Source organism: Heterodontus francisci, unplaced genomic scaffold (assembly GCF_036365525.1).
Source record: "Heterodontus francisci isolate sHetFra1 unplaced genomic scaffold, sHetFra1.hap1 HAP1_SCAFFOLD_506, whole genome shotgun sequence".
Lineage (NCBI taxonomy): Eukaryota > Metazoa > Chordata > Chondrichthyes > Heterodontiformes > Heterodontidae > Heterodontus > Heterodontus francisci.
The window spans coordinates 481988-626166 of NW_027140876.1; the positions used below are offsets into that span (position 1 = coordinate 481988).

The 144179-nt window shown below is 44.7% G+C and overlaps 1 protein-coding gene across 9 annotated transcripts; it reads right to left on the reverse strand.

The window, feature by feature from the left end:
- Window positions 1-24095: 24095 nt before the first annotated feature.
- On the reverse strand, window positions 24096-119480 carry LOC137361316 (NACHT, LRR and PYD domains-containing protein 3-like). 9 transcript variants are annotated; one of them, XM_068026207.1, is made up of 17 exons: window positions 119064-119480; window positions 115095-115175; window positions 106899-106982; window positions 105990-106155; window positions 82610-82788; window positions 78156-78248; window positions 75023-75189; window positions 65985-66156; window positions 65814-65879; window positions 55266-57003; window positions 42120-42206; window positions 41681-41851; window positions 41244-41414; window positions 38423-38593; window positions 38078-38248; window positions 25300-25467; window positions 24096-25137 (listed from the first exon to the last, which is right to left on the reverse strand). In XM_068026207.1, exons 6-17 carry the CDS (start codon window positions 78229-78231, stop codon window positions 25044-25046), a joined length of 3252 nt encoding a protein of 1083 aa, XP_067882308.1. In that variant the 5' UTR covers window positions 78232-78248; window positions 82610-82788; window positions 105990-106155; window positions 106899-106982; window positions 115095-115175; window positions 119064-119480; the 3' UTR covers window positions 24096-25043. The 9 variants fall into 9 exon arrangements, with proteins under 9 accessions (XP_067882308.1, XP_067882307.1, XP_067882313.1 ...); XM_068026206.1 differs by lacking the exon at window positions 106899-106982; XM_068026212.1 differs by lacking the exons at window positions 82610-82788; window positions 106899-106982.
- Window positions 119481-144179: the final 24699 nt, after the last annotated feature.

The window sequence follows — 144179 nt, forward strand, 5'->3', positions numbered from 1 at the left end:
AGCCTGAGCAAAATTCAAGTCGATGGGAATCGGAGGTGCAACTTCCCATTGGTTGGAGTCATGCCTTGCACAAAAAGCGATGACTTTGGTTGTTGGAGACCAAATATCTAAGTCCCAGGACATCACTGCAGAATTTCCTCAGGGTATTGTCCTAGGACCAACCAATTTCAGCAGCTACATCAATAACCTTCGCTCTATCATAAGATCTGAAGTAGGGATGTTTGCTGCTGATTGCACAGTACCATTAACAACCTCTCCAAAGCTGAAGCAGTCGGTGTCCACATGCTGCAAGACTTTGACAACATTGAGGCTTGGGCTAACAAGTGATAGTGACATTCAGACCACAATTGCCAAGCAATAGCCATAAACAAGAAAAGAGAATTTAGCCATCTCTTCCTGGCATTAAACAGCATTGCCATCAACATCCTGTGAGTTACCATTGACCGGAACTTAACTGGACAAGCCATATAAATACTGTTGCAACTTGAGCAGGTCAGAGACTGGGAATTCTGCGGTGACTAACTCAACATGTGACTCCCCAAAACCTATCCAACATCTATAAGGCACAGGATCAGTGCAGAACCAACACTCAAAAAGTCGACAAAAAACAGGACAAAGCAGCCTGCCTGATCAGATCCCTATCCACCACCTTAAACTTTCACTCACTCCACCACCAGTGTACAGTGGCAGCAATGTGTTCCATCTACAAGGTACCCTGATGCAACTCGACAAGCCTCCTTTGACAGCATCTTCCAAACCCACAACATCTACCACCTAGAAGGACAAGGTCACCAGCCACATCCACGTTCCCCTCCAAGTCCCACACCGCCCTGTCTTGGAACTATATCTCCGTTACTTCACTGCCACTTTGTAAAACATCTTGAACCCCCTCCCCCCACTAGTGACACTGATGGACTACAGCGGTTAAGAAGGCAACTCACGACCAAAATCTCAAGGGCAATTATGGATGGGCAACAAATGCTGACCCACATATCTTGAAAGAATATTTTAAAAAGTCCTGTACAGCATATTCATCACTGACAGAAAGAAAATAGTTGCATATGTTCCTTTGTACTAAACTGATATCGCTCAAAAGAAAAACACACCTAAAGTGGATGGCTATTGAAACCATCATACATGTTTTACAAGATCTTTAAGTTGCTGATGACAAATGATTTTGGATTTTATTTTGTAATTTTAAGTCCTCAATTAGTTTTCATTCTGTGAAATATTCTGAAGCATCGAGTACTTTCACTGAAGGCATGTAAACCACTCAGCTGTGGTTGAGATCTGACACGGACACTTTATTAACTTTCATGCCTCTGAATCTTCGCTGAGATCCTTCTGCTCATTGTAAAGTTAATTGGCCGATCCGCTCCCCACAAGGCTTTACACCAGCTAATAACAGCTTTAACACAAGGCTCATAAATATCTGTGCACGCTGTGGGCAATTAGTTCAAACTCACACAGTACTGGTCTCTACCATGGTTGGACCAGTGGGACCAGGATCGTACGCTCCTCTGGAGACTATTGAGGTGCAACACAAGTTCTGTTTTTTGGCACATATATCATCGCCGGAAATATTATTTCCATTCCGGTTCTCAATAGCGGTGAACATCTCAACAGGTCAATATGTTAAATTGTATTTGCATCATTGCTGTTTGCTTAACGGAGAAATGGAGGGTACTGGGGTGGGCAGGTGATGTCGGTCTGAACCACGTAAATAGACGGCAATGGAACTCTGGACCTTGTCATTATATACGAGGGTAAAAATGTTAAAGCTGACACATGGAAACCTGCTGAACATTAGGGCACAGGCAGACCAGGGTAATGCGGGTGGTGGCGGTCATAAGTCATTCATCCCCTTACTTTCTTCTCAGCAGGACAAACTCTGGAATGATTAACACGGACCCAAATGGAACTCGATAAAGCTGAAAAACATACAGTTTTAAAAGGTTCCTTTTCCTTCCCAGGCAGGTCCAGTATTTCTGCTCAGCCTGTGGCAAAAGTGAAATTGTGAAAAATTCGACACAGATACAAAGAACCCACAGACATAAACATTCAACTACAATAACACATAGAGCAGCGGCCACAGATCCTGTATTCATGTCACACTCACTTACAAGGTCTTTGACAATATTGTGAGAAACTTATATCCCGTTGAACTGCCTAACACTGTAACCCTTATTCACTAGATGTTCCTAGCCATTCTCACTCTAGATGCAACGTTAGACCCTATTTGTCAACCTCTGTGTCCTTGCTCCTAAAAAAATATCCCTTTTCCCATCGTCCAGCTCATTAAGTTCCACAAAAATAAGAAGAATCTCAGCACCACTCCTTCTGACACTTCGCTCCATGTCTGTTCGTTTTCTTAACAGTTCCATTGACAGATGTTTTCCAATCCCTCTCTTAAAGGTATTTCATTGCCAAGTTACAATCCATGCTCCTGCATTGTGAGATTTGACTCAAACTGTCGAGTGAGTGGGTCCAACATACAGGGATTTTTTGGGTATATTGAGGGCTCCGTAACCTCTGGACAGGACTATTCCAATACTCACCTGACCATTTTCCCATCAACCGCTCTCCGTAAACTCCAACTCAAACTGTGCTACCCATACTGCAGCGTGCACCAAGGCCCGTTCATGCCTCACCCATGTCCGCGCTCATCTATATTCGCTCCTCGTCCAGCAATAACTCAATTTACATTCCCTCTGTTTAGATCCATCCATGGATAATCCCTTTCAATCGCTGTGACCTCCTTCACCCCAAAAACCTGCCGAAACTCTGCATTCCTCAGATCCTGCCATCTTCTAAACCACAGATTTACTTCACTATAACATTGGTGGCCTTGTCTTCAGCTGTCTAATTCCTAAGTGAAGGGGAGGGACTTGAGACAATGGATGGGCTAAAAATTGATGCAGATGAGGTGTGAGAGAGCTTAGATGTACCTAAAGCTAATGAGTCAGCTGGACAGGTTCAGATGCATCCAAGGATACTGAGGGACGTAAAGGTAGAAATTGTGGAGGCACTGGCCATAATCTTCAATCTACCTTCGCAACATGGGAACATAGGAACATAGGAGCAGGAGTATGCCATTCTGCCCATCGAGTCTGTCCCACCATTCAATATGATCATGGCTGATCATGGCTGATCATCCACCTCAATGCCCTTTTCTCATACTATCCTCATATCGCCTTATGTCATTTGTATTTAGAAATCTGTCTACCTCTGCTTTAAACATACTCAATGGCTGAGTTTTCACAGCCCCCCGGGGCAGAGAATTCCAAAGATTCACAACTTTCTGAGTAAATCAATTTCTTCTCATCTCTGTCCTAAGTGGTTTCCCTCTTATTTTGAAATTGTGCCCCTTGGTTCTAGACTCCCCAGCCAGGGGAAACAGCTTAGCTGCATATACCCTGTCTATCCCTTTAAGTATTATGTACATTTCAACGAGATCACCTCTTATTCTTCGAAATTCTAGAGAACAAAAGCACAGTTTCCTCAATTGCTCTTCAAAGAACAGTCCTGCCATCATGAGAACAAGTCTGGTGAATTTTCACTGCATTCCTTTTATGACAATAATATCCTTCCTAAGGTAAGGGAACCAAAACTGCACACAGTACTCCATGTGCGGTCTAACCAAGGTTCCATACAATTGAAGCAAGACTTCACTACTCCTGTACTCAAATCCTCTTGCGATGAAGGCTAACATACCATTAGCCTTCTTAATTGCTTGCTGCACCTGCATGTTACCTTTCAGTGGCTTATTGACAGGGAAACCCAGGTCCCTTTGTACAACTACACTTTCTAATCTCTTGCCATTTAAGAAATACTCTGCACATCCATTACTCCTACCAAAGTGGATAACCTTACATTTTTCCACATTATAGTCCATCTGCCAAGGTCTTACTCACTTCCTAAGTCTGTCCAAATACCCTTGAAGCTGCTTTGAATCCTCCTCACAACGCACATTCCCACCTAGTTTTGTGTCATCCATGAACTTGGAAATACGACGTTTAGTCCCCACATCCAAATTATTGTGAACAGCTGAGGCCCAAGCACTGATCCCTGTGGTACCCCACTAGTCACAGCCTGCCAATGCGAGAATGACCCATTTATTCCTAATCTCTGTTTTCTGCCTGTTAACCAATCTTTAATCCATGCCATATATTACCTCCTATCCCATGTCATTTAATTTTCCCAACCAATCTCCTGTGAGGGACTTTATCATAGTCCTTCTGAAAATCCAGGTATGCCACGTCTATCGACCCCCCTTTATCAATTCTGTTCGTAACATCCTCAAAAAACTCCAACATATTCGTCAAACATGATTTCCCAGTCATAAATCCATGTTGACTATGCCCAATCAGATCATTATTGTCCAAGTGCCCATTCAGCACATCCTTTAAAATAGATTCTAGCATTTTTCCAATGACTGATGTAAGGATAACAGGTCTGTATTCCTTGTATTCTCTCCCCCGCCCTTCTTAAAAAGTGGGGTGACATTTGAGACCTTCCAATCTGCAAGAACTGCTCCAGAATATATAGAATTTTGGAAGATGACCACCAATGCATCTATAATCTCTATAGCTACCTGCTCCAACACTCTGGGATGTAGAATATTACGTCGTGGGGACTTATCAACCTTCAGCCCCATGAGTTTCTCCAATACAACCTTCTTACTAATACTAATTTCCTTTAATTCCTCATTCCCCCTAATCACATGGATCTCTAATTCTGGGAGATTTCTTGTATCATCCCTAGTGAAGACAGGCACAAATTAATCATTTAGCTTATCTGCCATTTGCCAATTTCCCATTATAAGAGAGCAGGGAAGAAGCTCCCTCTTTGGTGAGTATCTGGTAAGTGATTAAGGTCTATTATAATCCTAAATTTGAAATCGTAAAGGAACGAGTGGCAAGCTTAATAAAATACATTAAAAAAGGAAAATAAAATAAATAATTGAATACAAGCATTAAGTAGTTAATTAAAACTCATTAAGAATGGCAGGACAGGTGATGTGTCACGGCTGTGACATGTGGAAGCTGCTGGATGCCAGCGCGATCCAGGGCAAACATATCTGCAGTAAATGTTTGCAGCTCGAAGAACTTCGGCTCAGAGCCATTGAACTGGAGTCCGAGTTGCAGAGACTGCGACACATCAGGGAGGGGAGAAAGTTACCTGGACATTTTGTACCAGGAGGTGGTCACATCCTTTAGGATAGGGTCTCCTCCTTTGGTCAGTGGTCAGAGACAGGAGAGTGTGGCTGCAGCTGAGGCATGTAAGGAGACCCACAGGGCAGGAGTGCAGGAGCCTCAGCCTTTGAGATTGTCCAACAGGTATGAGATTCTTTCAGCTTGTTTGTATGAGAGTGGGGGCTGCAAGGTGGATGAACAACCTGACCATGGTACCATGGTACAGGAAGCCATTCAAGTGGATGGAGAAAAATGGAATATAGTGTAGTAGGGGACACTATAGTTAGGGGGATTGACACTGCTCTCTTCAGAAAAGAGCAAGAGTCCAGACAGCTGTGTTGCCTGCCCGGTGTCAGGGTTCAGGACATCTGCTCAGGACTGGAGAAGAACACACAGTGGGAGGATGAGGAACCAGCCATCGCAGTCCATGTAGATACCACCGACATAGGCAGGACAAGGAAATACGTTCTTCATAGTCAGTATGAGAAACTAGGCGCCAAATTAAGGAGCATAACCTCAAAGGTAATAATCTGTGGATTACTACCTGGGCCACATGCAAATTAGCATAGGGCAAATAAGGTTAGAGAAATTAATGCATGGCACAAAGACTGGTGTGGTAGAAGTGGGTTCCAGTTCATGGGGCACTGGCACTAGTACTAGGGAAAGTGGTGGCTGTACATTTGGGATGGTCTGCACATGAACCGTGCTAGAGCCAGTATTCTAGTGAGCTGCATAACTAGGGAAGTAGAGAGGGCGGGGTGCATGGAGTCTAATTTGGGAAGATATGGTAAATCAAGGAGTAGAGCCAAGGCAAGAAAGAAAGGTATTAATATGGGAAATGATAAAACAGACTGTGACAGGAAGGGACAGAGTGTACAAATCTACGTGTAAATCAACAGATAAGGCTAGAGGTTCTAAAAATAATAAAAATACACCACTAAAGGCAACTGAAGGCACATAATATTTGAAACAAAACAGATGAACAGAGAGTGTAAATAGAAATAAATAAGTATGATCGGATAGCCATTACAGAGATCTGGCTGCAGGACGCCATACATTGGGACCTAAATATTGAAGGGTACATGGCATTTAGGAAGGATAGGCACATAGGAAAAGGTGGAGGTGGGGTGGAGGGGGGGGGCGGTAGCTCTGTTAATCAATGATGGTATTAGTGCAATAGAGAGGGATGACCTAAGTTCAGGAGACCAGGATGTAGAAGCAGTTTGGGTAGCCACGAAAAATCATAAAGGTAAGAAGTCACTTGTGGGAGTGGTGTACAGACCACCTCACATTAACCACACTGTAGGACGGGGTATAAAGGAAGAAATAATGGCAGCTTGTTAGAAAGGGACAGTGATAATTCTGGGGAATTTTAACCTACATATAGACTGGAAAAATCAGATGGGCAGAGGTAGCCTGGATGAGGAGTACACAGAAAGTTTTCGGGATAATTTCTTGGTACAATACTTTCTGGAGCCACCAGAGAGCAGGCTATACTAGATCTGGTATTGTGCAACGAGATAAGATTAATTAATGACCTCATTGGTAAGGCACCCCTAGGTAGCAGGGATCATAATATGATTGAATTTTACATTCAGTTTGAGGGAGAGAAGAGTGGGTCCAAGTCCAGTAATTTAAACTCAAATAAGAGCAATTATGAGGGTATGAAATCATGGCTAGCTAAAGTGAACTGGCGAATCAGGTTAATTTTTTTTTAATTTTTATTTAGAGATACAGCACTGAAACAGGCCCTTCGGCCCACCGAGTCTGTGCCGACCAACAACCACCCATTTATACTCACCCTACAGTAATCCCATATTCCCTATCACCTCCCTACACTAGGGGCAATTTACAACGGCCAATTTACCTATCACCTGCAAGTCTTTTGGATGTGGGAGGAAACCGGAGCACCCGGCTAAAACCCACGCAGACACAGGGAGAACTTGCAAACTCCGCACAGGCAGTACCCAGAATCGAACCCGGGTCCCTGGAGCTGTGAGGCTGCGGTGCTAAGGTTAAGGGATAGGTCAATAGAGATGCAGTGGCAGACATTTAAGGGGATATTTCATTATACACAGAATAGATACATTTCAACGAGAAAGAAAAAGTCTCAGGGTAGGACCCGCCATTCGTTGTTAACTAAAAAGTTAAAGATAGTATCAAACTTAAAGAAAAAGCCTATAATTACAGAAAGATAGGAGGCAGGTCAGAAGGTTGGACAGAATATATAAAAAAGCAAAGAATGACTAAACAATTGCTAAGGAAGGTAAAATTAGAGTACAAGAGAAAGCCAACTAGGAATATAAAGACAGAAAGTAATAGTTCCTATCGATATTTGTTTTTAAAGAGTTAACAAAGTGAGCGTTGTTCCGATAAAAAGTGAGTCTGGGGAATTAATAACGGTAAAAAAGAAGAAAGCAGATGACTTGAACAGATATTTTGCATTGGTCTTCACTACTGATGATACAAGTAACATCCCAGTATTAGCTGGGATGATTAGAAGGGACGGAGAAGCTCAAGAAAACTGCGATCACCAGGGAAGTGGTACTGAAAAAATTGTTGAAACTGCGGACTGACAAGTCCCCGGGTCCTGATGGACTTCATCATAGGGTATTAAAAGAAGTGGCTAGTGAGATCATTGATGCGTTAGTTTTAATTTGCCAAAATACCCTGGATTCGGGGATGGTTCCTTTAGATTGGAAAATAGTGAATGTAAATCCTTTATTCAAAAAGGGAGAGAGACAGAAAGCAGGAAACTGCAGGGCAGTTCGCTTAACATCTTTCAAAGGGAAAATGTTGGAATCTATTATGAAAAGTGTTGTAACAAGGGATTTAGAAAACTTCAAGGTAATCAGGTAGAGTCAACGTGGTTTTATGAAAGGAAAATCATGTTTAACACATTTATTGGAGTTCTTTGAGGGAGTTACACGTGCTGTGGATAAAGGGGAACCGGTGGATATATTGTACGTAGATTTCCAGAAGGCACTTGATAAGGTGCCACGCCAAAGGTTTCGCAGAAAATAAAAGCTCATGGTGTCGGGGGTAACATAGTGGCATGGATAGAAGATTTGTTAGCTGACAGGAAACAGAGAGTAGGCATAAATGGGTCATTTTCTGGTTGGCAAGATGTAACGAGTGGTGTGCCACACGGATCTGTGCTGGGGCCTCAACGTTTTACAATTTATATGAATGACTTAGATGAAGGGACCGAAGGTATGGTGGCTCAATGACTTACCCCTGTTGCTGAGACTAAGACCCACAATTCCAGAACCTCCAGCAAGGTAAAACAGTCACTCAGCTCCTAACCGGCTTAGCCCACAAAGATGTTTTTTTGACGTTTTAATGAGATCATCTTTCATTCTTCAAGACACCATAAACTATAGGTCAATTCTACTCAATATCACATCGTAGGACAAACCTCTGATCCCAATAATCAATCGACTGAAGGTTTGCTGCACACCATCCGTGGAAAGTATTTACTTACTTAAGTAAGTAGATAAAAACTGTACATAGTGCTTGAAGTGTGGACTCATCAGAGTCCAACATCATTGCAGTGCGTCTTCCTTTCACTTCGACTGCAACCTCCTTGCTCTTAAGAATAGCACACAATTTACCTGTCTATGTGCGTGCTCTGTTTGGGAGGCGTTGTGATATTGTCACTGGACTAGTGACCCAGGGTATTGCTCTGGGGACTTGGGTTCGAATCCCACCACTACAGAAGTGGAATTTGAATTCAATTAATAATCTAGAATTAAAAGCTAGTCTAAACATGGCCATGAAACCATGATGGAATTTCGTTGTAAAAACCCATCTGGTTCAACAATGCCGTTTAGGGAAGGAAATCTGCTGTCCTTACCTGGTGTGGCTGATATATGACAACAGGCATGCAACAATGCTGTTGACTCTTAAATGCCCTCTGAAATGCCCAAGCAAGCCATTCAGTTATATCTAACTGCTACAAAATCAATAAAGAATGAAACCGGATGGACCACCCAGCATCGTCCTAGGCACCAGAAATGACAACAGCAAACCCAGCTCTGTCGACCCTGCAAGGTCCTCCTTATTAACATCTGGGGGCTTGTGCCAAAGTTGGGAGAGCTTTCCCATAGACTATGCAAGCAACAGCCTGCCATACTCACGGAATCATATCTTACAGAAAATGTCTCAGACACTGCAATCACCATCCCTAGGTACATCCTGTCCCACTGGCAGGACAGACCCAGCACAGGCGGCGGCACAGTGGTATACAGTAGAGAGGGAGCTGTCCTGAGAGTCTTCAACATCGACTCCAGACCCCATGAAGTCTCATGACATCAAGTCAAACATGGGCAAGGAAACCTCCTGCTGATTACCACCTACCGCCCTCCCTCAGCTTATGAATCAGTACTCCTCCATGTTGAACAGCACTTGGAGGAAGCATTGAGGGTGGCAAGGGCACAGAATGTATTCTGGGGGATGGACTTCAATGTGCATCACCAAGAGTGGGTCAATAGCACCCCTACTGACCGAGATGGCCGAGTTCAAAAGGACATAGATGCTAGGCTGGGTATCCAGCAGGTGGTGACGGAACCAACAAGAGGGAAAACATACTTGACCTCGCCCTCATCAATCTGCCTGCCGTGGATGCATCTGTCCATGACTGTATGGGTAGGAGTGGCCATCTCTCAGTCCTTGTGCAGACAAAGTCCCACCTTCACACTGAGTTTCACATTGCCCACCTTCACATTGCCCTCTGTTGTGTTGTGTGACACTATCACCGTGCTAAATGGGATAGATTTCAAACAGATCTAGCAATGCAAAACTGGGCATCCATGAGGCACTGTGGGCCATCAGCAGCAGCAGAATTATACTCACGCACAATCTGTAATCTCATGGCCCGGCATATCCCCCAATCCACCATTACCATCAAGCCAGGAGACCAATCCTGGTTCAATGAAGAGTGCAGGAGGGCATGCCAGGAGCAGCACCAGGCATACCTCAAAATGGGGTGTCAACCTGGTGAAGCTACAATCCATGCAAAACTGCATAAGCAGCATGCGATAGACAGAGCTAAGCAATCCCATAAGCAATGGATCGGATCTAAGCTCTGCGGTCATGCCACGACCAACCGTGAGTGGTGGTGGACAATTAAACAACTAACTGCAGGAAATTTCTCCACAAATATCTCCATTCTCAATGATAGGGGAGCCCAGCACATCAGTGTGAAATATAAGGCTGAAGCATGTGCCACAGTCTTCAGCCAGAAGTGCCGAGTTGATGATCCATCTCAGCCTGCTGCTGAAGTCCCCAGCATCACAGATGCCAGTCTTCAGCCAATTCGATTCACTCCACGTGATATCAAAAAAACGACTGAAGGCACTGGATACTGCAAAGGCTTTAGGTCCTGACATTATTCCGGCAATGGCACTGAAGACCTGTGCTCTAGAACTTGCTGCGCCCCTTGCCAAGCTGTTACAGTACAGCTACAACATTGGCATCTATACAGCAGCATGGAAAATTGTCCAGGTATTTCCTGTAACAAAATGCAGGACAAATCCAACCTGGCAAATTACCACCCCATTGGACTACCTTCAATCATAAGTAAAGCGATGGAATATGTCATCAACAGTGTTATGAAGCAGCACTTGCTTAGCAATAATCTGGTTAGTGCAGCTTAGTTTGGGTTGCACCAGAGTCGCTCAGCTCCTGACCTCATTACAGCCTTGGTTCAAACATGGACAAAAGAGCTGAAATCAAGAGGTGAGGTGAGAGTTACTACCCTTAACATTAAGACAGCATTTGATCGAGTATGGCATCAAGATGCTCTAGCAAAACTGGAATCAATGGGAATCGGGGTGGGGGACGGGGTGGGGGGATACTCTCCGCTGGTTGGAATCATACCTAGCACAAAGGAAGATTATAGTGTTTGTTGGAGGTCAATCATCTCAGATCCAGGACATCACTACAGGAGTTCCTCTGAGTAGTATTCTAGGCCCAACCATCTTCAGCTACTTTATCAATGATCTTCCTTCAATCATAAGGTCAGAAGTGGGGACGTTTGCTGACAATTACACAATGTTCAGCACTACTCACAACTCCTCAGATACTGCAACAGTCCATGTAGAAATGCAACAAGACCTAGACAATATCCAGGCTGGGGTTGATAAGTGGCAAGTAACACTTACATCGCACAAGTCCCAGGCAATGACCATCTCCAACAAGAGAGAATCTAACCATCTCCCCTTGACATTCAACGGCATTACCATCGCTGAATCCCCCACTATCAACATCCTAGAGGCTACCATTGACCAGAAACTGAACTGGAGTAGCCATATAAATACCGTGGCTGCAAGAGCAGGTCAGAGGCTAAGAATCCTGAGGCGAGTAACTCACCTCCTGACTCCCCAAAGCCTGTCCACCATCTACAAGGCATAAGTCAGGAGTGTAATGGAATACTCTCCACTTGCCTGGATGGGTGCAGCTCCAACAACACTCAAGAAGCTTGTTCAGGACAAAACAGCCGACTTGATTGTCACCCCATCCACAAACATTTACTCTCTCCACCACCGATGCACAGTAGCAGCAGTGTGTACCATCTACAAGATGCACTGCAGCAATGCACCAAGGCTCCTTCGACAGCACCTTCCAAACCCGCGACCTCTACCACCTAGAAGGACAAAAGAAGAAAATCCATGGAAACACCACCACGTGCAAGCTCCCCTCCAAGCCACACACCATCCTGCACTGGAACTATATCGCCGTTCCTTCACTGTCGCTGGGTCAAAATCCTGGAACTCCCTTTCGAACAGTATTGTGGGTGTACCTACTCCACATGGACTGCAGAGGTTCATGAAGATAGCTCACTACCACCTTCTCAAGGGCAGTTAGGGATGGGCAATAAATATTGGCCTAGCCAGCGACGTCCACATCCCATGAATGAATCATAAAAAAATCTCTGCATGTTTATTTTCTGTGATTTATGTACAAAGACATCCAAGACACTCTGAATGCCAAAATTAACTTGGCTCTCACTTTTTTTGTTAATGAAAATATTTTTTCATTGTTTTCCTTCCGAAAATGGATAATTTAACTCTTTGCACGATATACCACATCTGTCGCCAGCTTACACAATCAACGATACCATATTGCAGCCTCTTCACATCTTGAATAAATGTGTCACTTTCACCACTCTCTATTCCTCTGATACCTTTGCCAGTCTTATGATCCTCTTCACCCCCCTCTCCGCCGTTTGTGTTTGACCTGGTTCAAGTTTGAAGAATTCTGCATCATTCACCCTCTTTTTTTTCATCATATTCCTTTGTCATCCAAGGTGTCTTGGTTTTGGATCGCCTATTTTTCCCCTTGTTGGAATGTACCTCGCCTGTACATGAAACATCTACCCCTTAAGGAGCATACATTGTTCTGTTACCGTTTTACTTGGCAGTCTTTGGTTCCATTTTACCCTGGCTAGAGCTCCATATCATCGATTGAAATTTGCCCTCTTCCAATTTAGAAGCTCTACTTTAGATACTCTTTTGCTCTTCTCCAATACAAATGTAAACTTCATGATGATCACTCTTACTCATGCGCTCCTGCACAGACACTTGGCCCACTTTCCCCAGCTAATTCCCCATCCCTGATTCACAATGCCTCATTCCTATTTGGACACAGAATGTACTAGTAAAGGGAGTACTCCTGATTACATTTCAGAAATTCCTCCCCCACCTTACTTTTACTCTGATACTCTCCTGATAGATATTTAGGTTTTAGAAGTTCCCCCAATATCACGACTCTGCAGTTCTTCCACAAATCTATGATTTTCCTGCAGATTTCCTCCTCTACCTCTCTTACCTTTGAAGGCCTATAGAGTACCCCGAATAGAGTGATCATACGCTGTTTCCTCTCGATTCTAACCAGATGGATTCTGCCCTTGCCGCCTCAAGGAATCCTCTCTTTCCCAAACTCCAATGTTTTCCCTAATTAATACTCCCACCCCACTTCCCTTTTTTCCTTCGCTATCCTTTTTCCCCAAAGCCTTGTATTTTAAATATTAACTGCTCAGTCCTCACCATTTTTTTTAGATATTCATGTACCCGAATATCTTTTTAATGTGGATCGGTGCCAAATTGTATTTGTTAACGTTTCAGGGAAGAGCATTGGCATGTTTTACTGCGTCCAGACGCTATATAATTACAAGTTGCAGTTTTTGTTGATGTTGATATTTTATAATAACTTGGATGAAACAAGAGGGAGTTGTATATCCAATGTTAATGACAACGCAATGCTAGGAGAGACAGTAAACCATTTTAATGCAAGTGGGAATTTGCAAAGGGGCATAGACAGATTCAATGTGATAACAAAATTCTATCAATTGGATTTCATTGTCAGTAAGTGTGAAGTCACTCACTTTGAAACAAGATGGTTGAGTTGCAGAATTTTCTAAGTTGAGCTAAATCAGAAGCTGTAGTGAAGTTAAAAGATTTTAAAATTCCAAATTCCTAAATCGTTGAAAACTGGTCGACATGAGAAAAAAAAACAATGCGCAATGTAAATGGAGTGTGGAATGGTAAAAGCGCAGGAATACAATGGATTTAATGCTTGGGCCGTGTAGAATCCTCAGCAGTCACATCAGCCCATGCATTCAGTTTTGAAAATCACGTCACAGGAAGGATATATTGGCATTGGAAGTGATGCAGCAAAGAGTTATCAGAGTAACATCGATACTGATGAGATTAAATTATAGGACAGTTTGCACAAACATGACTCTTAATCCTTTACATGCATTGGCAACTTGATCGTGGTGTTAAAAATTGTAAATGCAGTGATGGGACTGAAATACGGGAAAAATTATTTACTTTGATGCGAGAATCAAAGCGTCGCGCTCATGCAAGGAGATGTTATTAACTACAGAGTGAACGTCTGTAACAAACCCAACAACCCTGAGACGCGCAAATACTGGATTCAAACTGACATATCATGAGAAAGGTTCTGAAATAATCAGAACAGAATTAGTGTTGACTATTTCAGTTATTGTTCAAAAATGAGAATTCCATCTATTCCAGTGAAGAGGAGCGACCCGGCCTAACATCATCATCTTTAAACTACATGTCGGCAGAGACTGGAGATTGGACTCGAACTCCCTGACTGAGAGCTAGCACCGGGACTTCGCCAATGACCTTTGGCTGGAACATAAGAAGAACAGTCAGTAACAGCGCATCCCTCTTCCTGATCCTCCGAAATCTGTCTTTCTTCAGAGAACATGGGAAATGATTACAGGCTTGTACCATTTCAAGTGTTCACGCCGGGGAACAAGTAAGTTTTCCTGCGAACTTTTTTTTAAAAAATCATCAGACGTAAACACGTGTTATCTTATTCAATCTCTATCTTTTCTTGTGTGTGTGTGTCCACATGCACAGGATAGTGAGGGAAGTCGCCTATACTCTTGGGTGTTGTGTGATAAACATTTATCTTTCTTTTTAAATTTATGAGAAAATCTATCATTTGTCTGTTTACAAAAATTGAAACGATCAGGGGTTAAACCATTTGTTTCAAAAAAAAATACAATGGCTTTGGTTAGTTGAAAGGTGAAAAGGGGAAAACCATCCCTATTATCTCTCAGCTGTTTGTAACAAAAGCAAGGAGAAATCATCTAAAATTCGATTTGTGCCATTCTGGAACGAACACATGATGCACATTTTCTCGTAAAATGTGGTTAGAAATCTGGAAATTAAGTCAACAAGGCTGAAGAATATAGTACATTTGGAGCTTTCAAGATTGAAAAAAAGAACTGATTCTTTCAAAGTTTGGAGTATTTTAACTTCTTCTATTATGACAAAAGGAATCGCCAATTATTCAAGTTTTATGTGACTGCATTAAAATGGCATTTGAGAACAATGGTTCAAGCGCATCACACAAAGACAGACTTGAATCTTGGATCCTCAGATTGAAGGTTTAATGCAGTATCAGCTGAGCTATCTTAGTTTGCACTCCTCTCAATCACACATCGATATTTACTGGCTGACATGTAACATTGCACCTTTCACATCTGGAGTTTCCTTCTGCAGTAATCTCTGTGGGACCATTTCTTTCACACATCCAGACACAATGAATCCAATGGCTTCACTTCACAAATACTCTCCCTCCCACCTAGTGCACGCACGTTAGCAACTGCACCAATGTCACAGTGCTATTGCCCAGGTATCTGTTCTGAGGTTTCAACCTATCATAATATGTATTAATGACTTCGATGGATGAATAGGAAGTTGCATATCCAAATTTGAAGGGGGGGGGGGGGGGGGCAGACAGCAGCGCATATAATGGGACTTTACAAAGGCATATAAACATATTGAGTAAATTTGTTTGTCAATGTGAGACAATCCATATGGTACCAGGAAACAATATTTGGTGCATTCTCTAAATGATGTAACAGCATAATTTGCAGGGGGGAAAAGAGGTTTGTGATTCTAAGTTCATAAAGCATTAAACGCTAGCATACTTGTACAAAATCAATGAAAGGAATGTTGATCCGTTTTTCTCAAGACCACTGGATCACAATGAAAGTCATTCTAATCACGTGACGCTCTGCCGCTTATTTACTGCTGAAACCCTCATTCATGCCTTCGTTTCCTGTCCACTTGGCTATTCCAACGCCCCCTGGCTCGTATCCCACACACTGTCCTCTGTAAGCTTGAGGTCCTCCAAAACGCTGCTGCCTCTATCCTGATAGACTACAATTCCACCTATATAACCCCTATGCTATCTGACCTATATTGGTTCCTGCTCAAGCAACATCTTGTTTTTAAAATTATCATCCTTGTTTTCAAATCCCTCAATTGTTTGGGCCCGACCTATATCTGTTATTTCCTCCAGCCCTACAACTCTCGGGATGTCTGTTTTCCTCTAATTCCGGCGTCTTGAGCATTTTTATCACCCCAACCATGGTGGCCCTGCTTTCAATTGCTTAGGCTCCAAGCTCTGGAATTCCTCTCCCTCAACAAAACCCCTCCTCTCTAGTCGCTTTCTTCCATTAATACACTTCTTAAAACATAGGACTTTTGCCAAGGTTTTGTTCATCTGACCAAATATCTTCTTATGTGATTCGATGTCACATTTAGTTTACATTGGCCCTGTGATGCGCCTTATGATACTTCAGAATGTTAAAGGCGCTATATAAATATAAGTCTTTATATATGTGACTTTTCTAATATTTGTCAGTTCTGATGAAGGGTCACTGACCCGAAACGTTAACTCTGCTTCTCTTTTCACAGATGCTGCCAGACCTGCTGAGTGGTTCCAGCATTTCTTGTTTTTATTTCAGATTTCCAGCATCCGCAGTATTTTGCTTTTATAAATATAAGTCACTGTTGGTGTTATATCGAGTCTATAGACCTTCATTAGTTCCATCAGGAGCACGGCATTCAGTTTTATGTTCCACATCTTCAGAAGGATATACTGGCGTTGGAGGGGGTGAAACACAACATTACCAAAATGATGCCCGTGATTAGTTGGTTAAATTACGAGGACAGATTGCATAAAACTGGCTTGTATTCGATGGCGCAGAGTAAGTTGATTGATGATCTGGCCGCTGTGTTGACATTTGTAAATATGATAGAGCAAATATAGGGAGAAACCATTTGCTCTGTTGCAAGATTTAAAGACAAATGAAAGTAATGTTAAAATTAGATCCCGGTCAGTCTAAGGAACACCTTTCTTCACCTTCCCCCTCCACCCTTCATCGTAAAATATTCTGACGCTTTAACCAGCTGGACTATCCATGCTCCTACTGCACCATCTCACAAACTGACATAAATTGGGGCCCATGCATCATTGCACCGTCCAAATCCTGCTGCAATTCGACTTATACAGCGCATACCCATACTGACTGCCTCCAACAGTCTCGACTTGCCAAATGCTTCCCCTCACACCGACGACACACTCCTTAACAGCTGCCACTGATGTGACAAGTGCTGCTTCTCACAGATCAGTACAGGGGCCTTAATATGTGGCTATGTGTTTTATGACTTGAATGAAGCTAATGAGAGTTCGATATTCGAGGTAAAGATAGCATGAATTCAGGTGTGACAATTGGTGATGAAGAGAAACATAAAGATTATATGTGTGGCCAAACTATATCAAATGAAGTAGATTGTGTGCAAGTGTAAGGTTATCGAGTTTAAATTCAAGAAACAGCATTCAGTGAATTTTCTAAATGATGGAAATGCAGAATCAATAGGAAGGACAGACTCTTGAAAGTCTTAAATCATTAATACCTTGTTAATAAGTGCGAAAAAATTCAAAGGGCTAAAGAAATGGGGTCCTTATTTCTCAGGGACACTTGAATACAATGAACGTCGTGCTTCGATTGTACAGAATTTTGATCAGTTCCATCACGAGTACTGTGTTTATTTTTGTGCTCCATATTAGGTAGGATAAAAAGCTGCAATCTCTGATCGTAGTCGGGCTCACTTGATTGCGTAGATCAATACGCTGATATTGGGAAAATACAAAGGCATTTCACAAATTTGCAAACCAGAAGTGCATTTGTATCGATCGCAGTCGGAAGAGCCCAGCACCTGCAACATAACATTAAAATTAGACCTAAACCGTTCAAGGTGATGTCAATAATCATGTATTCACTCAAAGTGTAGTGAGAGTATTGAGGGGGGGGGGGGGGTGCTGGATAGGGAGGAATCCACGTGTTGTTGTTCATGTTGGGATCAACAACAGAGAAAAAGAGGAGGCAGTAGATGTTGTTTGGAGCGTACCAGGAACGAAGACTGAAATTAAAGAAAAAGGACATCAAGGGTTAAAATCTTTGGATTATTATCCGAGCCACGTTCAAATTGCCAATGGGATCAGCAGATTAGGCAGGTGAACACATGTCTGAAGGAGCCATCGAGGGAAGACAGTTCCATATCATGGGACACTGGTCACAGTGTTGGGACAAAAAGGAACTGTACTCGAGATGGTAGTTTATCTTTATATAGCCTGTCTTTTCCTGTTAATATCTTGAAGACTTCAATCAGATCACCCCTTAATCTTCTAAATTCTGGCAAAAACAGGCCTAATTTGTGTAATCTCTCCTCGTAACTTAAGCCCTGTAGTCCAGGTATCATTCTTGTAAACCTACGTTACACTCCCTCCAAGGCCAATATATCCTTCCTAAGGTGTGGTGCCCAGAACTGCTCACAGTACTCCAAGTGGGGTTGAACCAGGGTTTTGTACAGCTGCAGCATAACCTCTGTGCCTTTATACTCCAATCTTCTAGATATAAAGGCGAGCATTCCATTAGCCTTTTTGATTATTTTCTGCACTTGCTCGTGGCATTTTAAAGATCTATGCACTGAACCCCCAAGTCTCTTTGGACATCTTAACCTCTTCCCATTTAGAAAGTGCCCTGCTCTATTCTTTTTTGGTCCAAAATGGATCATCTCACACTTGCCCACATTGAAATCCATCTGCCCATTCACCGAGTCTGTCAATATCTCCTTGCAATTTTATGCTATCATCTCGACTGTCTACAATGCCGCCTAACTTTGTAACATCAGCAAATTTGCATATATGACTCACTATGCCATCATCCAAGTCATTAATGAATAATGTGAATAATTGAAGCCCCAACACAGATCCCTGTGGGACACCACTAGTCACATCCTGCCAATCGGAGTACTTACCCATTATCCCACCTCACCGCACCGCAGCCTCACAGCTCCAGAGACCCGGGTTCGATTCCGGGTACTGCCTGTGTGGAGTTTGCAAGTTCTCCCTGTGTCTGCGTGGGTTTTCTCCGGGTGCTCCGGTTTCCTCCCACAAGCCAAAAGATTTGCAGGTTGATAGGTAAATTGGCCATTATAAATTGTCACTAGTATAGGTAGGTGGTAGGGAAATATAGGGACAGGTGGGGATGTTTGGTAGGAATATGGGATTAGTGTAGGATTAGTATAAATGGGTGGTTGATGTTCGGCACAGACTCGGTGGGCCGAAGGGCCTGTTTCAGTGCTGTATCTCTAAATACTAAAAAAATACTAAATACTCTCTGTCGCCTACCACTCAACCAACTTCCTAACCATGTCAATAATTTGCCTTCAACTCCATGGGCTTCTACCTTAGTTAACAGTCTCTTATGTGGTACTTTATCAAATGCCTTCTGGAAGTTCATATAAATAACATCCAAAGACATTCCCCTGTCCACTACCTTCGTCACCTCTTCAAAAAATTCAATGAGATTTGTTAGGCATGACATTCCCATCATGAATCCATGCTGGCTGTCCCTGATTAACTGAAATGTTTCTAGGTGTTCAGTCACCATATCCTTGATTATAGACTCCAGCAACTTGCCCACCACAGATGTCAGTAAAGTGGTCTGTAATTCCCTTGGTTCCCCCTCTCACCCTTCTGAAAAAGTGGAGTGACATGTGCAACTTTCCAATCCAGAGAGACCACTCCTGAATCTAGGGAACTCTGAAAGACTATAGTTAGGGCATCTACAATGTGCTCCCCTATTTCCTTTAACACCCTCGGATGGAAACCGTCAGGTCCTGGGGATTTCTCACTCTTTAGTTCCATTAATTTCCTTGTTACTGATGTTTTACTTACATTAATTGCATTAAGTCCCTGTCCCCTATTGGCTATTAATTTTTTGGGGACTTCTGGCAAGTTATCCTCCTTTTCAACTTTAAATACTGAGGCAAATTAATTGTTCAACATGTCTGCCATTACCCCATGATCAATGACAACATAGCACTGCAACCTCACAATCCTAGTGACCCGGGTTCGGTTCTGGCCACTGCCTGTGCGGAGTTTATAAGTTCTCCCTGTGACCGTGTGGGTTTCCGTCAGGTGCTCTGGTTTCCTCCCACAGCTAAAGACTTGCAGGTTTATAGGTAAATTTCTCCTTGTATAGGTAGGTGGTAGGAAAGGTGAGGATGTGGTAGGGAATATGGGATTAATGTAGGATTAGTATAAAAAATGGATGGTTGATGGTCTTCACGGACTCGGTGGGCCGAAGGGCCTGTTTCAGTGCTGTACCTCTCTATCTCCATTTTCAGCTTTTAGTGGGCCTACATTGCTCTTGACCACCCACTTTCCTTTTATGTAACCATTAAATTTCTTATTGATTTTTTATGTCCCTGGCAAGTTTTGACCCTTTACTGGTCTTTGTATCTACCCCATTGGGCCGGATCTGTGCTGCGTTTTGCATTTTTGTAAGCCCTTGCTTTTACTTTTATGCTATCCCTAATCTCTTTAGTTGTCAATGGCTGTTTTTTCTGTGAAGTGGAGCTTTTTCCTCTCAGGGGTATATACTCACTCTGTATTTTGTTAAATGTTTCTTAAAAATTCTCCACTGTTCTTCAGTCGTTTGACCCATTAACAGATCTTCCCAGTTGACCGTGGACAGTCTCTGTCTCATCCCGGTAAAGTCAGCCTTACCCAAGTCTAAAATTCTAATAGCTGATTCATGCTTTTCACTTTCAAATGCTATCTTGAATTCGATCATGCTGTGATCACTATTTGATAAATGTTCATGCACAGTTAGACTACTAATTAAATTTGGCTTGTTACTCATAACTAAATCTAATATTGCCTGTCCCCTTGTTACATCTAGGACATATTGCTGTGGGAAGCTATCCCAGACACATTCCAGAAATTCATTACCTTTCTGACAGGTGCTCGTCTGCCTCTCCCAATCTATGTGTAAGTTAAAATCCCCCATTAATACTACTCGGCCTTTGTTACACACGTGCCTAATTTATGCAGTTATACAATCTAACACCTCAGAACTGCTACCAGGTGGTCTATACACAACACCTATTACAGTTTTAGATCCTTTTCTGTTCCTCAATTCCACCCATAAGGTCTCCACTGGATGCTTTCCCCTCAATATATCCACCCTCACCAATGAGGTGATATTATTTCTAATCAGTAAGGCTACTCCACCCCCTCTGCCATTTTCCCTGTCCCTCCTGTAAACTTTATAACCAGGTATATTTAGTTCTCAGTCCCGACCATCCTGCAGCCACGTCTCGACAATGGCTACCACATCATATTCTTGCAGTTGAATTTGCGCTCGCAGCTTATCTAGTTTATTCCTTACGGTCCATTTGTATTTAGAATTCTTATTTGAGCTATACCCCCTAACCTGTCCCTCAGCACTGATGCTTTATTCACCTGTTTATTATTTCTCTCTTCTGGTTTAACCAGTATACTTCTTGCAGTTTTGCCATTACCTGAAGTCGGGTTCCTTTCTGTTTCTTTACTCTGTGCCCTGGTACTTGTTTTTGAAACTGTGTTGACATTCCCCAAGACACCCACCCCCCCCCCCACCCCCCACCCCCCATTTACTTGTTTAAAGTCCTTGTGACCACCCTATTTATCCTTTCCACGAGGACACTGGTCCCAGATCAGTTCAGGTGGAGCCCGTCCCAACAGTACAGTTCCCTCCTGTCCCAATACTGAGGCCAGTGCCCCCTGAAACGGAACCCCTCTTCCCCGCACCACTCCTTTAGCCACATATTTACTTACATGATTTTCTTATCCCTATGCCAATTTGCTCGTGATTCAGGTAATAATCCAGAGATTATAACTCTAGAGAACCTGTTATTTAATTTTGTTCCTAGTTCCTGATAATCCCCAAACAGGTCCTCTTCGGGGCTTGTACCACAGTTGGGAGAACTGTCCCACAGACTAGTCAAGCAACAGCCTGACATAGTCATACTCACGGAATCACCTGACAATGCCCCAGACACTGCCACCACCATCCCCGGGTATGTCCTGTCCCATGGCAGGACAGACCCAGCAGAAGTGGCGGCGCAGTGGTATACAGTCGGGAGTGAGTTGTCCTGGAAGTCCTCAACGTCGACTCCGGACCGCATGAGGTCTCATGACATCAGGTCAAACATGGGCAAGGAAACCTTCTACTGATTATCACCTACCACTCTCCCTCAGCTGATGACTCAGTATTTCTCCATGTTGAACAGCACTTGGAAGAAGCACTGAGGGTGGCAAGGGCACAGAATGTCCTCTGGGTGGGGGACATCAATGTCCATCACCAAGAGTGGCTCGGTAGCACCACTACTGACCAAGCAGGACAAGTCCATCCCTGCCAATTACAACACCATCAGCCTACTCTCAATCATCAGCAAAGTGATGGAAGGTGTCATCAACAGTACCATCAAGCGGCACTTGCTTAGCAATAACCTGCTCAGTGACACTCAGTTTGGGCTCCGCCAGGGCAACTCAGCTACTGACCTCATTACAGCCTTGGTTCAAACATGGACAATAGAGCTGAAATCAAGAGGCGAGGTAAGAGTGACTGCCTTTGACATCAAGGCAGCATTTGACCGAGTATGGCATCAAGGAGCCCTAGAAAAACTGAAGTCAGTATCAAGGGGAAAACTCTCTGCTGGTTGGAATCATACCTAGTGCAAATGAAGATGGTTGTGGTTGTTGGAGGTCAATCATCTGAGCTCCAGGATATTAGTGCAGGAATTCCTCAGGGTAGTGTCCCAGGCCCAACCATCTTCAGCCGCTTCATCAATGACCTTTCTTCAATCATAAGGTCAGAAGTGGGGATGTTCGCTGATGATTGTACAATGTTCAGCACCACTCGTGACTCCTCAGATACTGAAGCAATCCGTGTAGAAATGCAGCAAGACCTGGACAAAATCCAGGCTTAGGCTGATAAGTGGCAAGTAACATTCGTGCCACACAAGTGCCAGGCAATGACCATCTCCAACAAGACAGAATCTAACCATCTCCCCTTGACATTCAATGGCATTACTATCACTGAATCCCCCACGATCAACATCCTAGGGGCTACCATTAACTGAACTGGAGTAGCCATATAAATACCGTGGCTACAAGAGCAGGTCAGTGGCTAGAAATCCTGCGTTGAGTAACTCACCTCCTGACTCACCAAAGCCTGTCCACCAACTACAAGGCACAAGCCAGGAGTGTGATGGAATACTCCCCACTTGCCTGGATGGGTGCAGCTCCAGCAACACTCAAGAAGCTCGACACCATCCAGGACTAAGCTTGTTTGGCATACCATCCAGAAACATTCACTCCCTCCACCACCGACGCACAGTGGCAGCAGTGTGTACCATCGACAAGATGCACTGCAGCAACGCACCAAGGCTCCTTAGACAGCATCTTCCAAACCTGCGACCTCTACCAACCAGAAGGACAAGGGCAGCAAAAGGAACACCACCACCTGCAGATTCCCCACCAAGTCACACACCATCCTGACTTGGAACCATGACGCCGTTCTTTCACTGTCGATGGGTTAAAATCCTGGAACTCCCTTCCTTACAGCACTGTGGGCGTACCAAACCCACATGGACTGCAGCGGTTCAAGAAGGCAGCTCACCACCACCTTCTCAAGGGCAATTAGGGATGGGCATATAATGGTGACCTGGCCAGTGACACCAACATCCCATGAATGAGTGAATTAAAAAAAAGTCTCTTATGAGGCACTTTATCAAATGCGTTCTGAAAGTTCACATAAATAACATTCATACACATTCTTCTGTTGACGACATTAGTCACTACTTCAAAAAATCCAATCAGAACCGCACAACATCACCTGCCCTTTATAAATCCATGCTGGTCTCCCCGAGCAATTGACTTTTTTTTTAAGTGTTTAATCACCTTGTCTTTAATTATAATCTCCAGCAATTTCCCTGCAAGAGAGGTTTCGCTAACTGGTCTATAATTCCCAGGATTCCCTCTCTCACCTCGCTGAAACAGTGATGCTTCGTTGACCTGGCTCTCTCTGATATTTCACTCAGGTGAACTGCTTTTGATCCACACTCACCTTTATCTGGTAAAGGCCAAAACTCTGAAACTATTCTCAAATTTGAAGTTGGTAAGAAGTCCTGAGATGTACTTGTTAAGATAATGTATCATTTAATTCAACATCACACAATAACAATTCTCATCAGTACTGTTACATCATCCAGGAGGCAGTGATACAGAGGTGAAGTTTAACAAAACATTTCCAAGTGGAAGTCATTATACAAATCCAGGTAACAAGTCCGTTCATCGACCCCTCAGTTTCCTCAGGATGTTTCACAGGGTCATTGCACCTTTTCACAATCTCATGGTTTACAGTCTCAGGTGATTCCGTTTGAAAATTCAGTCCACAGTAAGTACACAATGTTTAATTTCCATGGTAACACCAGTACCTGCTCCCATGTTGGTGCCACAAATATGTTAAGTTCAGGATCCTTAAACACTACAAATGCTCACGATCACCCAGACAGAACAGTGGGATTCCTGACTGACACTTTCCCCATTTCTCCTCTCGCAGTGCTGACCCATCCTGGGTGCACCAGTTTCAGGAACCTCCCCAACAGGATACTCTCTCTGGGTGACCCCAGACACTGGGTATTGGTATCTATTGGACGGTGGGATCTATCCAAGCTGAACAGAGCCTGTCTCCATCCTGAACACACACAGGTTCACTTCCCAGCAGGGTCACTGGGTACTGATGCTGAGCGTGAACCCTGGATAATGTAATTCCCAAACCCAGGGATATTGAGTGTAATTACCAGTGTCCCACTGCAGCCCAGACTGAGTCCCACCCTGGACCCTTCCTGTCTGTACATTTCCCCAGTGCCCCATTGGGGAATGTTCAGTCCCGGATATCCTGCAGAAGCAGCGCTGTGGGGCCGGGCGGATGAGTCACGTGACCCTGTTGCTGGGCCTCTGATGTCACAATGGGAGATGACACTCGCTCAGCTCGAACTAGAAACAGTGAAACAGCCAATAGGATTTAAACCTGGAGCGCGGCCAATTAAAGGGGAAGGACAGAAAATTGGCCAAAAATGTTCATAAAGAGAGACCAGTGATGTTTACAAATTGAAATGTTCACACAGTCACAACCACATCCAGTCTGGGTCTTGTACCCTGCAGCGACTTCAGCTGATTCTCTCCATTTGAACTGAACTGATTCCACCACAACCTGAAACAGATTAAAGAGGAAATAAACGGACTGAACAATAGTGTAAATAACAGGCAGACTGGGATAATATTTCAATAATAATCACAGAAATATTACTGATAAGAGTGACTGAATCCGATTTATATTTTATTTATTACATTAAACATTCACACAAACACTCACCAGATCCACTCCAGATTCCTGCAGTTCAGTATTAGACGGAGGAGAGTGGGGACAGATCGGTCGGTGAAGGAGTTTGACCCCAGGTTCAGAAACGTCAGTGAATGGTTTGTACTGAGAGCAGAGGCGAGACCCCCGGCACAAGAATCTGAGAGACCGATATCCGATAGGCTGGGGATAAGGGAGGGAAATAACAAGTATCAGTGCAAATCTCCAGCGTTCATTGAAAACACTATTACTGATACTAATAATAATGTACAGCGTTCATTAATGACACTATTACTGATACTAATAATAATGTACAGCGTTCATTAATAACACTATTACTGATACTGACAATAATGTACAGCGTTCATTAATAACACTATTACTGATACTGATAATGTACAGCGTTTATTAATAACACTATTACTGATACTAATAGTGTACAGTGTTCATTAATAACACTATTACTGATAATAATAATGTACAGCGTTCATTAATAACACTATTACTGATACTGACAATAATGTACAGCGTTCATTAATAACACTATTACTGATACTGATAATGTACAGCGTTTATTAATAACACTATTACTGATACTAATAGTGTACAGTGTTCATTAATAACACTATTACTGATACTAATAATAATGTACAGCGTTCATTAATGACACTATTACTGATACTAATAGTGTACAGTGTTCAATAATAACACTATTACTGATACTAATAATATACATCGTTCATTAATAACACTATTACTGATACTAATAATATACATCGTTCATTAATAACACTATTACTGATACTAATAATAATGTACAGTGTTCAATAATAACACTATTACTGATACTAATAATAATGTACAGCATTCATTAATGACACTATTACTGATACTAATAATAATGTACAGCGTTCATTAATAACACTATTACTGATACTAATAGTGTACAGTGTTCATTAATAACACTATTACTGATACTAATAATAATGTACAGCGTTCATTAATGACACTATTACTGATACTAATAATAATGTACAGCGTTCATTAATAACACTATTACTGATACTAATAGTGTACAGTGTTCAATAATAACACTATTACTGATACTGATAATGTACAGCGTTCATTAATAACAATATTACTGATACTAATAATAATGTACAGTGTTCAATAATAACACTATTACTGATACTAATAATAATGTCCAGCATTCATTAATAACACTATTACTGATACTAATAATAATGTACAGCGTTCATTAATAACACTATTACTGATATTAATAATAATGTACAGTGTTCATTAATAACACTATTACTGATACTAATAATAATGTACAGTGTTCAATAATAACACTATTACTGGCACTAATAATAATGTACAGCATTCATTAATGACACTATTACTGATACTAATAATAATGTACAGCGTTCATTAATAACACTATTACTGATACTAATAGTGTACAGTGTTCATTAATAACACTATTACTGATACTAATAATAATGTACAGCGTTCATTAATGACACTATTACTGATACTAATAATAATGTACAGCATTCATTAATAACACTATTACTGATACTAATAGTGTACAGTGTTCAATAATAACACTATTACTGATACTAATAATAATGTACAGCGTTCATTAATAACACTATTACTGATACTAATAGTGTACAGTGTTCAATAATAACACTATTACTGATACTAATAATAATGTACAGCGTTCATTAATAACACTATTACTGATACTAATAGTGTACAGTGTTCAATAATAACACTATTACTGATACTAATAATAATGTACAGCGTTCATTAATAACACTATTACTGATATTAATAATAATGTACAGTGTTCATTAATAACACTATTACTGATACTAATAATAATGTACAGCGTTCATTAATGACACTATTACTGATACTAATAATAATGTACAGCGTTCATTAATAACACTATTACTGATACTAATAGTGTACAGTGTTCAATAATAACACTATTACTGATACTAATAATGTACAGCATTCATTAATAACTCTATTACTGATACTAATAATAATGTTCACTGTCTTGTTATTATGAACATAATCTCACACAGTCTGGTACTTACTGTTCTACTCTGCAAAGCAGCTGGTGAAGTATAATACTAAAGCTAATCTTTACTCAGTCTTACATATATTTAGAGTTAAACATGACAAGCACACACCTCCTCACTCAACCACACACAGTTTCAATAAGTGTCTCCACGTATCTGCTCAATTGAAACCCCTGTTAATGACCACCGCCCACATATTAAACACCATTAATATGCAATTTCCAGATTCCCTTCTTTCTCTTTAAATTCAAATTAGAGTTAATATGCACAAACAAAATTTCAGCAAAAAATCAAATCCAAAACCTCCATATTCTGTACAAAGCATTAAAATTGCGAGAGGCCCCTCCTCGAGAATCATAAGGAATTTCTTCGTACAAGAATTTCCTTTTGTAAAACAATCAGACAGTTGATGACTTGCATCTACCCATTTAATTTTAGAGATTTCCTTTCTCTCCGGTATTTCTTTCAAGCCACCAAGGTCGATCTGTTACCTTTTCTGAAACTTTTAGTGGAATGTGCATTATCTAACAATGAACAATTATCTACATAACATTCAATGAGTATGTGATCTTCAGTAAACCCCTTGTATAGAATCTCACTTACAATATTTGACAAATAGAATCCCATATCCACTGTCTCCACAAGGGCCAGTGTGTCAATCAGCTGAAGTACTTTTAACGACCCTTTTTATTTTCTGAGCTTCCCGAGCTGAAGGACGGTATCTCCCATTTTCACCCATCAGTAATATTATGAAACCAGCTGCACTAGAATACCCATCAGGAAGATTAGCATGTGAACCAGCGCTAAAAATGACTAGTTTCATGTTCTTTGGGTCACCTCGGGATGGGAACTTAAACACACATTTCTCCAGATTTAATCAATTTAATTATAGAGTGTTTTAAGGGGAAATAAAACTTTTTTGACTTTAGGGTCTTTCATTGTAGCACTTCACTCCAACACATAAAAACTAGTCTCTGATCTCGTCTGAGAGCCCAAACAGTTCAACTGACCAATCAAGCTTCACAATTGTTCTGTCTCTTCTTCAGATATAACATCATCTTTCTGTGATGTCCGAGTACGATTAACTGGGAGGGGAGTGACACCCATTAAATAGGATTGTTGATTCAAAATTATTTCAGGCCTACTCTGCTTAATATCTAAACCAATATATTTCAAAAGTTCCACAAGTCTGATTCCCTATTTTAAATTCTACTCTAATCTTTTTAATAACATCTTTCTCAAATTCCACAGTATCACCACATAAGAAATCAACATGTATCATAAGGATGCCTGAAATTTTTCCTTTATGATACCAATAAGACATTGTGGGATCTGTTTTTAGTTGAACACAACCTATTTTCAGCAAAACAGATCTCACTGTAAAATACCACACGCTGGAAGCATCATTCAGGCCATACGTGCATTTGTTTAGTTTCCATAGTTTCCCTTCTGCATCCGCTGTCTCTTTGCGAAGTTTCAGAAACACACCTCTCTGAAAGGTATCGCCCTGCAGAAATGCAGCTTTCAGGTCAATTGATCTCCACTCCCATGAATATGTGACGAAAATAGCTAAAAGGATTTTCAAGATTACTTTTCCAGCTGTAGGAGAGCCCACTCCAACATCTGTATCACCCGGTCACTCTTCAAAACCCCTCAGCAACCAGCCTGGCTTTAGCCTCATCAGTCCCATCTGAAAGGACCTTTTCAGTACAAATCCACCTATGTGACAAGGCTGCTTGCCCCTGATCTGGTATCAGAGTAAATTCCAACTGTCTCCAACTATCTAATTCCCTTTGTTTTACTTCTCTTAATAGTTTGTCAAGTTTATTGACAGCCACTAAAACTTCACAATCATGAGGACATCTGCTTCTAGTTCTGTTGAGAGACTGTTCTGTGTCTTTAATTTCATTGTGTAATCTGTTCAAGTTACAGCCTCTACTTGCACTTTTATATCTGTTGGGACAATTACTGTGAGATCTCTCTCTTACACTATCGAGACTCTTTCTCCGGTACCTGATTTTTTCTGATGCAAGAGTCACCTCCAGATCCACTATCAGAACGTGCACTGTGCTTTCATACCCTCCACTCTTTCATCCCATTCTACCAGTCCACAGACCTCACTTCTTGACCATCATCCTGTACATTAAACAATATTTAAATTTACCAGTAGCTTTTCCTGTATGTCCCGCAATTGTCATATTCCTGCATTAACTTGACCCCTCTGGAATATGTGTCACCCAAGTTTCTGAGCAATTGGTCTTTGGATGTGATAGCTCTGTCCTGTGTGTCATGATCACTCACAGTAACACTAACCAGCCCTTGATCTACTGTTTTACTGGTCCTCAGGACCCTCATCACAAAACACACAAACATTTGAGTTACAAGGTGCCTTGTTCACTCTATCGGCTGCTCAGAATCCAAGATATCATTAATCCTGATAAATCATGAGGAATGAACCTGAACAGTTTGATATGTTTGATAGGGACTGTTTTACCATCATGGCCTATTACTTTACCCAGGCCTTTCCGTTCCCTATGACCCTCTCTTTTATAATAGAGCAAATCTGCTGAATTAAATTCTATCTCAGATGATCTTATATGATGCCTCAGAGCTCTCTGAATGTTCCACAAGACCTCAGACTTGATGAAAGCCCATTGTCACACATGTAAAATACTCAAATGTGCTGGACAAAGTTGAACTAATTGTAGTACCTTCGCGAGCAGGAGGACTATCACACAGTTCAGGAGGTAATTTGGAATTTTCCCTATAGACCAACTGACAGAGACTAAACCCTCCAACCACTGGAGTGAATTCTTTGTATGAACCATCAATGCTCGGCCGGTTGTCAACTTGCAGTCTGGTTGATCAGCTAAGATTTTATGCAGCATTTCATCAATCACCACATCATTCCTGTCACAGAGTCCATTACTGAAAAGACTTTCAGCTGCTGTATTCATGACCAGAATGTTGCTTACTTTGCTTAGAGATACAGCACTGAAACAGGCCCTTCAGCCCACCGAGTCTGTGCTGACCAACAACCACCCATGTCTACTAACCCTACAGTAATCCCATATTCCCTATCACCTCCCTACACGAGGGGTAATTTACAACGGCCAATTTACCTACCACCTGCAAGTCTTTGGATGTTGGAGGAAACCGGAGCACCCGGCAAAAACCCACGCAGACACAGGGAGAACTTGCAAACTCCGCACAGGCAGTACCCAGAATCGAACCCGGGTCCCTGGAGCTGTGAGGCTGTGGTGCTAACCACTGCGCCACCCTGTTCATGTTTTCAAACATGTCTCTGAATTCATCATTGGCAAATATAATCACCCTTTTGTCCTTACTCTGTTTTATTGTAGAAACACTAAGTCAGGCCAGGTCTATAAAATGTAGAATGAAAATATTTCTGTCTTTGATCCACACAATTACCTCGTTAAAGCCACGTACCAATGGAAGGTTTACAATAGGACGTGGTGGCATCCTCCAATACTTTTTACATATTTCACACTTGACTAATCTCTTCTATTAGCCTTATACACTCTTCAACTGTACCTGTATCTTTTAGCAGGGTTTTTAACCTCTGACAAGCAGGGGGAGCAAATTGTCCATATTACTGAAAGCCCATTTGCTTTTCTACTCTCTGATTCTTATCAACTGATGCCATTAATATGTGTCTAACACTCTGAAAAGAAACAACAAGTTTTGTTGAGGGAACACAATAATGTCCTGATTGGGTAAAGTGCAGATCCACTGACTTTCCAAAAGTAACAGCCTTATCACACTCCATGTCAAGTTTCATTTGTGTCTCTTTGATAGAAGGTTTACTCAACCACATAGATATCTCACTAGAGACATCAGTACTGATAACATGGCTTACTCTAGATATTTTATATGGAATTATGACACTCTTTAGTGACCTCAATGCTCGTCATTACTAAACCTGAAACAAGTAGTACTTTGATACTCTTGAATGTTGCATTAATCCTCACTACTTAGTGAATCTAGATAACATTTTAACCAATCTGTTCTACAAACTGTTGAAGTGCAAGCACTACTAGCACAATACAGTTAAACAAGTCTGCGAAAAACATATTCAGTATAGGACTAAAACTCCTTGTGACCTGTACAGTTTGTTCGGATTCATCAAAGTCTTCATCTTCTGCCTCAGAATCCCCTGTCCCATGTGTAATTTCATGGACTCTGCCTCTCTGCTTTGTGCAGTTCATGGCATAATGGTACTTGAAGCCACACCTGAGGCACCTATTAACTGTTCCTTGGCCATTGCTGGGATTCAGACACCTATTATTGCTGATCCAATTTTGTCTTTGCTATAATAGCCAGATCTGCTAAAGATGCTTTCATCCTCATTCTGTTTGTTCATAACCATTCCATTGTACTGACCCCTGTATCCAGTATCTGGTCCATTTCTAAAACTGACAATTATGGTGTCTTCTATTCTTTGTGTTACTGCGGAATGTCCCATTTGCTCCACCAAAGCCCCAGGAATCTTTTCAAGAGAGCAGACATCTGATCCAACAGGGAGTCTCTCTCTCCGAGAACTGAAAAGCAGTTAGAACCAGGAGCATGTCCCTGTGCTACACCTTAGCACAATCCAGCAATTTAAGTGCTAGCACTGAACCAGGGATCTCTAAAGTGAATTTTGTCAATCTTTTATACAATCTGTTAAAGTACATGATATATTCTTCCTCTGAATAAACATCTGTTTTCCAAAATGCATCAAACTCTGACCATGCCTCAAAGGCATTTAATAGACCACCCGACTTGTATATTTCATCCAAGAACTCTAGCAGAAGATCCAAACCATCATCAGTTTTTAACTGACGGGGAGGCAGCTCACAAAGCATTTTACTTCTTATTTTACTTCTGGTCCGAAGCAACGCCAAGGCCATACCTTGTTTCCTTTCTCAAAGGGACACAACCCATGTCCACATCTCCACTTCTTTCTTCCATTGGTCATTTTTTATACTTATTTGTTTTGTGGGATGTGGGTGTCGCTGGAAAGACCAGCATTTGTTGCCCATCCCCAATTGCCCTTGGGAAGGTGGTGGTGAGCTGCCTTCTTGAACCTCTGCAGTCTATCTGGTGTAGGTACATCCACAGTGCTGTTAGAGAGGGAATTCCAGGATGTCGATCTAGCAACAGTGAAGGAACGGCGATATATTCCCAAGTCAGAATGGTGTGTGGCTTGGAGGGGAACTTGCAGATGGTGGTGTTCCCACGCGTCTGCTGCCCTTTTCCTTCTAGGTGGAAGAGGTCGTGGGTTTGGAAGGTGCTGTTGAAGGAGGCATGGTGAGTTGCTGCTGAAGAAGGCATGGTGAGTTGCTGCATGCATCTTGTATCTGGGACGCACTGCTGCCACTGTCTGTCCCTGGTGGAGGGAGTGAATGTTTAAGGTGGTGAACGGGGTGCCGATCAAGTGGGCTGCATTTATCCTGAATAGTGTTGAACCTCCTGAGTGTTGTTGCAGCTGCACTCATCTACGCAAGTAGAGATTATTCCATCACACTCTTGACTTGTGCCTTGTAGATGGTGGACAGGCATGGGGAGTCAGGAGGTGGATTACTCGCTGCAGCATTTCCAGCCTCTGACCTGCTCTTGTAGACACAGTATTTATACTGCTGCTCCAGTTCAGTTTCTGGTCAATGGTAACCCCCAGGATGTTGATAGTGGGGATCTAGTGATGTTAATGCTGTCGAATGTCAAGGGGAGATGGTTAGATTCTCTCTTGTTGAAGATGGGCATTGCCTGGCACTTGTTTGGCATGAATGTTACTTAGCACCCATCAGCCCAAACCTGAATGTTGTCCAGGTCTTACCTCATGGGGACATGGACTACTTCAGTATCTGAGGAGTTGAGAACAGTAGATGGAGTATAATATAGGGAAGTGCAAAGTGATTCACATTAGTTGTAAGAATAGAAAAGCAGAGTGTTTTTTAAAAGGTGAAACTTGTAAGTGTTGATGTTCAATGAGACTTGGGTGTGCTTGAATGCAGAAAGTTAGCACGCAGGTACAGCAAGAAGTTAGGAAAGCAAATGGCATGTTGGCCTTTATTGCAAGGGGACTGGAGTACAGGAATAACGAAGTCTTGCTACAATTGTACAGGGTTTTAGTGAGACCACATCTGGAGTACTGTGTACAGTTTTAGTCTCCACATTGAAGAAAGGATATACTTGCATTGGAGGCGGTACAGCGAAGGTTCACTAGATTGGTCCCTGGGATGAGGGGGTTGTCCTATGATGAGAGGCTGAGTAAATTGTGCCCATACTCTCTGGAGTTTAGAAGAATGAGAGACGATCTCATGGAAACATACAAGATTCTGAAGGGACTGGATAGAGTAAACACAGAGATTGATTCCACTGGTAGGGGAATCGATAACACGGGGCACAGTCTCAGGATTAGTGGCTGATCATTTAGGACTGAGATGAGGAAAAATTACTTCACTCAAAGGGTTAAGAGTCTTTGGAATTCTCTATCCCAGAGTGTTTTGGATGCTCCATCGTTGAATACATTTAAGGCTGGGATAGACAGACTTTTGGTCTCTCAGGGAATCAAGGGATATGGCGAGCGGGCGGGAAAGTGAAGTTGAAGCCTAAGATTAGCCATGATCGTACTGAATGGTGGAGCAGGCTCGATGGTCTGATTTTTTGTGTTCTTGTGACACTGTACATGGTACAATCATCACCGAACATCCTCACTTCTGACTTTACGATGGAAGGAAGGTCACTGATGAAACAGCCGAGGATGGTTGAGCCGAGGACACTACTCTGAGGAACTCCTGCAGTGATGTCCTGGAACTGAGATCACTGACCTCCAACAACTGCAGGTGAAGCCTGGCTCGGGGATAAAATTCAATCCCGACCCAGACCTGACATGAAAGCAGCCAACCTGAACCCGACCCAAGCCCTTTAATTTTTTTTGCGCGCCCGACCTGACCCGTGTCTCCTTCATCTGATGCAGCAGCAGCTGTTCCTGCAGCTGGAGTTGTGGGCAATCATTGGTAAGCCTGATCCCCTGACTTCCTGGAAGCAATGTCCAGCCCGATCCAACCCAAGCCCGAATGCTGGACTCAGAATTTCGACCCAACCTGAACCCGACACATGTAGTTGGATCTAGTCGGGTTCTGGTCAGTAGCCAGACTTTAACCACAACCATCTTCCTTTGTGATAGGTGTGATACCAATGTTATGAAGGTGCTTCCATTTTCTCATAGTTTTTGGGGACTCGTATTCAAAAGACTGTGCAAATACTTGCGGAAATGCTTGACTTTTTTTTAAAGGGTTACTGGAAGGACACTTGAGACATTGTTTTAAAAAACACTTTCTGGAAGTTACATGTCTTAAGCTAATTAAACAACAGAGGCCTTGCTGACTATTGGAACTGTTTACAGAGAAGTCACATGTCTAGATTTATGGTGGTCAGGAGTTGGTTTCATTTTGAACTGTTTGAATGGGCAGTTGGGGTGTCAGCCTGCTAAGAGAGAGAGGCCACCAGTTTATCCTGTTCCACCTCTTTGAGAACTCTGAGAATTCAGTGTGAGAACTGGAGAAACTGATGCAGCATTTCTCCTGAGAAGTTTCTGCAAGACTTTCTCTTCACATATCCTGAATGAACTGCTTCTGAAAAGATCCCAGTGACAACTGCATGTGACAAATGACCCCCGTCTACATGCATCCAGACCAGCTGGATTATTCCATATCTTATCTTTTTTCTCCAAGAATGAAACAAGTACTTGGCCAAAGTATTATTTTTTATTTTTTTGTAAAGTTGATCTCTGCAGAGAAAGCATCTTTATTTTTCCTTTAACTTGTGCGTTTGTGCATGTGTGACGGGTTATTTCGAAAGGAATATTTTCATACTTTCATATTTCAACCTGTGTTAATAAGCTTTGCATCTTTATGAAATGAGTCTGTTTTACAATAAATTAATAATTTTGTTTATTATTAAAGAAATTTGGTTAGTGGATTTTTATTCAGAAACTGAAATAGATGAAGTATATAATTGGCTGTATCGGTAACTGGGTAAAACATTTAAATATATGTTGTGACCTGTGGAGAAGTGGAACTAGAGAAAGAAAGTGCACTCCTCCATCCTCGGTCATAACACCAACCAGTGGAGAGTTTTGCCCCTGATTCCCACTAACTTCAATTTGCCTCGGGCTCTTTGATGTCACACTCGGTCAAATGCTGCCTCGATATCAAGATCAATCACTTTCACCTCACCTGGTCATATGGTTCAGATTCCGAGAACATCGGAGGGTAATCAAAGCCCAACAATTTACACTTGCTTTCGGCCATTTCTGATAATTGCTGCTAGAATTTTTTTGTCTGTTACTTTTTTCTGGAATATCACCTGACAATGCAGAGCATGTGCAGATCGATCACTGACGTCATCACTGTGTCTGAACATTTGCCAGCATGGGTCCATGCATGCGCATGTCAATGTCACCACGTAATGACATCACACGTAACAATGTCCGAGTGTTGCTTCACCTCTCAATGGCTGTGATCGCAATCTCCACCCCTCCAACAGTACCCCACTCCCTCCCCCAATCGGCGCTCAGTCACCTCTTTTCTTCCCCGCTCCCTCCTGCTGTTCTCACCTGCATCCGCCTGCTCGCCGCTCCCTACTCTATGCGGCTCCATCCCGCCTCACCGCTAGCACCTCACTGGCTCCCCCGCCCGCCCACCACCCCTGCTGCTTCTCTGGGTGGCGAGGCAGGGTGTAAGCATTGGAAAGGAACAGCGAGCAGACGGATGCGGAAGAGAATGGTGAAATGGAGTGACGAGCAGTTGGGAGCGGTGGGAAGGTGGGTGTGGGAGGGAGTGGGTAAGAGACGTGTGATTGCACGAGGGAGTGGTGTATTGTTGGGGGGGAGACAGTGATCATTGGGGGGGTGAGGGGGTTTGGGTTTGATTTTTTTTGTGTTAAATTGAGCAGCACCATTTTTATTACTGGCAGCTTCCTGAGACGTTGCAGACAGTGATGTTTCTGTCCATGAGGTTGCATTTGCACGTGTGCCCATACTGCGCCACCTAGTGGTTGCATTGTCAGCAAAAGCAGCCTTGGACTCGAGGCCTGCTACCTGAACCTGAAGAGTCCCGAGGACATGTGTTGGGTTCGGGTCGGGTCGGGCTTGGGTTGAACCGAGTCAGAGTCAGGCCAGACACGGCAAGTGCTCTGTTGGTAAGTATTGAAATTAAAAAAACTTACCTGAGCTGGGAGCCCAGAACAAAACTGAGTCTGCGCAGTGAGCGAGTGACGTCTCTAGATGTCATCACTCACACGCTGCAGCTTCCTGGAGGTTCCGAATCAGAAGGTAAGTCAAGGGATGGTCGGGTTGGGCTCAGGGCAAAATTGAAGGGCGTCGGCCCGGGTCGGACTCTGGTCCGCTGTGATTCTGTTGGGTTCGGACCAGTTTGGATGATGTCATAGTAAGTCATATATCCAAATTTGCTGATGATACAAAGTTAGGCGGCATTGTAGACAGTCTAGATGATAGCATAAAGTTACAAGGAGATATTGACAGACTAGGTGAGTGGGAAAAACTGTGGCGGATGGATTTCAATGTGGGCAAGTGTGAGATGATCCATTTTGGACCAAAAAAGGATAGAGCAGGGTACTTTCTAAATGGGAAGAGGTTAAGTACAGTGGATGTCCAAAGAGACTTGGGGGTTCAGGTGCATAGATCTTTAAAATGCCACGAGCAAGTGCAGAAAATAATCAAAAAGGCTAATGGAATGCTAGCCTTTATATCTAGAGGATTGGAGTATAAAGACAGAGAGGTTATGCTGCAGCTGTACAAAACCCTGGTTAGACTGCACTTGGAGTACTGTGAGCAGCTCTGGGCACCACACCTTAGGAAGGATATATTGGCCTTGGAGGGAGTGCAACGTAGGTTTACAAGAATGATACCTGGACTACAGGGGTTAAGTTACGAGGAGAGATTCCACAAATTAGGCCTGTTTTCGCGAGAATTTCGAAGGTTAAGGGGTGATCTGATTGTAGTCTTCCAGATACTAACAGGAAAAGACAGGCGAGATAAAGATAAACTAATTCCACTGGTTGGAGTTTCTAAAACTAGGGGACATAGTCTAAAAATTAGAACCAGACCATTCAGTAGAGATGTTCGGAAGCACTTCTTCACACAAAGGGTGGTAGAGGTTTGGAACTCTCTCCCACAAACAGCAGTTGAAGCTAAAACAGTTGTTAATTTTAAATCTGAGATAGATTTTGTTAAGCAAAGATAATTAGGGATATGGGCCAAAGGCAGGTATATGGAGTTAGGCCGCAGATCAGCCATGATCTCATTGAATGGTGGGACAGGCTCGAGGGGCTGAATGGCCTACTCCTGTTCCTTCCTACCTGCCTATGTTCCTATCGCTTCTTTTTCCGACCTAAGCAGGCCTTTACCTTGGACTGTCACCTTGAGGCGACCATTCTCTGTTACCATATTCTACTCTGGAAATACAGTTGGTGAAGAATATTACTGGAGCTAATCTTTACTCAGTTTTACATTAATTTACAGAGTAAAGCATTACAAGCATAAACCTCCTCACTCAACCACACCACAGTATCAAGAGGTGCCTCCTTATATGTGCTCAAGTGAAACCCCAGTCAATGCCCACTACCTGCACACAATTAAACATAATTAATATACAATTAGCACTTACCCCAGTCTCTGTATTTTACAGTCTGGATTCCTCAGAGCTGCAGACAGTAGTTTCACGACTGAATCTCCCAGTTTATTACCACCCAAGTCCAGGTCCGTCAATGACCGGTTTGTACTGAGAGCGGAGGCGAGATCTTTGAAACAAGAAGCTGAGAGTGTGTTATGAGAAAGCCTGGGATCAGAGAGGGAGAGAAATACCAGGAACCACAGTAAATTCCAGAGTTTATTAACAATGCCATTACTGATACGAATGTTTATTGATGACACTATTATTGATACGAATAGTTACGTGCAATGTTAGACATCCAGTTATTATAGACACAATCTCTCACAATCTGGTACTTACCACAGTCTTTGTATTTTACAATCCGGGTTCCTCAGAGCCTCAGACAGTAGTTTCACTCCTGAATCTCCCAGATTATTATCATTCAGGTTCAGATCCGTCAGTGACTGGTTTGTATTGAGAATGGAGGTGAGATTTTCCATACAAGAAGCTGTGAGTGCATTATGAGAAAGCCTGGGATCAGACAGAGAGACAAAGAACAGGAATGACAGTAAATTCCCAGTGTTTATTCAGAACCTCATTCCATGACAATACGAAAGGCACAATTCAGCTTAGCGGCGCCTCCTCAGACTCCTTTCCTATCCTGAGCGGTGTGAAACAGGGCTGTGTTCTCGCACCCACACTGTTTGGGATTTTCTTCTCCCTGCTGCTCTCACATGCATTCAAGTCTTCAGAAGAAGGAATTTTCCTCCACACAAGGTCAGGTGGCAGGTTGTTCAACCTTGCCCATCCAAGAGCGAAGACCAAAGTACGGAAAGTCCTCATCAGGGAACTCCTCTTTGCTGATGATGCTGCATTAACATCCCACACTGAAGAGTGTCTGCAGAGTCTCATCGACAGGATTGCGGCTGCCTGCAATGAATTTGGCCTAACCATCAGCCTCAAGAAAACAAACATCATGGGACAGGACGTCAGAAATGCTCCATCTATCAATATCGGTGACCATGCTCTGGAGCCCTTTCCTATCCTGAGTGGTGTGAAACAGGGCTGTGTTCTCGCACCCACACTTTTTGGGATTTTCTTCTCCCTGCTGCTTTCACATGCGTTCAAATCCTCTGAAGAAGGAATTTTCCTCCACACAAGATCAGGGGGCAGGTTGTTCAACCTTGCCCGTCTAAGAGCGAAGTCCAAAGTACGGAAAGTCCTCATCAGAGAACTCCTCTTTGCTGACGATGCTGCTTTAACATCTCACACTGAAGAATGCCTGCAGAGTCTCATCGACAGGTTTGCGTCTGCCTGCAATGAATTTGGCCTAACCATCAGCCTCAAGAAAACGAACATCATGGGGCAGGATGTCAGAAATGCTCCATCCATCAATATTGGCGACCACGCTCTGGAAGTGGTTCAAGAGTTCACCTACCTAGGCTCAACTATCACCAGTAACCTGTCTCTAGATGCAGAAATCAACAAGCGCATGGGTAAGGCTTCCACTGCTATGTCCAGACTGGCCAAGAGAGTGTGGGAAAATGGCGCACTGACACGGAACACAAAAGTCCGAGTGTATCAGGCCTGTGTCCTCAGTACCTTGCTCTACGGCAGCGAGGCCTGGACAACGTATGCCAGCCAAGAGCGACGTCTCAATTCATTCCATCTTCGCTGCCTTCGGAGAATACTTGGCATCAGGTGGCAGGACTATATCTCCAACACAGAAGTCCTTGAAGCGGCCAACACCCCCAGCTTATACACACTACTGAGTCAGCGGCGCTTGAGATGGCTTGGCCATGTGAGCCGCATGGAAGATGGCAGGATCCCCAAAGACACATTGTACAGCGAGCTCGCCACTGATATCAGACCCACCGGCCGTCCATGTCTCCGTTATAAAGACGTCTGCAAACGCGACATGAAATCGTGTGACATTGATCACAAGTCGTGGGAGTCAGTTGCCAGCATTCGCCAGAGCTGGCGGGCAGCCATAAAGACAGGGCTAAATTGTGGCGAGTCGAAGAGACTTAGTAGTTGGCAGGAAAAAAGACAGAGGCGCAAGGGGAGAGCCAACTGTGCAACAGCCCCAACAAACAAATTTCTCTGCAGCACCTGTGGAAGAGCCTGTCACTCCAGAATTGGCCTTTATAGCCACTCCAGGCGCTGCTTCACAAACCACTGACCACCTCCAGGCGCGTATCCATTGTCTCTCGAGATAAGGAGGCCCAAAAGAAAGAAGCTCTGGAGGTGGTTCAAGAGTTCACCTACCTAGGCTCAACTATTACCAGTAACCTGTCTCCCGATGCAGAATTAAACAAGTGCATGAGAAAGGCTTCCACTGCTATGTTCAGACTGGTCAAGAGAGTGTGGGAAAATGGCGCACTGACATGGAACACAAAAGTCCGAGTGTATCAAGCCTGTGTCCTCAGTACCTTGCTCTATGGCAGCGAGGCCTGGACAACGTATGTCAGCCAAGAGCGACGTCCCAATTCATTCCATCTTCGCTGCCTCCGGAGAATCCTTGGCATCAGGTAGCAGGACCGTATCTCCATCACAGAAGTCCACGAGGCAGCCAACATCCCCAGCATATACACCCTACTGAGACAGTGGCACTTGCGATGGCTTGGCCATGTGAGCCGCATGGAAGATGGCAGGATCCCCAAGGACACATTGTACAGCGAGCTCGCCACGGGTATCAGACCCACCGGCCATCCATGTCTCCGCTTTAAAGACGTCTGCAAGCGCAACATGAAGTCCTGTGATACTGATCAGAAGTCGTGGGAGTCAGTTGCCAGTGATCACCAGAGCTGGCGGGCAGCCATAAAGGCGGGGCTAAAGTGTGGTGAGTCGAAGAGACTTAGCAGTTGGCAGGAAAAAAGACAGAAGCACAAGAGGAGAGCCAACTGTGTAACAGCCCCGACAACCAATTTTATCTGTAGCACCTGTGGAAGAGTCTGTCACTCCAGTATTGGCCTTAAGAGCCACTCCAGGCGCTGCTTCACAAACCACTGACCACCTCCAGGCGTTTACCCATTGTCTCTCGAGACAAGGAGGCCAAAGAAGAAGATGATGACTCAGAACGCCATTACTGATACTCATAATGTTTATTGATACTAACAATAATGTGCAGTGTTAGACATCTAATTATTAGAGACACAATTTCTCACAGTCTGGTACTTACCACAGTCTCTGTATTTTACAGTCCGGGTTCCTCAGAGCTGCACACAGTAATTTCACTACTGAATCTCCCAGATTATTACCACTCAGGTTCAGATCTGTCAGTGACCGGTTTCTATTGAGAATGGAGGCGAGATCTTCGATACAAGAAGCTGTGAGTGCGTTATGAGAAAGCCTGAAATCAGAGAGAGAGAGAGAAAGAACAGGAATCAGAGTAAATCCCCAGAGTTTATTGATAACACCATTACTGATACTAATAATAATGTTTATTGATAACACTATCATTGATACTAATAATAATGTCCAGTGTTAGACATCCAGTTATTATAAACACAATCTCTCACAGTCTGGTACTTACTCCAGTGTCTGTATTTTACAGTCCGGGTCAATGTCCACCATCTGCACACAATTAAACATAATTAATATAAAATTAGCATTTACCACAGTTTCTGTATTTTACTGTCTGGGTTCCTCAGAGCTGCAGACAGTAGTTTCACTCCTGAATCTCCCAGTTTATTCAGAGCCAGGTTCAGAACCGTCAGTGATCGGTTTGTACTGAGAATGGTGGCAAGATCCTCGACACTAGAATCTGTGAGATTGTTTCCTCCCAGCCTGGGATCAAAGATGGAGAAATAACAGGAATCAGAGTAAATCCCCAGTGTTTATTGGTAACACCATTCCTGATATTAATAATGTACAGTGCTTAGCAATAACACGATAGCTGTTACTAATAATGCACAGTGCTTAGTAACAACACTATTACTGATACTGATAATAATGCACAGTGTTTATTAATGACACCATTACTGATATTAACAGTAACGTACATTGTCAGATACCCAGTTATTATAAACACAATCACACACAGTCTGGTACTTACCCCAGTTTCTGTATTTTACAGTCCGGGTTCCTCAAAGCCACAGACAGTAGTTTCACTCCTGAATCTCCCAATTTATTGAAATCCAGTCTAAACGCAAACAGACAGAGAGTGAGAAACAAATTGAATCAAACCCTGGACCTGATACAATTCACTTTCTGTTCAATGCTACAGGAAACACTGAAAAAGACTTGAGGAAATTAACAACCAGATTTTCCTGTCACTCACAATGAATCTCACACTGTAGAACTCCTCATATATTCAGGAGCTGTCAATAAACATCAAAGAGGGAAGTAACAGGACAGAAGGTAGGTGATTGGTTGGTGAATATTACAGTGTGTTTTTGTCTCTCCAAGTGACAGCATTTGAATAAAACATTGTTTGGGGAAATAAATCGATTACTTTATTAAATTAATCAGATAAATCAATTAATGAATACATTTATTATGAATTGTTTTTAAAGACCTAATTACATTTATTCAGGTTATCAATAAGCAAATTAATTATAAAAGACTAGAGATGACAGGGCAGGCTACGTGTTGGGACTGTAGGAAGTGGGAGTTTGTGGATAGTGAGACTGTCCCACATTCCCACACCAGCAGGAAATGTCTCCATCTTCAGTCATTCCAGCTCAGAGTCAATGGGCTAGAATGTGAGTTAGAGACATTCCCAAACATAAGGGAGGGGGAGGAATTTCTTCACAGTTTTATCCAGAATACAGTCACAGCTCAGAGAAAATCACAGGTTCAAGAAGAGGGTGTAACCATTAGGGAGCAGCATGGTGAGGACTGAGGAGAGGTTGAGAAGGAGGTTCCTCAAACACAGGTCCTGTCCAAAAGGTACAATGTACTTGTTACCTGTGAGGACAAGGAGAAAGACTGTGGGGAGGACAGTCACAATGTAGACCAAGGTACTGTGGCTCAGAAGACTGTCCAAGGGGGAAAGAGCAGAATAGAATGTGGTAGTGATAAGGGTTTCTCTAATTAGAGGGATGGATAGTGTCCTCTGCAGCCATGAATGAGAATCCTGTCGGGTGCGTTGTCTACAAGGTGCCAGGGTAAGGGATATCTTATGGTGGCAGGAGAGCAATTACGCGAGTTAAAGTGTGGCTAAAGAGCTGGTGTGGGAAAGAGGGGTTCATTTAAATGAAACACTGGCAAAGAAAGGAGTTATAGCAAGTTTACAGATTCCACCTGAACTGGGATGGGACCTGTGTCCTAGTAGAAATGGTAAATAGGGAGGTGGTAAAGGTTTTAAACCCATAAGACGGGGGCAGGAGGGGGAGTGGCGGGGAGATGGGGAGGGATGAACAGAAGATGAAATGAGGCTGAATATAAACAAATCAGGAAAGCGGAGCATTGGAAAGAAAACAAAAATAAGTGAGGACTTCGATGGAAAGGCGGTAAATAGAATTATGGAGCATGACTGTAAAAAGCTGGTAAAAAATTAAGTAAAATGAACTGCTCTTACAAATGAGTTAAACTTTTCATATAGAAATACACACAGTGTCTGTAATAAAACAGGGGAATTGGAGGCAATACTACATTGCGAGGAATCATATTAGGGATTACTGAGACATAGCTATGGAAAAATCTGGACTGAGCATTAAACATTTCAGGATATAAACTACTTAGAAACGATAGAGGGGAAATTGGGGAGGTGGAGTAGCTGTACTTAATACTAAAAACAATGGCAGTAGCAAAAAGTGACACGGCCATCAGCAAGACAGAAATAGAATCCACATGGATAAAGATAAAAGATAATAAAGGATCAACCACATTAACAGGGATTGTCTACGGACCACCTAATAGTGGAAGGAAGGTGAGGGAGAAGTATACAAAGAAATTAGGGAAATGAATACAAAACATGGAATAATAATCATGGGGAATTTCAACTAACATGAGATTAATTGGCCAGAAGAGACATGTAAAGGAAATAAGGGAATGGAGTTCCTACAATGTGTACAAGACTCCTTTCTAACCCAATATGTAAGAAGCTCAAAAAGGGAGGATTCCCTACTGGATCTAGTAATGGGGAATGAGCCAGAGTAGATAAAAGTAAAAGTAGGGGAACATCGAGACAATAGTGAACATTAATATTATATACTTTAAGATAATAATTGGGAAGGAGGTAAGTATGACGAAGACCAGGGAATAGATTGGAGAAAAGTGGAATTTGAGGGGCTGAGAATAGAGCCGAGGAAAATAAAACTGACAACAATATTGTCAAACAGTGATGTCGAACAGCAATGGGAAACTTTTAAAACCATGTTTGACATAGTCCAGGAAAAATATATTCTGCTAAAAAGACAAGAACAAGTGAAACACTAATGAGTTACCATGGATGAATAAAGACATCAGGTAAAGAAAAATGAGGTCTTGGAAAAAGACAGACACTAAGTACATGAGCAGCAGGGGAGAGCACGACAAAGAGATTAGAAATTATTAAAAAAGGACAAAAAGGTGCAATTACATTATCAAGGAACAAATAGTAAAACATTTTATAGGCACATAAATAAAAAAAGGAAAATCATGATGGAAATAGGGCCAATTATTGATGGTCAGGATTATATCACAACAGACGACAGAAAAATGGCAGAAATATTAAATAATGACCTTGCTTCAATATTTACCAGGAAAACAGGATAGGTGGACAGATTAGAAATCAGATAACAGCACTGAAAATAAAAAAAGGTGAAGTTTTAAATAAACTAATCAAACTCAGAGGATAAAAACCCCTGGTCCAAATGGATTACATCCACACATTTTAAAAGAATCTCGGGAAGAGATAGCAGAGACATTACTACACATTTTTAATAATTCTTTAGAGAAAGGTGTAGTGTCAGAAGACTGGCCGATAGCTAACATTATACCGATATTTAAGAAAGGAGATAGAACATGTACAGGGAACTATAGACCAGTTGGCTTAACATCAGTGGTAAAAAATAATGGAATCTCTACTAAAGGTGGGAATAGAAGAATATCTCGAAAACAAAGATATAATAATGAATAGTCAGCATGGATTTAAAGAGAAAGTCTTGCTTAACCAACCTTGTTGAATTTTTTGAAGAGGTGACAGAGAAAGTAGACAATGCTAATGCAGTGGATGCAATTTATCCAGATTTTCAAAAGGTCTTTGATAAGGTATCACATAACAGACTAATGAATAAGGTCAGAGATTGCAGGATCAGGGAACAAGCAGAATGGACAGCCAGCTGGCTTCAAAACAGAAAGCAGAGAATAGGGATAAAGAGTAGTTACTCAGAATGGCAGAAGGTGAAAAGTGATGTTCCACAAGGATCAGTGCTGGGATCACTGTTTTCACAATTTATATTAATAATTTAGACTTTGGAATCAAAAACACAATTTCTAAATCTTCAGATGGCACCAAACCTGGGGTTGGGGGGATAGTTAATCTGAGGAGGATAGCAACAAATTACATGAAGATATTCACAAACTTGCAGAATGGACATGTAATTGACAAATTAATAGCAACATAGATAAATGTGAGGTATTACATTTTAGAAAGAAAAGTAAAGAGGTGACATATTACTTACAAAACAAGAATCTAAATGGGGCAGAGGAGGTAAGGGATCTGGGAGTACAAATACACAAATCACTAAAAGTAATTACACAGGTTAACAGTAAACCAAGCACTAAGGTTTATTCCTAGGGGGTAGAGTTGAAAAGTATAGAAGTTATGCTAAACTTACGTCAAACCCTGGTTGGACCACACCTGGAATACTGCATACAATTCTGTTCACCATATTATAAAAAAGATATGGAGGCACTGGAGAGGGTGAAAAATATTTACAAGGATGATACCAGCAATGTCGGGAATACCTATCAGGAGGGAATAAACAGGCTGGTCTCTATTTTCTGAACAAAGAGCAGGCTGAGGGGTGACCTAATAGAGGTGTTTAAAAGTATGAAAGGTTTCAATAGAGGAGACACAGAGAGAATGTTTCCACTTGTGGGGAAGAGCAAAACTAGAGGCCATCAATGTAAGATAGTCACCCACAAATCAAACAGTGAATTCAGATTGGTCAGTCCTGTGTGATGTGTTACCTCCCTGGTGCTGGGGTAAAGGACATCACGGAGAACATTCTTAGGGGGGGGAAGGTGGGGTGAGCCAAAAGTTGTGTACACATTGGTACCAACGACATAGAGAGGGCAGGTATTGAGGTCCTACAGTCTGATTTTCAGGAGCGAGGGAGGAAGTTAAAAAGTAGGACCTCAAAGGTAGGAATCTCTGGATTACTCCCAATGCCACGCAGCAGTGAGAGTAGAAATAGGATGATAGGGAGGATCAATGTGTGGCTCGAGACATGATGCAAGAGGAAGGGTTTCAGATTGTTGAGATATTGGGATCTGGGGTAGGAGACACCTATTAAAAAGCGACGGGTTGCACCTCAGCAGGACTGGGACCAATGTCCTTGCGGGGAGGTTCACTAGTGTAGTTGGAGAGGCTTTAAATTAAATTGGTAGGGGCACAGGCAACACCAAATAAAGTAGAAAAGAGCAGAATAAGGTGCTTAAAGTAGTGAGAGTGTTGGAGAATACAAGAGAAGGAAGGAGTACCATATTAAATAGAAGCTGACTAAGGACTACAGGGAATAGATGTTCAGAATGCTTGTTTAGAAATGTAAAGTGTGGATGAACTACAAGCACTGACACCTATGTGGGAATATAATGCAGTGGAAATAACAGAAACGTGGCTTAAAAATGGTGAGGACGGGGCACTTAATATTCACAGATACAAAGTGTTCAGAAAAGATAGTGAAGGAGAAAAGGGAGGTGTGTGGCAGTACTGATTAGGGAAGACATTGTAGTGTTGGAAAGAGAGGATGATCTTCAGGGCGAAAGGATAGAATACATTTGGTTAGAGTTCAGAAAAAAAAGGATGTGATCACATGACTGGGGGTAATCTACAAACCTCGGAACAGTGAAAGAGAGAAATAAAGGAGCAAATCTGCAGGGAAATCACAGAGATGTGCGAGAACTATAGAGTGGTGGTATTGGGGGAACTTTAGTTACTCAAATATCGATTGGGATAATGTTAGAGTAAAGGGAAAGGAGGGGTTAGGAATTTCTGAAATATTTTCAGGCGAAGGAAGGAGGCATTGGTGGATCTGGTGCTGAGGAATGAGGTGGACCAACTATCTGTGGAACAGCACTTGGGGAAGAGTGATCATTGTATCATAGGTTTTAGATTAGACATGGAGAAGAGAAAGGAACAATCGATCCACCATTGGTGACCTTCAGTTTTCTAGGCCCCAAGCTCTGGAATACCCTCCCCAGACCACTTTCCTCCAAAAAGACACTCCTTAAAACCTACTTTAGACCAAGCTTTTGGTCACCTGATCTAATATCTCAATATAAAGAAAAAGAAAGACTTGCATTTCTATAGCGCTTTTCACAACCACCGAACGTCTCAAAACACTTTACAGCCAATGAAGTATTTTTGAAGTGTATTCACTGTTGTAATGTAGGAAGTGTGACAGCTAATTTACACACAGCAAACTCCCACAAACAGCAATGTGATCATGAGCAGACAATCTGTTTTTGTGATATTGATTGAGGGCCAGGATTGGCCAGGACACCAGGGAAAATCCCCCTGCTCTTCTTCAAAATAGTGCCATAGAATCTTTTACATTCACCAAAGCTGGTAGATGGGATCTCAGTTTAACATCTCATGTGAAAGACAGTACCTCCGACAGGGCAGTGTTCCCTCAGTACTGCATTGCAGTGTCAGTCTTGATTTTTGTGTTCAAGTCCTGGAGTGGGATTTGAATCCAGAATCCTGTGATTCAGAGGCAAGAGTAAGACCAACTGAACCACAGCTGACACATGTATGTGGTTCACTGTCATACTTTCTTTTAGAATATTTCAATGAAGTGCGTTGGGTCATTTTATTACATTAAATGTGCGATTTTAATATCAGCTGTTGTTATTGTCTGCTCTTAACTAAATGTATGGTTGCTAAGTTTACTGATGACACAAAGATTGGTAGGTGAGTAAGTTGTGAAGAAGACATAAAGAGTCTACAAAGAAATACAGATAGGTTAAGTGAGTGAGCAAAAATTTGGCAGATGGGAGTATAATGTGGGAAAATGTGGACTTGTCCACTTTGGCAGGAAGAATTGAAAAGCAGTATATTATTTAAATGGAGAGATTCGAGAACTCTGCAGTACAGAGGGATCTGGGTGTCCTGGTACATGATTCATAAAGTTAGTCTGCAGGTACAGTGAGTGATTAGGAAGGAAATGGAATGTTGTTGTTTAATGCAAGGGGAATAGAAGATAAAAGTAGGGAAGCTTAGCTATAGTTGCACAGGGCGTTGGTGAGACCACATCTGAAGTACTGCATTCAGTTTTGTCCCCTTACTTAAGAAAGGATACTATTGCATTAGAAACAGTTCAGAGAAGGTTCACTCGACTGATTCCTGGGATGAGGGGGTTATTATATGAGGAAAGGTTGGACGGGTTGGGTCTGTATTCATTGGAGTTTAGAGGAATGAGAGGTGATCTTATTGAAACATATAAGATCCTGAGGGGACTTGACAGGTGGATGCTGAAAAGATGCGTCCCCTTGTGGGAGAGACTAAAATTAGGGAACATAGTTTAAAAATAAAGGATCTGCCATTTTAGACAGAGATGATGAGAAATACTTCTCTCATAGGTTTGTTAGTCTGTGGAATTCTGCAGTGGAGGCAGGGTCATTGAATATTTTTAAGGCTGAGTTTGACAGATTCTTGATTAACAGGAGTGTCAAAGGTTATAGCAGCTAGACAGGAAAGAGAGTTGGGGCCGCAATCAGATCAGTCATGATCTGCTCAAATGTTGGAACAGGTTCGATGGGCCGAATGGCCGACTCCACCTACTAAGGTGTATGCTTGTATCTCATATGGTCCTCCTTCCTTCTCCAGTACTATCCAATATACTCACTCCTTTATGTACCTTATTCCTCTATTCTACTTCTATAAGCTGGTGACTATCCCTCTGACACTTTAATTTAAACCCTCCACAACCGCACTAGTGAACATCCCCACATGGCCATTGGTCCCAGTCCTGTTGGGGTGGAACCTGTCCCTTTTGAATAGATGCCTTTAGCCCCAGAACTGGTCCCAATGCTCCAAGAATCTGAAGCCCTCCCTCCTGCACCATGCTTCAAGCCACATATTGATGCTCCCTATCTTCTGATTTCTACTCTCACTGGCGTGTGACACTGGGACTAATTCCAGAGATTATTACCTTCGAGGTCCGACTTTTTAACTTTCTCCCGAGCTCCTGAAAATCTGACTGTGGGATCTCAATACCTGCCCTCTCTATTTCGTTGGTACTGATGTGTTCCACAACTTCTGGATCACTTCCTTCCCCCTGCAAACTATTCTGCACTCTCTCCTTTACCCCGGCATGAAAGAGGCAACACACCATGTGGGACTCACAATGAGGGTTACAGAAATGCCTGACTATGGAATCTCCTATAACCACTGCATTCGTACACTTTGCTGTTCCCCCTGTGCAGTCTCTTGCTCATTGGTGCCACGGTCTGGACTGCTCTCCAATGTGTTGTCATTCTCAGCAGTCTTGTGGGGAACCTGGAACTTGGGGGCACAGTTTCAAAACTAAGGGGCCTCCCATTTAAGACGGAGATGAGGAGGAACTTCTTCTCCGAGGGTTGTTAGTGTTTGGAATTCTCTTCCCCAGAGAGCAGTGCAGGCTGGATCATTGAATATATTCAAGGCTGAGTTAGACAGGTTTTTGATTGACAAGGGAGTCAAGGTTTATTGGGTGCTGGCAGGAATGCGGAATTAAGGCCACAATTAGATCAGTCATGATCTTATTGAATGGCAGAACAGACTCGAGGGGCTGAATGGCCTACTCCTGTTCGTATTTCTAATGTTCTTCTGAGGATGATACCAATCGCCTGCATCAGGACATAGATAGGTTATCAGAATGAGCAGACAAATAGCAGATGGAATGTCATACAGAGAAGTGTGAGGTGATGCATTTGGCAGAAGGGATAGGGAGAGGCAATACAGACTTAATGGCACAGCTCACGAGTGTGCAGGAACGGAGGGACCTGGGGGTTCATGTGCATGGGTCTTTGAACAAGGTAGGACATATTGGGAGAGTAGTTAGCAAAGTCTGTGGGATCTTGGGCTTCATAAATAGAAGTATTGAGTACAAAAGCAGGGAAGTTATGTAGAATCTTTATAAAGCACTGATTAGGCCACAATTGGAATATTACATCCAGATTTGGTCACCACACATTAGGAAGGATGTGAGGGTCCCTGAGAGAGTGCAGTAGAGATTTAACAGAACAGTTCCAGGCATGGGGGATTTAGTGACAAGGTTAGATTGGAAAATCTGGGGTTGTTCTCCTGACATATGAAGTATGAGCAGGAGTAGGCCACTCGGCCCCTCGAGTCTGCTCCACCATTCAACATGATCATGGCTGATCTCCTGCCTAACACACAATAACCTTTCCCCCCCTTACGTATCAAGAATCTATCTACCTCCACCTTAAAAATATTCAAAGACTCTGCTTTCACCGCCTTTTGAGGAAGAAAGTTCCAAAGACTCACAACCCTCAGAGAAACAATTTCTCCTCATCCCTGTCTTAAATGGGTCACCTCTTATTTTTAAACAGTGACCCCTGGTTCTAGATTCTCCCACAAGAGGAAACATCCTTTCTACATTCACCTTGTCAAGACCCACCAGAATCTTCTATGTTTCAATCAAGTTGCCGCTTACTCTTCTAAACTTCAGCAGATACAAGACTAGCCTGTCAAACCTTTCCTCATAGGACAACCCACCCATTCCAGATATTAGTCTAGTAAACCTTCTTTGAACTGCTTCCAATGCATTTACATCCTTCCTACTACTTGGTTCTACTTGAGATTGAGTGTCACCCTTCAGTAAAAGCACAGTCGGCAGCTACATGAAGGGAGGTTGTCAATTGAGCCAAAGTAGCTCCCCAGGTGTCTCGGACATGGCTGCAAATGAGATCGAGGTATGTTGGTGTCAAGAGAAGGTGAAAGTAAATGCCCTTTTCATGATTACATACATTCCTGGTCTGGTCCACCAATCACTGCACGAACCTAAGCTGGGAACCACACACCTGAAGGATTTTGGATTTTTCGATGCCAGTTTTAAGGATTAATTACCTGCTAAAAGATCTGAGTTTGTTTCAGGATATTAATTTAACAAAGGAACTGTTAAATGGACTGATCAACAGCATGATGGTAAGGGTGACTGAATTCAAAATGTCTTATTCAGCAGACTGTCGAGAAAGTTCAAGATAAGACAGTTGCAAGGTCTTGAAAATCTGTGAGAAGCTGTTGTAAGCATCAGATGTTGTAGTAACAATCTGTTTGAAACTATGAGAAAGAGGCAGAGTGTGTAGAAAAGTATAATCTGTATTTCTGCCGGCAAGATTATAAAACCAGGATTTTAGCAAGTTCGAGTAGACAGTCCATGAGGAGATCAGGAAAACAATCCAACAGAAAACCACATGGGATGTCGTTGGAGAATTAGGATTGAATTTTATCAGCAGCAAAGAAATCCTGCCGCCAGGACTGAAAGTGGGACCTGACCCCGTGCCGGCGGGCAGTGGGACCTGGCCCCGTGCCGGCGGGCAGTGGGACCTGGCCCCGTGCCGGCGGGCAGCGGGACCTGACCCCGTGCCGGCGGGCAGCGGGACCTGACCCCGTGCCGGCGGGCAGCGGGACCTGACCCCGTGCCGGCGGGCAGCGGGACCTGACCCCGTGCCGGCGGGCAGTGGAACCTAACCCCGTTTTGGCGGGCAGTGGAAACTGACTCCGTGCTGGCGGGCAGTGGGACCTGACCCCGTGCCGGCGGGCAGTGGGACCTGACCCCGTGCCGGCGGGCAGTGGGACCTGACACCGTGCCGGCGGGCAGTGGGACCTGACCCCGTGCCGGCGGGCAGTGGGACCTGATGCTATGCCGGCGGGCAGTGGGACCTGACTCCGTGCCGGCCGGCAGTGGGACCTGACAACCGTGCCGGCCGGCAGTGGGACCTGACAACCGTGCCGGCCGGCAGTGGGACCTGACAACCGTGCCGGCCGGCAGTGGGACCTGACTCCGTGCCGGCCGGCAGTGGGACCTGACTCCGTGCCGGCCGGCAGTGGGACCTGACAACCGTGCCGGCCGGCAGTGGGACCTGACAACCGTGCCGGCCGGCAGTGGGACCTGACAACCGTGCCGGCCGGCAGTGGGACCTGACAACCGTGCCGGCCGGCAGTGGGACCTGACAACCGTGCCGGCCGGCAGTGGGACCTGACAACCGTGCTGGCCAGCAGTGGGACCTGACAACCGTGCCGGCTGGCAGTGGGACCTGATGCTATGCCGACGGACAGTGGGACCTGATCCCGTGCCGGTGGGTGGTGGGACCTGACCCTGTACTGGTGGGTGACGGGGCCTGAACCCGTGGCGGTGGACGGCGGGACCCTGGGGCAGCATTTTAACAGCAGCAGCCAATTCATACTCTGCCCGAGCCAGGCAGGCAGGCCTTGGCAATCGGGAGGAAGGGGAAATTCCTCTTCCTTCGTTGGTGCTGTAGCCACGAGGGTGGCCATTGTGAGCAGGAGGCCTCTTCATGGACCAAGGAACAGCCATAAAGGAGGATTTACCTGGCACCCTCCCCATATCAGCGAGGGTGGGAGGTGCCTCTTCATGAGGCAATTAAGTGCCTCAATTGGCTTCCCGGTGGGTGGCAGTGCCATTGAGGTTCCCATTGCTGGTAAAATGCCGTAGCACCAGGAAGCAGAAGAATTGGCCATTCTGAGTTTCGAGGAGTAGTTCAAATTAAGCTGATGTGTATCTCCGTGTTTTTAAAAATTTTTTGTACTTTAATGTTGATAAAAGTAATCAGTTAATGTCATGACCGTAAAGAGTTAAAACAAAAACATCCCCTGGAAACATTGTTCACACAATCATTTCACATTTTCCCACATTATACTCCATTTTCCAGATCTTTGCCCACTCACATAACCTATCTCCATCCCTTTGTAGCTGCCTTATGTCCACCTCACAACTTACTTTCCTACCTATCTTTATTTCATCGGCAAATTTAATGACCATACGTTCAGTCCCTTCATCCAAGTCATTTATATAAATTGTAAAATGTTGAGACCCTAGAACTGATCCCTGTGACAAACCACTCATTACATTTTGCCGACCAGAAAATGACCTATTTATGCCGACTCTCTGTGTCCCGTTAGCCAGCCAATCTTCTACCCACACCAATGTTACCCTCTACACCATGAGCTTTTATTTTCCACAACAATCTTTGATGTGGTACCTGATTGTTATTATCTCCTTGGAAAAAAGAAGGTTGAGAGGAGATCTGACAGAGGTGTATAAGATTATAACAGGTTTAGATAAGATAAACAAAGAAAATCTGTTACCATTAGCTGAAGGTACAAATTTCAGATTTTGAGTAAGAGATACAGGGGGTTTGTGAGGAAGAACTTTACTTTCCACAGTGAGTAGTAATGACTTGGAACTCACTGCCTATGAGGGTGGAGGAAGTGAAGATGATCAATGATTTCAAAAGGGAATTCGATACGTACTTGAGGGAAATCAACTTGCAGGACAATGGGGATAGAGCAGGGGACTGAGTGAACTACAATACAGAGAGCTGGCATGGACTCAATGGGTCAAATGGCCTCCTTCTGTGACATAAAGACTCTCTAATGAGAATGTGGAACCTGCTACCACAGTAGGTGTTTGTGGTGAATAGTTTATATACATTGAAGGGGAGGCTAGATAATCAGATGAGAGGGAAGGTAATAGAGAGTTATGTTGATAGAATTAGATGAGGAAAGATGGGAGGAGGCTCAAGTGGAGCATAAATGCCTGCATGGACTGGTTGGGCCGAATGGCCTGTTTCTGTGCTGTATATCCTATGTAATACAATACTGTCTGTGTGAAGTCTTTAACTGTCCCTCAGTCTGGTCTCATTGCCTGATGATCAGAATTACCCTCCTGGAGATTAGTGACCAGCCTCGTCATGTTTGGGGAAAATGGTCTCATTTCTGTCACTTCTTAAATCCTGGATTTTATGGGAATGGGGTGATTTCCCCTGAATTAAATGATAAAATGGTGATTTCCTGTACTTTTTACTCTGTACAGTATATCAATCTGTATAATACCTGGGGTGAGTTATATTGTGAAATGGTGCTAACTGCTGCTGTAAAATCCATACCCCCAGGATTTTATTTAACAAGGAGAATTGATTCTGTCCCATTGTAAGTTTTAAATGTGCCTGTGCTCCAATTTTACAGGGGAGGGGAGTCTCTCACTTTATTCCCCATTAAACTGGCGCTGCATTTATTTTGTGTAACTGGTCCGACTGTTTCTGGGCAATTTTCGGAAGTTCCCTCCCAGATTAGGACTTCTCACACAAGGGGACGGATTATTGGAAATTCCCGGGTTCAGGCCCCAGGTTTTTCCCAGGAGCTGCTGCTGTGAGGCTCCACCGCTGACCGGTGTGTGTCTGTACTCCGGGTTTAATACCCCACAACACGTTAGATTGGAGTCTTTTTATGAGCAAGTTTAACCTCCCAAATGTCACTCTTTACTTAATGTTCAGGACTGTGAATAATTCTAAACATTTACAGCTAAAATAATTCCTGTCTTCCCAATACTCCCAATCCAGGAAACGTCTCCCTCGACATACACATCCTGCATGGGATTGGATTAAATATCTAATGTTAATGATTTAAACTCTGGTTTCTGTTCTGTTTCTAGTTAAAATGCTGGATGTGGAAAATATTTGACATTAATTTTCTGTTCTGCTGGTTTATATTTTATATTTACATTCTGCTGTCCAGTCTTATTAATGATGATTTATTGTAATTAAATTATCAGACCCTTTCAGTGACCTGTATTTACTGATTCCATACAGATTGTAAAATCCCTGATGGTTCACAAGGATCCATTTTAGATTTTCCAGTCCTCATGGTAAAACTAAGCAATCCTCTTATTATTTGTCACCGTTGTGTTGAATCTGTTTCTCTCCGGTTTAACTGAACTGTTTCTTTCCCTTCATTACAGAGCAACAACACAATCTGTGACTGTTCTACAATTCACCCAACAGTTAGAGACAAATAAAGAGTAACCTCAACTCCTGGCATTTGTGCAGTACGGGTCCCAGCCGCTGGAGTCCTTCACACTGAATGTAGCAGAACTCTAGATCAAGGTTTTTTATGGTATCACAGAGACCAATAACGTGAGACAGGACCGCACAGTCTGTTGGGGTCAATCGCAAATTCCTAAATGTAAGTGTGTTCACAGATCCCACTGTGTCTTGAACCAGTGCTTTATTCTGAGACTCAAACAGATAGTGCAATGTGTTCAGGAGGTTCCTTTTACCAGTTTCACTCCCTGTGTTTCGAATCTGTCCTTTAACCGTCTCCTTCACCCAGTCAATCACTCGGCAGGTTGTTTGATGAGGAAATGGACCCAGAAACTCCTCCAGGGGTCGAGCTGCCTGTGGGGAGGAGAGACCAGCAACAAAACACAGAAATATCTCAAATCTCCCATCCCTTTTCCTGTGAGCTTCACTGAAGAGATTCTGGATATTCCCGGGAGCTGGAGTCAGAAATTGTGCGAGTGCGGCTACAAACTCTTGGATGGTGACGTTCGGGAATGTGTAAACCACACTCTGGACAGAATTATCTCTCTCCAAAAGTTCCATCAGGAATCCAGACAGGAACTGGGAAGGTTGCAGATTGTACTTTATCAAATCTCCATTTCTAAACACAATCTTCTTCCTGGAGACTCCTGTGAAGGCCATCTCACCGATCTTCAGTAACACATCACGGGGGTTTTCAATCTCTCGACTATGGTTTTTCAGAATGTTGTAAATATAGTAGGAATATAGCTGGGTGATGGTCTTGGGAACTTGCTGCTGTTTCCTGTCTCTTTGTGTAAAGAAGGGACCCAGTGACAGACAGAGGATCCAGCAGTAGGAAGGGTTGTAGCACATGGTGTACAGGATCTCGTTCTCCTCCACGTGTTTGAAAACAGCTGCTGCCACCGTCTGATCTTCAAAAAACTTGTTGAAATATTCCTTCCGTTCATCACCAACAAATCCCAGGATTTCAGCCCAGACACTGATCTCAGCCTTTTCCAATAAATGTAATGCAGTGGGACGACTGGTCACTAACACTGAACATCCTGGGAGCAGCTTGTGTTGTATTAAACTGTACACAATGTCAGACACTTCACACCAGCATTCGGGATCTGTGCACATGTACTGAGGTTCTGTATTTCTCCGATTGTCACCAAAATCGATCCTGTCCTTGAATTCATCCAAACCATCAAATATAAACAGCAATCCCTGGGGATTCTTCCAGAGCTCTCCCAAAATATTCCCAAAGTAGGGATACTGATCCAGTACCAGATTCCTCAGGTTTATTCTGCCATTAATAGTGTTCAAATCCCGGAATTTAAAACTGAAAACAAATTGAAAGTGTGGGTATATTTTCCCAGTGGCCCAGTCATAAACAATCTTTTGTACCATTGTTGTTTTTCCAATCCCCGGGACTCCACTCACTGCTGCTGAATTCCCAGAATTGGATTTCCTCCAGGAAAAAGTGCTCTGGAACAATTGATCAATTTGGATTTTTTCCAGCTTTTTCTGGAGAAGTTTCTCTCTCCACTTTTCATGGTCTCGGCCTCTGACCAGCAGTTCATGTTCTACAAGTGTCCGATCTCGAACAGTAGAAATGACCGTTAGCTCAGCGTATCGATCAACCAGCTGGAAAATCTTAACCTTCTCCTTTATTAGGATAGTGTTCACTCTCAGTGTTTCAGTTTGTACCCGGAGTGTTTCCTTGTGTTTCTGTTGAACATCTTCAATTAGAACAGACAGAAAGTGGTTTTCAATGTTAGCTGCATTGATATAAAAACAACTTCTGAAAACCATTTTACTATTCAATACATGTTGCAAGATTTAATTCACAGCTTCAATAGAGGTGTGTGTATAAATTAAAACTCAGTTGACGAAAACTTCGCCTGAAGGTGAACAATGGTGAAAAGAAGTTTTAAATCCTGATTTGATTCTACCATTTACTGAACATGGAGATGCCTACACAGGTGATATTTTCCCTCTGATGGTTAACATGATCCGGCCTGCCCTGTACGATGAGAAATCTCATTACAAATCCACACGTGATCCTGGTTATACAACAGCAGAGATTCCATTGGATTAAGTTTTAAAACCTTCAGCGATGCTTACCTTCTGCAGAAATGGGAAATTTGACATCGGACACAAGTGGGTTATACTGTGAATTGTCAGTAATCCCACGGTTATTGTATCAGACAATGAGCAGTTTATCTGGCTGGACATTGGCTCCCAGTTTGGCAACGTATCAATTTAAAAATTCTCACTGTTTTCAAATCCCTCCATAGCCTGGACCCTCCCTATCTCTGTAAACACCTCCAGTCTGACAAAACTCTGAGGTCTCTGTGTCCCACCAAGGGTAGAGTAACACAGTTATGTCACTGGACTAGCAAGCCAGAGGCCTGGACCACTGATCCGGAGATATGAGGTTATATACAACCATGACAGCTGGAGAATATAAATTCTGTTCAGTAAATAAATGTGGAATAAAGCTAGTATCAAGAATGTTGTTCATGAAAACTACCAGATTGTCATGAAAATCCACCTGGTTCACTCAGGTCGTTTAGGGAAAGAAATCTGCCGACCTTATCCAGTCTGGTTCTAGGTGACTCCAGACACACAACAATATGGTTGACTGTTAACTGCTGGCTGAAATGGCCGAGCAAGTTACTCAGTTCTATCAAATCAGTATAAAAAAGGTGTAAGCTGTATAAAACCAGACAAACCACTGGCATCGACTGAGGCTCCTGACACCACAATGACACAACCAGCCCAGCCAACCCTGTAAATTCCTCTTCACCAGCATATGGGTTCTTGTGCCAAAACTGGGAGAACTGTCCCAAAGATCAGTCAAGCAACAGCCTGAGATATTCATAATCACAGAATCATAACTTTCAGCCAACTTCCCAAACGACTCGATCACCATCGCTGGTTACGTCCTGTCAGACTGGCAGGCCGTACCCACCTGAAGTGGCAGCACAGTAGTACAGAGTCAGGAGGGAGTGGCCATGACAGTCCCCAAAAATGACTCCAGACCCTATGAAGTTTTATGGCATCAGATCAACTATGGGCAAGGAAGCAATCTGCTGATTATTACCGACTGCCCTCCTACAGCTCACAAATCATTACTCCTCCATATTGAACATCACATGGGAGAAGCACAGAGGGTCGGAAGGGCACAGAATGAATGCTGGGTGGGGGACTTCAATGTCCATCACCAAGACTGTCTCTCTAGCTCCACTACTGACCGAGCGGGCCATGTCCTGAAGGACATAGCTGCCAGACTGAGCCTGCAGCAGGTACAGACAGAACCAACAAGAGGGGAAAATCTACTTGGCCTTCTCCTCACCATTCTACCCATGGCAGATGAACCTGCCCATGATAATATTGGCAACAGTGACCACCACACAGTCCTTTGGAGACCAAGTATTGTCTTCACACTGAGGGCACCTTCCATCATGTTGTGTGGCACAACCATCATGGTAAATAGGATAGATTCAGAACTGAAACAAAAACAAGAAATGCTGGAGTCACTCAGCAGGTCTGGCAGCATCTGTGGAAAGAGAAGCAGAGTTAACGTTTCGGGTCAGTGACCCTTCTTCTTCGGTTCCGAAGAAGAAGGGTCACTGACCCGAAACGTTAACTCTGCTTCTCTTTCCACAGATGCTGCCAGACCTGCTGAGTGACTCCAGCATTTCTTGTTTTTGTTTCAGATTTCCAGCATCTGCAGTATTTTATTTTTATATTACATTCAGAACTGATCTAGTAACTCAGAACTGAGCATCCATGAGACACTACAGGCCATCAGCAGCAGCAGTGGTGTCTTCCACCACAATCTCCAAACTCATATCCTTGTATATCCCTCACTCTATCAAGACCATCAAGCCAGGGTATCAACCCTGATTCAATGAGGAGTGTGCAAGAGCATGCCAAGAGCAGCAGAAGGCATATATAAAAATGGAGTGACAACCTGGTAAGGCTACAACACAGAACTAGATGTATGTTAAACAGAGGGTTGAGGGCACTGCTCTGAAGAACTCCAGCAAAGATGTCCTGGGTCTGAGATAAGTTTTTATTCTTTCACGAGATGACGGTGTTGCTGGTTTGGGACAGCATTTATTGCCCATCCTTAATTGCCCTTGAGAAGGTGGTGATGAGCTGCCTCCTTGAACTACTGCTGTCCATGTGGGTTAGTTACACCCACTGATGCTCAGTCTGGGTTCCATTAGCATCACTTGGCTTCTGACCTCATTACAGTATTGGTCCAAACATGAACAAAAGAGCTGAATTCAAGGGGTGGGGTGAAAGTGACTAAATGACTGCCCTCGATATCAAGGCAGCATTTGACCGAGTATGGCATCAAGGAGCCTTGGCAAAATTGAAGTCAATGGGAATCTTGGGGGGAAACTCTCCACTCGTTGCAGTCATACCGAATACAAAGGAAGATGGTTGGGGTTGTTGGAGGTCAAACATCTAAGCTCCAGGACATCACTGCAGGAGTTCCTCAGGGTAGTGTCCTAGGCCCAATCATCTTCAGCAGCTTCATCAATGATCTTCCCTCTATCATAAGATCAGAAGTGAGGATGTTCATTGATGATTGTAGACTTCAGTACCATTTGCAACTGCTCAGATACTGAGACAGTCCCCATCCACATGGAGCAAGGCCTGGGCAAAATTCAGGCTTGTGCAGGTAAACAGGAAGTAACATTTGTGCCACACTTGTGCCAGGCAATGACCATCTCCAACAAAAGACATTCAAATCATTTGCCCTTGCCATCACTGAGCATCCTCCCACCCTGCCTCACCATCAATATCCTGGGGTTACCATTGACCTGAAACTTAACTGGACCAGCCATACAAATACTGTGGCTACAAGAGCAGGTCAGAGGCTGGAAATTCTGCAGCATGTAAATGCCTCCTGACTCCCCAAAGCCTGTTCACCATCTACAAGGCACAAGTCAGGAGGGTGATGACATAGTCTCCACTTGGCTGGATGAATGCAGCTCCAACAACACTCAAGCACCTCGACACCATCCAAGACAAAGCAGTCCACTTGATCGGCACCCCATTTACTACCATAAACATTCACTCCTCCACCAGCAGCACACAGTGGCAGCAGTATGTACCATATACAAGATGCAGTACAGCAACTTGCCAAGCCTCTGTCAACAGCACCTTCCAAAACCGCAACCTCTACCACCTAGAGAACAAGGGCAGCAGCCGCATGGTCTCACACTCATGCGCCATCTCTTCTCAGTGTGTCTTCTGAGTGGTGTTCAACATGAACGAAGAGTAATTCATCAGTTGAGGGAGTGCTGTAGGTGGTAATCAACAGGATATTTCCTTGTCTATATGTGACCTGATGCCATGCAAATTCAAGGGATCTGGAGTCAATGTTGAGAACTCCCAGGGCCACTCTCTCCTGACTGTATACCACTGGGCCACCACCTGCGATGGGTCTGTCCTGTCGGTGGGACTGGACATATCCAGTGATTGTGATGGAGGAATCTGGGCCATTGGCTGAGATATATGATGATGTAACTATGACTATTCCAGGCTGTAGTTTGACTAGCCTGTGGGACAGCTCTCCCAATTTTGGCATAATTCCCCAGATGTCAGTGAGAAGCACTTTGCAGGGTCGACTGGGCTGGTTATATATGGTGCCCAGGTCAATACTGAATGGTGTCAGCAGTGGCTCAGTTGGTAGCACATTTACTGTGAGTCAGAAGGTTGCGGGTTTAAGTCCCACTCCAGAAACCTGAGAATAAAAATCAAGGCTGATACTCCAGTGCAGTACTGAAGGAGTGCTGCACTGCCAGAGGTGCTGTTTTTATGCTGAAACATTAAACCAATGCTCCTTTTCCCTCTCACGTGAATGTGCACTATTTCGAAGACGACCAGGGGAGTTATGCCCAGGGAGTTATTGCCAGTGTCCTGGCCAACATTTACCCCTTCAGTCTACATCACAAAAGCAGATAATCTGGTTATTATCACATTGCAAAGCATGCCCGATCCTGGGTTCATAAATAGAGGTACTGGATACAAAAGTAGGGAAGTTATGCTGAACTGTGAAAAAGCTCTGTTTAGGCTACAACTTGAGTATTGCACACAGTTCTGATCACCCAACCTTTAGGAAGGATGTGAGAGTCCTTGAAATAACATAGGAGCAGGAGCAGGCCATTCAGCCCGTTGACCCTGCTCCATCATTCAATTAGATCATGGCTGATCATCGACCTCAATGCTACTTTCCCACGCTATCTCCATATCCCTTGGTGTCATTAGCACCCAGATATCCATCAATTTCTGTCTTGAATATGCTCAATGACTGAGCTTCCACAGCCCTCTGGGGTAGAGAATTCCAAAGATTCATCACCACTCTGAGTGAAGAAATTCCTCCTGCTCTTAGTCCTAAATAGCCGACCCCTTATTCTGAGACTATGTCCCCTGGTTTCGACTCAAAGCCATGGGAAACGTCCCATCTACATCCACCCTGTCACACCCTGTAAGAATTTTGAACGTTTCAATGAAATCAGTTCTCATTCTTCGAAACTCGAGAGAATACAGGCCCAGTTTCCTCGATCTCTCCACATAAGACAATCCTGCCATCCCAGGGATGATGAAGTGGAGATTTACCAGAATGATTCCAGGGATGAGGGATTTTAGCTGCAAGGTCAGGTTGGAAAAGCTGGAGTTGTTCTCCTTGGAGCAAAGGAGATTGAGGGGAGATTTGATAGACAGGTTTGGACAGGGTAGTCAGAGAAAAGCTATTCCCATTCGCTGATTGTCCCCAAGACCATGCATTCAGATTTAATGTTTTAGGTAAGAGAAGCAGGGGAAATGTAAGGAAAAACGTTTACACTCAGCGAGTAGTAATGACCTGGAAGTCACTGCCTACGAAGATGGAGGAAGCAGAGACGATCAACGATTTCAAGAGGAAATTGGGTGGACACTTGAGGGAAATAAACTGCGGGGATAGGGCCGGGGAATGGGACTGATTAGATTCCTCTACAGAGAGCTGACGCGGACTCGATGGGCCAAATGGCCTCACTCTGTGTGGTTATGACTCTATGATGTTTATGGGAGTTGTGTGTGTGCAAGTTGGCTGCTGAGTTTCCCATATTACAACAGTGACTGCATTTCAAAAGTACCTCATTGGCTAGAAAGCACTTTGGGATGTCCAGGGGTCATGAAAGGCTCTATATAAATGCAAGGTTTTAATAGTTTACAGCAACTATACATTCCTTCAAGGCACAAAAACCACAAAAGTAAAGGCAGTCAACCGTGGATAACAAAGGAATTTAAGGATTGTATAAGATTAACAGAAAAGGCCAAAAATGAGCCTGAAATAGTAGCAAACCTGAGAATTGGGAGGATTTTGGAATACAGCAAAGGACAACCAAGACACTGATAAAGAAAGGAAGAATAGATTATGAATGTAAGCTAGCAGAAAATATAAAAACAAGCTGTAAAAGCTTCTACAGGTATGTAAAAAGGAAACATTTGGCTAAGACAAATGTGGGTCCATTACAGGCAGAGTCAGGAGAATTTATAATGGGGAATACAGAAAGGGCAGAGAAGCTAAATGATGACTTTGTGTCTGTCTTCACTGAGGAAGATACAAGAAATCTCCCAGAATTAGAGATCCAAGGGATTGGGGGGGAAGAGGAACTGAAGGAAATTAGTATTAGTAAGAAGGCTGCATTGGGGAAATTAATGGGGCTGAAGGTTAATAAGTCCCCAGGACCTGATATTCTACATCCCTGAGTGTTGAAAGAGGTACTCATGGGGATAGTAGATGCATTGGTGATCATCTTCCAAAACTCTATAGATTCTGGAACGGTTACTGCAGATTGGAAGGTCGCAAATGTCAACCCACTATTTAAGAAGGGAGGGAGAGAGAAAACAGGGAATTAAAGTCCTGTTCGCCTTACGTCAGTCGTTGGCAAAATTCTAGAATCTCTTCTAGAATTGGATAATAATGATCTGATCGGGCATAGTCAACATACAGACTTATGAATGGTAAATCATGTTTGACGAACCTGTTGGGAGGTTTTTGAGGATGTTATTAACGGAATTGATAAAGGGAAGTTGGTGAACATGGTTTACTTGGATTTTCAGAAGGCTTTTGATAAAGTCCCCCACAGGAGATTGGTTCGCAAAATTAAAGCACATGGGTTAGGAGGTCATATACTGGCATGGATTAAGGATTGGTGAACAGGCAGAAAGCAGAAAGTAGGAATAAACATGACTAGTGGGGTACTGCAGGGATCAGTGCTTGGGCCCCAGTTGTTCACAATATATATATCAATGATTTGGATGTGGGGACCAAATGTAGTATTTCCAAGTTCGCGGATGACACAAAACCAGGTGGGAATGTGTGTTGTGAAGATACAAAGCTGCTTCAAGGGTATTTGGACAGACTTAGTGAGTGGGCAAGAACGTGGTGGATGGAATATAATGTGGAAAAATGTGAGGTTATCTCACTTTGGTAAGAAGAACAGATGTACAGAGTATTTCTTAAATGGTAAGAGATTAGGAAGTGTAGATGTACAAGGGAACCTGGGTACCCTTGTCAATAAGTCACTGAAAGCTAACATGCAGGTGCAGCGAGCAATTAGGAAGGCTAATGGAATGCTATACTTTATCGCAAGAGGATTTGCGTACAGGAGTAGTGAAGTCTTGCTTCAACTGTATAGAACCTTGTTCAGACCACACCTGGAGTACTGTATGCAGTTTTGGTCCCCTTACCTTAGGAAGGATATTATTGCCATAGAGGGAGTGCAACGAAGATTCACCAGACTTGTTCCCTGGATGGCAGGACTGTCCTATGAAGAGAAATTGGGGAAACTGGGCCTGTATTCTCTCGAGTTTCGAACAATGAGAGGTAATCTCATTGAAACCTACAAAATACTTAAAGGGATAGTCAGGGTAGATGCAGCTAAGGTGTTTCCCCTGGTTGGGGTGTCTAGAACCAGGGGACATAATTTCAAAGTGAGGGGGAAGCCACTTAGGACAGAGATGAGGAGAAATTTCTTTACTCAGAAAGTTGTGAATCTTTGGAATTCTCTATCCCAGAGGGCTGTGGAAACTCAGTCATTAAGTATGTTTAAAGCAGTGATTGACAGATTGCTAAATACAAATGACATAAGTAGATCTGAGGACAGTGTGAGAAAAAGGCATTGAAGCGGATGATCAGCCATGATCATATTGAATGGCAGGACAGGCTAGATGGGCTGAATGGTCTACTCCTGCTCCTATGTTCCTATGTTCTGATCTGTCTGTTTTGAGCAGAGCAGCATAGTGGTTATGCTATTGGATTGAAATCCAGATGCGTGAACTTGTGATCCAGAGATATGAATTAATATAAAACCATTCCAACTGGGGATTTAAAGTTCAGATAATTAAAAAAAATTTGGAATAAAACACAAGGATCACAAGTAATACTTGACAATAAAACTATAAAATTGTTGTAAAATACCCATCTGCTTCATCAGTGTCCATAGGGAAGGAAATCTACTCAGCAATTCTATGACTCCAGACCCACAGCAATACAGTTCACTCTTAACTGCCCTCTTCAATGGCTGAGCAAGCCACTCAGCTGCATTTGGGGCACAGTGGTTAGCACCACAGCCTCACAGCTCCAGGGACCCAGGTTCGATTCTGGGTACTGCCTGTGCAGAATTTGCAAGTTCTCCCTGTGACCACGTGGGTTTTCGCCGGGTGCTCCAGTTTCCTCCCACAGCCAAAGACTTGCAGGTGATAGGTAAATTGGCAATTGTAAATTGCCCCGAGTGTAGGTAGGTGGTAGTGAATATGGGATTACTGTAGGGTTAGTGTAAATGGGTGGTTGTTGGTTGGCACAGACTCGGTGGGCCGAAGGGCCTATTTCAGTGCTGCATCTCTCAATATAAAATATAATATAAATAAACCACCACTATCATGCCAGGTGTGTACGGGGTTTCACAGTGTATCAGGATCCTGCCAGGTGTGTGTGGGGTTTCACAGTGCATCGGGATCCTGCCAGGTGTGTATGGAGTTTCACAGTGTATCAGGATCCTGCCAGGTGTGGATGGGGGTTTCACAGTGTATCAGGATCCTGCCAGGTGTGTATGGGGTTTCACAGTGTATCAGGATCCTGCCAGGTGTGTATGGGGTTTCACAGTGCATCGGGATCCTGCCAGGTGTGTATGGGGTTTCACAGTGCATCGGGATCCTGCCAGGTGTGGATGGGGGTTTCACAGTGTATCAGGATCCTGCCAGGTGTGTACGGGGTATTAAAATTGGATTAGCTTGAGTACTAAAATGTGTGCAGGTTGGCAAACAATTAAGGACTCTGAGCAAATAGTCAGTGCATTTTACACAGACGGTTCGAAGAATATTGACAAATCCAAATTATCTATGATCCTGTTTTTCCTCGGATTTACACTCTTTTTCAGGTTCCAATAATTTCTGAACTGATGGCTGAAGTCAAACATTCTAATTCTCAGAAGTGAAATAAATGTTTTGAAATGTGCATTGAAATCTGCATTTCATTGCTTACCTTTCAGGTGACTGGGTACTTCGGATAAACGTTTTGTTATTTTCATCAAATCAAATGAATCAGAACCTGTTTAAGTCAATCAATTTTCATGAAATCAGATTTGTATAATATTATAGTAAATTCTGCAGTGTTTGAATCTGAAGTTGAATTCAGTGTGTGATTTTACCGTACCAAGTTCCTGTATTTCTTTCAGTATTTTGTCCAACTTTGGTACTCCATGACGCATTTTCACAAAGGATTCCCACATCGCCCTTCCAGCCCGAGAGCCTTTCTCCATCACCAGATTTAGGATAAGTTTGGGACTGTCCACCCTGTTTCCCTTCTCCACGAGATCAGTGAATTTCTGTGAAGAAGAATAATGAATATATTGAGGAGTGAAGTAAAAGACAGAAACAACTAAACACTTAGCTACACTGGGTAAGTTGAAGGTGGGGGGCACGAGATGCTAGATTTAAAAGGAACAGCTATGTTTCGGCCTGCAGGAGGTCTGGAGGGCTGAATCACGTTTCAACGATAAGGAAAAGCAAGGCGATGAAGGACTTTAAATTGGAGGACAGGAATTCTATATTTTGGATGTGCTGAAGTTTATCAGGCATCAAAGAGGGAGTAAAAACAGAAAATACTCAGCGGGTCGGGGAGCATTGTGGAGAGAGAAACAGAGTTAACATTTCAGCTTGTGACTTTTCATCAGAACTGAGCAAAATTAAAAATGGAAAAGGTTTTGGCAAGTGAAAGGAGGGGTTGGGTGGATGGGGGGGGTGGGGGGGGAGGGAGTAAGAAGAGCAAAAGGGCAGGTCAGTGTTAGGGTGGAGGGCAGGAGAGATTCAATGACAAAAAGGTTTCACGATGCAAAGCTGAAGCGAATGGTAATGGGATAAGTCAAGAAACAAATGATATGTCTGGAGGAGGTGCAAATGACCGGATAGCAGACGTCTAAACGCACTGTATAGGAATTAAAAAAGAGGGGGAAAAAAAGCAACAAAAAACAAAATATAGGCAGAGGTTTTTGATCTAAAATTATTGAACTTTATGTTGAGTTTGGAAGATTATAAAGTGTCCAATCGAAAGATGAGTGCTGTTTCTCGAGCTTGCATTGAGCTTCATTGGAACACTCGATGGACAGAAAGGTCAGAGTGGGAGCAAGGTAGAGAATTAAAATGGCAGATTGACTGGAAGCTCAGGATCATGCTTGCGGACTGAACGGAGGTATTCCTCAATGTGTCACCCAATCTGTGTTTGGCCTCCCCAATGTAGAGCAGAAATACAAGTGAATTGCTGTTTCACTTGGAAGTGTTTGGGGCCTTGGATGGTGAGAAGGGAGGAGGTAAAAGGGCAGGTGCTGCATTCTGCACTTGCATGGAGAGGTACTGTAGGAAAGAGGGAGGTGTTGGGGTGACTGAGGAGTGGACCAGGGTGTTGTGGAGTAAATGGTCCCTTCGGAATGCTGAAAGGAGAGAGGAGCAGATGTGTTTGGTGGTGGCATCATGCTGCAGATGGCAGAGGATGATCTGTTGAATACAGAGGCTGGTAGGGTGGAAGGTGAGGACAAAGCGGAACCCTGTTGTAGTTCTGGGAGGGAATGGAAGGTAAAGGCCTGCTCAGGTCGGGAAAAAGAACCCGAACAGAACCCAAGCAAACCACAGCGGACCCGAGCCCGACCCAGCCAGAGTCCCTCCAATTTCGCCCCAACCTGAGCCTGACCCGAACATCCCTTCACTTACCTTCCAACTGGGAAGCGCCACAAAGCTGCAGCGCATGTGTGATAACGTCACAGCGACGTCACTCGCTCACTGCGTAGACTCAGTTTCGTCCCAGACTCCCAGCTCAGCTAAGTTTATTTAATTTTAATACTTACTGGCAGAGCACTTACTTTGTGTGTCCGGCCTGACCCAACCCGAGCCCAAAAGCCGGACCCGGAAGAGGGGCCCGACTCGACCTGACCCAAACCCGACACAATTTGTCGGGTCTCATCGGGTTCGGGTCGGGTAGCAGGCCTTTAATGGAAGGGGTGAGAGCAGAAGTGCATGAAACAGATCGGACACAGTTGAGGGCCCTGTCCACAACGGTTGGTGGGGCAGGGGATTCTTCAGTTGAGGAAAAGAGGAAGACATATCGGATGCGCTAGTTTAGGCGCCATGCCAAGCGTCAAGGTCCTTCCGATCCCAGTATTGTTGCTGGTACCCTAAGGAATTGAACCTCTTTTCCACAGCACGTTTTTAGCCACCTGTTGACTTTCCTAATAGAGTCACAGAATCATAGAGTTATACAGCACAGAAACAGGCCCTTCGGCCCATCATATCTGTGCCGGCCATCAAGCACCTAATATTCTAATCCCATTTTCCAGCACTTGGCCCATAGCCTTGTATGCTATGGCGTTTCAAGTGTTCATCTAAATACTTATTAAATGCTGTGAGGGTTCCTGCCTCCACCACCTCTTCAGGCAGTGCGTTCCAGATTCCAACCAGCCTCTGGGTGAAAATATATTTCCTCAAATCCCCTCTCAACCTCCTGCCTCTTATCTTAAATCTATGTCCCTTGGTTAGTAACCCCTCTGCGAAGGGAAAAAAGTTTCTTCTTAACTAACCTATCAATGCCCCTCATAATTTTGTATACCTCAATCATGTCCCCCCTCAGCCTTCTCTCTTCCAAGGAAAACAACCCAAGCCTTTACAGTATCTCTTCATAGTTTTAATGCTCCAGCCCAGGCAACATCCTGGTGAATCTCCTCTGCACCCTCTCCAGTGCAATCATATCCTTCCTATAGTGTGGTGACCAGAACTGTACACAGTACTCCAGCTGTGGCCTAACTAGCGTTTTATACAGCTCCATCATAACCTCCCTACTCTTATATTCTATGCCTCGGCTAATAAAGGCAAGTATCCCATATGCCTTCCTAGCCACCATATCTACCTGTGCTGCTGCCTTCAGTGATCTATGGACAAGTACACCAAGGTCTCGCTGACCTTCTGTACTTCCTAGGTCCTACCATCCATTGTATATTCCCTTGCCTTCTTAGTCCTCCCAAAAAACCTCACACTTTTCAGGATTAAATTCCATTTGTCACTGCTCCGCCCATTTTACCAGCCCATCTATATCGTCCTGTAATCTAAGGCTTTCCTCCTCACTATTTACGACACGACCAATTTTCATGTCATCTGCGAACTTACTGATCATACCTCCTATATTCATGTCTAAATCATTAATGCACACTACAAACAGCAAGGGTCCCAGCACCTATCTCTGTGGTACACCACTGGTCACAGGCGTTCACTCGCAAAAAATACCCTCTACCGTTACCCTCTGCCTCCTGCCACTAAGCCGATTTTGGATCCAATTTACCAAATTGCCCTGGATCCCATGGGCTCTTACCTTCCTAACCAATCTTAGGAATATAAGGTCCCATGTGGGACCTTATTAAAAGCCTTACTGAAGTCCATGTAGACTACATCAACTGCTTTACCCTCATCTACACATCAAATCACCGCCTCGAAAAATTCAATCAAGTTAGTTAGACACAATCTCCCCCTGACGAAGCCATGCTGACTATCCCTGATTAATCCCTGCCTCTCCAAATAGAGATTAATCCTGTCCCTCAGAACTTTTTCCAATAGTTTCCCTACCACTGATGTTAGACTCACCAGCCTGTAATTACCTGGTTAATCCCTACTACCCTTCTTGAATAATGGTACCACATTCTCTGTCCTCCAGTCCTCTGGTACCTCTCCTGTGGCCAGAGAGGATTTTAAAATTTGTGTCAGAGCCCCTGCTATCTCCTCCCTTACCTCACTTAGCAGCCTGGGATACAACTCATCTGGGCCTGGGGATTTATCCACTTTTAAGCCTGCTGAAACAGCTAATACTTCCTCCCTTTCAATGCTAATATGTTGAAGTGTTTCACAATCCCCCTCCCTGATCTCTACACCTACATTGTCCTTCTCCATAGTGAACACAGATGAAAAGGAATCATTTAAAACCTCACCTATGTCCTCCGGCTCCACACACAGATTGCCACTTTGGTCCCTAATGGGGCCTACTCTTTCCCTAGTTACCCTCTTGCCCTTAATATACTTATAAAATGCCTTAGGATTTTCCTTTATCTTTCCCGCCAATGTTTTTTCCATGCCCCCTCTTGGCTCTCCTAATTACTTTTTTAAGTATGCCCCTACAATTTCTATACTTCTCGAGGGCCTCCGCTGTTTTCAGCCCTCTGAATCTGCCATAAGTCTCCTTTTTTTTCCTGATCCAATCCTCTATATCCCTTGACATCCAGGGTTCCCTGGACCTGTTGGTCCTACCCTTCACCTTAACGGGTACATGTTGGCTCTGAACTCTCACTATTTCCTTTTTGAATGACCCCCACTGGTCTGACGTAGACATTCCTACAAGTAGCTGCTCCCAGTCCACTTTAGCCAGATCCTGTTTTATCATATTGAAATCAGCCTGCCCCCAATTCAGTACCTTTATTTCTGGTCCATCTTTGTCCTTTTCCATAATCACCTTAAAACTTAGAGTTATGGTCACAATCCCCGAAATGCACCCCCACTGACACTTCTACCACCTGTCCAGCTTCATTCCCTAGGATTAGGTCCAGTACTGCCCCTTCTTTGTAGGACTTTCCACATACTGACTCAAAAAGCTCTCCTGTATGCATTTTAAGAATTCTGCCCCCTTTAAGCCTTCTGCATTGAGACTATCCCAGTTAATATTGGGGAAGTTGAAATCCCCTACTATAATTACCCTATTATTTTTACACCTCTCTGAGAATTGCCTACATACCTGCTCCTCTATCTCTCCCTGACTGTTTGGAGGCTTGTAGTACACTCCTGTAGTACAAGTGATTGCCCCCTTTTTGTTTTTAAGTTCTACCCATATGGCCTCATTTGAGGAACCTTCTACCATCCCTCCTTACTGCAGTAATTGACTCCTTGATCAACACTGCAATGCCACCTCCGCATTTATCCCCTCCCGTCAGGCCTGAAGATTCTATACCCTGGAGTATTGAGCTGCCAGTCCTGCCCCTCCCTCAACCATGTCTCTGTGATAGCAATAATATCATAATCCCATGTGCGAATCAACCCCCTCAATTCATCTAGCAAGACTCCTTGAATTAAAATAGATGCAATCCAGTCTTGCATTTTTCACTTGTACCTTAACTGGTCTATACTTGCTCTGTCCTCCAGACTGACTCAATTTCTCTTCTATATTTGACTGTGCATCACCCCCCACGGTACCTCCACTCTGTATCCCATCCCCCTGCCAAATTAGTTGAAACCCCCCGCAACAGCACGAGCAAACCTCCCAACAAGGATGTTGGCCCCGTTCCAGTTCAGGTGCAATCCACACAACTTGTACAGGTCTCACCTTTGCCAGAAACAGACCCAGTGATCCAGGAAACTAAAGCCCTCCCTCCTGCACCATCTCTTCAGCCACGTATTCATCTGCTCTATCCTCCTATTCCTATACTCATTAGCACGTGGTACCAGGGGTAATCCAGAGATTACAACCTGTGTCCCTTAATCTCTTTGTCCCTCTGCCAAATTGTATATGACTGAGTAATAATCCCAAGATTATTTCAGGTGATGTCCTGTTTTTCAATTTAGCTCCCAACTCCTGATAGTCCCTTAGCAGAACCTCTTCCTCCTTTTCTCCTGTGTCCTTGAGTCCAACAAGGAACGTAACGACTGAACATCCCCCATCTTTCCAAATTTTTTTTCCGGCCACTTCAAGATCTCCCTTACCCTGGCATCCAGTAGGCAACACACTGTTTGGATTCTCGATCATTACTACTGACAGACGGACTGTCTATCCCTCTAGTTATAAAATTCCCTATAACTACAATCTTTCTAGTCTGCACCTCCTCCTCTTGCACTACCATCTGGTCCATGGGTACTTTGGTTACCATTCTCACTCTCCTTTCCAGTCTTTCTCCTTATTCTTATGGATGTCAAGTTCTTGGTACCTGCTGGAATGGAACAGTGTCGGCTGGAACTCCTTCATAATCTCTCCTATGTTTCTGATACCAGGATGACTCACTGTTACATTCTTCTCTTCTGCCCCTTACGTTTCACTCTGGTATGTCACTGTACTCTGGAGGAATTTGCCCAGAAACTCCTCCTCCTTGGGCACAGTTCTCTGGAGTTTTGAAGAATAGCGGTGATATCATTGAAACGTTTAAAATTCTTAAGAGGGCTTCAAAGGGTAGATGTTGACAGGTTGTGTTACCTGACTGAATGGTCTGGAACAAGGGGTCATCGTATCAGGGTAAGGGTTCAGCCATTTCGGAGAGATGAGGAGTAATATCTTTACTCAGAGTGTTGTGAATCTTTGAAATTCTCTGCCCCGTAAGGCAGGGGACGCTCAGTAGATGAGTATATTCAAGATCGAGATTGATAAATTTTCAGGCACAAATGGAATCAAGAGATATAGGGCTCCAGTAGGAAAGTGGAATTGATGTAGAAGTTCAGCTATTACCTTACTGAATGGCGGAATGATTCCATGGGCCATAAGACATACTCCTGTTTGTATTTCTTATACACTTATGTTCTCCCTTATGTGTCGGAGTATCTCTAGCTTGGACTCCAGCTCAACAACTCTGAGTCAGTGTCTCGAAGCAGAAACATTTCTTGCAGATGCTGTGGTCTGGGACAGTCTTGTTGTCAATAAACCCCAACCTATTGCAGTCCAGCCACACTGCCTGCACTGCTACATCATTACTAATTTATTAACTCATTGATTGGCTATCTGGTGTTTATTTCTTGAACTAATTGGTCACTTGAAATCTAATTTTATTAAAAAGATGGATTTAGCGTGATGTTAAATAAATTAATTAGTGACGGTGATTAATTACTTAGCTGTCTATCAGGTATTAATATGTCGAAAAGCAGTTAGCATTTAATTACTCAGCAGGTTTTCCTATTCCTTACACTTAACTGCACTCGTATTACATCTTTGTTAACTCAGTCTTAACATTAACCAGTAATGATACTAAACACACAAAATGATATCTAGATACTTACCTATATACTTACCTTATTTTCCTCAGGTTCTGCAGCTTCTCTCTGTGTTGATTATGACATTATTTTTACTATTTCCTCCAGGGTGATTATTTAATGTTGCCCCTTTCTTGAAAGCACCGCATTTCCAAATTCACCAAATCCCTGCTGCCACTCCATTTAGTAGATTCTCCCAGCTCTGTGCATACAGCTCTGTGTGTTACCACTGTATTAGATATCCCTCTAATATATACCTTTTAGAAATGCCTGATTTACAACCAGTCAGTCAATATTAAATGACAATAATTAGCATCTAGTCAGGTACATAACTGACTGTTAAATGTGTCTAAATCCGGCACCGGATTGAGAGGCTGGCGGCTGCTGACCTCTGCTTGTTCCAGGTCCCGTTTACCGGGTGGTGGTGGCACCCCTCCACCGCCTTTGTTCGGCGGAGAGTTTCATATGTTGACTTTTTTTTATTAAAATAAAACCACCCATTTACTCCACAGATGACAAAATAGAATAACAGCAACTAACAGCACAGGAGGCGACAATTCAGTCTGTCTTGCCTGCATTGCCTCTTTGAAAGAGCAGTTTCACATTCCCATTTTTTGTTCACAACACTATCAGTTCCCTATTCTCACAAAACTATCCAACTCCCTTTTAAATTTATTTATGGAATCAGCTTCTGCCACAACATCCGAGATCCAGAAAACTCGAGTGAAAAAAAGATCAGCACATCTCCCCGCTAGATCTCGTCATTAATTTTGAATCTCTGAGCTCTCATTAACAACCCACTCAGCAAACTCTCCAGCTATCCTATCAAACCCAATCAACTTGAAACCACTATTAGGTCACCTCTCAATCTTCTCTATTCCAAGAAGAACAGTCATAGCTTTCCAACCTCTCCTTATAACTCAAGTCCCTCATCTCTGATATCATGGTAAATCTTTCTGTACCCTTTCTAAGGCCTTTACATCTTTCCTGAAGTGTGACGATCAGAATTTTCCATGATATGCCAACCAAGGCCTAATCCCAGTGAGTTACAAAGTTCTACAATGACCTCTGCTTTTATATACTCTTCCACAATTTATAAGCACAAGTAACTGATACGCTTTTTAATCACCTTATCAGTTTGCCTTACCACCTTTAAGAATGTGTGTATTTGGACACACAGTCCTTCTGCTCATTTACACTTTTCAGAATTGGGCTATTTGCAATATACTGTCTATCCATATTCATCCTCCCAAAGAGCATCACTTCGTACTTCTCCAAATTGAAAACTCAGTCACGCATCAGCTCATTTCACCATCACGTCCATGTCTTCCTGAAACTTATAACTATCCTCATCAATATTTACTACTTTGCCAAGTTTTTTATCATCTGCAAACTTTGAAATACTGCTTCCTACTCCTGAGTCCAGGTCTATTAGAAAGCTGAAGAGTAATGACCCAAAACTAACCATATGGGGAACAGCATTGCAAACCATCTCTCAGTCTGAAAAAAAATCCATCCACCACCACATTTTGCTGCCCGTCAACGAGACAATTTTCTATTCATTCCACTTTATTCCATGGGATTCCATCGTATTAGTATGCCTACTGTTTGGCACCTTGTCGAAAGCCTTCTGAAATCCACATATACTACATCTACTACACAACCTTGATCAACCTTCTCTCTTACATGAGCAAAGAATTCATCAAAGTTAGTCAGACATGAGTTGCCTTTAACAAGTGCACGCTGACTCTCCTTCGTTAATCCAAGCCTTTCCAGATGAAAGTTTATTATGTCCCTGATAATGGTTTCCAAAAATGTACCCACCACCAATGTTAGGCCAATGATGGTCTGTAGTTTTCTGCTTTATCCCCGTCCGTCTAATTTCTTTGAAGTAGCTTTCCAATCAATCAACTCATGACCATCACTCTAAATTCTGTCTGTTGCCTCTGGTCTCTCATTTTCTGAGTCCCATTAAAATGTTGCCCATTGTTTCCACTCCATGCAAGAATTCTACCTGAACCATTCCTATCCTTTGTATAGATACTGACAGATCCCCTGGGTATTTTCACCTCTTTGTATCACTGTTACAGACAGAAATATTTTCAGTTTATTCATTTTTTCTGTTTCTCTTCTGTAATATTCTATGATTCTAAGATCTGATATCCTGTCAGTTCAGTGATCTTTAAGAATCCAAATTCACTTTTCATCCGTCCCACTTACCCGATGTTCTTGTCCACTGAAATGCCGCCCGTATGTTAACAACGAGCTGACTCCATCCACCACTTCTTCAATCGCCTGTTCTAGTCTGTCCCAGTAGAATTTTGTCAGCAGGAACAGCTGGTAGTCATCACACTTTGTGAAAAACTCAGTGATTTTACAGTCTCGATCTGTGATCAAAAATGGAGAAAACTAAAAACATTATTAATTTTCTATCGGGTTACAATACTTCCACTTATACCAAGTGTCTTAAACCTCCTGTGAGCCACATTACCAAACACTTGCTGATAGCCCATCTGCACCCAGTGTACTACATTTCGTCTATCTATATCGACACGTCTCCACAAAGCGGCATCAAATTTGTCAAATACCACTTGTTTACAGTTAATCTATTCGAGCCTCCACTCATTATCCTCTATATATTCACTAATTCAAGGTAGAGTTAAGAGATTCGAGGAGTTTGTGCACAACTGACAGAGACTAAGTGGTCTCTAGTTACTCAGTTGATCCTCTCTCCGTGTTTTAACAGAGACATTGCTTGGGCTCCTTCAGTCCACCTGTATATTTTTTGATATTAAGTTAGGATTGAAAATTTATGATCAGAGTCCCTCCTAGTTCCTCTATGACTTCCTTTAATTGCCAAGGGAGACGTAACTCATGACCCAGCAATGTATCCACTGCGGCTATGTTTCTCAGATCCAAATCATTTTCTAATGATCTTTAAGCACCAACATTTTCACTTTCACCAACACTTTGCAGAAATTAAAGGGACTATTTTGTATCTTTCAAAACCTCATTCACAACGACATTCCTTTAGTTTAGACTTTTCTTACCTCCACTGCTTGCTAGCCTGCCAACCCCAATGAGAATTGTGCTGTTTCCCTTCCTATTGCATAACTCGGTACATATGGATTCTATCTTAATTTGTCACTCTTTCTGAATTTAAGATGATCTTTAAAACCTAACGCTTTGACCAAGCTTTTGGTCATCTGTCCAATATCTCCTTATGTGTTTCGGAATCCGGTTTTGTTTGATAACGCTCCTGTGAAGCATGAAAAGACTTTTAATACATTAAACATGTGGCATCAGTGCATGTTTCCTGTTCTAGAGATATCACAGCCCTTTATTAATACTGGTGTCCATGACTACTTTTCTGTCCACTCACAATGGTATGACTGAGAACCTATCCCTGAACCTTTTGAAAACGCAGGACCTGTCCTATAGATCACATCCCCTGTGCTCTCTATAATATTTCCTCTACAAATATATTTCTATCTGTGTTACTGGTTCTGACCATGGTTATTTCCCACTATCCATTCCTTCCCAGAGTTTGTCCCACCCATTCCAGAATATTCTACCCTCTGACACCAGGGAAGTAACCTACTATTTGGGACATGCTCAGGGCTGTAGAAGAGCTTGGCTGTTCCTCTGACTATAGAATCTCCCACCACTATCACTCTCCTATTCATGTGGATAAATTGTTCTCAACCTCCAGCCCTCTCAACATTCGGTGCAGCTTCCAGTTCCCTGGTGTCACACCTTTGCTCAGGAACACCGTCCTCAAAGTCAATGGGTTGAATTTTACCAGCCCGGTTGGAAGCAGGGAGGCTGGGAACATAGGTGGAGCCACGTAAGGCGAATGCCCAGAAATATCCCTGCCTGTGGGAGAACTTCCCAGGGGCAGGCTGGGACAAGGTGCAACTGCTCGCTTCATGAAGGTGGGTAGCCAATCAGGGAAATTAAGGGCCCAATTAGAGGCCATTTTATGAAACTGCCAGTATTTTCCTGTCTTTGGAGCAGCTCCCCCCGCCCCAACAAGTACAGAGCCCAGCAGCTCTCTAAAGGCAGCCTCCCAACATTAGGCTGGGGTGGGGGGAGGCACCTCCTTTAAATACCCACTTCCCGGAGCCATGCTGATCATCGGGTCACAGCCGCAACCACAGTTCATCCTGTGGAGGGGCAAAAGACAAAGCGGACGCATTCCCAATCTCTTCTGTCAGAAGTGCCGAGTGGATGATCCAACGCGATCTCCTCCTGAGTCTCCCACCATCACAGATACCAGTCTTCAATCAATTCGATTCACTCCACATATCAAGAAATGGATGAAGGCCTGGGATACAGAAAAGGCTATGGGCCCTGACAACAGTTCAGCTGGAGCACTGAAGACTTGTGCTCCAGAACTAGACTTTCACTAGCAAAGTTGTTCCAGTACAGCTACAACACTGGCATCTACCTGACAATGTGGCAAATTGTCCAGGTATGTCCTGTCCACGTAAAGCAGGGCAAATCCAATGTGGCCAATTACCATCCCATGTCTTTTTAAAAATTCATTCTTGGGGTGTGAGCATGACTGGCAAGGCATTTGTTGCTCATCCCTATTTGCCCATCACTTTGATGATGATTGAGAGTAAACTGATGGTGCGGCAATTGGTCGGGTTGGATTTGTCCTGCATTTTGTGGACAGGACATACTGGGCAATTTTCCACATTGTCGGGCAGATGCCAGTGTTGTAGCTGTACTGGAACAGCTTGGCTAGGGGCGCAGCTAGTTCTAGAACACAAGTCTTCAGTACGACTAACACAATGTTGTCAGGGCCTTTGACGTATCCAATGCCTTAACCCATTTCTTGATATCACATGAAGTGAATCGAATTGGCTGAAGACTGACATCTGTGATTCTGGGGACCTCAGGAGAAAGCCAAGATGGATCATCAACTCGCATTTCTAGCTGAAGATTGGTGCAAATTTTTAATTAAATTATTTTTTTCGGCCAGCACGGACAAGACGGGTTGCATGGCCTCCTTCTCTGCTGTAATTTTTCTATGGCTCTAAATGCTTCAGCCTCGTCTTTTACACGAATGTGCTGGGCATCCCATCATTGAGGATGGGGATGCATGTGGAGCCTCCTCCTCCAGTAAGTTGTTTACTTGTCCACCACCATTCAGGACTGGATGTGGCAGGGAATGCAGAGCTTTGAACTGATCCATTGGTTGGCTCTGTCTATCACATGCTGCTTCTGCTGTTTAGCATATATGCAGTCCTGTGTTGTGGCTGCACCTCATTGTTAGGTATGCCTGGTACTGCTCCTGGCATGTCCACCTGCACTCCTCATTGAATCTGACTTTGTTTACTAGTACCGGTTCCTGTGTCCTGATCACTTTCCCTTGCAGCAGAGCCTTGAAGATGACGTTGATTACGCGATGAATTCTCCATTTCCGTTCATATGTTATCTGCAAAACATTGTATTCCAGGTTACAGCAGAATATGAAGTCCCTCATTCCTTCTACTATTCTAGTAAGTCTCTTCCACATCCTCTGCAAGGCCTTGATATCCTTCTTATATTGTGGTGCCCAGAATTGAACTCAATATTCCAGCTGAGTACTAACCAGTGTTTTGTAAAGGTTTAGTATAAACTCCTTGTTTTATTTTAATCTAATCCTCCATGAAGAAAGCCAAGGGTCACATATATGCTTTTTAAACATCCTTCTCAACGTGATCTGCCTCCAGCCCTTCAGGTACACCAACATGTCTCTGTTGCTGCACTTGTTTAAAATTGTACCCCATTACATACATATTGCCTCTCCTTATTCTTCCTGCCAAAATTCACCAAGCACACTTTTCTGTTAAATTTCATCTGCCATGTGTCTGTCAATGTCCTCCAGAAGCATGTCATTATTTCCCGAACTGTTTACTGGGTTTTGTGCCCTGTATACCCAAGTTCAGGTCATTAATATACACACAATAGTGCAGTGGTCCTGATACCAACCCTTGGGAGCACCATTATATTTTTCTCTCCAGTCTGAAAAACATCATCTCACCACCGCTCTTCGCTTTCTGTCCCTTAGACAATTTTGTATCCACCTGTCCCTTTATTCCTATGGCCTTTCATTTTGCTAACAAGTCTATTATATGGTACATTGTCAAGCAGATTTTGAAAGTCCATGTATACAACATCAACACTCTACCCTCATTAACCCACTCCATGACTTCATTGAAGAAGTTGATGAATTTAGGCAAACTCAATTTGCCTTTAACAGATCCGGACTGACTTTCATTTATTGGCCCATAAGTTTACAAGCGCCAATTAATTTTTATTCGGATTATTGTTTCCAAAAGTTTCCCCACCATCGACATTCGGCTGGTTGGCCTGTTGTTGGCAGGTGTATCCCTCTTCCCTTTTTTGAACAGGGATGTAACATTTGCAATCCTCCAGTCCTCTGGCACCACCCCTCATCCGAGGAGGATTAGAAGACTGTGGCCACAGTCTCCACAATTTCCACCCTTCCTTCCCTCACCAGCTCAGAATGCATCTCAATCAGACCTAATGATTTTTTTACTTTAAAGGACTACCAACCTTTTAAGGACATTCTTTTTGTCTATTTTTATTCTCATCAATATCACTCCTGCCTCCTCATTTCATGCTGCATTGACAGCATCCTCTTCCCCAGTGAAAGCACATGCAAATTACTCATTTAGTACCTCAGCCATGCCCTCTGCTTCCACAAATTCTCCTTTTTTGGTCCCTAATCAGGCCCACTATTCCTTTGACTACCCTTTCATTATTATGTATTTATAAAAGAATTATAGATTCCCTTTTATGTTAGCCGCTAATCTATTCTCATATGCTCTGTTGACCCCTCATATTCTCTTTAAGACCTCCTCTGCATTTGTTACATTCAGTTTTGTCTCTACTGTAGTCCGAACTTTACAATTCGCATGTACCGTTTTTTCTGTCTCATTTTAACCCATATATCGTTTATCACCCAGGGTGTTCTAGGTGTGAATGCCGTTCCTTCCTTCTTCCCGTGCTCCAATAGAAATGTGTCTACTCTGGATGAAGCATCTCCTATTTGACGTTCTCCCAGTTTTCATTATTGTTTTGCCGAACAATTTTTGATTCCAATCCATCTGAGCCAGATCCCTTTTCAACTCAGTAAAGTGAGTCCTCCTGTACTGAAGTATTTTTATGCTTGATTGTACCTTGTCCTTTTCCGTTACTATTATTATTGGAAGCTGGATAAGATTATGATCACTGTTCCACAAATGCTCTCCCACTAAAACATGCTACATTTCCCCACTTTATTCCCCAGAGGGAATCTTGAGATTTCTCTACCCGAGAGGCTTGTGGATGTTCCCTCATTAAGAATATTTAAATCCGAGATAGATAGATTTTTGATTTCTCAGGGAATCGAGGGATATGGGGAGTGGGCAGGAAAGTGGAGTTGAGGCAGAAGATCAGCCATGATCGTACTGAATACTGGAGCAGACTCAAGGGGCCTCCTGCTCCTATTTCTTATGTTCTTATCTTCATAGAACTAGATTCAGCAAAACTTCCTTCCTTGTTAGGCTGGAAACACTGATAAAGGAAGTTCTCTTGTATACATTTCAGGAATTTCTCCCACTCTTTGTAGGTTACACTGTTATTATCCCTGTCTATATTAGAATGATTGAAATTCCCCTTCATCACTACACTGCAGTTCTTACATCTTCCTATAAATTGCCTGCAATTTGCTCCTCAATCACTTTTCCATTATTTGGTGGCCTATATTACTCAGTAATGCAATAGCTCCTCTATTGTTGTTTAATTGTAATCAAATTCATTATAGTCATTGAGTTATACAGCACAGAAACAGGCCCTTCGGCCCATCGTGTCCATGCCAGCCATCAAGCACCTATCTAATCTAATCCCATTTTCCAGCACTTGGCCCGTAGCCTTGTAGGCTATGGTGTTTCAAGTGCTCATCTGAATACTTCTTAAATGTTGTGAGGGTTCCTGCCTCTACCACCTCTTCAAGCAGCGTGTTCCAGATTCCAACCACCTTTTGGGTGAAAAATGTTTTCCTCAAATCCCCTCTAAACCTCCTGCCTCTTACCTTAAATCTGTGCCCCCCTGTTTATTGACACCTCCACCATGGGAAAAAGTTTCTTCCTATCTACCTTGTCTATGCCCCTCATAATTTTGTATACCTCAATCAGGTCCCCCTTCAGCCTTCCCTGTTCGAAGGAAAACAACCCTAGCCTACAGTGTGTCTTCATAGCTGAAATGCTCCAGCCCAGGCAACATCCTGCTGAATCTCCTCTGCACCCTCTCCAATGCAATCATATCCTTCCCATACTGTGGTGCCCAGAACTGTACACAGTACTCCAGCTGTGGCCGAACTAGCATTTTATACAGCTCCATCATAACCTCCTTGCTTTTATATTCTATTCCTCAGCTAATAAAGGCAAGTATCCCATATGCCTTCCTAACCACCGTATCTACCTATGCTGCTGCCTTCAGTGATCTATGGACAAAATCCCTCTGACCCTCTGTACTTCCGAGGGTCCTACCATTCACTGTATATTCTCTTGCCTTGTTAGTCCTCCCAAAATGCATCACCTCACACTTCTCAGGATTAAATTCCATTTGCCACTGCTCTGCCCATCTAATCAGCCCATCTATATCATCCTGTAATCTAAGTCTTTCCTCCTCACTATTTAGGACACCACCAATTTTCATGTCATCGGTGAACTTACTGATCACACCTCCTATATTCATGTCTAAATCATTAATGTACACTACAAACAGCAAGGGTCCCAGCATCGATCCCTGCGATATATCACTGGTCACAGGCGTCCATTCGCAAAAACAACCCTCGACCATTACCCTCTGCCTCCTGCCACTAAGCCAATTTTGCATCTAATATGCCAACCTTCCAATACCTTCTTGACCAATCTCCCACGCGAGACCTTATTAAAACCCTTACTGAAGTCCATGTAGACTACATCAACTGCTTTACCCTCATCTACACATCGAGTCACCTCCTCGAAAAATTCAATCAAATTTGTTAGACATGATCATCCTCTGACAAACCATGCTGACTATCCCTGATCAATCCCTGCCTCTCCAAGTGGAGATTAATCCTGTCCCTCAGAATTTTTTCCAATCATGTCCCTACCACTGATGTTAGACTCACTGGCCTGTAATTACCTGGCTTATCCCTACTACCCTTCTTGAATAATAGTACCACATTCACTGTCCTCCAGTCCTATGACACTTCTCCTGTGGCCAGAGAGAGTTTTAAAATTTGTGTCAGAGCCCCTGCTATCTCCTCCCTTGCCTCACACAACAGCCTAGGATACATCTCATCTGGGCCTGGGGATTGATCCACTTTTAAGCCCGTTAAAACCTCCTCCCTTTCAATGCTAATTTGTTCAAGTATATCACAATCTCCCTCCCTGATCTCACCTACAGTCGGCCATTCCAGCTCTCGAGCCCTTTCTGCCATGCAATGTGATCATGGCTGATCTGTGACCTCACTTTATATCACTGCCTTTGCCCAATAACCACAGAATTAGTCCAACACTGAAGGATTCAGCCCATCACATTTGCGCTGACTCTCCGAGTGAACAACTCACTTAGTGCCATTCCCCTGCCTTCTCACCATAACCCTGTATATTCTTCCTTTTCAGATAACTATATAATTCCCTTTTGAATGCCTCAATTGAACCTGCCTCCATCGCACTCTCCGGCAGTGCATTCCAGATCATAACCACCTGCTACATGAAAAAGTTTTCCCTCGTGTCACCATTGTTTATTTTTGCCAATTACCTTAGGCCTGTGCCCTCTCGTTCTTGATTCTTTCAGGAGTGGGAACAGTTTCTCCCCGTTGACTCTGCCCAGACCTCTCACGATTCTGAATACGTCAATCAAATCTCCTTTCAGCCTTCTGTTCTCCAAAGAAAACAGTCCCAACTTCTCCAATCCCTCTTCGTAGGAAGGAAGTAAAGCTGGTAACAGGAGGTAGAAAAATAGCAAGTGACATCAGAAGGCAGGCAAAACAAAGGCAAGCGTCAACTTTGCTTAGAATGCAGAATAATGTCAAGAAGACAAGCTTAAGGGCACTCTAGCTGAATGCATGCAGCATTCACAACAAGATAGATGATTCAAAGGCCCAAACAGAGGTAATAATTGCCATAACGGAAATGTGGCTACAGGGTGACCAAGATTGGAACTGAATATTCAAAGATATTCGACTTTTAGGGAGAACAGGCAAAAAGGAAAAGGAGGTAGTGTTGCGCTGATAATAAGGGATGGGTTTAGTACATTAGTAAGCAAGGATCTCAGATCGGAAGAACAAAATGTGGAATCTGTTTGGGTGGAGCTAAGAAACTATAAGGGGCAGCAAACATTGGTAGGAGTTGTTGGTAGACCAAACAGTCGTGGTAGTGTGGGACATGGTAGTAATCAGGAGATTAGAGAAGCATATGGTATGGGTAATACAGTAACCATGGGTGACGTCAATCTGCACATAGACTGGGTAAACCTAATGAGCACTAATGCTGTGGAGGACGAGTTTCTGGAGCACGTTAGGAATGATTTTCCAGAGCAGTATGTTGAGGAACAGACGAGAGAACAGGCTATTTTAGATTCAGTATTATGTCATGAGAAAGGGCTAATTAATAATCTTGCAGTAAAAGAACCTTTAGGGATGAGCGACTATAATATGCTAGAATTTTACATTATGTTTGAAAGTGAGATATTTGAATCTGAAACCAGGGTTTAAATTTGAACCAAGGAAATTACAAAGGAATGAGGGATAAATTGGCTAAGGTGAACTGGGAAAATTCATTAAAAGGCATGACAGTACATAGGCAATGATCTGATTGGGCATAGTCAACATGGATTTATGAAAGGGAAACCATGTTTGACGAATCTGTTGGAGTTTTTTGAGGATGTTACTAACAGAATTGATAAAGGGGAGTCGGTGAACGTAATATTTTCAGGATTTTCAGAAGGCTTTTGATGAAGTTCCCCACAGGAGGTTGGTTAGCAAATTTAAAGCACATGGGAATGGAGGTAATACACCGGCATAGATTAAGGATTGGTTAACAGGCAGAAAATGGAGACTGGGAATAAGCGGGCCATTCTCACGTTGGCGGGCTGTGACTGGTGGGGTAAGACAAGGATCAGTACTTGGGTCCCAGCTGTTCACAATATATATCAGAGATATGGATGTGGGGATCAAATGTAATATTTCCAAGTTTGTGGATGGCACAAAACTAGGTGGAAATGTGTGTTGTGAGGAAGATGCAAAGCAGCCTCAAGGGAATGTGGACAGACTTAGTGAATGGGCAAGAACATGGCAGATGGAATGCAATGTGGAAAAATGTGAGGTTATCCACTTTGGTAGGAGGAACAGATGTGCAGAGTATTTCTTAAATAGTATGAGATTGAAAATTGTAGATGTACAAAGGGACCTGGGTGTCCTTGTCAATCAGTCACTGAAAGCTAACATGCAGGTGCAGCAAGCAAGAAGGCTAATGGTACGTTCGCCTTTATCACAAGAGGATTTGAGTACAGGAGTAGTGAAGTCTTGCTTCTATTGTATAGAACCTTGGTTAGACCGCACCTGGAGTACTGTGTGCAGCTTTGGTCCCGTTAACTTAGGAAGGATATTATTGCCACAGAGGAAGTGCAATGATGGGTGGTTGATGTTCGGCACAGACTCGGTGGGCCGAAGGGCCTGTTTCAGTGCTGTATCTCTAATCTAATCTAAGGTTCACCAGACTCGTCCCTGGGATGGCGGAACTGTTTTATGAAGAGAAAGTGGGGAAACTGGGCCAGTATTCTCTCGGGTTTTGAAGAATGAGAGGTGATCTCATTGAAACCTACAAAATACTTAAAGGGATAGACAGGGTAGAGGCAGCGAAGATGTTTCCCCTGTTTGGGGAATCTAGAACCTGGGGACACAATTCTAAAATAAGGGGAAAACCACTTAGGACAGAGATAAGCAGAAATTTCTTTACTCAGAGAGTTGTGAACATTTGGAATTCTCTAACCTAGAGGGCTGTAGATGCTCGTTCATTTGTATGTTTAAAGCTGAGATTGACAGATTTCTAAATACCAATGACAGAAAGGAATATATGACTATGTAAATGGAGTTCCTCATCCCTGGAACCACTCTCGTGAATCTTTTCTGCACTCTCTCCAATGTATTCACATCTTTCATGCAATGCAGCGCCCAGAACCTGATGCAATAAACCCCTCGAGGCCAAACTAGTGTATTATACAAGTTCAACATAACCTCCTTGTTCTTGTACTCTATTCCCCTATTCATAAAGCCTCGCATCCTGTATGCTTTATTGCACACTCTCAACCTGTCCTACCACCTTCAATGACATAAGCACCTGGGTACCTCTGTTCCTGCACCGCCTTTGGAGTTGTACTTTTTATTTTATATTCTCTCGCCGTTTTCTTCCAACTAAAACAAATCACTTCACTTTTCTCCACATTGAACTTCATCTGTCACTTGTGCCCCATTCCACCAGCTTATGTCCTGTTGAAGCTCTGCACTATCCTCCTCACAGTTCACAATGTTTCCAAGTTTTCCATCATCCGCAAATGTCGAAAGTGTGCCCTGTACACCAAGGTGCAAGTCATTAATATATATCAGGAAGATCAAGGGTCCCGACACTGACTCCTGTGGAACTCCACTGCAAAAACATCCATTAAACATTAAAATTAAAGGAAAATACTGCAGATGCTGGAAATCTGAAATAAAAACAGAAAGCTCTGGAAATACTCAGCAGGTCTGGCAGCATCTGCGGAGAGAGAAGCAGAGTTAATGTTTCAGGTCAGTAGCCTTTCTTCAGAATGTTAACTGATATTTTAACTCTGCTTCGCTCTCCACAGATGCTGCCAGACCTGTGGAGTATTTCCAGCACTTCCTGTTTTTATATCCATTAACCACTACTCTCTGTTTCCTGTCATTCAGCCAATTCTGTATCCATTTATTCCACGAGATATAACTTTGCTCACAAGTCTGTTGTGTGGCACTGTATCAATGGCCTTTTGGAAGTCTATGTAGACAACATCAACAGAATTGCCCTCTATATAATCTACATAAATGATTTGGATATGGGGATCAATTGCAGAGCATTTCTTAAATGGTGAGAGGTTGGGAAATGTTGATGTCCAAAGAGACCTGGGTGTCCTTGTTCACGAGTCACTAAAAGCTAGTATGCAGGTGCTGCAAGCGATTAAGAAGACAAATGGTACATTGGCCTTCATTGCAAGTGGATTTGAGTACAGGAGTAAAGATGTATTGATTCACTTGTATAAACCCTTGGTGAGAATGCACCTGAAGTACTGTGTACAATTTTGGTCTCCTCATGTAAGGATATACTTGCCATAGAGGGAGTGCAATGGGGGTTCACCAGACTAATCGCTGGGACGGTGGGATTGTCTTATGAGGAGAGATTGCAGAAACTGGGCCTGTATTCTCTAAAGCTTCGAAGAATGAGAGGAGCTGTCATTAAAACTGACAAAATTCTTACAGGACGTGGCAGGGTAGATGTGGATAGGATGTTTCCCTTGGCTGGTGAGTCTAAAACAAGGAAACACAGTCTCAGAATAAGGGGCTGGCTATTTAAGACTGAGATGAGGAGGAATTTCTTTACTCAGAGGGTAGTGAATCTATGGACTTCTCTATCCCAGCAGGCTGTGGAAGCTCAGTCATTGAACATGTTCAATACACAAATCGATAGATTTATGAATACTAAAAAATGGGAAATGGGGAAAGTGGGGAAAATGGCGGAGAGGTAGATGATCAGCCATGATCCGTTTGAATGGCGGAGCAGGCTCGACGGGCTGAATGGCCTACACCTGCTCCTATTTCCTATGATCATATGATCCCTCATGAACCACCTCAGTTACCCCTTCAAAAACTCCAGCAAGTTAGTTAAACACAATTTTATCTTAACAAATCCAGCCTGTTTTTTCCCTTAATAAACCCGAATTTGTCCATCTAGTAACTTTGTCCCGCGTTATTGTTTCTAGATGTTTCCCCAACAAAGTTAAAACGGTGTCTGATCTCACTGGGTCCATCCTCCCCGGGTTACACACTGTCTGATCTCACTGGGTCCATCCTCCCCGGGTTACACACTGTCTGATCACACTGGATCCATCCTCCCCGGGTTACACACTGTCTGATCAGACTGGGTCCATCCTCCCCGGGTTACACACTGTCTGATCACACTGGGTCCATCCTCCCCGGGTTACACACTGTCTGATCACACTGGGTCCATCCTCCCCGGGTTACACACTGTCTGATCAGACTGGGTCCATCCTCCCCGGGTTACACACTGTCTGATCACACTGGGTCCATCCTTCCCAGGTTACTCACTGTCTGATCATACTGGGTCCATCCTCCCCGGGTTACACCCTGTCTGATCTCACTGGGTCCATCCTCCCGGTTTATACACTGTCTGATCACACTGGTTCCATCCTCCCCGGGTTACACCCTGTCAGATCACACTAGGTCCATCCTTCCCAGGTTACTCACTGTCTGATCATACTGGGTCCATCCTCTCCGGGTTACACCCTGTCTGATCTCACTGGGTCCATCCTCCCCGGGTTACACACTGTCCGATCACACTGGGTCCATCCTCCCGGGCTACACACTGTCTGATCACACTGGGTCCATCCTCCCCGGGTTACACACTGTCTGATCTCACTGGGTCCATCCTCCCCGGGTTACACACTGTCTGATCTCACTGGGTCCATCATCCCCGGTTTACACACTGTCCGATCACACTGAGTCCATCCTCCCCGGGTTACACACTGTCCGATCACACTGGGTCCATCCTCCCCTGGTTACAAACTGTCTGATCACATTGGATCCATCCTCCCCGGGTTACACCCTGTCTGATCTCACTGGGTCCATCCTCCCGGTTTATACACTGTCTGATCACACTGGTTCCATCCTCCCCGGGTTACACCCTGTCAGATCACACTAGGTCCATCCTTCCCAGGTTACTCACTGTCTGATCATACTGGGTCCATCCTCTCCGGGTTACACCCTGTCTGATCTCACTGGGTCCATCCTCCCCGGGTTACACACTGTCCGATCACACTGGGTCCATCCTCCCCGGGCTACACACTGTCTGATCACACTGGGTCCATCCTCCCCGGGTTACACACTGTCTGATCTCACTGGGTCCATCCTCCCCGGGTTACACACTGTCTGATCTCACTGGGTCCATCATCCCCGGTTTACACACTGTCCGATCACACTGAGTCCATCCTCCCCGGGTTACACACTGTCCGATCACACTGGGTCCATCCTCCCCTGGTTACAAACTGTCTGATCACATTGGATCCATCCTCCCGGTTTATACACTGTCTGATCACACTGGGCCCATCTAACCCTTGAATTGTTAGCAGTAACTGTTAAAATTGCTACGAACGTACTGAATTCAATGCCAAAACATCTGATATTTCAGAAGTGCAAGGATTGTGACTATTACAACATACATTTCAGGAGTCCAGGAGCAGGAACTGGATTCCTGGAATCAAACGCCAGTTAGTGTTTAAAGGGCTGTAACATGGTCGTTTCATTTCCTGCTGAAAGCAGGTCCCAACAATAATCAGGTGATTTGTGTTGAACGAGTACAGCAATGAATCTGCAATGTAGCAGGACAAACACTGTTCTCAGTTTAATAAAAACCCTCGGTCGAGGCTGAGAGCTGGATCAGGTGAGCACTCAGAATCCTTTATTCTGACAATGGAAAGTAATTACATTTAATCACAAAATACTGCAAAAATAACATTTTGTCATAATTTTATCACCAGTTTACATTTGATCAATCATTAAATCCAATAGTATGAGAATTAATAAATTAATGAGAAACAGATGTAACAATGGGAAATAAGTGTGATTAGTAAAACCCAGATTTTGGTTGAAACCTGTCCGTTTATTAATTTTGTTATTTGTCTGTAAATTTATTTTGTTATTTATCCTTTTCATTATTTTATTTCCGCGTTTTCATCGGTGGAGCCGGAAATTCTCCACCTTCTCTACAAACTGCAGATTAACCCAATCAGACCAAACCCTCTATTAACACCGTATATAAATACTTTAACTATATGAATACTATATCACTCTGTATTATTACTATAACTATATTAATACTATATCACTGCATTAATACTATATATCTCTATATTGATGCTATTTTAGTCGATATTAATACTATACAATGTTGTAACTGTTCCTCACCATCACTGAGACCAGCCGCGGAACAAACCCGGAAGGATGTAATTGCACCTGCGCGGTGGTAGTGCTCTGATTGCGCCTGCGCGGCACAGGAGACTGTGAAAGGACTTGGAATTCGGAAAGGAAGTTAAAAGTTGGATGTTGTGGAGGAAATGTCAATGGGAAGATGGAGTGTCAACACCAACAGCTGCTGGACTGAAACAAACAAAATAAAATACACCGATGCTGCCAGACCTGCCGAGGATTTCCAGCATTTTTTGTTTTTATTTCAGATTTCCAGCATCTGCAGTATTTTGCTTTTATTTTAGTGTTTAAGTCACTGCCACTTCTCCAGGAATGCCCACCTTGAAGGAGTTCTGCTCTTCTCTCCGACGGGATTTTCATTTGTCTCTTTTACCTTGTTCCCCTTCATTGCTTTCTATTTCCCTCCTGGTGTTTGATAAAGTCTCTCCCAAAACTCATTTTCACAGCCACATCTCCTTCCTCAGTGACTGTCTCCGGCTCCGACTGATTCCATGTGGATTCCAACTGCAGTTTCATCCTACATGTTCTGAATCCACCCAGGATTACAGGCATCTCCGAGAAATACAACGTTCCTCGGACTGCTGTTCTCGCCGCATCCTGAGATCCACACTCAGAGCTATGTGCCGCCACATGTATACACTGAACCTCTCTCTCCAGAAGCACCGCCTCACCTTATCTCAAAGTTGTTCTACTCCGCAGTTTAATTTCATCCTTCGTCTTATCCAACGCGTTAACAAAAAACTTTTTTTCTTTCAGATGTTAAGGAACGCAAACTCTAGCAGATGATGGGGACGAATGCCCCGCCAGATCCTTCTTCCCCTTCACTTCCCTCTGACCCCACCCTTTCTGATCTGACCCCTTGCCGTGTATTCACTATACCCTCTGACCTCCCCCTCTCTGACTCTGAACGTTCTGTACTCAACAAAGGACTCAATTTTATTCCCTTACGTCGCCACCTCAATGAATTTCACACTCGGCATGATGTTGAGCTCTTCTTCTAACGCCTTCACCTCCGGGCTCACTTTTTTGACCAGGAGTCCTCCCCCCCGACCAGAAGACCCAATCACCCACCTCCAGCATTCTCCCTCCACCTGGACCCCTCCCTCTGGCATCAAACCTGCTCTTGATCTTTTCATTGAAAACTGTCGGCGAGATATCGGCTGTCTCAATTTCTCTGCGCCCCCCCCCCCCCCCTCCTCACTCACTCTAATGTGACTCCCTCTGAACTTGCTGCACTCTGTTCTCTCAGGTCTAACCCCGAAATTGTCATCAAACCTGCAGACAAGGGTGGTGCTGTTGTTGTTTGGCGTACCGACCTCTACCTTGCAGAGGCTCAGTGCCAACTCTCACACACTTCTTCCTACCTCCCCCTGCATAATGAAACATCAAGCTACTGTCCACAGGATTGTGACTGACCTCCTCTCCTCTGGAGATCTTCCCTCTACAGGTTCCAACCTCGTAGTCCCACAAACCCGGACAGCCGGCTTCGACCTCCTTCCTAAAATCCACAAACTGGACTGTCCCAGCAGACCCATTGTGTCAGCCTGCTCCTGCCCCACTGAACTTATTTCTTCCTATCTTGACTGATTCTTTTCTCCCCTGGTCCAGTCTCTTCCCACCTACATCTGTGACTCTTCTGACGCATACGGCATTTTGACAATTTCCAGTTTTCTGGCCCGAACAACCTCCTCTTCACTCTCTTCACTATGGACATCCAAACTCTCTACACCTCCATTCTCCCACCAGGATGGTTTGAGGGCTCTCCGCTTCTTCCTTGAACAGAGGCCCAACCAGTCCCCATCCACCACCACCCTCCTCCGCCTGGCTAAACTTGTTCTCACATTGAACAACTTCTCCTTCAACTCCACTCACTTCCTTCAAGTAAAAGGTGTTGCTTTGAGTACCCGCTTGGGTCCTCATTATACCTGACTTTTTGTGGGATATGTCGAACATTTCTTGTTTCAGTCCTACTCAGGCCCAATCCCCCAACTCTTTTTCCAGTACTTTGATGACTGTATCGGTGCCATTTCCTGCTCCCGCCCCGAAATGAAAAACTTTATCAACTTTGACTCCAACTTCCACCGAACTCTCACCTTTACATGGTCCACCTCTGACACTTCCCTTCCTTTCCTAGACTTCTCTGTCTCCATCTCTGGGGATAGGTTGTCTACTAATATTCATTTTAAGCCCACCGACTCCCACAGCTACCTCGACTACACTTTTTCACACCCTGCCTCCTGTAAGGACTCCATTCAATTCACCCAGTTTCTCCGTCTCCGATGCATCTGCTCTGATGATGCTACCTTCCATGACAGTACTTCTGATATGTCGTCCTTCTTCCTCAACTGAGGATTCCCCCCCACTGTGGTTGACAGGCCCTCATCCATGTCCGGCCCATTTTCCGCACCTCTATCCTTACCCCTTCCCCCCTAGAACCGCGTCAGGGTTCCCATGTCCTCGCTTGCCACCCCACCAGCCTCCACATCCCAAGGATCTTCCTCCGCCATTTCCACCACGTCCAGCGTGATGCCACTACCAAACGCATCTTCCCCTCCCTTCCCCTGTCAGCATTCCAAAGGGATCGTTCCCTCCATGACACAGTGGCGCAGTGGTTAGCACCACAGCCTCACAGTTCCTCACAGAACCCCGGTTCAATTCTGTGTACTGCTTGTGTGGAGTTTGCAAGTTCTCCCTGTGTCTGCGTGGGTTTTCTTCGGGTGCTCCGGTTTCCTCCCACAAGCCAAAAGACTTGCAGGTTGGTCGGTAAATTGGCCATTATAAATTGCCCCTAGTATACGGAGGTGGTAGGGAAATATAGGGACAGGTGGGGATGTCGTAGGAACATGGGATTAGTGTAGGATTAGTATAAATAGGTGGTTGATGGTCGGCGCAGACTCGGTGGGCCGAAGGGCCTGTTCAGTGCTGTATCTCTAAAACTAAAAACTAAAGACACCCTGGTCCACTCCCCCATTACCCCCACCACCTCGTCCCCTTCCCACGGCACCTTCCCATGCAATCGCAGGAGGTGTAATACTTGCACTTTTACCTCCTTTCTACTCACTATCCAAGGCCCCAAACACTCCTTTCAGGTGAAGCAGCGATTTACTTGTACTTCTTTTAATGTAGTATACTGTATTCACTGCTCACAATGTGATCTCCTCTATATTGGAGAGGCCAAATGCAGACTGGGTGACCCCTTTGCGGAACAGCTCCACTCAGTCCAACAGCATGTCCCCGAGCTTCCGGTTGCTTGCCATTTCAACACAGCCCCCTGCTCTCATGCTCACATCTCTCTCCTGGGATTCATGCAGTGTTCCAGTGACCATCAACGCAAGCTTGAGGAACAGCATCTCATTTACTGATTAGGCAGGCTGCAGCCTGCCGGACTGAAAATTGAGTTCATTAATTTCAGAGCATGACGGACCCCCCGCCTTTTTATGTTTAGTTATTTTTTCTTTTCTTCTCTTTTATTTATTTGGTTATTTTATTTCAGGATTTTTAATGTGATTAGTTTGTTTCTACTGTATCTACCCACCTTTTTTTTTCATGTTTGTGCTTTGGGCCAGGGCTGTTCATTTTTCTGTCAATTAACACCCTCTCTGCACTAATGCTTTGTCTTTCCACACACCATTAACATACCGTTTCTCTTTGCTCCATGACCTTCTGGTCAGTTATTCTCGGTGACCTTGTCTTATCAACACCTTCTCTTTGGTTATCTCTTGCTCCACCCCCGCTTTAGTTGCTTAAAACCTATTACATTTCTAATATTTGCCAGTTCTGATGAAGGGTCACTGACCGGACACATTAACTCTGCTTCGCTCTCCACAGATGCTGCCAGACCTGCTGAGTATTTCCAGCATGTCTTGTTTTTATTTTAACTTTCCAATCTTATTTATCTTACGTGGCTCGATTAATAATCTAGAAATTATTACCTTTGAGGTTCTGCTTTTTAAGTGAGTGCCTAGCTCCTCATACTCTCTATGAAGAAGCTCTTTCCTAATCTTATGTCATTGATACCTACATGGACATACAAATTACCCGAGAGCCCTCGAGCCTGCTCCGCCATTCAACAAGATCAAAGCTGATCTGATTTGAACTCCACATTCCACCTCCCCCGATAACCTTTCACCCCATTGCTTATCAAGAATCTATCTACCTCTGCCTTAAAAATATTCAAAGTCTTTCTTCCACAGTCTTTTGAGGAGAGAGTTCCAAAGACTCATGACCCTCAGAGAAAAAAAATTCTCATCTCTGTCTTAAGTGGGCGGACCCTGATTTTTAAACAGTGAATTCTAGTTCTAGATTCTCCCACAAGAGGAAACATCCTTTCCACACTCACCCTGTCAAGACCCCTCAGGATCTTATATGTTTCAAAGAAGTTGCCTCTTACTCTTGTGAACTTCAGCAGATACAAGCCTAGCCTGTCCAACCTTTCCTCAAAAGACAACGCACCCATTCCAACTATTAATCTAATAAACCTTCTTTGAACTGCTTCCAATGCACTTACATCCTTCCTTAAATAAGGAGACCAATACTGTACATAATACTCTAGATGTGGTCTCACCAATGCCTTGTGTAACTGTAGCAAAACCTCCCTAATTTTGTATTCAATTCCCCTCACAATAAACAATAACATTCTATTAGCTGTGCTAATTACTTGCTGTACCTGCATTCTAACATTTTGCGATTCATACACCAGGACACCCAGATCCCTCTGCTTCTCAGAGCTGTGCAATCTCTCACCATTTAGACAATATGCTTTGTTTTTATCCTTCCTGCCAAAATGGACAATTTCACATTTTTCCACATTGTACTCCATTTGCCAGATCTTTGCCCACTCACTTAACCTATCCACAGCTCTTTGTAGTCTCCTTATGTCATCTTCACAACTTACTTTTGGTACCTATCTTTGTGTCATCAGCAAATTTAGCAACCACATCTATGGTCCCTTCATCCAATCCAAGTCATTGATATAATGTGTAAGAAGTTGAGGCCCAGCACTGATTCCTGTGGCACATTTATGTCTGGTCTCTGTTTCCTGTTAGCTAGCTAATCTTCTATCCATGCCAATATGTTACCCACTACACCATCAGCTTTTATTTTCCACAATAACCTTTGATGTGGCACCTTGTCAAATGCCTCCTGGAAATCTAAGTACAGTACATCTACTGGTTTCCCTTTATCCACAGCACGTTACTTCTTCAAAATACTCTAATAAAGTGGTTAAACGTGATTTCCCTTTCACAAAATTATATTGACTCTGCCTAATTACGTTGAATTTTTCTAAGTGCCCTGCTATATCATCTTTATTAATAGCTTCTAACATTTTTCCAAAGACCTGTTAACCTAACTGGCCTGTTATTTCTGGCTTTCTGTCTCCCTCCCTTTTTAAATAAAAGGAGTTACATTCACTATTTTCCAATCTAATGGAACCTTCCCCGAATCTAGGGAACTTTGGAAAATTAAAACCAATGCATCAATTATCTCCCTAGCCACTATTTAAGACCCCAGGATGAAGTCCATAAGGACCCTGGGACTTGTCAGTCCACAGTTCCAACAGTTTGCTCGGGACCATTTCCCTGGTGATAGTAATTTTCTTGAGTTCCTCCCTCCCTTCCATTTCCTGATTTACAACTATTTCTGAGATGTTACTTGTATCCTCTGTAGTAAAGACCAGTGAAAAGTACCTCCTCAATTCATCTGTCATCTCCTTATCTTCCATTATTAATGCCCCAGACTCACTTTTATAGGACCAATGCTCACTTTGTTAACTCTTTTTGAAATATCTGTAGAAACTCATACTATCTGTTTTTATATTTCTAGCTAGCTTTCTCTTGCACTCTAATTTCCCCCCTCCTTATAAATCTTTTAGTCATTCTTTGCTTTTTTAATATTTTGTCCAATCTTCTGACCTACCACTCATCTTTGTGCAATTGTATGCTTTTTCATTAAGTTTGAGACTATCTTTAATTTGTTAGTTAACCACAGATGATGGGTCCTCCCCCTTCGAATTTTTCTTTCTCGTTGGAATGTATCTATTCTGTGTATTCTGAACTGTCCCCTTAAATGTCTGCCACTGCATCCCTGGTGACCTATCCCTTAACCCAATTTGCCAGCTCACTTTAGCTATCTGTGCTTTCATGCCCTCATAATTGCACTTATTTATGTTTAAAATACTAGTCTTAGGCCCACTCTTCTCTCCCTCAAACTGAATGTAAAATTCAACCTTATGATCGCTGCTGCCGAGGAGCGCCCTTCACTATGAGGACATTAATTAATTCTAATTCATTGCATAATGGCCGGCACTGTGGCGCAGTGGTTAGCACCGCAGCCTCACAGCTCCAGTGACCCGGGTTCAATTCTGGATACTGCCTGTGTGGAGTTTGCAAGTTCTCCCAGTGTCTGCGTGGGTTTCCTCCAGGTGCTCCGGTTTCCTCCCACATGCCAAAGACTTGCAGGTTGATAAGTAAATTGGCCATTATAAATTGCCCCTAGTATAGTTTTGTGGTAGGGAAATGTGGGGATGTGGTAGAAATATGGAATTAGTGTAGGATTAGTATAAATGGGTGGTTGATGGTCGGCACAGACTCGGTGGGCCAAAGGGCCTGTTTCAGTGCTGTAGTGCTGTATCTCTAAATAAAAATTAAAAAAATAAAATATCAGGTCCAGTAGAGCCTGCTCTCTGGTTGGCTCCAGAACTATCCCGAAAACATTCTATGAACGATCAATCCAGGCTACCTTTGTCCATCTGATTTTCCCAGTCTATATGTAAATTAAAAGCCCCTATGATTATTGCTCTACCTTTCTGACTAGCTCCCATTATTTCTTCCTTTGTACCCTGTCCTACCATGTGTTACGGTTAGGGGTCCTGCTCACCACTCCCACAAGTGACCTCTTGCCTTTGTCATTTCTCATCTCCACTCAAGAGGCTTCTCCATCCTGGTTTCCTGAAGTTAGGTCATTGCTCTCTATTGAGCTAATACCATCATTAATTAACAGAGCCACCCATCCACCATTGCGTACCTTCTGGTCCTTTCTAAATGTCATGTACCCTTCAATATTCAGATCCCAATCTATGTCATGCTGCAGCCATGTCTCTGTCATGGCTATCAGATCATACTTATTTTTTTCTATTTGTGGTATTGGTTCATCAGTTTTGTTTCGAATGCTACATGCATTCAGATACAGAGCCTTTAGTTTTGTCCTTTTATTATTTTTGCAACCTCTAGGCTGATCTTCTGATTTACTCTTAGATTTGTACTCTCTGTCCCTTCCTGTCATGGTCTGTTTATCATTTCCCATATTCATATATTTCTCTCTTGCCTTGTCTCTACTCTTTGATTTACCACATCTTCCCAAATGTGATCCCTTGCCCCCACTATTTAGTTTAAACCCTCTCTACTTCTAGTTGTGTGGCTCGCTAGAACAGTCGTCCCAGAATGGTTCAGGTGCAGACCATACCAACGGTACAGCCCATACCTTCCCCAGTCCTGGTGCCAGTGCCTCACAAACCAGAACTCACTTCTACCACACCAGTCTTTGAGCCATGCATTCATTTCTCTAATCTTATTTGCCCTATGCCAATTTGCACATAGCTCAGGTAATAATCCAGAGTAGCTAAAGTAAATGTTGGTCCCTTAGAGGATAACACTAGGGAATTAATAATGGGAAACAAGAAAGTGGCAAAGACTTTGAACAAATATTTTGTATCTGTCCTCAAGGTAAATGACACAAAAAGCATCCCAAGAGTAGAAGAAAATTAAGAGGAACTGAAAACAATCCACATCACTAGAGAAAAAGTACCAGGAAAAGGAATGGGACAAAAGGTGACAAGTCCTCTGGACCTGATGGCCTGCGTCCTAGGGTCTTAAAAGAAGTGGCTGCAGAGATAGTGGATACGTTGGTTGTAATCTTCCAAAATTCCCTAGACTCTGGAAAGGTCCTACTGGAGTGCCACAGGGATCAGCGCTGGGGCCTCAACTATTTACGATCTATATTAAGGGAAACGGTGTAGTGGGAATGAGACTTGGTACGACCGAGATAGGAGTAATGCACTGTCAATTCAGTGCCATTACTCCACAGGTCACAGCACGTTATTAAACTTTCCCCTCACCAGAAATTAGCCAAATTAAACACTTTATTAACCCCAGAATAAAATACACCAAATCAGGTATCTTTAAACAACAACAAATTAACTATTTATTAATAAACTAAATTGAGACAATACTGAGATAAATCAATGTCTGAAAAGGCTTTATAACTTCTTATTCCTCCTCATCCTCATGCACACATACATACATTACATACCAACGGTTAACTGGTTCTAAAATAATGTTTTAAATTCAAGCTGTTTCTTAGGAATAATAAAACAGCTGGGTTGTTAGTCCTGGTTGGTCACTTTCTCAGATCAGTGAAGTGTCCCAGAGTCGAATATTCAGATCCACTCGAACTCTCCAAGTGAGTTGAAGAGGAGTATGGAATGGATAGGCTTTCAAGGCACTTTGGATGCAGTAGGCGTCACACAGATCTTTCAACACGGAGTATAACAACAGGTCTATTTAGATTTTGAATTGACAGTCTATCAGTAGAAACTTCACTGAGTTTCTGGATTCCCAGAAACACAAAAGAAAGTCATTCCTGAGGCAGAGACTTCTTGGAGACGAGAGTAAAAAGGAATTTGCTGCGTCCAATAATGCAAGATTCCTTTCCAAGCGTTGTTTCCTCTTTAGGCAAAACACAGCCTGTAGGCCAGTGTAGATTTTCTGCTGAGAGGGGAGACAAATCCTTCCTTCAGGGAGAGCACGCTTTGCTGGTCTGCCAGATCAAACCAATTCGTAGCCAGTTCTTATGCACAGGCAAACTGATACAATATGACATGTGACTGCATCTCCCTTGCTGTTGTTTAGCCTCGCACACACCGTTCCCAGAGATTAAAACTTATTTCAGTCTTAAAGGCACACAGAGTCCACTTAATTTTTTTGAAAAACTGCTCTGACACACTGGACTAATTATCCAGAGGTCCAGGCTAATGCCTTGGAGACAGGGGTTCAAATCCCACCATGGCATCTGGCAGAATTTAAATGCAATCAATTAATAAAAAATCTTGAATTGAAAGCTAGTCTCAGTAATGGTGCCATGAAACTATCATCAATTATTGTAAAACCCCATCTGGTTCACTAATGCCCTTTAGGGAAGCAAATCTGCCATCCTTACCAGATCTGGCCTACATGTGACTCCAGACCACAGCAATGTGGCTGACTCTTAACTGCCTTCTGAAATAGCCTCGCAAGTCATTCAGTTGTCAAGGGCAATTAGGGATGGGCAACAAATGCTGGCCTTGTCAGTGACACCCACATCTCATGAAACAGAAAACTGACTTAGATGAAGGGACCAAATTTATTTTAGCCAAATTTACTGAAGATACAAAGAGAGGGCGGAAAGCAAGTTATGAGAGGACACAGTCTTCAAAGAGATATAGATAGGTTGAGTGAGTGGGCAAACATTTGACAGATTGGAGTATAATGTGGGAAAATGTGAGATTGTCCATTTTGGTGGGAAGAATAGAAAAGCAGAATATTATATAAATGGAGAGAGACTGCAAAGTACTGCAGTACAGATGGATCTGGGCTTCCTTGATGTGAACCACAAAAAGCGAGCTTGCAGGTACAGCAGGTAATTTGGAAGGCAAATAGAATGTTGGCATTTATTGCAAGGGGGATGGAATATAAAAGTGTGAAAGTCTCGCTGCAAATGTACAGGGTACTGGTGAGATCACACCTAGAGTTTTGGTACAGTTTTAGCTTCCGTATTTAAGGAGAGGACACAAATTTAAGGTGAATGGCAAAAGGACAAAAGGCAGCATGAGGAAAAACATTTTTACACAGCAAGTGGTTATGATCTGGAACACACGGTCTGAAACATGTGGTGGAGATAGATTCAATCATGACTTTCAAAAGAGATAAGCACCCACCGAGAAATATCCTACCAGAACATGACAACCTAATTATTTTATTATGCCCAAGAAACAGTTGTAAACTAAAACATCCTTTACTCCCAGTTAACTATTTTTTTTGAACGTATGTGTGTGTGCATGAGGGTTCGGAAGAATAAGACGTTTGAAAAGAATCCTTTCACATATAGTTATCTCATTATTGTTTAAGACTTAGTTTATTAATAAATAGTTAACTTTGTTGTTGTTTAAAGAAACCCGATTTGCTGTGCTTTATTCTGAGGGACCAATAGAGTGTTTCATTTGGCTATTTTCCAGTGGATGGGAAACTTTACTAATATGCTATGACCTGTGGAGTTGTGGGACTGAATTAACAGGGCATTATTCCCACCTTGGTCATAACAATGTGGAGAGACAATATAAACGGTACAATTCTAAAGGGGGTGCAGAAGCAATGAATGTGCATTATTTATTGAAGGTGGAAGGACAGGTTGCGAGAGCAGTTAATCGCACATACAGCATCCTTGGCTGTATTGATAGGGACGTAGAGTACAAGAGCAAGGAAGCTATGTTATAGAACACTAGTTCGGCCTCAACTAGAGTACTGTGTCCAGTCTGAGTGCCACACTTTAGGAAAGATGTGAGGATGTTAGACACAGAGTGCAGAAAAGATTCATGCGAATGGTTCCACTAATGAGGAACCTCAGTTACGAGGATAGATGATGAAAGTTGAGACTGTTTTCCTTAGTGAAAAAGTTGAGAGGAGATTTGATAGAGATGTTCAAAATCATGAGGGGTCTGGACACAGTAGGTAGAGAAAAACTGTTCCCATTGGTGGAACGATCGAGAACAAGAGGGCACAGATTTAAGGTAATTGGCAAAAGAAGCAATGGCGACATGAGGAAAAACTTTTTCACATAGCGAGTGGTTAGGATCTGGAATGCACTGGTGAGACCGTAGTGGAGGCAGGTTCAATTGAGAGCCAGCACAGGCAGGACGAGCTGAATGGCTCCTTCTGTGCTGTAACAGTTCTGTGATTCTGTACCGCCAGATCCCTTTTCTCCTCTATCCCATTCAGATTCATGAATTTCCAAGTAACCAGCAACCACCTTATATTTCTTAGCAAAGTGTAGTAACACATACTGGTTTGAAATTTATTTGCCAATTATTTGCTGATTCTGCCAGTTTGTTCATGTCTTATTGTAATGTGTTGCAGTCCTCAATATTGACTATTCTCCCATTTTAGTGTGATATGCAAATTTAGAAATTGTTTTAATCCGAAAGTGTAAATCGTTAATATAAACTGGGCTGAGTCACTGAATATATTTAAGACTGAAATGGACATATTTTTGAGCTGCAGGGGAGTCGAGGGTTTATGGGGAACAAGCAGGAGTTGAGGCCAAGTTCAGATCAGCCATGATCTTATTGACTGGATGAGCAGGTCAAGGGTGGTATGGCCTACTCCTACTCAGATTTCTTCAGTTCTCATGTAAATTGTGAACAGCAGTCCCAGCACTGATCCTTCTGGGGACTCACTTTCCAACTTCTGCCACTCTGAACAACCCTACTCTCTGCTCTCTGTCTTGAAGCCAGCGAGTTAGGTCTCAGACTCTGCATGCTCTGAACTTACTCATTAGTCTATTATGTGGTACTTTTAATGAAAGCTTTTTGAACATTTAGTTGAATTACATCTACTGCTCAACTCTTGTCTATTCTCTCATACCTCTTCAAAAAATTCAATTAGGTTGGTTAAGCAAGTTTTCCCCTTTTGAAATCCATGCTAAATATTCATTGATATATTTTTGCTTTCTCTACGTTTTTCTATTTTGCCCTTCATCGGGAATCTATGTTTCTCCTGCCACCAATTTTAAGCTGACACGGAGAACTGAAGCATTTAACTGGTGACTGAATATAGTTCACTCTGGTGTGGTGGAGGCAGCTTCAATTGAGGTATTCAAAAGGGAATTGGATTAGTATCTGAAAAAAATGTTCAGAGCTACAGGGAGAAGCCGGGGGAATAGCACGAGGTGAATTGCTCCTTGAGAAAGCCAGCACAGACACAATGGGCCGAACGGCCTCCTTTTGTTCTGTAAACATTTGATAATATTCCATGAAATGGAGCAAATCCACTCAAAATCTGCTCATCTTAAACTATCTAAATCTGTAACTATTTACAGTGTCAGGCAAGCCCCCCACCTGCCAAGAATGAGGCCAATTAAATTTGCCACATGAACATTGATTTTGGACTGTTGGTGAAGAAAGAACTTGCTTTAAAAACAATTGGAAACTTTGGCTGCAGAGAGACATTAGCATATCAACAGACAGGACTTCAAAGGACAAAGGGGATATTCCCTGCTCCAATTTAATCCACAATGGACTTTGATTACTGGACGTTGAAGGTGGGAAGGCTAGCATTCCAGGTTAACTGCTAAGATGGCCGAATATATAAACAGATGTGGTCGGACCAGTTTGGTCACATGATTAACTGACTTGGAGTTTTTTGAATTTGAACTTCCAACAAGGAATTTGAACTCAGACAGTTCCTGGACTGGAAAAGACCTCTCTCCTGTCTGCTCTCATCTCACTCTCACCAGCTTTGGAAACCTTTGAAGACACATGAACCCCAAGGGAGAAAGGTCTTCTACAGTGAACAAGGTTTAAGAGGAATACTGGGCCCCAATGAAAAGCAAGATTACCTACAATTGAGCACCCTACAGCAAGCTCGAAGCACAGTAAACAAAAACCTCTTCAGAGAGTGCCTCAAACCTCTCCATTTTATTTTTCTTCTGCTCTTTTCTGTCACTATTTGCATGTGTGTATCACATGTGCATGCTAGTATAGGTGCGTGGTATATCCATAGGCATTAACTGTATTAGAGTCTAAGTTTAAGGTTTAATACATTTCACTTTTCTTCTTTAAACCCAAGAAAACCTGGTGTGGTCATTTCTTTGCCTTACAATTGGAAAGCTGCGAACAAGGATTCACCAAAGGGGGAAACACAAAACAAAGTGTGTTTAAAATTAATCCCTGTGACAATAAGACCAGGTGAAGACAGCAAAAGACCCCTAGACACCTTTCTCACCTGGTCCTAACATCAGTGACCATTTAAATTTCTGCTAAAATACTAATTTGATTGCAAAATATAATCAGGCTTGCCATACATCCAAAATACCAAATTTGGACAAACATTTTGTGAAACTCCAGGAAGTGTTTAAAGCGCCGAAACATGGTGCATTTTTAAGTTCTGCTAAAAGCAGGTTTTTTAAAAATTCATTCATGGGATGTGGGCGGCGCTGGCCAGGCCAGCATTTATTGCCCATCTCCAATTGCCCTTGAGAAGGTGGTGGTGAGCTGCCTTCTTGAACTGCTGCAGTCCATGTGGGGTAGGTAAACCCACAGTGCTGTTAGGAAGGGAGTTCCTGGATATTGACCCAGCGACAGTGAAGGAATGGCGATATAGTTTCAAGTCAGGATGGTGTGTGACTTGGAGGGGAACTTGCAGGTGGTGGTGTTCCCATGCATTTGCTGCCCTGGTCCTTCTAGTTGGTAGAGGTCGTGGGTTTTGAAGGTGCTGTCTAATGAGCCTTGGTGCATTGTTGCAGTGCATCTTGTAGATGGTACACACTGCTGCCATTGTGCGTCAGTGGTGGAGGGAGTGAATGTTTGTAGATGGGGTGCCAATCAAGCGGGCTGCTTTGTCCTGGATGGTGTCGAGCTTCTTGAGTGTTGCTGGAGCTGCACCCATCCAGGCAAGTGGAAAGTATTCCATCACACTCCTGACTTGTGCCTTGTAGATGATGGACTGACTTTGGGGAGTCAGGAGGTGAGTTACTCGCCGCAGGATTCCTAGCCTCTGACCTGCTCTTGCAGCCACGGTATTTATATGGCTACTCCAGTTCAGTTTCTGGTCAATGGTAGCCCCTTGGATGTTAATAGTGGGGGATTCAGCGATGGTAATGCCATTGAAGGTCAAGGTGAGATGGTTACATTCTCTCGTTAGAGATGGTCATTGCCTGGCACTTGTGTGGCGCGAATGTTACTTGCCACTTATCAGCCCAAGCCTGGATATTGTCCAGGTGTTGCTGCATTTCTACACGGACTGCTTCAGTATTTGAGGAGTCACGAATGGTGCTGTACGTTGTGCAATCATCAGCGAACATCCCCACTTCTGACCTTATGATTGAAGGAAGGTCATTGATGAAGCAACTGAAGATAGTTGGGCCTAGGACACTACGCTGAGGTACTCCTGCAGTGATGTCCTGGAGCTCAGATGATTAACCTCCAACAACCACAACCATCTTCCTTTGCGCTAAGTATGACTCCAGCCAGCAGAGGGTTTTCCCCGATTCCCATTGACTTCAGTTTTGCTCGGGCTCCTTGATGCCATACTCGGTCAAATGCTGCCTTGATGTCAAGGGCAGTCACTCTCACCTCACCTCTTGTGTTCAGCTCTTTTGTTGATGTTTGAACCAAGGCTGTAATGAGGTCAGGAGCTGAGTGGCCCTGGTGGAACCCAAACTGAGCGTCACTGAGCAGGTTATTGCTCAGCAAGTGCCGCTAGATGACACTGTTGATGACATCTTCCATCACTTTATTGATGCTCGAGAGTAGGCTGATGGGGCGGTAAATGGCCAGGTTGGATTTGTCCTGCTTTTTGTGTACAGGACATATCTGAGCAAATTTCCACATTGCAGGGTAGATGCCAATGTTGGAGCTGCACTGGAACAGCTTGGCTCGGGGCGCGGCAAGTTCTGGAGCACAGATCTTCAGTACTATTGCTGGAATATTGTCACGGCCCATAGCCTTTGCAGTATCCAGTGCCTTCAGTCATTTCTTGATACCACGTGGAGTGAATCGAATTGGTTGATGTCTGGCATCTGTGATGCTGGGGACTTCAGAAGGAGGCTGAGATGGATCATCAACTTGGCATTTCTGGCTGAAGATTGTTGCAAATGCTTCAGCCTTATCTTTTGTACTGATGTGTTGGGCTCCCCCATCATTGAGGATGGGGATATTTGTGGAGCCACCTTCTCCACTTAGTTGTTTAATTGTCCACCACCATTCAAGGCTGGATGTGGCAGGACTGCAGAGCTTAGATCGGATCCGTTGGTTATGGGATCGCTTAGCTCTGTCTATCGCATGCTGCTTACGCAGTTTGGCACACAGATTGTTCTGTTTTGTAGCTTCACCAGGTTGACACGTCATTTTGAGGTATACCTGATGCTGCTCCTGGCATGCCCTCCTGCACTCTTCATTGAACCAGGGTTGGTCTCCTGGCTTGAAGGTAATGATAGAGTGGGGGATATGTTGGGCCATGAGGTTACAGATTGCGGTTGAGTACAGTGCTTTCATTGATCTCACCAAAGCCTTTAACCTCGTCAGCAGACGTGGTCTCTTCAGACTACTAGAAAAGATCGGATGTCCACCAAAGCTACTAAGTATCATCACCTCATTCCATGACAATATGAAAGGCACAATTCAACATGGTGGCTCCTCATCAGAGCCCTTTCCTATCCTGAGTGGTGTGAAACAGGGCTGTGTTCTCGCACCCACACTTTTTGGGATTTTCTTCTCCCTGCTGCTTTCACATGCGTTCAAATCCTCTGAAGAAGGAATTTTCCTCCACACAAGATCAGGGGGCAGGTTGTTCAACCTTGCCCGTCTAAGAGCGAAGTCCAAAGTACGGAAAGTCCTCATCAGAGAACTCCTCTTTGCTGACGATGCTGCTTTAACATCTCACACTGAAGAATGCCTGCAGAGTCTCATCGACAGGTTTGCGTCTGCCTGCAATGAATTTGGCCTAACCATCAGCCTCAAGAAAACGAACATCATGGGGCAGGATGTCAGAAATGCTCCATCCATCAATATTGGCGACCACGCTCTGGAAGTGGTTCAAGAGTTCACCTACCTAGGCTCAACTATCACCAGTAACCTGTCTCTAGATGCAGAAATCAACAAGCGCATGGGTAAGGCTTCCACTGCTATGTCCAGACTGGCCAAGAGAGTGTGGGAAAATGGCGCACTGACACGGAACACAAAAGTCCGAGTGTATCAGGCCTGTGTCCTCAGTACCTTGCTCTACGGCAGCGAGGCCTGGACAACGTATGCCAGCCAAGAGCGACGTCTCAATTCATTCCATCTTCGCTGCCTTCGGAGAATACTTGGCATCAGGTGGCAGGACTATATCTCCAACACAGAAGTCCTTGAAGCGGCCAACACCCCCAGCTTATACACACTACTGAGTCAGCGGCGCTTGAGATGGCTTGGCCATGTGAGCCGCATGGAAGATGGCAGGATCCCCAAAGACACATTGTACAGCGAGCTCGCCACTGGTATCAGACCCACCGGCCGTCCATGTCTCCGTTATAAAGACGTCTGCAAACGTGACATGAAATCGTGTGACATTGATCACAAGTCGTGGGAGTCAGTTGCCAGCATTCGCCAGAGCTGGCGGGCAGCCATAAAGACAGGGCTAAATTGTGGCGAGTCGAAGAGACTTAGTAGTTGGCAGGAAAAAAGACAGAGGCGCAAGGGGAGAGCCAACTGTGCAACAGCCCCAACAAACAAATTTCTCTGCAGCACCTGTGGAAGAGCCTGTCACTCCAGAATTGGCCTTTATAGCCACTCCAGGCGCTGCTTCACAAACCACTGACCACCTCCAGGCGCGTATCCATTGTCTCTCGAGATAAGGAGGCCCAAAGAAACAGTTCTGCAGCTGCTGATGGCCCACAGCGCCTCATGGATGCCCAGTTTTGCATTGCTAGATCTGTTCGAAATCTATCCCATTTAGCACTCCGGTAGTTCCACACAACATGAAGGAAAGTATCCTCAAAGTGAAGGTGGGACTTCATCTCCACAACGACTGGAGAGGACTCTGAACATTTCCTGCCTTACCTCATTAGCTTTGTGTACTGTTTACAGGACCAGTGTTTCTCAGAGTAAATGGGACTTTCCCTTACCTTTCTCCTCAGTCGATCTATGACAGCTCTTTGAATGGGAAGGGCTCTCTCTGGTTGGTGCCCTCACAATCCTGAGCTGGTTCACCTGCTGTTGTTCCTCAGTCTACAATCCCTGTTTACTTCCAGCTGTGGACCTTTCTCATCACTCCATCATTCACCAGCAGATCTAATTATAACAAAACAGAATGAGAACAACATTGAGGGTCTGAAGTAAAAAGCCAATGTGCTCAATTCCGAACACTGTCTCGTGGACTTTCAAGCAAAATGTCAGAGCTTGGGGGCAGAAATGTGCTGTATCCATTCGGCATTTTAAACAACCCTCGTTGGCTTACACACAGTCTGATCTCACTGGGTCCATCCTCCCTAGGTTACACACTGTCTGATCACACTGGGTCCATCATCCCCGGGTTACGGACTGTCTGATCACACTGGGTCCATCCTCCCCGGGTTACACACTGTCTGATCTCACTGGGTCCATCCTCCCCAGGTTACACACTGTCTGATCTCACTGGGTCCATCCTCCCCGGGTTACACACTGTCTGATCTCACTGGGTCCATCCTCCCCGGGTTACACACTGTCTGATCTCACTGGGTCCATCCTCCCCGGGTTACACACTGTCTGATCTCACTGGGTCCATCCTCCCCAGGTTACACACTGTCTGATCTCACTGGGTCCATCCTCCCCGGGTTACACACTGTCTGATCTCACTGGGTCCATCCTCCCCGGGTTACGGACTGTCTGATCCCATCAGTGGAGCCGGAAATTCTCCATCTTCTCTACGAACTGCAGATTAATGAAACCAGACCAAACCCTGTCTTAACACTATGTGAATGCCAAATCACTCTGTATTGATGTTATTTTACTCGATATTAATACTTTACGCTGTTGGAGCTGCAACTGTTCCTCACCGTCACTCAGAGTCCAGTGTGCGCCACCCACCATTGAGAATAAAACCAAAAAGTGCTGGAAATACTCAGCAGGTCTGGCAGCATCTGTGGAGAGAGAAGCAAAGTTAAAGTTTCAGGTCTGTGACATTTCATCAGAACTGGCAAAAGTTAGAAATGTAATAGTTTTTAAGCAAATAAAGTGGGGGTGGGGCAATAGATAACAAAAGGGAAGGTGTTGATAGGACAGGGTCACAGAATAACTGACAAGAAGTGGGGGTGGGGGAGAATCAATGGGAAAAGGGATGATGGAGCGGGGGGAGAGTCAATGGGAAGAGAGATGATGGAGCGGGGGGAAACAGTCAATGGGAAGAGAGATGATGGAGCGGGGGGAGAGTCAATGGGAAAAGAGATGATGGAGCGGGGGAACAGTCAATGGGAAAAGAGATGATGGAGCGGGGGGGAGAGTCAATGGGAAAAGAGATGATGGAGCGGGGGCGGGGGGAGTCAATGGGAAAAGAGATGATGGAGCGGGGGGGGGGGAGTCAATGGGAAAAGAGATGATGGAGCGGGAGGGGAGGGAGTCAATGGGAAGAGAGATGATGGAGCGGGGGGAGAGTCAATGGGAAGAGAGATGATGGAGCGGGGGGAGAGTCAATGGGAAGAGAGATGATGGAGCGGGGGGAGAGTCAATGGGAAGAGAGATGATGGAGCGGGGGGAGAGTCAATGGGAAGAGAGATGATGGAGCGGGGGGAGAGTCAATGGGAAGAGAGATGATGGAGCGGGGGGAGAGTCAATGGGAAAGGAGATGATGGAGCGGGGGGAGAGTCAATGGGAAAGGAGATGATGGAGCGGGGGGAGAGTCAATGGGAAAGGAGATGATGGAGCGGGGGGAGAGTCAATGGGAAGAAAGATGATGGAGCGGGGGGGGGAGAGTCAATGGGAAGAGAGATGATGGAGCGGGGGGGGGGGGGAGAGAGTCAATGGGAAGAGAGATGATGGAGCGGGGGGAGAGTCAATGGGCAAACAGATGATGGAGCGGGGAGAGTCAATGGGTAAAGAGATAATGGAGCGGGGGAAGAGTCAACGGGAAAAGGGATGATGGAGGTTGACCCGTTTCTCATTTTTTTCCTAAAATATACATTATTCATAAAAATTTGCAAAAATACATTTAAAAAAAGTTCAAATTTCACATTTCAGGTAAGTACAATAGAGATCAGATTTCTTCGCTATGGAAAAACATTAAAAGCCTCACAATCCTTGCCACTCCATTTTAAATGCAATGTATTACATAGTAAAAAACATTTTGGTGTATACAGCCCGAGGGGTTTTCCATGGTTCCATCCCCTCAGTTCACTATGGTGGGAGGACCTTACTCAGTGGTCTTTCCCCACTTAGCCTTTGTGGCAGCTGCCCCAAGCTTTAGTGCGTCCCTCAGCACCGAGTCCTGGACCTTGGAATGTGCCAGTCTGCAACACTCATTCTTGGACAACTCTTTGCACTGGAAGACCAGCAGGTTTCAGGCAGACAAAAGAGCGTCTTTCACTGAATTGATGGTCCTCCAGCAGCAGTTGATGTTTATCTTGGTGTGCGTCCCCGGGAACAGCCCGTAGAGCACAGACTCCTATGTTACAGAGCTGCTCGGGATGAACCTCGACAAAAACTACTGCATCTCTTTCCACACCTGCTTTGCAAAGACACATTCCAAAAGGAAGTGGGCAACAGACTCTTCCCCACCACAGGCTATGTCTTGGTGCTTGTTTGAAAGTTCTGGTGATGAGGTGTTCTGCCAAATGACTTGGGCAGTCTGCTCGGGGAACCATCCGACAGGATCCACCATCTCCTTTTCCCGCAGGGCCTTGAGGACATTCCGTGCAGACCACTGCCTGATGGATTGGTGGTCAAAGGTGTTTTTCTGCACAAACTTTCCCACAAAGGATAGGTGGTACTGCATGGTCCAACTGGATGGAACGTTCTGCAGCAATGTGAGCAGACCCATCCTTCTCCACACCGGGGACAGATAGAACCTTAGCACGTAGTGACACTTGGCTTATGTGTATTGGGGCTCCACGGACAGCTTGATGCAGCCGTACACAAAGGTGGTCATCAGGATGAGGGTGACATTGGGTAGATTTTTTCCTCCTTTATCCAGAAGTTTGAACATTGTGTCCCTCCAAACATGGTCCAGTTTGGATCGTCAGATAAAGCGGCAGATGGCTCGGGTGACCGCCATAGCGCAGGAATGGGGTATGAGCCAGACCTGGGCCACATACAGCAACAATGTGAGCGCCTCGCACCTGATGACAGGGTTCTTACTCACAATGGAGAGAGAACGCTGCTCCCACATGCTCAGTTTATGGTGTACCCTGGCTACTCGCTCCCTCCAGGTTTTGGTGCACGCCCCGGCCCCTCCAAAACCATATCCCCAGCATCTCCAGGTAGTCTGAGCTGACGGTGAAGGGGACAAAGAATCGGTCGGCCCAGTTCCCAAAGAACATGGCCTCGCTCTTGCCGTGATTTACTTTGTCTCCCGAGGCCCGTTCAAACTGGTCACAGATGCTCATCTGCCAGTGAACAGAAGGCAGATCCTAGCAGAAGACAGTGATGTCTTCCATGTACAGGGAGGCTTTGACCCGAGTGCCTCCGCTGCCTGGGACTGTCACCCCTCTTATGCCCGCATCCTTCCTACTGGACTCAACAAAAGGTTCAATATAGCAAACAAACAAGACAGGAGAGAAAGGACAGCCCTGTCTGAATCCAGATTGGATTGGGAAACTTCCTGATTCCCACCCATTGATTGAGACTGTGTTACTGATGTTTGTGTAGAGCAGTTTTATCCAATTGTGGATTCCCTCCTCAAACCCCATTTTGGAGAGCACGTCCATCATGTATGTCTGTGATATCTTGTCAAAAGCCTTCTCCTGGTCTAAGCTGATGAGGCAGGTGTCCACCCCACTATCCCGTATATAGGCAATCACTGAGGCTATCAGCGATCTTCCTGCCGGGTACAGTACAGGTCTGGTCAGGGTGAATCACCAACTCCTGACCCGACTGACGATGACTTTGGACAGAATCTTGTAGTCTACATTAAGCAGTGAGATGGGCTGCCAATTTCTGATTTCTGCCCTCTCCCCCTTCCGCTTGTAGGTGAGGGTGATGATGCCTTTCCTCATGGATTCTGACATGCTGCTGGCCAGAAGCATACTCTTGTACACTTCCAGCAGGTCTGGGCCGATCCAGTCCCACAGAGCCGAATACAACTCAACCGGTAAGTCGTTGCTTCTGTCGTGTCCAGTTTGCTGTCGTCACTGCCGGATTGTCCAGCTGTGTTAATGATGCGGTTGAAGTCACCACCTAGAATGACCGGCCTGGATGTCGCAAGCAGCAGTGGGAGCTGCTGGAGGACGGTCAGCCACTCGCTGCATTGAACCGGGGCGTACACGTTAATTAACCGGAGTGGAGCACTGTTGTACATTACGTCTGCTATGAGGTGGTGACCACCCACCACCTCCTTAACTTCTGAGATGGTGAAGTTGCCTCCCTGCAGCTGAATACCCAGGCCGGAGGAACGGGAATCATTTCCCTCTGATCAGATTGATGGCCCGTGGGATCACCATTGTGACCATTGCCTGTAGGTGCTGAGGTGTGGAATTCCATACTTCTGCAGAAACAGTAGGTTGGCTTTGATCTTGGCAAGGTAACCCAAGGTCGAAACACATCGCGTGGTGGATTTAACGCTACGCATGTTAATGGAAATAATCTTTATACACATTTAAAACTGGATGTTGTTTACCATACCAGGTATCCTTACTAGTCCCAGTCCTTGGGTATGTTCCTGCATAGCCATAGTGTGCAGAAGCTGTTGCAGATGCGTTGGGCTCAGAAAATACTCCTGGTCACTCACAGGGGTTTGTTCTGCTGGGGTGACATCGGGGGGAAGCGGGGGGGCTCTTGCAGGCAGCGAGGTTTGGACTGTCCTCTACTGCTGGTGTCTTTCCCCTCTGTTCCTCCTTGAGAACATTACTGCTCCTGGCTTCCCGGAGCTGTAGTGCACTGGATGCTTCGCTGCTCTCGGTCTCCCGGAGCTGGGGTGCGCTGGGCATCTCACTGGGTTCAGTGCTTTGAGGTTGGGGCACACTGGGCCCATTGCTGCTTCCAGTGCCACGGAGCTGGTGGGGCTTTCTCTTCCAGCTCCTTTGCGTTCTGCCTTTTCTTTTGCATGTGCCGTCTTTCCAGCCCTTCCTCATCCGATGGGGAGCAGCTGCCGTCGTCCGTCTCAGGAGGTAGCCTCCTCTTGCCGCTGGTTTGGGTGGTGACCTGTTCCTTTTTTGGGGGCTTCTTTGTGGTTTTCTTTTTGACCACTTGCCACTCATCCGTTTCTCCCTCTGCTGCCTTCGCCTCCATGGATTGTCTGTTGAGGAGGAGTTTCCAGGCACAGGGTAGGTGCTGGGTCACTGGTTGCAGCTGCCTCCCAGAATCACAGAATCGTTACAGTACAGAAGGAGGCCAGTCGGCCCATCATGTCTGCATCGGCCCTCTGACAGAGCAACTCCCCGAGTTCCAACCCCCCGCCTTCACCCCATAACCCTGCACATTCTTCCTTTTCAAACAACTGTCTAATTCCCTTTTGAATGCTTCAGTTGAACCTGCCTCCACCACGATCTCAGGCAGCGCATTCCAGACCTTGACCACTCGCTGCATGAAAACATTTTTCCTCATTTCACTTTTCCTTCTCTTACCAAATATTTGAAATCGGTGTCCTCTCATTCTTGATCCTTTCACGAGTGGGAACAGTTTCTCTCTATCTACTTTGTCCAGACTCCTCATGATTTTGAATACCTCTATCAAATCACCTCTCAGCCTTCTCTTCTCCAAGGAAAACAGTCCTAACTTCTCCAATCTATCCTCATAACCGAAATTCCTCATCCCTGGAACATTCTTGTGAATTTCCTCTGTACTCTCTCCAATGCCCGCACGTCTTTCTCCAGAATTGAACACAATACTCCAGCTGAGGCCGAACTAGTTTCTTCTACAAGTTCAACATAACCTCCTTGCTCTTGTACTCTATGCCCCTATTAATAAAGCCCAGGATACTGTATGCTTTATTAATTGCTCTTGCAACCTGTCCTGCCATCTTCAATGACTTATGCACAAAAACACCTCGGTCCCTCTGCTCCTACACCCACTTTAGAATTGTTCCTTTTATTTTATATTGTCTCTTCATGTTCTTCCGATCAAAATGAATCACCTCACATTTCTCTGCATCTGCCACCTATCTGCCCATTCCACCAACTTGTCTATGTCCTTTTGAAGCTCGACACTATCATTCTCACATTTCACAATGCTTCCAAATTTCGTATCATCTGCAAACTTTGAAATTGTGCCCTGTACACCAAGGTCTAGGTCATTAATATATATCAGGAAAAGCAAGGGTCCCCTTTCCTCTCCTTCTCAGATGGATTTCCCTCGCTGCGGTAAGGTTGCTGGGCTCCTTTGCAGCACGAGTCATGTTCACCGTTCCTTCCTCCAGCCTTTCCTGTGATCTTGTCGCCTGTGCGTAACTGGGACAGGTTTTGTAGAGGTGACCTGCCCCACCACACAGGTTGCAGCACTTACTCTGCTTACAGTCCTTTGTGTGATGGCCGTCCTGTTTGCAGTTCTTGCAGACGGCAGTGATGCAGTTGGCCGCCACGTGACCAGATTTGTCACAGGTCTGACGAACACTGGGCTGCCCTGCGTAGACCAAGGAGCCTCGACTTCTCTCGATAGCGAAGCTGGAGGGAGGATGGATGATAGCTCCATTGGCATCGATCTTCAAGGTCACCATGACCTGTCACTTGCCGGTCCGAATCCTAAATGGGTCCTTGACCTCAGTACTGCTGCCGGCCACCTTGATGTATCTGGTGAGGAAAAGTGAGCACATCCATGACAGGAACATGGGGGGTTGTAGAGGTGGATCACCACCACCTGGTTGTGTTGCGATGGCACGTGAAGAGTGGCTCCGCCGTGAGGATCGACAGCGGTGCCTGGTTTCCTCTCTCCTTGAAGACCTTCAGGAACGTGATGCATCCCGTCATGTTCTTGAATGTCACATTGAAATATCCACTGCTGAGGAAGTCCTGTAGACAGAAGATGTCCACAGCTTGGAATCCACATCATTCAGTCAGGATTTTCTTCATGAAGAAGGTATGGTTGACAGACACATCCTCTTTATTATCCTTTACCACCACCCTAACGGTGTAACGGACTCCTTGGCCTGAAGCACTAGTGTTTTTGCTCAATGTTTTCCTGGAACAGGATCAAAGGCCACTGATCATGGTCTCTCCCCTCCCAGGCTGTCAATCCTTTCCTGATACCTAAGCATTTCTGATATCATCCTTATAAATTGCTTCTGCATCCTCTCCTGTGCCTTTATATCCTTTTTATAATATGGCGACCAGAACTGCATGGAGTATTTGAAGTGTCATCTAAACAAGGTTCGATACAAGTTCAGCATAACTTGCCTACTTCTCAATTCTATCCCTCTAGATCGAAAGCCTCGTGTTTAGTCTCTTTTTTTAATGGCCTTGCTAACCTGTGGTGCAACTTTTAGTGATTGGTGTGTTTGAATTCCAAGATCCCTTTGTTCCTCTACCTCATCTAGACTCGCACCTTCCAAGTAATAAGTGACCTCCCTATTCTTCCTCTCAAAACGTACTATCTCACATTTATCTGTGATTAACTTTGTTTGCCAATGATTTGCCCATTCTGTAAGTTTATTAATGTCCTTCTGTAATTTGTTATTGTCCTCCTCAGTATTGACCATCCCCCACTCTTTGGCTTCATCCACAAATTTAGAAATTGTGTTTTAGATTCCAAAGTCCAAATTGTGAATGTAAATTGTGAACAGCAGTGGTCACAGCACTAATCCCCATGGGGCACCACTTCCCATCTTCTGCCTCTCTGTCTAACTACCTTTTACTCCCACTCTCTGCTTTCTGTCTTGAAACCAGCTAGAAATCCATTCTGCTACTTGTTCCCTGACTCCACATTCTCTGACCTGATTCATTCATTTTTCTGAGGCACCTTATCGAAAGCATTTTGAAAATCCAGATAAATTACATCTACTGCATTATAACCAAGAACATTTCCCTCCGAATGCTGTGAAAACACAGGCTCTATCTTGTAGATACCAGATCACATCTCTCACCCTTCTGACTAGTCAAATGTGTTTGGAATGATTTGCATATTCACAGACACATCGCTCAATACCAGCTCCAGTTGTCTCTTATATTGATTTTTCGTTTTTTTCTTCCACCCAGTGACTTTATCTTCACCACTCCAAAACATCTTTCCTTTCATTCCTGCTAAGAACCTTTCACTATTTCATAAATCTTCTGTTCTTTTTTCAAGTTTTATTAATTCCACTCTCTAGTCTCAGATTCGGATATTTCCCACTCTCCAGTCACATTAACTGATATCCTTCCCATTGCTCCATTCAGCTTTACTGTAATGTAATTGAAGTTGATCAGTTCAGATTGTCACCATTTCTTCCCTTCTCCCTGAACCCACTCTCGTGCCCCAAGAATGTGAACTGCACCTTGACCTGTCTTATACTTACCTCCATAAACAGCCAGTGCAAAACAATCCAGAATCACCACCCTGAAGCCTTGTTTACCAGCCTAGAGTCGAAATTTTAATATTCCCTCTATAACCCGATTTCTATCTGTGTTACTGGTTCTAACCCTGGATATTCTCTGCTCTCCTATCCTTCCCAGAGATGGTCCTACTGCTCCAAGATGTTCTTCCTTCTGGCACCAGGGTCGTAACTTACCATTCGGGACCTGCTCAGGGCTGTAGAAGAGTCTGTCTATTCCCCTGACTATAGAATCTCCCACCACTATCATTCTCCTATTCCTGTGCCCCACCTGTCTCTCACCCCACCCCACTCGGGGTGGCCTCCTGCTTCCTGGTGTCACAGTGTTTTTCAGGGAGATCTTCCACTGAGTCACTGTCTCTATCCACCTTACAGACCCCAATACCAGGTATCTATTGGACGCTTCCAGTATTCAGGGAATCTCTGTACCTGTGATTGCAGTGCCCTCTAGATGGTCACTCACTTCCCTCTTTCTACTCAGCCCCTGCCCTGGGCCATCTTCCTGTGTGAGCTGCAGGTTCTTCTATGAGATCTGGACCCTTGTCAGGAGAGACATTATATTTAAAGTATTTTGTGAACCGACCTGTGTCCATTCTCATTCTTGTTGAAGATGTTGGATCTTCTCCCGGTTTGGTGGTGACAGGCGTTCCCAGATTCTGATGCTCTGTAATAAATGTAATATTAATAGGAGGGTCAGACAAAAATATTATAATGGGAAGGAGAACATTGCCTTGTTAAACATGACATCAGTCCTCCCTGCTGCCCCCATCAGTGCATCAGTTAGTTGTGGGATTGATCATTTCCCGAGGGTTACGATAAACTCTCCACTCAGGCGTGACAGAGACAGCAGCCCAGTGAGTGCTGCTGATAGAGTCATAGATTCATAGCATCATAGAGTTACACAGCACAGAAACAGGCCCTTCGGCCCACCGTGTCCATGTCGGCCATCAAGCCTATCTAATCTAATCCCATTTTCCAGCACTTGGCCCGTAGCCTTGTTTAGTATGACGTTTCAAGTGCTCATCTAAATACTTCTTAAATGTTGTGAGGGTTCCTGCCTCTGCCACCTCTTCAGGCAGTGTGTTCCAGATTCCAACCACCCTCTGGGTGAAAATATTTTTCCTCAAATCCCCTCTAAACCTCCTGCCCCTTACCTTAAATCTATGCCACCTGGTTATTGACACCTCCGCTAAGGGAAAAAGTTTCTGGAAGTTTCTTCCTATCTAACTCCCTCATAATTTTGATCTCTACAACCCAGTAACAGATGGGGTCTTGTCATCCGAGACTCTGCACAGGAACACCCATCGGTAATATTTACTTACGCAATCACTGGAACACAGGAACAGGAGTAGGCCATTCAGCCCCTCGAGCCTGTTCCGCCAGTCAGTGAGTTCGTGGCTGGCCTGTATCCTCATTCCATCCACCCGTCTTAGCTCCATATCCCTGAATACACTTGCCTCAGAAAAATCTATGATCTCAATCTAAAATGATTCATTGAGCTCGGATGTCCTGCCTTTACTGGGAGGGAGTTCCACATTCCACCAGCCTGTGAGTGAAAAAGTGTTTCTGAACTTCACTCCTGAATGGCCTGACTCTGATTTGCAGGTTATGTTCCCTTGTCCTGCACTCCCCCACTAGCTGAAAATGTTTCTCTATTTACCCCATCAATTCCTTTCAAAATCCTAAAAGCCTTGAACAAATCACCCCTCAACCTTCTAAATTTTATAAATAAATGATAAAATGTAAATGATAGAATGGTCTAAGGTGTAGTACACAGTTCTGAGTTAGTGAATATTCTACAGGGAAATATGGTGCAACTGATATTTGATTAATGAAATGATCCTTCACTTGGTTTTATACAGTCTGGTGGTATTGTAGTATTTTATTTACAGATTTGTGTTTAATATTTTGGTTTATGGAGTTTCAGTATTAAATTATGGTGCTTTATGAATATAATAACTATTCACAAACACAATATATATCTGGGTGTGATTCCTCTGGTCTCTGAGCAGTGACATTGTCCATGTGTTCATGCAGATGTGTCCTGGTTGGTGTTTCTGTTTGAATACATTTACCATATCTCACAGGGTGTCAGCAGCTGACTAATGAACACTGTTGGAGGTGAGGACATTTACCACTGTATCATCCTATTAAATCTCCTCTGTACCCCCTCCAAGGACTTGCTGAAATGTGGTGCCCAGAATTGTACACAATACTCCAGCTGAAACCTCACCAGTAACCAAGGCAGTAACAAGGACTTTAAACTAGTAAATGGAGGGAAGGGATCAGGTGGAAAAGGTAGTCATAGAATAATTAATTATAAATAATAGTTCAAAAGCAAATGAAAGGGAAGAGATTAGAGTAACAGTTGGAAACTGTGATTTACTCTCTACGGGTAAAGGGAAAACAAAAAATGTGAAGAAATTAAATGTGGGGGGAAGAAATAAGAAACATTTGATTAAAATATAACAGCAGAAGCACAGGTTGTTGGGGGGGGGGGGGGTGTCAAAATCCAAAAGAAGAGTTCCTCAAGACAAATATAAAAATATATAAAAATAGAAATACAAGCACAGAGTCAACTTGGAGGATATGACATGGTAGACATTACTGAGACATGGCTGCAAGATGGTCAGGCGAGGGAATAATTACAGGCCAGTCAGTCTAACCTCAGTAGTGGGCAAATTATTGGAATCACTGGAAGGTGGATATAAAATTGGCTCAGTGGCAGGAAACAAAGGGTAATTGTTGACGGGTGTTTTTGTGACTGGAGGACTGTTTCCAGTGGCGTTCCGCAGGGCTCAGGACTGGGGCCCCAGCTTTTTGTGGTATATATTAACGATTTGGCCATAAATGTAGGAGTCATGATCACGAAGTTTGCAAACAACGCACAGATTCTCCATATGGCAGATAGCGAGGTGGATAGCTATCGGCTGCAGGAAGATATCAATGGACTGGTCAGATGGGCAAAAAAGTGGAAAATGGAATTCAACATGGCGAAGTGTGAAGTGATGCACTTGGGGAGGTCAAACAAGGCAAAGGAATACACAATTAATGGGAAAGTACTGAGAAGCGTAGAGGAAGTGAGGGACCTTGGAGTGAACGTCCACAGGTCCCTGAAGGTAGCAGGACAGGTCGATAAGGTGGCTAAAAGGCATGTGGAATTCTTTCCTTTATTAGCCGAGGTATAGAATATAACGACAGGGAGGTTATACTGGAACCGTATAACTCATTGGTTAGGCCACAACTTGAGTACTGTGTGCAGTTCTGGTCACCTCATTACAGAAAGGATGTAATTGCACTAGGGAGGTTATAGAGGAGATTTATGAGGATGTTGCCAGGACTAGAAAAATGCAGCTATGAGGAAAGAATTGGATAGGCTGGGGTGGTTCTCCTTGGAACAGAGAAGGCCGAGGGGAGATCTGATTGAAATGTACATAATTTTGAGGGGCCTAGGAGGTGGAGGTGAAGGGCCTATTCACCTTAGCAGAGAGGTCAGTGACTAGGGGGCATAGACTTTAAGTGGTTGGGAGAAAAATAAGAGGAGCGATGAGGGAAATGGCCCGGGGGGGGGGTCTGGAACACACTGCCTGAAAGGGTAGTTGAGGCAGAATCCCTCAACTCATTCAAAAGAAGTCTGGATATGCACCTCAAGTGCTGTAATCTGCAAGGTGGGATTAGAATAGGTGGATCATTTATCAGGCAGCACAGACACAATGGGCAAGTGGCCTCTTTCTGTGTCTTAAACTTTCTATGATTCTAACTAAATCTACCAGATATTAAGGTGTACAAGAGGGATCGGGTAAATGAAAGTAAATCAGGAGATGCCCTTTTATCTCCTCCTTTATCATCGAGGGCCCCAATCTCACCTTCTAGAGAAAATAGAAATTTACTTGTATTCCTTTCAGGTTAGCAACTGTATTTGCTGCACACAACACTATTTTCTCGACACTGGGGAGACTAAACGCAGATCGGATGCTCAGTTTGTGCACTCCTCCGGTCTGTTGGTGAACATTACCCCAAGCTCCCAGTCACCTGTCTTTTTTATTCTGGTCTCCATTCCCACTCTGTCCTTGGCCACCTGCCCTGTTCCAATGAAACTCAGCCTAAGCTCGAGGGACAATTTGACTCTACATCCTCTGAAGCCAGCACACATTTTAACAGCAACAAGAGAGAACCTCCACTCCAGGTTTATTTAACTTCCTTTGTTTTTGTCCAACAACTGTTGGTGTTGACTCCCATTAACACCTCCTCTAAACCATCTTCACTTTTCTTCCCTGTGTCATTGTCCATCTTCCCTTTTCTCATTGACTCCCCTCTGCCCCCATCATCCTTCTTCCTATAGACTTTCTCCTGGCTACATCAAACATTTTCCCATGGACTCTTTTTCCCAAAAAAAACTTTACTCATGAAATCTGTAAAAATCTGATATAACAATTCAAATTTGCCATTTCCTAAAGTGCAATACAGATGTTTCTTTCAACACAGTACATGAGGTGCCTCATAAGTTTTGCCATTTCAGGTGATATTTATAATGTACATTTGCAGAACATACCATTCTCTGGAGCAGACAGCCCAAGACGTTTCCTGCCCTTCGGAGGGTCTTTCCCTTTTCTCATGGCCTCCCTCCTTCCCTTTTCCTGCCTTTGCATGAGCTTTAAACCTCTCACTTCTACTGGCAAGACCAGCATTTACTGCTCATCCCTAATTGCCCTTGACAACTGAGTGACTTCCTAGGCAATGAGGAATCCACCACATTGCTGTGGTCTGGAGTCACATGTAGGCCAGGTCTGGTAAAGATGGCAGATTTCCGTCACTAAAGGGCAAAAATGAACCAAATGGGTTTTTATAACAATTGCTAATAGTTTCATGGCACCATCACTGAGACTAATGATTAATTACCGTGGTAGTATTTAAACCTGCGTCCAAAGGACACTTAATCATAAAAGTCCTGCCATTCCCACGACATCACCGTCTCCCCAACCCCGCCCTGAACCGGAAACTCTGTTTCTCCAGACGCTGTCACATGATCACTTGGTCCAACATCATTCGCTCCGATTTCTGAATAAATTAACATATCCCGGGTCGTGAACTCCTCCCAATGGCTGAGAACAGGAGGTTGACAGATGCCTCCACCACTCCAGACACGGTCTGTCCAAAGTCACGCCCATCCACCAAGGTTACCCCGCCCACGTACAGTCACGTGCTGAAGCCACAAACAATCGCAGCCCCGCCGACTGCGCATGTCCGCGATCTCGTGCTGGGGAGAGACGCAGCGAAGGGACCGGAGTCCGGATCAAACTGTGAGTGACGGTGAGGAACCCGGGGAGGATGGACCCAGTGTGATCAGACAGTGTGTAACCCGGGGGAGGATGGACCCAGTGTGATCGGCCAGTGTGTAACCCGGGGGAGGATGGACCCAGTGTGATCAGACTGTGTGTAACCCGGGGAGGATGGACCCAGTGTGATCGGCCAGTGTGTAACCCGGGAGATTGGACCCAGTGTGATCGGCCAGTGTGTAACCCGGGGAGGATGGACCCAGTGTGATCACACAGTGAATAACCCGGGAGGATGGACCCAGTGTGATCACACAGTGAATAACCCCGGGGAGGATGGACCCAGTGAGATCAGACAGTGAATGACCCGGGGAGGATGGACCCAGTGTGATCAGACAGTGTGTAACCCGGGAGGATGGACCCAGTGTGATCAGACAGTGTGTAACCCGGGAGGATGGACCCAGTGTGATCACACAGTGAATAACCCCGGGGAGGATGAACCCAGTGAGATCAGACAGTGTGTAACCCGGGGAGGATGGATCCAGTGTGATCAGTCAGTGTGTAACCCGGGGGAGGATGGACCCAGTGTGATCAGACAGTGTGTAACCCGGGGAGGATGGACCCAGTGTGATCAGACAGTGTGTAACCCGGGGAGGATGGACCCAGTGTGATCAGACAGTGTGTAACCCAGGGAGGATGGACCCAGTGTGATCAGACAGTGAGTAACCCGGGGAGGATGGACCCAGTGAGATCAGACAGTGTGTAACCCAGGGAGGATGGGTGACACAGTGGTGCAGTGGTTAGCACCACAGTCTCACAAGCTCCAACGACCCGGGTTCGGTTCTGGGTGCTGCCTGTGCGGAGTTTGCAAGTTCTCCCTATGACTGCGTGGGTTTCTGCTGGGTGCTCCGGTTTCCTCCCACAGCCAAAGAGTTGCAGGTTGATAGGTAACTTGGCCATTGAAATTACCCCAAGTGTAGGTAGGTGGTAGGAAAATGGTGCTGATGTGGTAGGGAATATGGGATTAATGTCCAATTTGTATAAATGGGTGGTTGTTGGTCGGCGCAGACTCGGTGGGCCGAGGGGCCTGTTTCAGTGCTGTATCACTCTCTGGACCAGTGCGATCAGACAGTGTTTTACCTGGGGAGGATGGACCCAGTGAGATCAGACACTGTGGAACCTGGGGAGAATGGACCCAGTGTGATCAGACAGTGTGTAACCCGGGGAGGATGGACCCAGTGTGATCAGACAGTGTGTAACCCGGTGAGGATGGACCCAGTGTGATCAGACAGTGTGTAACCCGGGGAGAATGGACCCAGTGAGATCAGACAGTGAATAACCCGGGGAGGATGGTCCCAGTGAGATCAGACAGTGTGTAACCCGGGAGGATGGACCCAGTGTGATCGGCCAGTGTGTAACCCAGGGAGGATGGACCCAGTGTGATCGGACAGTGTGTAACCCGGGAGGTTGGACCAAGTGTGATCGGCCAGTGTGTAACCCGGGGAGGATGGACCCAGTGTCATCACACAGTGAATAACCCGGGAGGATGGACCCAGTGTGATCACACAGTGAATAACCCCGGGGAGGATGGACCCAGTGAGATCAGACAGTGAATAACCCGGGGAGGATGGATCCAGTGTGATCAGTCAGTGTGTAACCCGGGGGAGGATGGACCCAGTGAGATCAGACAGTGTGTAACCCGGGAGGATGGACCCAGTGTGATCACACAGTGAATAACCCGGGGAGGATGGATCCAGTGTGATCAGTCAGTGTGTAACCCGGGGGAGGATGGACCCAGTGAGATCAGACAGTGTGTAACCCGGGAGGATGGACCCAGTGTGATCACACAGTGAATAACCCCGGGGAGGATGAACCCAGTGAGATCAGACAGTGTGTAACCCGGGGAGGATGGACCAAGGCAGATCAGGCAGTGTGTAACCCGGGGAGGATGGATCCAGTGTGATCAGTCAGTGTGTAACCCGGGGGAGGATGGACCCAGTGTGATCAGACAGTGTGTAACCCGGGGGAGGATGGACCCAGTGTGATCAGACAGTGTGCAACCCGGGGAGGATGGACCCAGTGTGATCAGACAGTGTGTAACCTGGGGGAGGATGGACCCAGTGTGATCAGACAGTGTGTAACCCGGGGGAGGATGGACCCAGTGTGATCAGACAGTGTGTAACCCGGTGAGGATGGACCCAGTGTGATCAGACAGTGTGTAACCCGGTGAGGATGGACCCAGTGTGATCAGACAGTGTGTAACCCGGGGGAGGATGGACCCAGTGTGATCAGACAGTGTGTAACCCGGGGGAGGATGGACCCAGTGTGATCAGTCTGTGTGTAACCCGGGGGAGGATGGACCCAGTGTGATCAGACAGTGTGTAACGTGGGGAGGATGCACCCAGTGTGATCAGACAGTGTGTAACCTGGGGAGGATGCACCCAGTGTGATCAGACAGTGTGTAGCCCGGGGGAGGATGGACACAGTGTGATCAGACAGTGTGTAAACCGGGGGAGGATGGACCCAGTGTGATCAGACAGTGTGTAACCCGGGGAGGATGCACCCATGGTGATCAGTGTGTAACCTGGGGAGGATGGACCCAGTGTGATCAGACAGTGTGTAACCCGGGGAGGATGGACCCAGTGTGATCAGACAGTGTGTAACCCGGGGAGGATGGACCCAGTGTGATCAGACGGTGTGTAACCCGGGGAGGATGGACCCAGTGTGATCAGACAGTGAGTAACCCGGGGAGGATGGACCCAGTGAGATCAGACAGTGTGTAACCCAGGGAGGATGGGTGACACAGTGGTGCAGTGGTTAGCACCACAGTCTCACAAGCTCCAACGACCCGGGTTCGGTTCTGGGTGCTGCCTGTGCGGAGTTTGCAAGTTCTCCCTATGACTGCGTGGGTTTCTGCTGGGTGCTCCGGTTTCCTCCCACAGCCAAAGAGTTGCAGGTTGATAGGTAACTTGGCCATTGAAATTACCCCAAGTGTAGGTAGGTGGTAGGAAAATGGTGGTGATGTGGTAGGGAATATGGGATTAATGTCCAATTTGTATAAATGGGTGGTTGTTGGTCGGCGCAGACTCGGTGGGCCGAGGGGCCTGTTTCAGTGCTGTATCACTCTCTGGACCAGTGCGATCAGACAGTGTTTTACCTGGGGAGGATGGACCCAGTGAGATCAGACACTGCAACCCGGGGAGGATGGACCCAGTGAGATGAGACAGTGTGTAACCCGGGGAGGATGGACCCAGTGAGATGAGACAGTATGCAAGCAGGGGAGGATGGACCCAGTGAGATCGGACAATGTGTAACCCGGGGAGGATGGACCCAGTGTGATCAGACAGTGTGTAACCCGGGGAGGATGGACCCAGTGTGATCAGACAGTGTGTAACCCGGGGAGGATGGTACCCAGTGAGATCAGACAGTGAATAACCCGGGGAGGATGGACCCAGTGAGATGAGACAGTGTGTAACCCGGGGAGGATGGACCCAGTGAGATGAGACAGTGTGTAACCCGGGGAGGATGGACCCAGTGAGATGAGACAGTGTGTAACCCGGGGAGGATGGACCCAGTGTGATCAGACATTGTGTAAGCAGGGTAGGATGGACCCAGTGAGATCAGAGAGTGTGTAACCTGGGGAGGATGGACCCAGTGAGATCAGACAGTGTGTAACCCGGGGAGGATGGACCCAGTGAGATCAGACAATGTGTAACCCGGGGAGGATCGACCCAGTGTGATCAGACAGTGTGCATCGCGGAGAGGAGGGACCCAGTGAGATCAGACAGTGTGTAACCTGGGGAGGATGGACCCAGTGTGGTCAGACAGTGTGTAACCCGGGGAGGATGGACCCAGTGTGATCAGATAGTGTGTAATCCGGGGAGGATGGACCCTGTGTGATCAGATAGTGTGTAATCCGGGGAGGATGGACCCTGTGTGATCAGATAGTGTGTAATCCGGGGAGGATGGACCCAGTGTGATCAGACAGTGTGTAACCCAGGGAGGATGGACCCAGTGTGGTCAGACAGTGTGTAACCCGGGGAGGATGGACCCAGTGTGATCAGACAGTGTGTAACCCGCCGAGGATGGACCCAGTGTGATCAGACAGTGTGTAACCCGGGGAGGATGAACCCAGTGAGATCAGACAGTGTGTAACCCGGGGAGGATGGACCCAGTGAGATCAGACAGTGAATAACCCGGGGAGGATGAACCCAGTGAGATCAGACAGTGTGTAACCCGGGAGGATGGACCCAGTGTGATCGGCCAGTGTGTAGCCCAGGGAGGATGGACCCAGTGTGATCGGACAGTGTGTAACCCGGGGAGGATGGACCCAGTGTGATCAGACAGTGAATAACCCGGGAGGATGGACCCAGTGTGATCACACAGTGTGCAACCCAGGGAGGATGGACCCAGTGTGATCAGACAGTGTGTAACCTGGGGGAGGATGGACCCAGTGTGATCAGACAGTGTGTAACCCGGGGGAGGATGGACGCAGTGTGATCAGACAGTGTGTAACCCGGTGAGGATGGACCCAGTGTGATCAGACAGTGTGTAACCCGGTGAGGATGGACCCAGTGTGATCAGACAGTGTGTAACCCGGGGGAGGATGGACCCAGTGTGATCAGACAGTGTGTAACCCGGGGGAGGATGGACCCAGTGTGATCAGTCTGTGTGTAACCCAGGGGAGGATGGACCCAGTGTGATCAGACAGTGTGTAACGTGGGGAGGATGCACCCAGTGTGATCAGACAGTGTGTAACCTGGGGAGGATGCACCCAGTGTGATCAGACAGTGTGTAGCCCGGGGGAGGATGGACACAGTGTGATCAGACAGTGTGTAAACCGGGGGAGGATGGACCCAGTGTGATCAGACAGTGTGTAACCCGGGGAGGATGCACCCAGTGTGATCAGTGTGTAACCTGGGGAGGATGGACCCAGTGTGATCAGACAGTGTGTAACCCGGGGAGGATGGACCCAGTGTGATCAGACAGTGTGTAACCCGGGGAGGATGGACCCAGTGTGATCAGACGGTGTGTAACCCGGGGAGGATGGACCCAGTGTGATCAGACAGTGAGTAACCCGGGGAGGATGGACCCAGTGAGATCAGACAGTGTGTAACCCAGGGAGGATGGGTGACACAGTGGTGCAGTGGTTAGCACCACAGTCTCACAAGCTCCAACGACCCGGGTTCGGTTCTGGGTGCTGCCTGTGCGGAGTTTGCAAGTTCTCCCTCTGACTGCGTGGGTTTCTGCTGGGTGCTCCGGTTTCCTCCCACAGCCAAAGAGTTGCAGGTTGATAGGTAACTTGGCCATTGAAATTACCCCAAGTGTAGGTAGGTGGTAGGAAAATGGTGGTGATGTGGTAGGGAATATGGGATTAATGTCCAATTTGTATAAATGGGTGGTTGTTGGTCGGCGCAGACTCGGTGGGCCGAGGGGCCTGTTTCAGTGCTGTATCACTCTCTGGACCAGTGCGATCAGACAGTGTTTTACCTGGGGAGGATGGACCCAGTGAGATCAGACACTGCAACCCGGGGAGGATGGACCCAGTGAGATGAGACAGTGTGTAACCCGGGGAGGATGGACCCAGTGAGATGAGACAGTATGCAAGCAGGGGAGGATGGACCCAGTGAGATCGGACAATGTGTAACCCGGGGAGGATGGACCCAGTGTGATCAGACAGTGTGTAACCCGGGGAGGATGGACCCAGTGTGATCAGACAGTGTGTAACCCGGGGAGGATGGACCCAGTGTGATCAGACAGTGTGTAACCCGGGGAGGATGGTACCCAGTGAGATCAGACAGTGAATAACCCGGGGAGGATGGACCCAGTGAGATGAGACAGTGTGTAACCCGGGGAGGATGGACCCAGTGAGATGAGACAGTGTGTAACCCGGGGAGGATGGACCCAGTGAGATGAGACAGTGTGTAACCCGGGGAGGATGGACCCAGTGTGATCAGACATTGTGTAAGCAGGGTAGGATGGACCCAGTGAGATCAGAGAGTGTGTAACCTGGGGAGGATGGACCCAGTGAGATCAGACAGTGTGTAACCCGGGGAGGATGGACCCAGTGAGATCAGACAATGTGTAACCCGGGGAGGATCGACCCAGTGTGATCAGACAGTGTGCATCGCGGAGAGGAGGGACCCAGTGAGATCAGACAGTGTGTAACCTGGGGAGGATGGACCCTGTGTGATCAGATAGTGTGTAATCCGGGGAGGATGGACCCTGTGTGATCAGATAGTGTGTAATCCGGGGAGGATGGACCCAGTGTGATCAGACAGTGTGTACCCCGGGGAGGATGGACCCAGTGTGATCAGACAGTGTGTAACCCAGGGAGGATGGACCCAGTGTGGTCAGACAGTGTGTAACCCGGGGAGGATGGACCCAGTGTGATCAGACAGTGTGTAACCCGCCGAGGATGGACCCAGTGTGATCAGACAGTGTGTAACCCGGGGAGGATGAACCCAGTGAGATCAGACAGTGTGTAACCCGGGGAGGATGGACCCAGTGAGATCAGACAGTGAATAACCCGGGGAGGATGAACCCAGTGAGATCAGACAGTGTGTAACCCGGGAGGATGGACCCAGTGTGATCGGCCAGTGTGTAGCCCAGGGAGGATGGACCCAGTGTGATCGGACAGTGTGTAACCCGGGGAGGATGGACCCAGTGTGATCAGACAGTGAATAACCCGGGAGGATGGACCCAGTGTGATCACACAGTGAATAACCCCGGTGAGGATGGACCCAGTGAGATCAGACAGTGAATAACCCGGGGGAGGATGGACCCAGTGAGATCAGACAGTGAATAACCCGGGGAGAATGGACCCAGTGTGATCAGACAGCGTGTAACCCGGGAGGATGGACCCAGTGTGATCACACAGTGAATAACCCCGGGGAGGATGAACCCAGTGAGATCAGACAGTGTGTAACCCGGGGAGGATAGACCAAGGCAGATCAGGCAGTGTGTAACCCGGGGAGGATGGACCCAGTGAGATCAGACAGTGTGTAACCTGGGGAGGATGGACCCAGTGTGATCAGACAGTGTGTAACCGGGGAGGATGGACCCAGTGAGATCAGACAGTGTGTAACCTGGGGAGGATGGACCCAGTGTGATCAGGCAGTGTGTACCCCGGGGAGGATGGACCCAGTGTGATCAGACAGTGTGTAACCCGGGGAGGATGGACCAAGGCAGATCAGGCAGTGTGTAACCCGGGGAGGATGGACCCAGTGAGATCAGACAGTGTGTAACCCGGGGACGATGGACCCAGTGAGATCAGACAGTGTGTAACCTGGGGTGGATGGGTGACACAGTGGTGCAGTGGTTAGCACTGCAGTCTCACAGCTCTATTGACCCGGGTTCGATTCTGGGTACTGACTGTGCGGAGTTTGCAAGTTCTCCCTGTGACTGCGTGGGTTTCTGCTGGGTGCTCCGGTTTTCTCCCACAGCCAAAGACGCAGGTTGATAGGTAAATTGGCCATTGTTAATTGCACCTAGTGTAGGTAGGTGGTAGGAAAATGGTGGTGATGTGGTAGGGAATATGGGATTAATGTCGAATTCGTATAAATGTGTGGTTGTTGGTCTTCAGAGACTCTGTTTGCCGAAGGGCCTGTTTCAGTGCTGTCTCACTCTGTGGACCAGTGAGATTCGACAGTGTTTAATCTGGGGAGGATGGACCCGGTAAGATCAGACATTGTCTAACCCGGGGAGGGTGGATCCAGTGAGATCAGACAGTGTGTAACCCTCAATATTTTTCCCAGTTTCTCTGGTTGTGCGATAGATCTCTTGGTAAATGATCGTGATGAGAAAGGTCCACAACTGGACTGAGGGTCTGTAGACTGAGGAACAACTGCAGGTGAACCAGCACAGGATTGCGAGTGCACCAACCAGAGAGAACCCTTCCCATTCAAAGAGCTTCTTTAGATCGACTGGGGGGAAAGTTAAGAGCAAGTCCCATTTACTCTGAGAAACTCTGGTCCTGTAGACTGTACAGAAAGGTTACAAGGTGAGGTGGGAAGTGGTGAGAATGAGACTGGGGGGAGTCTAACTAATGTTCCGGAGACATCAGTTCAAACACGACCGCGGCAGCTGGAGGAATTTAAATTCAATGATTAACAAATCTGGAATGAAAACCTGGTATCATTGATAATGATCATGAAACCATCCCATCCTCAATGATGGTGGATCTTAACACCTCAATGTAAAAAGCAAAGCTGAAGCATTTGTTAGCACCTTCAGCCAGAAGTGGCGAGTGAATAATCCATCTCAACCTCCTCCTGAGGTCCCCAGTATCACAGATTCTAATCTTCAGCCGGTTAGATTCGCTCCACATAATATCAAGGAACAGCTGAAGGCACTGGATACAGCACAGGCTGTGGGCCCTGACAGCAACCCGCCTGTAGTGCTGGAGCATTTGATCAAGTGCGACATCAAGGAACCAGAATAATATTCAAACCATTGGGAATCGGGGCAAATATCTCTACAGCACTGTGGGTGTACCTCCTGCTCACGACTGCAGTGGTGTAAGAAGGCAGCTCACCACCACCTTCCCAAGAGCAATGAGGGATGGACAATAAATTCATTGCCTGGCCAGCAATGCTCATGGTCCAAGAACAGATTTAAAAAAAAACACAATTATCCAGCAGGAAGCCATGCAATGAATTGTGAAGTGAGATTAGTTTTTGTCTCGAAACACCTGGTCACGAGTGAATGTTATGTGTATTTTTGAGTAATGGATTTGATTGAAGAGGTTACTCCAGCTGAAGCAGAGTCCAGCTGATGGGAACGTGTCTGTTTTCTAGGTTGGGCTGAACTTGCATCAACATTAGATCACAATATTAAAATTGCTCTGATCTGGTAACAAATAAAAAGGAAAAACTGAACTGAAAAGATCATGTTTAATTCACTGATCACAATGCACAGACCAGTCTCATTGATCAGAATGGCCCATCACTAACAGAATAAATTAATCATTCTCAAACAATTATAGTTATGATGGAATATATTGATAGCTGCAATCATTGAAAGTGTGCAACTTCTTGATGAAGATATGTATGTATAATTGCAATATAACTGTAAACCCAGTCAGGGAGAATTGCAATTTGTTAATTGGCATCATATATGACCCTGAGATGAGATTCCAACCTCAAGTTCACTCCATCACCAAGTACGCTCGTTCCACCTCTATAGCCTCGCCTGCCTCTGCCCCCGCTTCAACCCGTGCTGCTCTAAACCTCATCCTTGCCTTTGTTAACTCTGAACTCGGCTATTCCATTGCCTTCCTGGCTGGCGTCACACCCTGGATCCTGCGTAAATTTGAGCTCATCTAACAGTCTGCTGCATGAATCCTAACTCACAGCAAGTCCCGATCACCCCATCACCTCTGTGTTCAGTGACCAACATTATCTCCTGGTGCAGCTTCACCTTGATGTCAGAATTCTCATTTTTGTTGTCAAATCCCTCCATGACCTTGCCCCTCCCTATCTCTCTAACAACTTCCAGCTGAACAACCCTCCGAGACATCTGCACTCCTTCAATTCCACCCTCTTGAACAGCTCTAGCATTGGCTGCCATTCCTTCAGCAGCCGAGGCCCAAAGCTCTGGAATTCCCTGTTTAAACCTGCACCTTTAAGCTGGTCATTAAGCTCTACTCTGATAAACAAGTTTTTAGTCACCTCTGCTAATATTTCCTTATATGGTTGGGTGCTAATATGTTTAGAAACAGCCCTTTGAAACAACTTGGGATGTTTTAATATGATGAAGGCACTGCATAAAGGGAATCTGGTGCTGATAACTAAAGATGTGTAGAATTGTAATCAAACACTAACAATAGGCTTGAGGAATTGCAATAGATTGGTAACTGCAGAAGAAAAGGATTATGCTGTCGTAATAACTGTAGGGTTCAGGAATGATGTGATACCGAAAGCCGCAGTTATGTCGTCTTGTAACATTGATCACTGCAAACGTGGGAACCTGTTGTACATTAAGAAACTACAGGTACATCCCAGTGTAGTATCAATCATCCTTTTACCAAGGGTCAAATGAAATACAACAATATAACTGTGATTATGTGAGGGGTTTTCATGAGTAAGCGATACTGGGAAATAGGTTGAAACATTCTGACACATGGAGCTGTTGGGTAATCTTACCAGGTTGCTTACCGTGCCCCTAGCCAAGCTGTTTCAGTACAGCTACAACACTGGCATCTATCTGGCAATGTAGAAAATTGCCCAGGTATGTCCTGTACACACAAAGCAGGACAAATCCAACCCAGTCAATTACCGCCCCATCAGTCTACTCTCAATCATCAGTAAAGTGATGGAAGGTGTCGTCGACAGTGCCATCAAGCAGCACTTGCTTACCAATAGCCTGCTCAGTGATGCTCAGTTTGGGTTCTGCCAGGGCCACTCAGCTCCTGATCTCATTACAGCCTTGGTTCAAACATGGACAAAAGAGCTGAACTCAGAAGGTGAGGTGAGAGTGACTGCCCTTGACATCAAGGCAGCATTTGACCGAGTATGGCATCAAGGAGCCCTGGCAAAACTGGAGTCAATGGAAATCAAGGTAAAAACTCTCCGCTGGCTGGAGTCATACCTAGCACAAAGGAAGATGGTTGTGGTTGTTGGAGGTCATTCATCTGAGCTCCTGGACATCACTGCAGGAGTTCCTCAGGGTAGTGTCCTCGGCCCAACCATCTTCAGCTGCTTCATCAATGACCTTCCTATAATCATCAGGTCAGAAGTGGGGATGTTTGCTGATGATTGCACAATGTTCAGCACCATTCGCAACTCCTCAGATACTGAAGCAGTCCGTGTAGAAATGCAGCAAGACCTGGATGATATCCAGACTTGGGCTGATAAGTGGCAAGTAACATTCACGTCACGTAAGTGCCAGGCAATCACCATCTCCAACAAGAGAGAATCTAACCATCTCCCCTTAACATTCAATGGCATTACCAAGGAGTTGAGCACATAATCCGGGATGACTGAAGGAGTGCTGCCATGTCAGGTTGTTTTTTCAAAATTTGTTTCATGCGAAGTGGGCGTCACTGGCGAGGCCAGCATTTATTGCCCATCCCTGATTTCCCTTGAAGGTGGTGGTGAGCTGTCGTCTTGAACCGCTGCAGTCTGTGTGGTGCAGTTGCACCAACAGTGCAGATAGGGAGGGAGTTCCAGGTTGTTGACCCAACATCAGTGAACTAACAGCGATTATAGTTCCAAGTCAAATGGTGTGAGGCTTTGAGGAGAACTTGCAGGTTGTGATGTCCCCATGTGTCTGCTGCTCTTGTCCTTCTGGGTGGTAGACGTCACCGGTTTGGAAGGTGCTGTCGAAGGAGGCTTGGCAAGTTACTGCAGTGCATCTTGTGGATGGTACACACTGCTGCCATTGTGTCAGTGGTGGAGGGAGTGAATGTTTAAGGTGGTGGCTGGGGTGTTAATCAAGCGGGAAGCTTTGTCCTGGACGGTGTCTCGCTTCTTGAGTGTTGTTGGAGCTGCACCCATCCACTCCTGACTGTGCCTCTAGACGATGGACAGGCTTTGGGCAGTCGGGAGGTGGGTTACTCGCTGTACAGTTCCCAGCCACTGACCTGCTCTTGTAGCCACTGAATTTAAGTGGCTGCTCCCAGTTCACCTCTGGTCGATGGTAACCCCCCAGCATGTTGATAGAGGGGTATTCAGCAATGGTAATGTCATTGAATGTCAAGGCGAGGTGGTTAGATTCTCTCTTGTTGGAGATGGTCATTGCCTGGCACTTGGGTGGTGAGAATGTTAGTTGCCACTTCTCAGCCCAAGCCTGAATGTTGTCCAGGTGCAGCTGCAAATGGACACAGATTGCTTCAGTATGTGAGGGGATGCGGATGGTCTTGAATCATCTTTCTTTTTGAAAAAATTCATTCATGGGATGTGAGTGCTGCTGGCAAGGCCAGCATTTTTTCCCCATCCCTAATTCCCCTTGAGAAGGCGCTAGTGAGCCACTTTCTTGAACTGCTGCACTCCATGTGGTGTTGTTACACCAACAGTGCTGTTTGAGAAGGTGTTCAGGATTTTGCCCCAACATCGATGTAGGAACAGCGATCTCGTTCCAATCCTCCCATAATGGAGGATTCAGCGATGCTAATGCCATTGATCGTCAAGGGGTGATGGTTAGATTATCTCTTGTTGGAGATGGTCGTTGCCTGGTACTTGTGTGGCATGAATGTTACTTGTCACTTATCAGCCTGCACCAGAATGTTGCTCTGATCTTGCTGCAGCTGCTTCGGTATCTGAGGAGTTAGAAATGGAACTGAATACTGTGCAACAATCGGCGAGCATCCCCACTTCTGATTATATGATGGAGGGAAGGTCAGTGAAGCAGCTGAAGATGGTTGTACAATTCAACCCAGGTCCCGCCCTGTCTGTACAGGTGGAAGTAAAAGATAGCACGGCTCCATTAGAGGAAGATCAGGGCACGACTCCCAGTGTCATGTCTCACATTCAGAAATCTTCAAAGTAAAACCAAATCATCCTCTCTGGTTTTCTAGCGCAGAAGAGCAATAGTTATAGGGGACTGTATAGTCAGGGGCACAGATAGGCGCTTCTGTGGGCGTGAAAGAGACTCCAGGATGGTATGTTGCCTCCCTGGTGCCAGGGTCAAGGATGTCTCTGAAAGGACAGGGGGCATTCTGAAGGGGGAGGGTGAACAGCCAGAGGTTGTGGTACACATCGGTACCAATGACATAGGCAGGAAGAGTGACTAGGTCCTGCAGGGGGAGTTTAGGGAGTTAGGTAGAAAGTTAAAAGACAGGGCCTCTAGGGTTGTAATCTCGTGATTACTCCCTGTGCCACGTGCCAGTGAGGCTAGAAATAGGAAGATAGTGCAGCTAAACACGTGGCTGAACAGCTGGTGTAGAAGGGAGGGTTTCAGATATCTGGACCATTGGGATCTCTTCAGGGACAGATGGGACCTGTACAAGAAGGACGGGTTGCATCTAAACTGGAGGGGCACTAATATCCTGGCTGCAAGGTTTGCTAGCGTCACTCGGGAGGGTTTAAACTAGTGTGGCAGGGGGGTGGGAACCAGAGCAGTAGGACAGCTAGTGAAATAAATGAAGAGGACATAGTAAATAAGGCCAGTAAGACTAAGAGGAAGAGCAGGCAAGGAGATGTTGCAGAGCACAGCGGGACTGGTGGTCTGAAGTGCATTTGTTTCAATGCAAGGAGTATAACAGGTAAGGCAGATGAACTTGGAGCTTGGATTAGTACTTGGAACTATGATGTTGTTGCTAATACAGAGACTTGGTTGAGGGAAGGACAGGATTGGCAGCTAAATGTTCCAGGATTTAGAAGCTTCAGGCGGGATAGAGAGGGATGTAAAACGGGTAGGGGAATTGCATTACTGGTTAAGGAGAATATCACAGCTGTACTGCGGGAGGACACCTCGGAGGGGTCGTGCAGCGAGGCAATATGGGTGGAGCTCAGGAATAGGAAGGGTGCAGTCATGATGTTGGGGGTTTTCTACAGGCCTCCCAACAGCCAGCAGGAGGTAGAGGAGCAGATATGTGGACAGATTTTGGAAAGATGTAAGGGTAACAGGGTTGTAGTGGTGGGTGATTTTAACTTCCCCTATATTGACTGGGACGCACTTAGTGATAAGGGCTTAGATGGGGCAGAATTTGTAAGGACCATCCAGGAGGGCTTCTTGAAACAATATGTAGATAGTCCAACTAGGGATGGGGCCGTACTGGACCTGGTATTGGGGAATGAGCCCGGCCAGGTGGTCGAAGTTTCAGTAGGGGGAGCATTTCGGGAACAGTGACCATAATTCCATAAGTTTTAAGGTACTTGTGGATAAGGATAAGAGTAGTCCTCGGGTGAAGGTGCTAAATTGGGGGAAGGCTAATTCTAACAATATTAGGCAGGAACTGAAGAATTTAGATTCGGAGCGGCTGTTTGAGGGTAAATCAACATCTGACATGTGGGAGTCTTTCAAACGTCAGTTGATTAGAATCCAGAATCAGCATGTTCCTGTGAGGAAGAAGGATAAGTTTGGCAAGTTTCGGGAACCTTGGATAACGCGGGATATTGTGAGCCTAGTCAAAAAGAAAAAGGAAGCATTCGTAAGGGCTGGAAGGCTAGGAACAGACGAATCCCTTGAGGAATATAAAGACAGTAGAAAGGAACTTAAGCAAGTAGTCAGGAGGGTTAAAAGGGGTCATGAAAAGTCATTGGCAAACAGGATTGAGGATAATTCCAAGGCTTTTTATATGTATATAAAGAGCAAGAGGGTAACCAGGGAAAGGGTTGGCCCGCTCAAGGACAGAGAAGGGAATCTATGTGTGGAGCCAGAGGAAATGGGCGAGGTACTAAATGAGTACTTTGCATCAGTATTCACCAAAGAGAAGGACTTGGTGGATGATGAGCCTCGGGAAGGGAGTGTAGATAGTCTCAGTCATCTCATTATCAAAAAGGAGGAGGTGTTTGGTGTCTTGCAAAGCATTAAGGTAGATAAGTCCCCAGGGCCTGATGGGATCTACCCTAGAATACTAAGGGTGGCAAGGGAAGAAATTGCTGGGGCCTTGACAGAAATCTTTGCATCCTCATTGGCTACAGGTGAGGTCCCAGAGGACTGGAGATTAGCCAATGATGTTCCTTTGTTTAAGAAGGGTAGCAAGGATAATCCAGGAAATTATAGGCCGGTGAGCCTTACATCAGTGGTAGGGAAATTATTAGAGAGGATTCTTCGGGACAGGATTTATTCCCATTTGGAAACAAACGAACTTATTAGCGAGAGGCAGCATGGTTTTGTGAAGGGGAGGTCGTGTCTCATTAATCTGATTGAGTTTTTTGAGGAAGTGACAAAGATGATTGATGAAGGAAGGGCAGTGGATGTGATCTATATGGATTTCAGTAAAGCCTTTGACAAGGTCCCTCATGGCAGACTGGTACAAAAGATGAAGTCACACGCGATCAGAGGGGAGCTGGCAAGATGGATACAGAACTGGCTCAGTCATAGAAGACAGAGGGTAGCAGTGGAAGGGTGTTTTTCTGAATGGAGGGATGTGACAAGTGGTGTTCCGCAGGGATCAGTGCTGGGACCTTTGCTGTTTGTAGTATATATAAATGATTTGGAGGAAAATGTAGCTGGTCTGATTAGTAAGTTTGCGGACGACACAAAGGTTGGTGGAGTTGTGGATAGTGATTAGAATTGTCAGAGGATACAGCAGGATATAGATCGGTTGGAGACTTGGGCGGAGAAATGGCAGATGGGGTTTAATCTGGATAAATGTGAGGTAATGCATTTTGGAAGGTCCTATGCAGGTGGGAGGTATACAGTGAATGGCAGAACCCTTAGGAGTATTGACAGGCAGAGAGATCTGGGCGTACAGGTCCACAGGTCACTGAAAGTGGCAGCGCAGGTGGATAAGGTAGTCAAGAAGGCATACGGCCTGCTTGCCTTCATCGGTCGGGGCATAGAGTATAAAAATTGGCAAGTCATGCTGCAGCTGTACAGAACTTTAGTTGGGCCACACTTAGAATATTGCGTGCAATTCTGGTCACCACATTACCAGAAGGACGTGGAGGCTTTGGAGAGGATACAGAAGAGGTTTACCAGGATGTTGCCTGGTCTGGAAGGCATTAGCTATGAGGAGAGGTTGGATAGACTCCGATTGTTTTCACTGGAACGATGGAGGTGGAGGGGCGACACGATGGAGGTTTACAAAGTTATGAGCGGCATGGACAGAGTGGATAGTCAGAAGCTTTTTCCCAGGGTGGAAGAGTCAGTTACTGGGGGACATAGGTTTAAGGTGCGAGGGGCAAAGTTTAGAGGGGATGTGCGAGGCAAGTTCTTTACACAGAGGGTGATGAGTGCCTGGAACTTGCTGCCGGGGGAGGTGGTGGAAGCAGGTACGATAGCGACGTTTAAGAGGCATCTTGACAAATACATGAATAGGATGGGAATAGAGGGATATGGACCCCGGAAGTGCAGAAGGTTTTAGTTGAGGCCGGCATCAAGTTCGGCGCAGGCTTGGAGAGCCGAATGGCCTGTTCCTGTGCTGTACTGTTCTTTGTTCTTTGTATTCTTGTAATGTTCCCCAGCAGCTCCCAGGTAGCCATACACTGACTAATGGAGCAGGGAATGGATGTTAATAAACTGATCTCTGGTTGTATCTTGTGGGCTGGACCAGCTACAGATGTGCCAGGTTACGGTGCTGCACAGCTGGGATCACAGAACCACCTGTTCCCTGTGCACTGAGGTGGATTATTTGATTTGTGCCGATGCCGGTGAGTCTTGTGCACTGACGACACACATCAGTAAATTCCGGGTGCGCTGTCCTTGGTTAATGGACAGAAAACCCTGGGCAGAGAATCCACCATTCTCCAGTATACAGTGTCCATGCCGACAGCACCAACTCGGAAATTAACCATCTTTATGGTACCTGTGATATTCATATTATTTTGGTGGTGCCAGCTATTGTTACTGAATTAATATATATTTCATATCCAACCATAAAAATAAAGAAACAGGCAGGTCTCAACTGAAAACTGACTTTTACTATTCACCTCTTTCCCATTGTTACATCTGTTTCTCGATTTAACGGTTGCTGTTGAGATTTAATGATTAATTGTAAACAACGAAGACGTTGCTTTTTCAGTATACATTTTTAAACTTGATTAAAATTGGTTATTTTGTGTTGTATCAGCATAAAAGGTTCTTTTATTATTCTTTCACGGGATGTGGGCTTCGTTGACTAGGCCAGCATTTATTGCCCATCCCGAGTTGCCCTTGAGAAGGTGGTGGTGAGCTGCCTTCTTGAACCGCTGCAGTCCATGTGAGGTCGGGACACCCACAGTGCTGTTGGAAAGCAAGTTCCAGGATTTTTGACCTGGCGACAGTGAAGAACAGCGATATAGTTCCAAGTCAGGATGGTGTGTGGCTTGGAGGGGAATTTGCAGGTGGTGGTGTTCCCATGCATCTGTTGCCTTTGTCCTTCTTGGTGGAAGAGGCTGTGTGTTTGGAAGGTGCTGTTGAAGGAGCCTTGGTGCATTGCCGCAGTGCATCTTGTAGATGGTACACACTGCTGCCACTGTGCGTCGGTGGTGGAGGGAGTGAATGTTGAAGATGGTAGATTGGCACGCTATCAAGTGGGCTGAATTGTCCTGGATTGTATCGAGCTTCTTGAGTGTTGTTGGAACTGCACCCATCCAGACAAGTGGAGAGTATCCCATCACACTCCTGAGTACTGCCTTGTAAATGGTGGACAGGCTTTGGGGAGTCAGGAGGTGAGTTACTCACTGCAGAATTCCAAGCCTCTGACCTGCTCTTGTAGCCACGGTTCTTATGGCTGCTCCAGTTCAGTTTCTGGTCACTGGTGATCCCCAGGATGATCATTGTTTGGGATTCAGCGATGGTAATGCCATTGAATATCAAGGGGAGATGGTTGGATTCTCTCTTGCTGGAGGTGGTCATTGTCTGGCACTTGTGTTGCGCGAATGTTACTTGCCACTTACCAGCCCAGGTCCAGCTACATATGGACACAGACTGCTTTAGTATTTGAGGAGTCACGAATGGTGCTCGACATTGTGCAATCATCAGTGAACATCTGCACTTCTGACCTTTTGATGGAGGGAAGGTCATTGGTGAAGCAGCTGAAGATGTTTGGGCCGAGGACACTATCCTGAGGAACAAACAAAGAACAAAGAAAATTACAGCACAGGAACAGGCCCTTAGGCCCTCCACGACTGCGCCGATCCAGATCCTCTATCTAAACATGACGCCTATTTTCGAAGGGTCTGTATCTCTTTACTTCCTGCCCATTCATGTATCTGTCTAGATACATCTTAAAAGACGCTATCGTGCCCGCGTCTACCACCTCCGCTGGCAACGCATTCCAGGCACCCACCACCCTCTGCGTAAAGAACTTTCCACGCATATCCCCCCTAAACTTTTCCCCTTTCACTTTGAACTCATGTCCCCTAGTAATTGAATCCCCCACTCTGGGGGAAAAAGCTTCTTGCTATCCAACCTGTCTATACCTCTCATGATTTTGTGCACCTGGAATACTCCTGGAGTGATGTCTTGGAGCTGAGCTGATTGACTTCCAACAACCACAACCATCTTTTCTTTGCACTAGGTACGACTCCAGCTAGTGGAGGGTTTTCCCCCTGATTCCCATTGACCTCAGTTTTGCTCGGGCTCCTTGATGCCATACTCAGTCAAATGCTGCCTTGATGTCAAGGGCAGTCACTCTCATCTCACCTCTTGAGTTCAGCTCTTTTGTCCATGTTTGAACTAAGGCTGTAATGAGGTCAGGAGTTGAGTGGCCCTGGCGGAACCCACAATGAGGGTCAGTGAGCAGGTTATTGCTGAGTGAGCACTGCTTGATGGCACTGTTGATAACACATTCCATCACTTTACTGATGATTGAGAGTAGACTGATGGGGCGGTAATTGACTGGGTTGGATTTGTCCTGCTTTTTGTGTACAGGACATATCTGAGCAAATTTCCACATTGTCGGATAGATGCCAGTGTTGTAGCTGTACTGGAACAGCTTGGCTAGGGGTGCGGCAAGTTCTGGAGCACAGGTCTTCAGCACTATTGCCGGAATGTTGTCGGGGCCCATAGCCTTTGCAGTATCCAGTGCCTGCAGCCATTTCTTGATATCATGTGGAGTGAATCGAATTGACTGAAAACTGGCATCTGTGATGCTGGGGATCTCAGAAGACCGAGATGGATCATCCACTCAGCACTTCTAGCTGAAGATTGTTGCAAATGCTTCAGCCTTGTCCTTTGCACTGATGTGCGAGGTTTCCCCATCATTGATGATGGGGATATTTGTGGAGCCACTTCCTCCAGTTAGTTGTTTAATTGTCCACCACATTCACGACTGGATGTGGCAAGACTGCAGAACTTCGACCCGATCGTTGGTTGTGGCATCACTTAGCTCTGTCTATTGCATGCGGCTTCTGTTTGGCACGCAAGTAATCCTGGGTTGTAGCTTCACCAGGTTGACACCTCATTTTGAGGTATGCCTGATGCTGCTCCTGGCATGCCCTCCTGCACTCTTTATTGAACCATGATTGGTCTCCTGGCTTGATGGTAATGGTAGAGTGGGGGATATGCAGGACCACGAGGTTACAGATTGTGGTTAAATACAATTCTGCTGCTGATGGCCCACAGCGTCTCGTGGATGCCCAGTTTTGCATTGCTAGATCTGTTCGAAATCTATCCCATTTAGCACGGTGGCAATGCCACACAACACTGAGGGTATCCTCAATGTGAAGATGGGACTTTGTCTCCACAAGGACTGTGTGGTGGTCACTGCTAGCAATACTGTCATGGACAGATCCATCTGTGACCGGTAGATTGGTGAGGAATGAGGTCAAGTAGGTTTTTCCCTCTTGTCTCCCTTAGGACCTGCCACAGACCCAGTCTAGCAGCTATGTCCTTTAGCACTTGGCTACCTCGGTCAGTAATGGTGCTACCAAGCCACTCTTGGTGATGGACATTGAAGTCCCCCACCCAGAGTACATTGTGTTCTTGCCACCTTATGTGCTTCTTCAGTAATCACCTGATCCAGCTTTCAGCTGTTGTGCCTAATCTGCAATTACTCTTAATGAATTCACGAAAGCTGATTGGTGAAAGGTATATCAATACTTTATTCACACTAAATCATCGAATACAAGCTCTCACTACCTTGCACAGTATACTACCCGCCAAGGCATGAAGTGATCAGTCTCGGACTTGCGGCTGCTCTTCAGTTCTCTGAACCCTTGGCTCAGGGTTATCTTCTCGAGTGTTCTTCCCTGGGATTCTCGTGCCTTCCCAAGTTTGTCAGAAGTTAAATCTTGTTTCCAAGACCCTCCCTTCTTCCTTACTCATAGGGGTCTGATATAATGACAGAATGATAATTCCTTATTTGGCTCAGTGAGAACCTGGTCAACATTTTACAGTTTCCCATTGTCTACTATGAGTCTAATCATATCTTGTGTCCATGACGACCCCTTTATCTGTTATGTGCAAGGACAGTGTCTGGGATCATCAATACGTCTTTTCTCTCCTGTCTACAATTGCTCGGCCATGTGCTGTGGCCCCTTTTTTACCCAGCCCCCCTATGCTTTAACACACTGATTGTTGTGTGACTAGCCCCTTTGTTTCAACTAAGTTCTTATATGTTTTTACTATATGTGTTTTTACTGGGTCTACAATCCCCCCTTTGATCCTGCAGGGCTGTGCCCAAGGGATCACACTCTCATGTCTCTTGGGTAGTCCACTTGTGCAATTACAATTTCATTGTCAAAGCCTAAGCAGTGTAATGTTAAAGAAAGCATAAATTAAGCATCACTGTTACATAATCACTTGTGCGAACATAATACCATCGCAATTTCATTTTTAATGATTGAGTTAACGTAGGATTAGTATAAATGGGTGGTTGTTGGTCAGCACAGACTCAGTGGGCCAAAGGGCCTGTTTCAGTGTTGTATCTCTCTATGACTGTAAAGTACATTGATCATTCGTTAATTCATTTTAATTATCTACCAATAGGTTATACAATTACCCTCGTGTTACATAACTAATTGTCTATCTTTTTGGAGAGCAAGTTCAAATACTGATTGCCTTTCAGGTAGCTGTCCAACCTGTGTTCATACATCCTCTCACATTGCTTACTTAATTTCTTAAGTTTCCAAATTAAGTGTGTCACATATAACACCAGGATACCCAGAACACTATCAGGACATGGGAGATAATTCTAAACCAGGGGTGTATCTGCACATTTGACCCCCAGTTCCATAAGTCCTCCCACCAGGTAGAATCATTTATCTCGTCAATCTCATCTTGTAGCTTCTTCGACTGTTGCTCCAGATTGTAGTACACTACAGAAATGGCTTCTAGTTTAGAGATACAGCCCTGAAACAGGCCCTTCGGCCCACCGAGTCTGTTCCGACCATCAACCACCCATCTATACTAATCCCACACTAATCCCATATTCCTACCACATCCCCACCTGTCCCTATATATTTCCCTACCTATACTAGGGGCAATTTATAATGGCCAATTAACCTATCAACCTGCAAGTCTTTGGCATGTGGGAGGAAACCGGAGCACCCGGAGGAAACCCACGCAGACACAGGGAGAACTTGCAAACTCCGCACAGACAATACCCAGAATCGAACCCAGGTCCCTGGAGCTGTGAGGCTGCGGTGCTAGCCACTGCGCCACTGTGCCGCTGCTGTCTCTCTTTGCCCAAGTGCGTGGGCAATGGTTGAATAGTATATTCGTATTCCCAGAGGTAATTTATCAAGTCCTCCTTAATACTTTCTGTCACAGTTACCGTTTCTGTCTGTTGTTTATGTATGTCTACCAACTCCATCTTCCCTACTTTAGTTGGTATTTGTGGGTTGAAACAAAACATACTGTTGCTCACTGGACAAGTCCGGTTATGTCCATACTGGTATTCCTTCGCCATTGTGGTTAAGCAATATCTCCCCTTTCCCATGCAGGCCACATGGGTTAGCCCTGACGGTGCTTTCCTAGTCTCCATGGTGCAATTTACAGTGACATTAAATCCACATTTTGACTCTGCTGTTTTATATATAGGATGAGGACATAGGACCTGGTTTTCCTGACTACACTCAGACAAAGTTGTTCCAACTATCTCTTTTCAAATTTCCACATAAAAAGGGTAATACATCATAGTATTTTATATAATCTTTTCCCCTTATCACCCCTATATGTTCTACTTCGTATAATTGCATCCCTAACTTATCCCTTGGAATTACAGGTATTCCCAATACTACTCCAATACTCATAGATCTTGTATTTACACACTCCTGACCTTTCCATACCGTAACAAGTTTTCTGAGTTGGCACCTGGTAATTTTATCATTTGCGTGACTAGCTACGTCTTCCAACTGGGTGTCATTTATCCAAACTGGTACCTGTCCTGCATCAATTTGCCTCAAACTTTCTCGAGTTTGTTCTAACATCCATGAATCGTTTGTACGACAAACACTTTCATTATTTGAAATGTCGTGGACCTCCTTCACCTTTTTCAAAAAATCATTAATAGTGTGAGCATGACCTTCCAGTACTCTCATCAGTCCTGTCACTGTATTCGTCAAATCCTGTCCTACTTTAGCTACACCACTCTGTCCCTTTTGTTCCTTTTTCAAAATATCCTTTACTAGCTGACTGAGAGTTCTAATCTTTTGGTCTACGCTTTCCAAATCTATAGTATTGACAATTGAAGATCCCATATTAAAGTTCATAGCTGTGTCATTCACTAAACAATGTTTACATCTCTTTCCCTTTATTACTCCCTCATCACCGAATTCTTGTCCCAGCAATTGTTGCAGTAATAGCTTGTACAACTCTCTGGTCTTCTCAGGGTACCAGTCAGGTAGCTGGATATCTGAGATATTCAATATTACCGGTACCAACTCCTGCTGTATATTAGCAGATGCAATTTTGTTAGGTTTTATTATCGTAAGTCCATTTTCTGATCCTGCAGTTAAGGCAGGGCAAGGGAGATCAGTCACTTGTGGCTGCTGGGTTGCAACTTTGTTGGTTGATAATTCGACTGTGGGGTTAACCGTGGGGGTTGGTGCTTCTTGTCAGTTTAATCTCACAACCTGAAATAGGAACTGTCTTTTTTTTTTTCCCCAACACAATAGAGCCAATAGCCCCCATCATTGTGTGGTTTCACACATATTGATCGGTTTCTACAGTCTTTATTATCGCACTGCCATACAGGGAACTATGAGTAGGGGGGTGCGGGGGATGGGGGGTGCCTGATGGGTCCCTGAAGGTGGTCCCTTTTGGGCATTTGACACATACCAAATGTCCGATAGCAACGTTTACAAGAAAGATCCACCACTTGTCCCCATCTCCATCTTCCTGTAGCCCCTGGTAGTTGCCATGTACTTCTGCTGGTCGGACGATGTCATCCGATGTCGTCCTCTGTAGAGGAACTGATAATGGAAATGTTGATTTCTGGCTCCTTCCTTTGTACATCCCCCAATAATTTTGACACAGAAGGTTCCTGGAGGGCCTTGGCTGTCAAAACCTGACATTCATTGGGTTCGCTCTGCTAGAATAAATTGTCCACCAGGCACGTCGTAGTTCTTCTTTAGGAGATCCTATAAAGGGACTGCCTTTAAGGCAAATCCATCAATATGGTTCCTGCAATACACAACGAGGCCCAAAAATGATCTCCGAGCCTTAATATTTTGTGGTAGGGGGAGTTTGAGGATTGTCTGTACTCTCATCTGCTCTATCTCATGATTTCCCTGTGTTATTACTGTTCCCAAATAGGAAACCTTTTCCTTCATTATCTGCCTTTTTAGGATTAACTTTCGCTCCGACCACCCAGTGAAGTTGAAGGAGCTCCTCCTTACTCTGTGCCAACCGCTGGTGGAATATCGATGGACTATTATGAAATCCTTGGGGGAGACACGTCCAGGTGTATTGTTGTCCCTGGAACGTAAACGCAAATTTATATTGACACTCTTGTGCCAGCGGTATGGACCAGAACCCATTGCTAATATCCAACACAGTAAACCACTTAGACTGTTTTTGTTTTTTTTTGTTTTCTAAAACTTTGATTGTCCTCTTTAAATGTCAGATAAATTTCCCTTTGAGTGCTTTAAATAACCACTCATATCAATTAAATTTTATTTATCGATTCCAATTTCTTATGCCTAGACTTGGTGGTGTTGCATTTTTTTTACATTAAAGATAGAAGTGCTTGCAACTATCTCTCTTTCTCAAGCACTTTGTCTCATTGATAAAGATGCTGTGACATTTGATATCTGCAATTAAGTTCTTAAATTCTTAAAGCTGCTGGATCTCTTGCTGTGGCATCAGTTCTCATGTGGCCTTGGACCCGACCATCACCTGCTTTAAAAACAACCCAGAAAGAATCCATTGTGGCTCTGCTCCTGAGCCCAATGGGTTAATTTGTCCAATTATATCTTGTCAATTTAGAAATTTAAGATTTAATAATGTCCAATATATATAAATTTTACTTTCAGCAATGCAAAAATTGTGTGGTGGATTGAATGGAAAAACAATATTGGAGGAGCATATATGTAGGGAAATCACAGATAGGTGTAGGAATTCTAGGGTTGTAATAGTAGGTGATTTTAACTTCCCTAACATTGACTGGGACTGCCTTAATGCTAAGGGATCAGATGGGGAAGAATTTGTTAAGTGTGTCCAGGATAGTTTTCTGAAGCAGTATGTGGATGGCCCTACTAGAGAAGGGGCTACACTCGACCTCCTCTTAGGAAATGAGGCTGGGCAGGTGGTTGATGTGTCAGTGGGGGAGCACTTTGGGACCAGTGACCATAACTCTATTAGCATCAAGATAGTTATGGAAAAGGATAGGACTGGTCCTCAAGTTGAAGTCCTAAATTGGG

Excerpts from the sequence above, each read along its gene's own strand:
- LOC137361316 (XM_068026212.1), bottom strand. The coding sequence starts at position 78,231 with ATGGAGAATTCATCGCGTAATCAACGTCATCTTCAAGGCTCTGCTGCA. Across the intron at positions 25,468-38,077 it reads TGTAAAATACAGAGACTGGG|CCTATCGGATATCGGTCTCT; the intron begins GTAAGTGCTAAT and ends CCTTATCCCCAG. Across the intron at positions 25,138-25,299 it reads AGGAATCTGGAGTGGATCTG|GTTGTGGTGGAATCAGTTCA; the intron begins GTGAGTGTTTGT and ends AATCTGTTTCAG.